Source organism: Maylandia zebra, linkage group LG23, assembly GCF_041146795.1.
Source record: "Maylandia zebra isolate NMK-2024a linkage group LG23, Mzebra_GT3a, whole genome shotgun sequence".
NCBI lineage: Eukaryota > Metazoa > Chordata > Actinopteri > Cichliformes > Cichlidae > Maylandia > Maylandia zebra.
In genome coordinates, this window is record NC_135188.1 from 22,880,473 (window position 1) to 23,024,651 (window position 144,179).

General features: G+C 40.4%; 5 protein-coding genes across 13 annotated transcripts; 2 read left to right on the top strand and 3 right to left on the bottom strand.

The window, feature by feature from the left end:
* Positions 1–2,425: 2,425 nt before the first annotated feature.
* Positions 2,426–7,921, top strand: inha (inhibin subunit alpha). 2 transcript variants are annotated; one of them, XM_004562550.2, is made up of 3 exons: positions 2,426–2,534; positions 2,617–2,936; positions 6,964–7,921. In XM_004562550.2, exons 2-3 carry the CDS (start codon positions 2,636–2,638, stop codon positions 7,704–7,706), a joined length of 1,044 nt encoding a protein of 347 aa, XP_004562607.1. In that variant the 5' UTR covers positions 2,426–2,534; positions 2,617–2,635; the 3' UTR covers positions 7,707–7,921. The 2 variants fall into 2 exon arrangements, with proteins under 2 accessions (XP_004562607.1, XP_004562606.1); XM_004562549.2 differs by having other exon boundaries at positions 2,435–2,936.
* Positions 7,922–8,785: 864 nt separating this feature from the next.
* LOC101464438 (gap junction gamma-1 protein) lies at positions 8,786–17,777 on the bottom strand. 4 transcript variants are annotated; one of them, XM_012922241.2, is made up of 5 exons: positions 17,687–17,777; positions 12,649–12,920; positions 12,334–12,559; positions 11,496–12,233; positions 8,786–10,399 (listed from the first exon to the last, which is right to left on the bottom strand). In XM_012922241.2, the coding sequence occupies exons 2-5, from the start codon at positions 12,886–12,888 to the stop codon at positions 10,386–10,388; spliced, it is 1,218 nt and encodes a 405-aa protein (XP_012777695.1). In that variant the 5' UTR covers positions 12,889–12,920; positions 17,687–17,777; the 3' UTR covers positions 8,786–10,385. The 4 variants fall into 4 exon arrangements, with proteins under 4 accessions (XP_012777695.1, XP_012777696.1, XP_012777693.1 ...); XM_012922242.3 differs by lacking the exon at positions 17,687–17,777 and adding an exon at positions 16,911–17,045 and having other exon boundaries at positions 11,556–12,233; XM_012922239.3 differs by lacking the exon at positions 17,687–17,777 and adding an exon at positions 16,911–17,045.
* A 6,137-nt stretch (positions 17,778–23,914) lies between these two features.
* On the bottom strand, positions 23,915–68,310 carry stk11ip (serine/threonine kinase 11 interacting protein). Of its 4 annotated transcripts, none has more exons than XM_076880459.1 (26): positions 68,216–68,310; positions 62,673–62,740; positions 59,637–59,839; positions 59,472–59,546; positions 59,282–59,377; positions 59,096–59,203; positions 58,941–59,012; positions 58,709–58,838; positions 58,292–58,395; positions 56,627–56,716; positions 56,341–56,382; positions 53,743–53,913; positions 53,572–53,653; positions 52,825–53,328; positions 52,454–52,671; positions 52,240–52,350; positions 50,650–50,890; positions 47,836–47,993; positions 47,487–47,739; positions 43,773–43,882; positions 42,743–42,840; positions 39,016–39,194; positions 32,667–32,751; positions 31,468–31,550; positions 27,724–27,944; positions 23,915–24,924 (listed from the first exon to the last, which is right to left on the bottom strand). In XM_076880459.1, exons 1-26 carry the CDS (start codon positions 68,218–68,220, stop codon positions 24,784–24,786), a joined length of 3,648 nt encoding a protein of 1,215 aa, XP_076736574.1. In that variant the 5' UTR covers positions 68,221–68,310; the 3' UTR covers positions 23,915–24,783. The 4 variants fall into 4 exon arrangements, 3 of the variants coding, with proteins under 3 accessions (XP_076736574.1, XP_076736573.1, XP_012777691.3); XM_076880458.1 differs by having other exon boundaries at positions 39,016–39,197; XM_012922237.3 differs by lacking the exon at positions 68,216–68,310 and adding an exon at positions 63,038–63,240 and having other exon boundaries at positions 39,016–39,197.
* On the top strand, positions 68,141–85,875 carry igfbp2a (insulin-like growth factor binding protein 2a). Its single transcript, XM_004562553.5, has 4 exons — positions 68,141–68,597; positions 82,393–82,574; positions 84,605–84,745; positions 85,133–85,875. The coding sequence occupies exons 1-4, from the start codon at positions 68,198–68,200 to the stop codon at positions 85,283–85,285; spliced, it is 876 nt and encodes a 291-aa protein (XP_004562610.1). The 5' UTR covers positions 68,141–68,197; the 3' UTR covers positions 85,286–85,875.
* A 2,174-nt stretch (positions 85,876–88,049) lies between these two features.
* igfbp5a (insulin-like growth factor binding protein 5a) lies at positions 88,050–98,957 on the bottom strand. Of its 2 annotated transcripts, none has more exons than XM_004562555.4 (4): positions 98,107–98,957; positions 92,395–92,588; positions 91,988–92,107; positions 88,050–91,859 (listed from the first exon to the last, which is right to left on the bottom strand). In XM_004562555.4, the coding sequence occupies exons 1-4, from the start codon at positions 98,438–98,440 to the stop codon at positions 91,728–91,730; spliced, it is 780 nt and encodes a 259-aa protein (XP_004562612.1). In that variant the 5' UTR covers positions 98,441–98,957; the 3' UTR covers positions 88,050–91,727. The 2 variants fall into 2 exon arrangements, with proteins under 2 accessions (XP_004562612.1, XP_004562611.1); XM_004562554.4 differs by having other exon boundaries at positions 92,359–92,588; positions 98,107–98,956.
* Between the last annotated feature and the right edge of the window lie 45,222 nt (positions 98,958–144,179).

Genomic DNA, 144,179 nt, shown 5'->3' on the forward strand with positions numbered 1-144,179 from the left:
TGGACCATCCCGGCCTTGCCGTATTGGTCTATTTGATTCACCTTCGCGTTTATTGTTTATTTTATTTTCACTTACTACACACGGGACAGACTTGACTGGGGGAAAGAAAAGGGAGAAAGAAAGAGGGAAAGAAAAACTGCGGGGAAGAGGGACGGTGACAAAGGGCAAAAAAAGAAAAACCAACAAAACAAACAGACAAAAAATGCATATATCAATCGCCTGGATCATATATGATCAAATATGCCTATTTTAAAAGAAAACTACTGTGAAAATGTGCTTTTAGGCCTGTTTAAAGGTTATACAGTGGGGCAAAAAAGTATTTAGTCAGCCACCAATTGTGCAAGTTCCCCCACTTAAAATGATGACAGAGGTCAGTAATTTGCACCAGAGGTACACTTCAACTGTGAGAGACAGAATGTGAAAAAAAAATCCATGAATCCACATGGTAGGATTTGTAAAGAATTTATTCGTAAATTAGGGTGGAAAATAAGTATTTGGTCACCTCAAACATGGAAAATCTCTGGCTCTCACAGACCTGTAACGTCTTCTGTAAGAAGCTTTTCTGTCCCCCACTCGTTACCTGTATGAATGGCACCTGTTTGAACTCATCATCTGTATAAAAGACACCTGTCCACAGCCTCAAACAGTCAGACTCCAAACTCCGCCATGGCCAAGACCAAAGAGCTTTCGAAGGACACCAGGAAAAGTATTGTAGACCTGCACCAGACTGGGAAGAGTGAATCTACAATAGGCAAGCAGCTTGATGTGAACAAATCAACTGTGGGAGCAATCATCAGAAAATGGAAGACATACAAGACCACTGATAATCTCCCTCGATCTGGGGCTCCACGCAAGATCTCATCCCGTGGGGTCAAAATGATCATGAGAACGGTGACCAAAGATCCCAGAACCACACGGGGGGACCTGGTGAATGACCTGCAGAGAGCTGGGACCACAGTAACAAAGGTCACCATCAGTAACACACTACAACGGCAGGGAATCAAATCCCGCAGTGCCAGACGTGTTCCGCTGCTGAAGCCAGTGCATGTCCAGGCCCGTCTGAAGTTTGCCAGAGAGCACATGGATGATACAGCAGAGGATTGGGAGAATGTCATGTGGTCAGATGAAACCAAAGTAGAACTTTTTGGTATAAACTCAACTCGTCGTGTTTGGAGCAAGAAGAATACTGAGTTGCATCCCAAGAACACCATACCTACTGTGAAGCATGGGGGTGGAAACATCATGCTATGGGGCTGTTTTTCTGCCAAGGGGACAGGACGACTGATCCGTGTTAAGGACAGAATGAATGGGGCCATGTATCGTGAGATTTTGAGCCAAAACCTCCTTCCATCAGTGAGAACTTTGAAGATGAAACGAGGCTGGGTCTTCCAACATGACAATGATCCAAAACACACCGCCCGGGCAACAAAGGAGTGGCTCCGTAAGAAGCATTTGAAAGTCCTGGAGTGGCCTAGCCAGTCTCCAGACCTCAACCCCATAGAAAATCTGTGGCGGGAGTTGAAAGTCCGTGTTGCTCGGCAACAGCCCCAAAACATCACTGCTCTCGAGAAGATCTGCATGGAGGAATGGGCCAAAATACCAGCTACTGTGTGTGCAAACCTGGTAAAGACCTATAGTAAACGTTTGACCTCTGTTATTGCCAACAAAGGTTATGTTACAAAGTATGGAGTTGTATTTTTGTTATTGACCAAATACTTATTTTCCACCCTGGTTTACGAATAAATTCTTTACAAATCCTACCATGTGGATTCATGGATTTTTTTTTTTCACATTCTGTCTCTCACAGTTGAAGTGTACCTCTGGTGCAAATTACTGACCTCTGTCATCATTTTAGGTGGAGGAACTTGCACAATCGGTGGCTGACTAAATACTTTTTTGCCCCACTGTAAATTCTCCTCAAACCTAAACCACGGAAAACATTTTCCCAGACAGGGATTCAAGGTCAGTCAGATAAAGAGGCGCAGACAAAGGCATTTTGTTTTTGACAGCTGTGTGTGTTCAGCTTAATGCCAGACTACAGATTTAGTGATCACAGGTAGATTTATTCCTAATTTTGAAAGGATTTCCAATTTCCTTCCTATCATTTCAAAATGTATTACTGCTCGTGTGTGTGTGTGTGTGTGTGTGTGTGTGTGTAAGAGTGTGCAACATGGAAGCATACAGAAATCTGAGAGGAGGAATGTCTTGACAGATGCCTAAATTTAATTCACATCAAATAAAAAAGGAGAAGTTTATATATTTGTGGCATTTATATGTTTTTATCTGTATGCTGAAGATTAAAGTAAACCAATCTACCCAGAAACAACTGAGTAGGACAAAGAAGCAGACAGAGACACATTCCCCTGTTACTGTGTGTAACATCCAATCCGTCAAGGTCACTCTTTATCTTCCATTTGTTTCACCAGCAGAATGCCTTACTTCACAGACTTCCCTCAGAGGCAGATAGCACGCAGAGACAAAACAAATATGTTAGAAAACAGGGAAAGCAACAGGAGGGAATCCATTTTCTAGAGGTAACCAGACAAACAAGGCAGACTCTGAAGCTGTAAAAATTGTTGCGCCTACTTTAAGGATTTTTTTTCCCCTCTCATCAAGAGTTTCAAGATATATAGTCATGGTGTCCTGTACTGTCCTCATCCTGGGTCCTCTTTGCATCCATGGTATAATTCAAGCTTGCATGGGTGAGGAGCTGTCCCGTGGGGCTGTGCTATCCTGGTTCAAAGTACGGGTTCTGGAAGGTCTCGGGCTCGAAGAACCCCCTCTGAGCACGCTGCAAGGTCCCGATGCAGACAGGGTACCTCCTGATACGAGGCACCTGCACCAGAGGGCCCACAGGACAAGCAGAACATCATGGGTTAATCCTCAAACCCGTCCGAACCAGGAATCATCGCAAATAATTCTGTTCCCGGGTTCAGGTGAGAAATTCTTTTGCACTTATCTGTTTGAGTGGAGTGAGTCTAAAACTCCACACGGGTCTTTAAATCGATCAACAGGTCAAATGTCCTCTTACTCTTACAAATAAAACAGTATACGGATACATTTTGACTTTAAGTTTTAATAGATCTTATTCTAAATGAAAACCATAAGGATGCCATTATTTGCAAAATTTTTCTGCAAAATTTCCTTGCAAAGTTTATTATTTGTATATTATAGATGGTTATACATATTTTTACTTCTTTTAACATCCATTAATATACATTTGTATTAGTAGTAAAAACAAAATGATGCGCAGCAGAATTGCATCTATCCAAATGCCAGGTAGTACGATAATAAGATACACTGAATAATCAAAATTATGTAATAGTATTAAGGGTGGTGGGATCAAATAAGTGTAAACTTCATCCTACTCCTTTCCAAGCATCTAAATTGTGTAAAATATAGAGACATTCACAACAACTCAGCATATTAACTTTGTTTTATTTTCCTATTTACAATGTATTCTGCTCTCTAAGGAGCTTGGAAAGAAAAGCATCTGGACATCTTTAAGTTATTTGAAGACGTTTCACCACTCATCCGAGAAGCTTCTTCAGTTCTGAGGAGAACTGAAGAAGCTTCTCAGACAATGTATTCTGCTATTTTAGGTATATTTACATGTTCCAAATAAAACAATTAATAGTTAGGTAGACAGATATGTGATTTAGTCTTTATGTCCTTAGACAGGGCGATGTCCAAAGTCTGTCCCGGGCCAATCATGGCACTAAATCAGATTTTATATGTCCCCTCGCTCCTTCCTTAAAACGTATTAGTTCTGGCCCGCTGCCACAAACAGAATCAATAATGTGTAATGTTCTCTTTTCACCCCATGGTGGCAGCACCATCTGTCTTTTATACACTCTCTGTTACAACCAACATAGAGTGTATAAAAGTTTCAAAAACTCACAAAATACACACAAAAGTAAGTTGTTTAAAATTAACCTGATCTACTGATATTCATCACCTTCACTGAAGTTCCTCAAGCTTTATGTTATATCACTCTTTGTATGTGAATTAAAAGTCGATTTATTTTGGTAACCTTTGAACACACCTGATCACCTTTAATGATAATTCTTGTCTAATTGAAAATAAAATAGAACACCTCAAAAAAAGGGTGAAACGGATTGTTGGCTCTAAAGTTTCCATTAATAAATATGGTATTTTTGGGGGAAAAAAATGTTTGCCAGTGCTGTTTATCCGTCACTGTTATAGTGTGAGTTGCAACCTCAGAGACATTAGTTTTAAATATATTTGCCTTCTCTAAAATGTAATGGAACTAATGGCACTTGCCCTGAAGTGCTGTCTGCCGAGGTGGCTCACTCCCTGGACGGTATTTCTTACAGTACTTACCATAGTATCATATCAGTAAGTGTGGTCAGAGTGAAAACCTCTTGTCATTTTAAATGGTTCTTGTTAGCATTATTAACACTTTGACCTTCAGATCAATCAAACTTGACCTTAAAGGAGAGGTCTATGAGAGGTATGTGTTGACACACCACACTTGTAAGAATCATAGTTATGAAGTCATAAGGCTTTTTATCAATTTTCAACCAATAAATCATTAAGCTGACCTTGAAGACAATGGTGCATTTAAGCCAAATTTTAATGGATTGTTAACATGATCCCACTTTACACTCCTGCAAAGTTTTATCAGAATTCATTCAACTGTTTGAGCCATTGTTTTTACAAACATAATGGCATGCATGCACACAAACACTACTAAAAACACAACCTCCTAGGTGGTGACAATGCTTAAATTTCAGTGCTGCATATTGTAATGCAGCCTTACTTATACAGTGGGGCAAAAAAGTATTTAGTCAGCCACCGATTGTGCAAGTTCCCCCACCTAAAATGATGACAGAGGTCAGTAATTTGCACCAGAGGTACACTTCAACTGTGAGAGACAGAATGTGAAAAAAAATCCATGAATCCACATGGTAGGATTTGTAAAGAATTTATTCGTAAATCAGGGTGGAAAATAAGTATTTGGTCAATAACAAAAATACAACTCCATACTTTGTAACATAACCTTTGTTGGCAATAACAGAGGTCAAACGTTTACTATAGGTCTTTACCAGGTTTGCACACACAGTAGCTGGTATTTTGGCCCATTCCTCCATGCAGATCTTCTCGAGAGCAGTGATGTTTTGGGGCTGTCGCCGAGCAACACGGACTTTCAACTCCCGCCACAGATTTTCTATGGGGTTGAGGTCTGGAGACTGGCTAGGCCACTCCAGGACTTTCAAATGCTTCTTACGGAGCCACTCCTTTGTTGCCCGGGCGGTGTGTTTTGGATCATTGTCATGTTGGAAGACCCAGCCTCGTTTCATCTTCAAAGTTCTCACTGATGGAAGGAGGTTTTGGCTCAAAATCTCACGATACATGGCCCCATTCATTCTGTCCTTAACACGGATCAGTCGTCCTGTCCCCTTGGCAGAAAAACAGCCCCATAGCATGATGTTTCCACCCCCATGCTTCACAGTAGGTATGGTGTTCTTGGGATGCAACTCAGTATTCTTCTTCCTCCAAACACAACGAGTTGAGTTTATACCAAAAAGTTCTACTTTGGTTTCATCTGACCACATGACATTCTCCCAATCCTCTCCTGTATCATCCATGTGCTCTCTGGCAAACTTCAGACGGGCCTGGACATGCACTGGCTTCAGCAGCGGAACACGTCTGGCACTGCGGGATTTGATTCCCTGCCGTTGTAGTGTGTTACTGATGGTGACCTTTGTTACTTTGGTCCCAGCTCTCTGCAGGTCATTCACCAGGTCCCCCCGTGTGGTTCTGGGATCTTTGCTCACCGTTCTCATGATCATTTTGACCCCACGGGATGAGATCTTGCGTGGAGCCCCAGATCGAGGGAGATTATCAGTGGTCTTGTATGTCTTCCATTTTCTGATGATTGCTCCCACAGTTGATTTTTTCACACCAAGCTGCTTGCCTATTGTAGATTCACTCTTCCCAGTCTGGTGCAGGTCTACAATACTTTTCCTGGTGTCCTTCGAAAGCTCTTTGGTCTTGGCCATGGCGGCGTTTGGAGTCTGACTGTTTGAGGCTGTGGACAGGTGTCTTTTATACAGATGATGAGTTCAAACAGGTGCCATTCATACAGGTAACGAGTGGGGGACAGAAAAGCTTCGTACAGAAGACATTACAGGTCTGTGAGAGCCAGAGATTTTCCATGTTTGAGGTGACCAAATACTTATTTTCCACCCTAATTTACAAATAAATTCTTTACAAATCCTACCATGTGGATTCATGGATTTTTTTTTCACATTCTGTCTCTCACAGTTGAAGTGTACCTCTGGTGCAAATTACTGACCTCTGTCATCATTTTAAGTGGGGGAACTTGCACAATCGGTGGCTGACTAAATACTTTTTTGCCCCACTGTAGTTATGTTGCAGTAAACTGGCAGAGATGTGTACTTTATCTGCAACACTTAATTTTTATAAACTTAACTCATGTTTAGACACATTAACTACATGTAGGAAAGAAACAAAGCCAACACAATGCAGTTTTTTAAATAATAAAAGGCAAGTAGAAAACAATTTTTTAAATAAATGTGTGTAGATGGGGCATGTGTAATTTGGGGTTTAACTTAACTGTCAAAGAATAACCTTATACTGGGCTGAAATAAACTTGTTAGTGTCCTCTCAGGTTGAAAGAAGTTCATGCTGGATCCAAATTAGTAATCATACCTGTCAGTGTCCTGATGCATGCTCAGTCATCCAGGTAAGTAAATCACCAAAAGTTGGTTCTGTTCATCTGGACGTAGCGTTTTCAGTGGGAGAAACGTTTCGTCACTCAGCCAAGTGCCTTCTTAAGTGACTGTGCTGTGATGTACACATCTTCATCACCGCTGTTCACTGTGAAGAATTTCACTTTGTGCTTAGAGATGAAAGAAAGTGTTAAGTAGGCTAACAGATGTTTGTTTGTTTTTTTAATCTGATGTCTCCCTGTAGACTGCACCAAATCGGACTCAGCTCAGGGAGAAACTGCAAACAGACATATGACATATTACTTCCAGCCCTCCATCAACAGCCAGGACACTGTAGTCACATCAGCCCACTTCTGGTTCTTTGCAGGCGAAGCAGTCACAGCTAACTCCTCCGCCCAGCTTTTCATTGTAACCACAGCACTAGAACGACTCCAGGCAGCGGAGGCTCCATCAAATTCAAGCTCTGATGGATGGACCACCTACCATCTGGATCAGAACCTGCTGGCCCTTGTCGCCGAAGGCCCCTTTCTTCTTCAGGTCCACTGTCCAGCCTGTCAGTGCCACGCAGGAGAACCAGACAAGATGCCCTTTCTTCACCTCCATGTTCAACCTCGTGGACCTTCCCGGTCACCCCGCAATGCAGCAGTGACCATTCCTTGGTCTCCCTCTGCCATCTATCTTCTGCAGCGGCCCTCTCAGGAAAGGCCTCTACACAGCGACTGCCACCGAGCAGAGATCGACATCAGCTTTGAGGAGCTAGGGTGGGACAACTGGATCGTCCATCCGAAAGTGCTGACGTTTTACTACTGTCACGGAAACTGCTCGGGTGGGGATCTAACCACTGCAATGTTGGGGATCACTCAGTGTTGCGCTCCCGTCCCGGGGACCATGAGGTCCCTGAGGATCACCACGACATCTGATGGTGGATACTCATTCAAGTATGAGACCTTGCCTAACATTATACCTGAAGAGTGTACATGTATCTGAACATCAGACCTTAAAGGCCAGTTCACCCAAATAAAAGATTTCAGTTTACTTACAAGTCACAGTTGAAATTTGATTACTGCTCTTATTAAACTTGATTTTGTCTTATTCACTTACAATTCTGTCCTGATTGTTCTCTAGTTTGGGTGTGTGCTACATAAGCCTCAAAACAGATTGTACTTTATATGTTAACCTTGATTAAAGTGTTATTTAGCGGGTTTTGTTTGTTTAATGTGTTGTTTTCACCCTTTCACTGGTACTGCTTAGTGTACCTCACATCAATATTCAACACACAGTCATACAAGGAAGTGTAAGATATAGTTCTACATGTGCTAAAAATTAAAGTCAATAAAATTTAAGATACTTTTTCTAGGAACACTTTAACCATCAATTAAAGTCCTTACTGCCGTAAATTAAATAAATTGAACATTGTAAAAATGGCCAATGACACGATCAACTTAAAATTAAAATTTCTGTTAAAATTTCCTTGTTTAATTTATCTATTGAGTTCTATACATCTGTTCCTTTCCACATAACTTAGTCGCATATTTGCTATACCAATTTTTTTGGATATGTATGCATAAATTTGGCATTTTAGATACATTGCTTAAAACTCAATTCATACCTGATGAGGACTTGGTCGATATGTTTGCTTTGCTTGCTGAATTAATCCAGAACCCCCAATTGACCAATTTAACGACTAAATCAAGGGGAAAATTGGGTTCTTCCCTTATTGGGCCACTGAAAGATTATTATTATTATTATTATTATTATTATTATAATAAACCAAAGTGACATAGTGAAATAGTTTGAGCTCATTTAAACCCCTTTTAACCATTACTTGATTATTCCTCTGGAGGGCATAGTAGGCCTACTTTAAAACCCATCATTTTACCTTAAACAGTATGACTGACCCTGTAGATGTCAGGGTAACTAACAGATGTCACTCGTTTTTACAATCCAATAAATTTTCATTTTAATTGATAAATTAACATGTTAATACATATTGAGCAGACTGCAATTCAACCACAGGTTTAAACAATTATTAAAAATAAATAAATAAATCAAATCAAGGACAGGAGTAAACGATTTCAAATATATTTATTTACTCTGAAGACAAAATAATCTCTACAGTTACAATAACTACAAAACTTGCAATAGAAAAAAAAAGTACTATACTCAAAAATTGAATGTCGTACCTCGAAATAAGTAGCAAAACTGGAAGTGAGATGATTATAAGAATACAGCAACAGTTCTTTGGCGATCCGCACTTTGTTCTCCAGGATATAAAACCAACTATGAAAACGTTTCAACTGTATGAATACTGAAAGCTACTGAACACAAAAAAAAAAAAAGAAAAAAAAAAAAAAAAAAAGGAAGGAAGGAATCTCACGGTGAGTTGAAGATTACATGTTTACATGGCACCAGGCTGTGCGTCAGCAAACTGTCATCCTTTCCTCAGCTTGGCTTTTCTTCCTCCTTCTTTCCCGGGATGCACAAAGGTATCCGTGTTTCAGCACGAAGGAGAAGGAGAAAGAGGTTGCATGTCAAGGACGGAAAATATGTCTCACTAAAGAAGAATGTAAATTTGTAAAGACAAGGGTGGAATTACATGTTTGACAGTGCCCCAGAAAACAGATGTTTCTAGCCAGTTAGCATGAAAAACCACAAAAAGTGAATTTATTTTCCAACTTTCTGCCCCAACGAACACAAAATATTTGTTTTAGAACATAATTTAGGAAAGGATTAACATTGAAATGCTGAGGTGGTATTTGCATGACAACACTTCCTTCTACACAAATGTCACTAGCCTACAACGTTTGGTCAAAAAAAAACAAACAAAACAAAACAAAACAAAAAAAAAAAAACTTAAATAAAGGCCGGTAAAATGATTGTACAAAGATGATTGTTGGAAATGTGTGGAACGGTTCCTGTTGATTAAAGAATTCAAGCATTTCCCAGGTAAATATTTTTGGCTGATTTGGGTAAATAGGCTTAGAAAAGAAATAGAAAAAAAAAAAATCTTTCTGTCAAACATTTCTGAAGTGGAATTATCTGGCTAATACACCAATAATTCCCAACATTTAAATTAAAGATGACTCATCCAGTTACAGGTTTAGCCCCACTTAACAAGCTTCTGCACATACTCAAAAACATTACATAACGCAAGGTCATGTTTAAGATTTGAGACCAATAAGCTTCAACCAAGTGAGACATCAACATTCAGAAACATTAATAAAAAATAAAAGCCTCTCTTGTGAACCAAACAAAAAAAAATAAAAAAAATACACTCAGCTGAAGCTTACAATAATCCTTGCGTGGTCTTATAATGGACAGGTTATTGCAATGCAACAAAACACAGAGATGACGAAAGAACATGGGGTAGACGAGGTCTAGCCAAAGGCACAGTCAAAGTTTGGATGTAGGTCGGCAAGCTTTCAAGTTTAGAGTCGTGGAAATTAACCATTTGTCACAACACCGCTCAGTCAGCATTTCTTTGTTTTCAACTGACCTCTAATACTGAAAGGCACATTTCTCTCATCCCCACACACAAACACACGCACACATATTACACACACTTTGGTCTCCCTCAGTGGTCTGACTGCATTCCCATATGTGCTTCCCCCATGTGTTTAAGGCCAGTAGGAATGAAAGGACAGACATTTGAGGCAGGAAGCACGCTCAGGCATGTATCCCTAGAAGATAAAGAGACCAGAGATTATTAAGCATGCATGTTCACTTAAAACTGAGATTTTTTCTGATGTTTTTAGGTCAAACCAAAGTAGGAAATAAACCACAAAAAATAAATACAAATCTGACATAAAGTCCAAAGTTAAGCCTGTATTTACATAATCGGCTGGAAGTAGAAAGATTCAATATTCTTCTCTGGTTTCCATGTGCCAAATATTAAGGTTAGTGCCATCCTTGAATTTTAGAGTGCTGACTGGACAAAATTTCAAACAACTAAATGATGGAAAGCCAACAATGAAGGGTTGGATCTCTATAACTGCAGTTCCTCTAATGGCCACTTGAGGCCCATTTAAAAAAAAAAAAAAAACCCACACACTATTCCAAGTCATGATAGGACTACTTAATTGTTTTAATACCACTTTGGTGGAAGAAGACGGCTGTAGTCGGCAGCCATCATCATCATAATGATGCAATCACCTGGTAAATAATTACTTTGTACAGTTAACTGTACTCACAACCTGTTATAATCTGTGCTTCAGTCTGCCAAGTTAAAATCTAATATTGTATCTCTAGGTCACTTAGAAGCTAACCCGGACTGGGCAATGCACCACTGGATTCCATGTGCAGCTTTCCAACCAAACTCTCTAGCATTAGCTAATACCTTAGCACTCCACCATCTTGCCCAAATATGGTCACTTCAGTCTTAAGACAAGCAAGATGGCAGCAGCCATAAAGCTAAAGTTGAGGCTTCAAAATGCAAACCCACAAACCAGTGGGTGAGGTCACTGTGGCTACATGTTTCACAGAGTCTATGATTTTAGCTGATTAATCACATCTTCCAGCCCTAATTTATTTATAGAAAAAGTACTTTTATATGCTGGCAATACTCCTCTTCTAAATATTTTCTCCATGGTTTAGAGCTGCAAATAATTTTCTTCAATTTTTAACAGTCCAAAACCCAAATGATGTTAATTTACAGTTATACAAAACAGAAGAGTGGCAAACTCTTACTTTTGAGAAACCTGAACCACATTTAGCTGAATGTTTGGCTTTTTATATAAATAAATGATTTGGTTTTGATTATTGAAGGCTGAACTCTACCTCCTGGTTCATCTGTGTCAAATTCAGTGTGTCGAATGGAGGTCCGAGCGTCTTCTTTACCTTTCTCGCTCGCCTCTCCTTGCTTCTCCTGGGCAAAATTGAGACGGTTCTGCTCTGCAGCAGTCTGTGCAGCTGTGTTAACCTCTGGGCTGCTGCTGCGTGAAGGACTTCCTTCATCCACCTGGTAGGCGAGGTCCAGGTGCTGCTGGGCCAGCCTCAGGTGTCTTCTCAACCGCTCGAGCTCCCTGGACGAGGGACCCTCATCCCCAATACTCTCTCGCCCAGAATCACCCATTGGCAAGTCCCTCAGCTCTTTCATTTTCTCCTTTTTCATGGTGGCGTGGTATCCTGGTGGAGCTGTAGGCATGGAGCGTGAGGCCGGTGGACGGGAGGTGCGTGTGTTGAGGGTGGCCCGCCTGCGGAAAGTGTCACGGATGCTGCCGATACCCAAATGGATGATTTCCAGGATGGTGAGGAGAAGGCAGAGAAAGGACACAACGTACATCACCAGAAGGAAGATCGTCTTCTCCGTGGGACGGGAAACAAAGCAGTCCACCGTGTGCGGGCACGGAGAACGAGTGCAGACATAGGAGGGAATCACCTCGAAGCCGTAAAGAATATACTGCCCAAAAAGGAAGGCCACCTCAAAGGCAGAGCGCCACAGCAGTTGGCACACATAGACTTTCATCAGGCCGTCACGCAAGATCCGCCGGCGACCATCATGTTTTTTCTCTGAGCCTTGAAAACAGAAACATTAGAAGCCAACTTAGTATCAAGTAGGGGTTGTAATCTATTAGAACATTAAAGATGCTTTGTGAAAGACGTACTGCTGCCCTACTTTGTTCTGCTTTGTCTGTCTTTTCTGGTTCAATCTCTTCAGCAATCATTGGGTCTTCTTCTCCGTTGTCCTCTACCTCTTCATAGTCCCTCGCAGCCCCACGTTTGATGATTGGTATTCTCTTCTTCCGCTTTGGGCCCGGCCGAAAGTCCGTCTCTTCCATGCGGGCGATCTTGTGCATGGCAAATCCAAGGTACATTATGGTTGGGGTGGTGATCATGATCACCTGGAGGTAAATGTATGCATGTTGACATTAACAGTACTGTTTTGTGTGAGTAAAATAAACACCGACAGCCTTCTTTTGCTAGAGCTCACCTGGAAGATCCAGAATCTGACATGTGAGAGCGGCGCAAATGCATCATAGCACACGTTCTCACAACCAGGCTGCTGTGTGTTGCAGACAAATTTGCTCTGTTCATCATAGTAGATGGTTTCGCCGCCAACGGCCGTCAGCACAATGCGGAAGATGATGAGCACAGTCAGCCAGACCTTCCCCACAAAGGTGGAGTGGTTGGATATCTCATCCAGCAGACGGGTTAGAAAGCTCCAACTCATGGTGCCAAGGTGATCGGACCACTAAGTTAGCTCTGGGTTCAAAACAAAAGCATGAGACTGAGAAGTGATGGGAAAACTTCGTTTTGCATTCATAAAAATCAAAGTGAGCAAGAACAGCAGCCTGTGAATCTGTGAGGTTTATGCATGTCTTATTTTAGGATCACAGCAACTAAAAGAAGCCTTTGTGGACAGATGGTCATACAGCAGATGTTTATCATTAAGTATGAAACAATTAGCTGAATAATTATAGGCTGATCCACAGAAATGTAATCCAACCACACACACAAACACACAAACACACACACACATATAAACGCCTTGTTGAGTGCCCACAGCAGATGTTTTGTATGCTGGGGGGGGACAAAAACCAAAACATTCAATCAGTGTGATGACTTTGAACAACCTTGTTAAAGGACCTCTGTATGTACAGAAAATAAACATTTCGAGCTCTTATTCAATTAAGTTAAATATTGAAGCATTACTTCAACCGAAAGTCACTAGAAGAAACCAAATGATAAGCTTTCACACCCAAAAGAAGATTAAAACCATGCATTTGGAAATGCAGGTATTCCAAGAAAGTCTCCACAACAAATCTTAAAAAATAAATAGATAAACAAAAGCCACACATTTGGTATCAAGTAACACGAGGCCCATACAGGTGGTTTAAACCCAGGTCAGACATACAGGTCTTTAAATGCGAATCAGTCTTGTTGGTCAGAGTGCACTAGTCCCTAGCAGCATTTTCGAGAACCAACATTCCTACACCTCACTGCCACGCCAAGCTAGAGATGCTTAATCAGAATCAAAGAGGCAACTGGCAAGTTGCAGCTAGCTCTGAGGAGACCTGCTGTGGCTCCAGGCTGCAGGAATTATGATATTATAGCAGTGACTAGATCTAGGAATTTGCTCTCCAACTCTGCACCAGAAACTATTCTTTTAAATTCCTTCAAGTGTGGCAAATACTCAAAAAGTAATGTGCAAAAAGTCTTACAGCAGTGGCTGTAAGCTTTAGCAGCCAGCTGGAAATAACATTTAGAGTTGATGTAGCAGTTTAATAACTGATCAAGATAAGATTAGCTTTGTGCTTTTCCCCTCCAATTCTGGCTAAAGCCTGACTGAACTCAGTTTCAAAACACATCCTGGATCAGTCTAGTCTGTGATGAGGGTATTCTTTAACCAAACAGGGCACCAGACACACTGTAAAAGAGAAATGCCACCATAACTTTATTTCAAAACACATTTGATTGAAACCAACACAGAGGGGGAGGAGGATGAGAAAAAGGGACTCTATGAACTGCTCATCTTTACAATTACGCTTTTAGACCACAGGGTGTAGCAAAGAAAATAAGCAGCATTTCATGACTCATTGCAACAGCATCAGCCTTTAGCCATTACAGGCATCTGTAGGCTTGTCTCCTCAGATTAGCATTTGACACTCAGACGCATTGTTCATCATCCAGTCCTCTGAAATTCTTCTTTTCCAACCCTGGCACCTTCTGACGCTGAAAAATGGTTAGAGTGACTTGCCCGAGCCTGACCTGCGTAATGGAAAAATATCCCACAAAAAAAAAAAAAAAAAAAAAAATTAACAAGGCCTTAGTCTCACGAGACTAAGCCACACCAAAGCTATGAAAACTTCCAGACAGTAGGTCCCTGAAATCATCCCCTCAGATTTCGAACTGCAACAGCGTCGCCCTGAATCTAGAATTACATTTTGAAAACAAAAAATTACAAGCTTCATCTACTAAAGAAGGGGCATCACACTCACATCCCTGGGAAATGTACACTTGGTTTTCTAAAGCTGACAAAAGAGACAAAAAACAAAACAAAACAAGAGACAAGTCCAGTTGCCTGGTGATATCCATTTTACCCTCAACGCAGTGTTACAAAATCCACCTTTAGATGGCACATTAGCCAAGAGGTCTCAGAGGACGAGAGAAAAGGCTGCTGCTAAAATTTAAAAGCCTCTTTCTGGCATTCATTCAGCAAGGCAGACTTATCCCTTTAAACCTCCGCCCCCAGGGCAGCACTGCCTTTGGTTTCCTCCACTGAAACTTGTTCTTGCATTGCAACAGTTTGGCCTAAGTGTGTATTGAGGACATGACCTGATATAAAGAATACCGCACACAGACCAAAAGCATCTCTCAAGCAATGAAAGGCACGAGTAGGCTGACCAATAATGGACATCTAATCTCAGTGTAATTAGGAAAAACCTTTAATTAGAAGAAGAAAAGACAAAACAAGAAGCCAGAAGCCGAGATTTCAGTTTGACCTCACTGAATTCCTGCTATCAGTTTCTAACCAAGCTTATCAGTCACCTGAACAAGCACCTGGAAAAAGCCAGTGACCTAGCCAGCAGAATTTACGAAGGCGAAGCAGACATGCCAAACAAGTGCGCACATTTAAAAACTTTTTTTTTTTATAAATATGCTTTGTGTGCTCTTGCACCATCTCCTAACATCCCATACTCCCCCTCAAGAAAAATAAGCTGCAGAAAACAAATGTGTGAGTTTTGCTGAGTGTTTGGTGAATGACAAGAAAAATTTACTGTGTCATCACAGCTATGGTGACATTAAAAAAAAAAAAAGACGAAAAGAAAAACAACAAAGAAGAGAAAAAAAGGGAGGAATGCAATTTTGTGCCACGGGCTCAGAATAGTTTTGAGTTTCCAGCTGTTGTTCACTTTGCACAGGACTGCTCCAGAAGGGAGTTCAGCTCGTGCTAATGCTCAGGGTCCATTAAGAGTTTCTAGAGGTGCTGAGCTAAAAGAAGCAGGGAGGGGGAAAAAAAAAATAAGTTGAGACAGCAGCAAACGCACAGAATTTACTCATCTCAGGGGGCTTTACAGCACCCCTTGTTAACACACTGTAAAACTGCCCTCCCCTCCAGATAAAGACACCAAGGAAACCAAACATTTGCCTTTCAGCTATACATTTGACTAAGACAAACATGCATCTGGCTCAAGTAAATTTGAGCATTTTGTGCAGACTCACAAATGCACTGAAGTCGGCTTTAAAACAAAACAAAAATACAAACAACAACAAAAACAGTAGCTTATTTGCTCATGTGGTTTAAACCCTTTTCTGCTTCAGGAGTCACTATGCTCTCCAGGAGTTATGAGTGGGGTGGGTTGTGGAGAGTTTTTTTGGGGAAGGGATCTGGACAAAGGGAAAGTTAACATTCCTGCCTAACCAAAAGCAGAAAGCTGGGATTCTTAGGGTTCAGGGAGCAGACAGAGGGCACATGGACTCCCGATACAATCAGAGCAGCAGGAGGAGAACCATCCAGCATCTGCAAATGCAAATCACATCTTTTTTTTTTTTTTGCTGTCTACAATAGTTTGACTTTGAGGAGAGCAGGGACAAAAATTAAATCTAAAGTGGAAAATGGAGTCAATGCACATGATTGATGTCGGTTTGTGTAGCTGGAAGGAAGTTTAAAAGCTCCTTGGTGGAGCTGTTGAAGGCTTCGAATACGCTTTGCTGAGTCAGACTGAATTGTTTTGGAAATTGTGGCATTCCTGGAGGAAAACTAAGTCCTGCCAAGCTTCAGTGGGGAAACAAGAATCCTCTTCTTCTTAGAAGATGAAGCCATCAAGTTCAGAGTCTGACTTCTGAAAGTTCAAAACAGCTATTAGCACATGAACTGCTCCCTTAAAAAAACTTCTATTTACATATAAGAACTTTTTCCCTTGCACTGTGTGATCTCACAATGTTGCGAGCCGCACTAATGGTGACGTTATTCAAAGTCTCCATGTGTTAAATTTTTCCCCTTAGTTTAAAAACTGACGAATATAGGAAGACTCACCACTGACACTCCGGCACGCACAGCTTCAGAACTCGCCACGCGGACCTACTCAGTATATTTAGACTAAACCCTGCTCTTTAAAATAAATAATAAACAAACTTCTCGGGTACCAAACACAAAAAAACAAAAACAAACAAACCACAGTCGGCTTCAGCTAAACTCCAAAAGGAAAACCAAACGACACTAACTAACTTTTCTCGAGACCAAACACTCACCTTCTGCACTACAATCGGCGCGCTGCTTCTCTCCTCGCGCTTAATTGCTTCACCACGTTTTTCTAATTAGCGCGCGCGCGCTCGCTCTCTCACGCCGACCGTCTGCGTCCGAGGCAGCTTTCACTGTGAAGCCATTCAGCCCGCGTTGACCCCATGTGTTGGGGTCCCGAACGAGAGCACAAAAGAAAGAGAGGTCTGCGACTCCTGCAGGCTCCTGCTTCCCTCCTCCTCCTCCTCCTGCTGCTGCTGCTGCACCTCCTCCACGTAACTCGGCCCCATTCAAGAACAAGAGGAGGCCCCTGAAACCTGAGCTGCCCGACTACCGTTCTGCCCTCACGGTGAAGAACCAGGGGAATCCTATAGGTCTTTGCAATGTCCCGGATAAACTGCTGTCTGGACACGAAAGGTATGTCACAACAGGGCAGCCACTTAGTATGGAGGCCGAAAAATGCCAAAAATTCTGTTTATAAAAAAAGTAATTACAAGAAAAGAATTTCTCTGGAAAGGCTGTGCAAATATTTCGTGCATTAAAAATATTTTTTGGACTTGCCTATTCTTAATGCAAAATGTCAACAAGAGTTGCCTCAATGTAAAGGTAAAGGCCTTACAGTAATACAGCAATACTTTTTTTTTTTTTTTAAACCAAGCTAAATTGTTCTGATTTTCTGACCAATCAGATTGATGTATTTTGTAACAAGCGTGCTCATAGCTCAAAGTGTGCACAGGACTATGCGATGATGCAGAGATATAGAAATGGTAAAATAATACAGTTTTACCTCAGGCACAAAGCTAGATGCTGCTCCAGGTCAATCGGCTCTCTGAAATCATTTCTCTGCCTCTCAGGTGTGATCCCAGCTCTGCGAACAAGATTTCAAACTGCCTCACTGACATCATGAAATATGTCCAAAAGCAGCCATGATACATCTTCAACTCCTGGATCAAACTATGAAATTCTCCCGGCTGCTGCTTTGGCTGAATTCATAATCTCAGGTTTTGTCTTTTCTTGTTTAGAGACATCACTTGATTTCAACTTTGTTTTTCTGTTTTACTTTGTTTTTTTGGGGGGGGTTTAGGACAAATTTTACAAGTCCAGCTGAGGAAGTGACAAGCTAACAGTACAGAGCAAATAGCAAACATGTATCTACAGTATTACATGGATCATGGGTTTAAAACACACTTTACCTTCATCTTTTTCTTTCTCACCACATCAATGAACGATTCATTTCTTTTAAGCGTGTCCTTCACATGTTTTGGTTTCTGTCTGGTCCTGGTCATGCAGTTGTGTCCCCAGAAACACTTAATTTTTTTTCTATATTATTATTATTATCATTATTTTTATTGTTATTAAGCTTTTGCAAAAAAAAAAAAAATCCTATTTCTTTTGTGTTTTATGTGCATTGGCAGCATTTTTCCTCTCTGAGCCACCATAGAATCACCGTAATTATTTATCTTTGTAATTAAGTTACATAGGTATTTGGCATAAGTTAAAATTATGACATAGTTTACTTTTTTTTTTTCTTTTTGTAAAGCAGCTGTCAAAAATAAAATGATTAATAAAGCAATCCTTTTAATCGGAACATTATAATCTTTATGGACCTTCATAAAGGCGTTTCTAATTACCTGGCACACATTTAAAGGACTCACGTGAGACAGATTAGCACAGGTCAGAACTGGGGCAGAGATATGTTGGATGCTGGATCCAACCCTTCCCATAACACAGTTTGATAGCATCTCTCATCAGACCCTCATTTCCTGATAAGTGCCCGTCTTTAAAGCTTCACGTCCAGTTCGAAGATCAGTATCTGCGGTTTCTAAACTCTCGTCTGAGATGACATCACTTCGAGAAGCCTTCAAAGCTCGCCGAGAGTCACGGAAGATTAGACAACTGTTACTGATTTTTGCTGTTTAAAATCATGGAAGGTCCCCTTTAAGTAAGGCCAAAGACACACCACTTGAGACATTTCTTCAGTTCGATTCTTGCTTATCTCTAAACGTTCTTGTTTGTTTTATGCAAAAACAAAAGCACACAGAGTGTAACACCACCATATTGTAATAGTTTGTCTTTCTGCTGAGGACCCCTGTATTATCCTCCTCCTGGACCACAGTTTGGCCTGACAGAGCACTGCGTGACTGCAGCTTTTACACGAGGAGGCCCACCATCCAAGAATTTAGTTGACTCGAGCATTCGGCAAAACAACAGATTTCTTGCTGTCATGCACAGTGCAGCTGTAGTGCTCCTGATTTACCAGAGGACCTGAAATGTTTGGAGGAGCCTGTGGGAAGTCGAGTCCAGCCAGATGTCTGCGCCGTGGCTCCATCCCAGCTCCCTTTCATACTAACTATCCTGTCCCTGCTTTCATCTGCTGTTCAAATATGGTGTTAGGGAGGCATGAACTCATTCGCCTGCACGTTTTATCCTTTTAAAGTGAATGGGATATATGCAAGATCGCAGAAAATATGACAAGAGACGTGCAGAAAATGACACTGGAGTTAGCCGGTTTCCGAAAAACTCATCACAGGGGTTGGCAACGTCTTTGTCGGGACTCAAAATTCCTGCTGACACCCCTGCAGAGAATATATTAACAGCTTTATTAAGGGAGGGACTCAGTACTAATAAAGAGCACTTTTAATTTCAGCCCACCTGCGTAGTTGTGGCAGTGATTAAGTATCCGCCTCAGATGCTTTGTTGCCTCCCCAAAATATAAACCTTTCTGACATAAATTCATAGCATGCAATCATTATGACTCATGGGTTAGTCAAGGCTGACTTTCTGGGATCATTAATTTCACCACATTGTCAGCCAAAAACAGAAAACAGAAAGAAAAAAGAAGCAGAAGGGTCTTCAGTATTTCCTCGCAAAGAAGATGGAGGAGGCTCCGATCCTCAGGAAGAAAATGAACTGTAAAGGAGTTTACAGAGAAAGAGACAGAAAACGGTTACCACATGGAGAAAGATAATAAAAATGTGAAATGCATGGCTTATTATGGGAATGTGAGTGTGGGCAAAATGCTCCCAGATGCCATATCAGAACCATAAAGTGGAATTAATGATGTACAGTATAACTTCACCATAAATGTTTTATGTGCCTCTCTTCTTTGCTTCCTTCTAGGCTATTTTTTCTTTAATAAGCCATTAAGAAGCTGCTTAAGAACTAGAAAACTCATTACTATAATCTAACAACACCTCCTTAGTATAAGCTCACAAGTTGTTTCAGTACAGTTCAAATGCTAACATTGTTAGTGCTATTTGAAATCCGCAGATTCCATCTGTACCGAAGCTGCAGTCCTAATGAGCTTTAATTGCTTTGCTTCTTTTTAATTTGTGGACTGGGAAAGGAGGAGCTGTAACCTTTCTATATATCAGCTGGGAACACATTTTAACATCTTAAGCTGCAAGCATCTCTGCTGGTATGCAGCCTCTGCAATTGCACCTGAAATTACAAAAGTAAATAAAAGGAATCAACCACAAAATATGTTGGTGTTTATTGTTTGAATCAGATCAGACTTATAGGAGGAACGCTAAACCTGCTGCTCTTCACTGGTTTTGGATGGATTGGGGGGGAGAGAGAGAGAGAGAGAGAGAGAGAGAGATGGGTTCCTCGGCCACGTGGCTGCAACTGAAGCTTGTCCAGTGCTTCAACAAGCATGTGCACAGCACATGTAAAACACCAAAAAAAAAATTGTACCTTGAAGGTGGTTAACTTTCACAGAGCTGAACCTGAACCAGTGGTGATTCCACAGTCTGCTGGGGCCCAGGGCACATACTAACAGGGGACCCCTCCAAACTCCGACTTTATCGTCTTTATGTTAGAAATGTTTAAATAAATAAATATCAATTTTTTTTGACTGAACTGAAACGAAAAAAGAAACATGGATAACAACATAAGGAGGAGTCTTTGGAGTAGAGTGCACTTACGATATAATACATTAAATGTGGAACAATACTGTGGCATTATCAGCCTTTGGAGTAAGCACTTTATCTTTCTCTTTTGCTACTGGTGCCAGAAAAATAAGTCAGTGATATAGTAAGGGATATAGTATAAGGTACTCATAACAACATGTTAATAACATTAAAACGTTTTACAGAATTCCTCAAATTCAACTTCTGAACGGTCTTCTTGGGTGTTTACCATCTGCCCATTTATCCACTTCTTCTGCCACTTATTTAAGTCTAGCTTGTGAGTGTGGCAGTCTAAGCAAAAAGGTCCTCCTTCTCCCCAGCCACCTCCTTCAGCTTTTCCAAGGGGACATTGAAGAGTTCCCAAGCCAGCTAAGAGATTTAATCTCTCCATGTCCTGGGTCCTGTGGCCTCCTTCTCATGCGACATGGCCAGGACGACTTGCCTAGGAGGTGTTCAAGTTAAATTATATCTCAACTCCCTCGACTGACTCCTTTCAGTGTGGAAGGATAGCAGCTCTACGTTGAGCTCCTGCCTACAGACAGCATTCAATCTATAGTGTTTACTGTTTTCTTTTGATAGCTGCGATGTAATAGTTCCAATACAGATGATTAAACTAATGTGCACTGTGGCTGCACTGTCCATTTAGAGTTTTACATGATGAAAAAAAATACAGATTTTAGCACCATGAAACCACAAAGTCTGCATTAACAATACAGAAAATACAATAGGTGCACCAGACTGCACATCCAGCACAATAATGTACAGTTCAGTACAACTTAGCGTAACTTCTAGTGCCCCGTCCAAATTTCTTTGAATCTAAATTTCATAACTTTCCTCAGTTAATTATAAAAATGTGTTGTCTGCTGGGCCAAGGGCCCCCAGCAGTTGCCTACCTTGCCTGGTGGCCTCTGGTTTGGACTCACAGTAAGCTTCGCTTTGCAGGAACAAGCTCGACAGTTTGGCTTCAACTGACTAACGGGAAACATAACATAAACATCCTTAAACAATCAAGACTTGAAGACTTGACTTGAAGCAGAATATTATGTGCTGTCTTTTCTTCTCTAAATTAAAGTTTGTAGTTTCAAATAACGAGGTCACCATATGTGCAAGTTAATCCCTTCAAAGGCTTCAGTGAGTTGTAAACACTCAGTTTCAGATGGTTGTTTTCTACTCCCAGACCTATACGATGTCATCTCAGCCACACATCAACCATCCCTAGTTTAAGACTGTGTGGCGGCAGAAGTCACTGGGACGTTTGTATCATGAAGGACATGTGTAACTGCACTCTGCAGGAGGCAGCCAACCGTAAGTGGGAGGGTCCTTTCACACCATTGCACTGGCTCACATTAACTTCAGGACACATTTTCAGATTCTGGTTGTGACTTTTACATCCATACACCCCAGCACGTCCCTGAGGTCATGTGACCAGAGCCTGCTGATGCTCAGAACTAAAGACTCCCACACTCTGGAGCTCTCTCGCTCGGAACTTCAGCTCCGTGGACTCAGTGACCTATGAGCTCAGAACTAATCTTTTTAAACTTCTCGCTCATATGTTTTTGGCATTTTGGTTGTGAAGAATTTTGAGATATTTTTTTTGAAAGATGCTATATAAATTAAATCTTACTCCATTTACTTTAAAATTACTTGTTTCAGACAGTATACATTTATCAGGTCACAGTTCGAGAAAAATAAGCACTACTTACGAACTCTGATTAGTACATCGCTACACTATTTAACTGCCTGGATAACACTGGTCTGGTAATGCTAGTAAACAGAATAGATTCCCTTCAAACTTAAGTTAGCAAATGTTTTAAAGTAAGATTTTAGTAAAACACATTCAATACACTTCACATTTACAGTGCTGCTCCCTTATTTCAGTCTTTGAATATTGGTCACACTTGCATGTTTCAGATCATCAAAGACATTTAAAGGTTAGATAACCTGAGTGAATACTAAGTGCAGTTTTTAAATGATAAGTTCATTTGTTGAGGGGACACAGTTATCCAGACCTACCTGTGAAAAAGCAACTGTCCCCTAAACTCAATAACTAACTGTGCCACTCTTGGCAGCAAGAACGGCAGTCAAGTGTTTGTGATAACTGGTAATGAGTCTTTTGCATCACTGCTGTGGAACTTTGTCCCACTCTTCTTTGGAGAATTGATTTAGCCACATGCCAAAGCATCTCAATCAGACTTAAGTCTGGACTGATTAGGCCACTCCAAAGCCTTAATTTCATTTTTTGAGGCATGCAGAGGTGGATTTGCTGGTGTGTTTTGGTTGATTGTCCTGCTTCATAATCCAAGTGTCCCTGGAGCAGAATTCATGGTTCCATCAATTACAGCAGGTCGTCCTGAAGCAGCAAAGCAACCCCAGACCACCACACTACCACCACCACGTTTGACTGTTGGTATGATGATCTTTTTATGAAATTCTGTTAGTTTATGTCGGATGTGAGACGAGCCTTTGTGATCTTTTTGGTCAGCAGTGGTTTTCTACTTGAAATCTGAACTTAACTGAGACAAGTGAGGCCTGCAATTCTTTAGATGTTGTTCTGGGTTCCTACGTGGCCTACTAACGATGAGTCGTTGATGCGCTCTCGGAGTAATTTCTGTAGGATGCATGTCTCAAAGCCTTAGAAATTACTTTGCAACCCTTTCCAGACTCATAGCTGTCAATGTCTTTGCTGTTTCTTTAGATTGTGGCACGATGTGTTGCTTTTTGAGATCTTTTAGCCTGCTTCACTTATCAGACCGGTTCTATTAGGTGATTTCTTCATTCAGCAAGTTTGGCAGTAATCACACCTTGGTGTGGCTACAAAAAATGAACTTCACTTCCAAACACATCACTTTCTTTAGTCACGTATATGCATGATTGGCATCACATTGATATAAAAATAAAACACAGTCTTCTGCATAAACCTGTTATGAAAAAAAAAGCACAGAAATAAATAAATTACTAATGACCTAATTAGTAGACCTAAATTAACTGCTGACCTTTGCGGTAACTGATATGTACAGTTTCCCATTACAGTGGTTACATATGAACACAGCTGTAGACGTTCTGTCTTACAGCTTTAACCGATGTACAAACTAAATAAACAAGGATTCAGTTGAGATAATGTTTATCCATCACATTTACTGAATGATGACAGTGCCTGATGTCAAAACAGATTTTTCTCCCTGCCCTTGATAAATGCTCTGAAAACAAACCAATCAACCAAACCCGAATTACAAATTAAAATAAACATCTTTTTCAAAATGTTTAAACACGAGAAGTGCTACTGTTCACCGAACGTCTGAAACATCACAAGACCTTAATTAGGTGAAAACTGCGTGCAAATTCTTTGACGACAATGTCTTGAACCTTGGCCTTTCAGAGGCTCCCCCAGCCTCGTGTTGACCGCGTGATGCAAAGCACCCTAAGACGATGAGAGAGAGAGAGAAAAAAAAACTGACAAAGGCGGTTGACATATTCTAGGCTCAGCCTCTTGCATTACTTCCCTACAAATCCTAAGACAGAACATTTGTTTCACTCCCTTGACTTAATGCTTGTAACTCCAAACCTTCCCCCAAAATCTGCTCCATATTAGCTTGATGCTACAGACGATCAAAGAACAGCATGTGATGCATTAAGGTGCATTTCATTAGGACAACACAGCATCAACAAAAGAAACAAGGCACACTCCATTCCAGCTGTAGAAAAGTTCAGTGGGATGGTATCTGGAGGAAACATTATGCAACCAGTGCTTTTACAGGCTTGTGTGCCACATGAATGAGTGCAATCATTTCCAAGTTCCTGGCTTAAAGCAACAAGCGTAATGGGACCAGACTGAGTGCAGAGTGCGTAGAGAGAAAACAAAGACACACTCGGTCATGCTCACCAAACTTTACCCGGCACCATACAACTTTATAACTTTTTCTCTCTTTGCACCCCTCCACACACACACACACACACACACACACACACACACACACTACGCCGCTTTGTCTTGCAGACTTGTGTGCAGTTTTACTCCAAACATGGCCTCCCACTGTGTTTTGACCCAGGCCAGCAGACCCTGGAGGAGCTCGCCACTCTCTGAGCGCACACACCACGTCCTCTCCTGTTTCACAGTCTGCAGGAAACACACACGGGAAAGTATGAAAATTAAAGCAGTTAATCACATGCGAGTTAAACTTGGCAGGGCCACAATCTATAACATGCTGCTGCACAAACAGAAGGAGAACGGCAGCAGAACTTTGTTATCAGATCTGATGTTGTCAAAGTAGCAAACATTAGAAAACAGCACTGCATTTTAGCCACTTACTGAACAGCAGTATGGTTAATTCACCGGTACGTACTCTGTTGGTAACAATAAACGTCAAACACAATGAGATTGTGTTCATCTTCAGTGAAAGTCTTGTGCGTGATATGGTCGTCACAAAATACTGGGATGGATGATATCTGTGGCATTTAATAAGTCCTCCACATAGACTTAAATGTATAATGGTTCTTTTTTATGCTTTTCTACGATTAATATTTATTTATCTCCACATCCCTACACTTACACTGAGTGTAATTTGTTTATAAATAATAATAATAAAAAACAAATAAGGGCAAAGACTAAAGTAAGCACATGAACAATTAAACAGTGACTGATGTTTTTTACAGGTATTTTTACCACTATAGTAAAAAATAAATAAATAAAGATTTCAATTTTCACATGTAGTAATTAAACTTTGGTGGCCTTTTATGTAACACAGATACAACTCTGATTAAAGTCAGAAACTGCATAAAAAAAGTTGGTTAAGTGGTGGGTTGCAAAGTGGCTTGCAGTGGTAATAGGCTACATAATAGATCCTGATATTTCGGGATTTAAAAATCTGATATATTGCCCAATGGTTGTTTTTCTTAAACAAACAAACAAACAAACAAAACACATCCATCACGCCGCTTTGCCTTACTGACTTGTGTGCAGTTCTACTCTGAACATGACCTTCAACGACCTTTCTCCCATCTCTTTTTTAATTTTTAAAATTCAATAATGTTGAAGTCCAGGCTCTGGGGAAGCCAATCCATGACAAAATCTCCAACACCACTGACTGCAATGCAGCTCAAACCATGACAGAGCCTCCAACATGTTACACAGATGCCTGCAGACACTCACTGTTTTACTTCTCTCCAGACCACTTCAGGAAATACTGATGATGATTTGAACAAAAAGCGTAAAATTTGCATCCATCACTTCATCAGACCCGTTGCCACTGATGTTCGGTCTAGTTCTTGTGTACTTTGGCGTACGTCGGACTTCTCTCCCCATTTCCCTTCCTTACAAACTGCTACTTCATAGACGTCTTTAACAAATTACAAGACAGTTTACAGCTCATTGGAAGCAAAATATAAGGAAACAAAGGTTGGCCCAGGATTTCTGCACAGTACTTTATGTCAAACCCCAATTTGACATAAAGTACCTGAGGGAACCTTCCAGATCCCTCAGGTCATCTGGATCCGGTCTTTTATCAGTTCCCAGAGTCAGAACCAGACACGGAGAAGCTGCATTCAGCTTTTATGCTCCTTATATCTGGAACAAACTCCCAGAAAGCCTCAGATCAGCTGAAACACTCAGTTTATTTAAATCCAGGTTGAAGACTCACCTGTTCTCAGCTGCATTTGAATAAAGCACCAAATCCACACTTTTAAGCTTAAATTTCAAAACTTACATTTAACTACTGATTTTATCTGTTTTGATTTTATATACTGTTTTGTTTGTTTGTTAATTAGTTTGTTTGTTTTCTTGTTTTAATCAATTTTAAATCATGCTTTTTATTTGTTCTTGTTTCTAATGTCTCTGTAAAGCACTTTGAATCACCTTGTTGTTGAATTGTGCTATACAAATAAACTTGTTTTGCCTTGCCTTTAATGTAAACTGAGTGATAACATCTACCTGTTTAAGTATATCTTTACTTTATCTCCATGTCCAATGAAAATTAATTTCCATTGCTTCTACATACTGCTGTAAGAGTTTCAACTTTGCCTCATAATCACTGACACAACCGCAGATTGCAGGTCTCATTTGTGCAGCATGAAAATATTTCTTAAGGTCTGGCAATGCCATATCTCATTTATGTTTTCCTAGCTGTTTTCAGATTTGATTCTCAGCCTTTGACCAGCCCGTATGAACTTGGAGAAAACTTTATCCCCGGTTCTAAATCCCACAACGTTTTCTGACTTTATATTTCACTGTTGGAACACAACAAAATTTTTCCACAGTCAGACAGGCCTGCCAAAGTACCCGAAACAGACAGACGCACACACCCACACATGCGATCACAAGATTAAATCAATACTAACTTTGCAATTGTAGTTGATAATAAAGACGAAGGAATGACACAAACATCCCCAACCGCCACGGCCAATTTAAAACCTCGAAATACTTCATATGCAAATACGCGACTGTTTTTGTAAGTCATTTTTGTTACCTATTTGTTGCTTTATCAGCCTGTTATTATTATACAGTTTAGGATCTGCCAAAACACCAACGAGCCATTCATTTGTTTCCCTGAATCTGTATGCGAGTTTCATATGAGGAAAAACTAAATGTATGCCAGAACATGTTCCTGTGAACTACAATTTCTGCCAAGATACATAACTAATAGAGTGGTATTACATTCATTACTGCTTTCTACCAAAGAGTGTTTGCATTTTCTCATGCCTAATTATTCCTCATCTCCCCGGTGTTTTTAATCAGCTGCATGCAAAAGAAACAAAAAAGGAAGCTTGTCTGGAATCAAACCAAAGATATATTTATTCTTCATTTCTGTGTAGTTTTGAGTGGCAGCTGTCTTCATGACAAGAAGCAGAAGCACATAAAGTTACTATAAGACTTTCTCATGACATTTCTGGGCTTTGTTTAAACTTCTGAGATCACACGCACCTCATCGTAAAGCTTTATATCCATCCTGCACTGGTCCACAGGCCACAGGAGAACTGAGCTCACACAGCTGATTGGCAGAGTTTCTAACACAGTGACGCTCCCGCTGCACGGTTCTTTGTTTTCATTCGCCGACGGGCTGTTTTTCCTCCACTGGTGATCCTCTCTGAGCAGATAGAGGGTTTCTCTAGTCGCCAGAACCGTCAACGGCATCCAGATATCCTCTGAAAGAAAGCCAGAAAAGTTTCACGTTTTTTAAATAACTCCAAAAGTGCCATTATAACATATTCACACAGAGCTAAATCATATCTTAAGTCATCTCAGGTCATTCTATAAAGAACTGCAGTATTTTCTCCCTCGAGCAAGAGCAACACATTTAAACTTTACTGTTTTGAGCTTTGAGATTTTAACCTCTGATCTTGTCATATAAGCTGCCTTTAGAGGTCACTGATGTTAAAAGCTTTACAAAGTACTTTTGAACTACAAAGAAAAGTTATGGTGTTACATTTCATGCCAGAAAGCTGCATCTTCTGTGGGACACGTGGAGGAAGAAAAAAAAAAAAAAAAACAGAGAGAAGTCAGATCCAGACATGTTAAAATTATAGTACTTGAAATTCCAGAGACCTACACAGCTCTGTGCAGCCTGCAGCTACCCCTGCTTTAAATGTGCCTGCTTTAGCAGAGCCAGTTAGGAGTCCTGCAGGGTCAGTATCTACCAAACTCACGCCAAAGCAGTCACCTGCCATCGCTGAGTAAAAACAAAAGATGTCTGCCTCATTTAAGGGCACAGGTTTGATTGTCGATAGGCATCTCAAGTCAGCTACTCCCCACGGGTGTGGGGGTTGGGGGGGTTTGAGGTGGGGGGCTCTTCCTGCCATAATCTACTTTTATCTTCAAGGAAATAAAACCTTGTTGCCATTTCATTTGTAATTCTCCCCTTTAGCACATTATCCTGGCATTTATTCCTGCAGTAATTCTGGGGGTGCAGAAGTAGCGTCAGGGATTTAATTGGGCCAAGATTCCTTACTTCTGGCTAAAACCAACAGTTAGGATTTAGCTTTTTCTCCAGCTTGTAAACTAAATTACCTCAATACAAAAACCTCACGACAAACAACACTAACATAAAGAGATACACTCACCAGCCACTTTATTAGATAAACCTGTTCAACTCCTCATTAACACAAACATCTAATCAGCCAATCACATGGCAGCAACTGAGTGTATTTAACCATGAAGAAATGGTCAAGACGGCTGCCGCAGTTCAAACTGAGCAGAACTGTCAGATCACCTTTTTCAGCAGAATGGTCAAAAGGTGATTTAAGTGACTTTGAACGTGTCTTGGTTCTTGGTGCCAGACAGGCTGGTCTGAGTATTTCAGAAACTTCTGCTCTGCTGGGATTTTCCCATACAACCGTGTCTAAGGTTTACAGAGAATGGTCTGAAAAAGAGAAAATGCCTAGTGAGCAGCAGTTCTGTGGGTGAAAGTGCCTTGTTAATGCCAGAGGAGAATAGCCAAACTGTTTCAAGCTGCTAGGAAGGCAATAGTAACTCGAATAACTACTACTTGTTACAACCAACGTATGCAGAAGAGCATACCTTGAAGCAGATGGGCTAAAGCAGCAGAAGACCACACCCATTATGGTCTCCTGCTCCTGAAGACCATAATGGGTGTGGTCTCCTGCCATCAGCTAGAACAGGAAACTGAGGCAACAATTCGCAGACTCACCAAAATTGGTCAATTCAACACTGGAAAAATGTTGCCTGGTTTGATGAGTGTCGATTTCTACAGCGATACTGAAATGGTAGGGTGAGAATTTGGAGTAAGCATGCACGGAATCGTCCTGCCTCGTATCGACTATTCAGGCTCGTGGTGGTGTGGAGGATATTTTCTTGGTACACTTTGACCACCTAGTACCAAATGAAGATTGTTAAAACACCTTACCCTGCCTGAGTATTGTTGCTGACCATGTCCATCCCTTTATGACCACAGTGTACCATCTTCTGATGGCTGCTTCCAGCAGGATAACACACCATGAAACCTCAAACTGGTTTCTTTAACATGACAATGAATTCGCTCTACTCAAATGGTCAGTCACCAGATCTCAATACGATCGAGCACCTTTTGGATGTGTTGGCAGTGAGAGAATGTTCCCTGGAACACTCTCTCACAGTCTGCTCTCTAAAACCTAAAAGAGGAATTATGGATTTGATCAACTGGTCTCTGAATGCAATTGACACCCCTTCTCAACGAGAAGTCTGGGCTCGGGTGAGCCTGACTGCTGAAGATATCTACCTATTCGGAACCATGATAACAGGGTTCCTGCTGATCGGAGCTGGCTTGGCCCTGGCTTATCGAAGAATTAAGGAAGCGGAACCGGCTGTTCAAACCCCCACAAGGCTGCCCGCTGGGATTGAAATGATGGGACGAGGCGTGAGTTTCTCAAAATGGGCTCATTGAGTGCAGCATGGAGAAGATCTTGGAGAACGCACGGCTGCTGTGAATACTCAGAACAAGACCTCTGAGTGAAAAACTGGATTACCGGTACATTTGGAGGGGCTCGCTCGAATAACACCTTTGAGCGCAAATTGGATCAAATCTTGGGGAAGTGCATTGCAGTCGTGAGTTCTCAGGACCTGCTCTTTGAGCAAAGAGAATGACAACATCATGGAACGTAAGTTTGGATAACATCATAGAAAGCTCACGGCTCTCCAACGGGAGATTGAGAGACCAGTGTTGGACTGTTAGAGCAGCTTAGAAATTCATATGACCTGTTCGCACTAAAGTAAAAAGCACCATCACTTCATGCGGATACCCTCTCGGTGCCAGCTGCGGTCGCAAGGCTGGAGCCGATCAAAAACACCCTGATAACGACTGTGTTTAGTCTGTTCCTTCCCATTCCATGCAAGGCCACCTGGGTTGGCTGGAAGACTGTTTACTTAGCCTAGCAGGGCGAAGGACACTGTCTCAGCTGAACTGTGGACACGCACACACATACATATACACTGATATGCACACACTCATCCCCCCTCCCTTTCCAAACGCCTTCGACGCTTATTCCCTTTCAATGCTGACGGTGGATCAAGGAGACCAGCGCATGCAGGCCGGGATGTACTGTCTAAATCGGCTGTCTCTCACCCCTTTACCCACCCCTGTTGCTTGTCATGTGTTTCTTTGCTGTATTAAGATTTTTTCATGTGCTATGTGCAGAGGTGTTTTTTTTTCTGTTCTCAAACTGATCTCCCTGTTGGAGCTCAGTCTGGGGGGAGTTATTTTTTTCTCCTCATCTTTCCTCGTGTGGTGCATTTTCCATTGTTATACCTCTCTGACCTGTCTTCCCCATGTGATGTTTTGTGTCATGTATGAATGGTCGGAGGGTAAGATGGCGCCGCCATTGCGTGCAATAGGTCGGCAGCCTTATGAAATTTCCCCTTGTGGGACTAATAAAGGTATATCAAAATCAAATCAAATCAAATCAAACTGTCTAAAGCTATCATGTCAATATGGGCCAAAATCTCTGAGGAATTCTCCAGCTTGTTGAATCTATGCCATGATGAGTTAAAGCAGCGCTGAAGATAAAGGAGGGTCTAACTAGGTACTAGCAAGGTACCTAGTTATCTAGTGATAACTGATAGAAATCTAGAACGGAAGCAAACTCTGTGAGATAAAAAGAAACAAACAGAAAAATAGAGTAATAAAAACTCAAGTCAGCAAAAAAACAACAACTTATGAACAAGTGGATGTGTCACCTTGTAGGACAAAAGCCAGAACATAGAAGAACTGCAGCTGTCCGTCCTCCACATCTGCCTGGATGTCTTCGCACACTAAAGGCCTGACAGATCAGACAAAGTCCAGTGTTAACATGACATACAAACACAAACAAAAATCTCCTTCAGTTAAAGATACAATGGCATAAACACCGATTTGTATAAAATAACAGGGCGGTTTGGAGCCTTGTGGCTGATAGGTGTGAGATTGAAGGGCTTCAACATCCCAGCGTAAAGTTTACAGTGACTCTGAAGCAAAGGGGATAATTAACATAATGACAGCTGACAGGAGTAGTGTTGTGCAAACACTGGAAGTGAGACTGTGGTTTGCTGCCTCAGAACACATGAAGGTTTGTTTGTATTTTTTGATTTTGTGTTGTGAAGCCTGGAGGAAAAATGACAAATTGGGAGATTTAAGGCCTTATTGTGTTGGCACCTGAATGAATTTGCTAATCTACTTAACAGGCACTTAACAGGCTTGGTTTCTGTCACTGTCAATGTATTTTTTTAAGCTAAAGAGAAAAGAAAGTATTTATTTATGTTCTCTAACTTGGAAAAAAAAAAATTCTTCCAGGATGTCTAAACTGCCTCATATACTTACACAGTTTGTGTGTATGATTGAAAAGTTGGATTATTCACAGCACGTGTTTTTTTTTTTGCAGGTTTATGGGATGTTTTTTTTTGTTTTGCATGTTTCTTCCCTGAAATCATACTTTCATGAGCTAAACCACATTCCTTTTCAGTGAGCACCCAGGAAAAGCGTCTATCTTCTGAGTGAGAAAGGAAAACATACAAATAAAGGTGCAGAAACACTACTGGCACTGTTAACAAACTACACGGGGGACATGCATGCTCTAGGACTTGCAGAGCAAAACACATGTTACAAATTAAGATGTGGTTTACCAGCTAATTTAGTGGAGCCATTTTACAAAATGGAGTCTAAAAAAAGCTGATTGTAATCAACTAAAGATGTGTCAGAAATGTGCAGCGTTAGAACTTCTACTGCCGTAACTCCCTTTAACCTACACGGCCCAACCACATACAAATGTGCATAACACTATTCAGACCACATCTTTCAGCATCTACGCAAATAAAATCAAAGACGCCTGCTGTTTTCTCACTGCATCCAGCGGGTCCTCCCTCAGCAAAAGTAGGCGTGCAGATGCAGTGTGGGTGCGTACCAGAGATGGTGCTCAGGGGTGAGCCTTGTGGTGGAGATCGACTTCAGCTTGCTCTCTGATTTGTGAGCCATCTCACGCACAACTCCTGAAGAAACGGCAAGAAAACAGTTAGTAGTGGTCAAAGAATTACCCGTGAATATTCCCTCTCACCCAGGTTTTTACTAGAGTTGGCTTGCATGATTCACTGTTAATTATTTTATGCTGCATCTCGGTGAGCTCCCTCAGTTCATCCTACCTGAAACAAGCCATTTTAGCACTTCTCCCTTTAACTCTTTAGCCCCCGAAAGCCTCCTAAGAGTAACCCTTGAAGCTCTTTTATGAACAGTTGTTTCAGTTATTTCAGACCTCCTCATAGAACAGAATTACTGGGTGTGCCTGAGAAGATAGTGAGGGTGGTCTCTGCCTATGCAGCCATCCTTGGATAAGTCCACATGCTATTCCAACAGTCATCAAACCACATGTTTATTGTTATATACTGAGGTGTTAAGACTTGTCATTAAGGGTACAGGGGCAGGTTGCCAAATATCATCTTTATGTGGGAAAGTTAAAACCTTTCAATAGTTCTGCATTTGTTCAGGTATTTGAATATGCAGAGCTTAGGCAGAGGGGTATGCAACCTACGCAAATGTGGTTATATGCGGTGTTCCAAAAAAAACCCCAAAGCATGTAGCTTAGTATCGATGATGCTATGCATGGGTACATGCTTATTGGTTGGAAGGCAACAGGATGAAAAGAACGGATGAAAGGGAGTTCACCATGAATGGGAGAAGCATGAAAAAACACCAAAGATTACAAAAAAATTGCATGAGAAGCATCAAGAGTGGCCGCAGTCATTTCATTGTTTTTAGCATTCAGTTTCACTTCATTTCAAATGTATTTAAATAGAAACAAACAACAACAGTCACCTCAAGGTGCTTTATCTTGGGAAGTAAAGACCCTACAAAACAGAGAAAACCCCCAACAATCAGATGAACCTTGCGAGGAAGCACTTTGCGACAGTGTGAAGGAGAAACTCCTCTTTACCAGGAAGAAACCTACGGCAGAACCAGGGTCAGGGAGGGGCGGCCATTTGTGTGCTCCCTCTGTGACTGACCAACAAAAGTACAAACTGAGGTTTTTTCAGCATTCTGAATATGTAATCTGTTAAGATTTGGGTTTATATTTGTGGAAATTTTTAAGATGTCAATTTTCATTGTGGGATATGATGCATTAGGGTCATTTTAGGTGACATTTGCAAAATAATTCCAGAGGTGGAAGAGCTCTAGTATTCCAAAAGAAACCACAGAATTTCTGAGATGAAACTTCCACATATAAAGCGTGTCACTCAGTGTCCATCGATGTATCGCAGAGTTCATCATTAATGGACAATCCAGGCCCCAGTTGCCTAGATAATCCTCTAATTTATTGATAGGTCAATATTGACAGTATCCTTTGTTCGCACTGGTAGTTGCTTCATTTGGTTATCTTAAGTTTCAGGAGGTGTATTTGTCATTTGTCTGACATGTTCCATTTAGCACATTAAGAAATATCCAACCACCAAAAATTCAAAAATGGTTCCAATACTCAAAAAATGTAATGAAGGTTGAATGAAGATTAAGAGTCTGAAACCTCAACCTTCCCAATCAAAAATCTATTAGTTCACCGCTGAAATTTACTTAAAATTTCTTAGATTCCTTCTGAACATGACATGTGACCATTTCAGCAGTTTACAGCTGGCTGGTTTACAGCTTGTTGAATCAGCTGAGAGGGTAGCACTCCTCTGTTCTCACTTTCCTGAGGCATTTTAGATGAAGTTGACAGATTTGGGGGTTTAGGAACATTTAACAGGAGAAAGCAATCAGGTGAAAGGATACAAATATTACTTCTAAACTTGTAAACGTGTACTATCCTAGAAATGTCACACCCAAACTTTCATGGAAAGAAGTCTAAAGACAAAAGTGGAACCCAAGCCGAAACTTCTTCTGGTAACTGTCATAAGGTGCAGGTGTTAAATATCAGCACCATTGAATCAGTGGTTGAGAAAATGCTGGGAACACAATCTGCCGGGTCACGCCAACAGTTGTGAATTGTGGCGTATCATTGAGTGTGACTACAACAAAGGGAAGAAATGATAACTGGGGTCAAGTTTGAATAGATGAGATTTCAAAGATTTAAAGAGACACTGAGGAGGAGACAGAAAGAAAGGACAAGGCTCAGTTACAGCCGAAGGAACATAAAATGAGGGCAAAACATGCTTTCCTTTATTAAAAATGTGAAAATCAGAAAAAAAAAGTCTTATCTAATTTTCACCTATGTTACAAAATGACACCGTATCCCCAAAAGTTCATCGACAGTTTGGTTCCTTAATTTAATAAAATGATTCTAAAAATATACACCAGCTTCTAAAAGGTGTGTATCAATCTATAATGTTTGATGTAATGAAATGTTTATTCATACTGACATTTCAGTAACCATGAAGAAAGATTTAGGGTTCAGAAACCAGTCGTGACATTGGCCACACACACAGTTTTTACATTCCTGATAAATTTCAAAGTTAAACAATCATTTTGAACTAATCAGTGCTTATAAACACATAATTCACCTCTCAGGATTAAGTGCCACAAAATTAGATCAGCATTTTATTTTTTGTTCTCATATATTTGTAACCACTACCTTTTTTTTAATCCAAAAGTTAGTGGTTACCACTTTGCACGAGAACCCATTTTCATTTCTTAAAAAAAATTAAAAAAAAATAAGAAAAGAAAAATCATATTTTGTCATTAAATCTAATTGTCGAATTGTTTAAAATCTTGTGGTTTATCAAGCTCCGTTGCCTTTGGATAAAAAAGGTAAGGTTCTTGCCCCGCTTTGTGTCACGTGTCTGATGTTTTTCAAGACTGTGCATAGTTTTATTCATATTCATTTATTTTAATAATTTCCTTAAAAAAAAGTTTCAAAATATTTTGGACAAAACTGACAGATGGCTCAGTTGCTTTCACGAAAATCTGCACTGGCCCCGGGTCAAAGTTTCCCCACACTCCTGGCAGTGTTTAGCATGTCTGAGGGGAAGCAGTGAGCGTTAAGACTAACAACGAGATTAAATAACGTGTTAACGTGGACAGTTTAGCAAGGTGCCATCCAAGACCGCAATCAGGAGTAAGTAAAGGTGACAAGCAGAGCGTGTTAAGAACCAAATCTGAAACAAACAGACTTTCACTAGAGCTCTGCTCTGTGTCAATATTGCTGTGTGGCTGCTTCCAACAACAACACCCCTGATCATTTTCACATGATATCAAATACCAAACCACTGTCTGATACGTTAGACACCCGGGACAGGAAATGGGTAAAGATTTGATTTTCTAATTCCAGTTTCCAAAGCAACATCTCTCTCTGTTGATACCGACAACTCGCACCAAATCTTCTACAACACGGTTTGATTGCAACAGTGAACATTAATAGAGTCCTTCAAGCATGAGAAAAGACCTGGCAGACCCCCCCACCCAAAAAAAACACCCCAAAAAACACTGGGCCGTAGATTCCAGAGGTCTTGTGTTATCTCTCCTGTTTCAATAAAGCTGTGTCAGACTAGGTTGGAGAAAGAAGCTCTAAGCTCCAGAAAACTGTCCCTGTTATAACCACATCCTTCCTCTGTCTTCCAGGCAGCGAGTCCATCGTCATTCCAGTTGTGGTTTCGAAAAAACTTTGTCCACATGAAAGGAGCCAGCTTGGACAACAGTCAGACTTTGTTATGGTTAAGCTTTTCCGTATTTCTCCTGACAAAATATTGCAACAGCTGTTTTCGGGGTTAATTTGGCAGTGGCATCAGAGAGTTTGTCATATTAGCCACTTTGTTTTCAGGACAGAAATAAGTACAGCCTTCGTATAATTCACATGTAGGTGTCTAAAGCAATGAGAAACATCGGGATTCATTTGTCTTCTGAGCACCTGGAAGGATACAAAAAGATCTTATTTGTGGGTTGTTGTTTTTTTTTCTCTACTCCGTCTGCTTTGTTTTGAAGACATTCTGGTCTTGCTGAAAGCAATCTGGAATTATTTTCACCCACAAAGAATACAACGCAGTAAATGAGCGGTTTATGGACTTAAAAAGAAAATGCTGTTAGTGGAGAGACAAAACTTCAAGGAAGAGGGAGAAGAAAGAAGCAAGTGGGATGCCTAAAATGTTCCTTGATCCTGGTCAGTGAGAGGATCAAATAAGTTCATAAATACTCTCATATATGTGGGTGAGGCTCGAATTTAGCTTTGGAAACATTCGTCAGACAAACATATTTAGATAATGAACTGCCTTTTTGTTTCAGTACATTACATTGAAATGTTTCTTCTGTTTTTTTGTTGTTGTATTTTTTACTGAAAGATGAAACCAGAGTGAAAATTATATTAAAATAATTTATCTTCAATGACCAACCACTAAATGCAACTCTTACAAAAGCGCGTTGGTAAATGAAACCAAATTGTGGTAGCGACTCTCAGCAGAGATTCAGGACTATTTTGGCTAAAATATATACCCACTACTGTGGCAGGAAGCCTTCAGAGAATTACTTGCAAAAGGGAAAATCTGCCCACTTTTGATAATTGGCAGTTGTTTCAGACCCTTTCTATAAGCGATGCGTGCAAAATGTCAATTTTTTTTAAAGGTTTTTGCCTTTTTAAACATTCCTTTGAAAAGGAAAAATAGAGCATTTATAAAAACAGATTACCCCTTCCTCTTAAAACAATATGTAAAAAGATTTGATATGATCTGAAATAATTACACTTGTAGCCTCAAAATTATGTTGCAATGTTTGTAAATAAGTAAATAAGTCAGCAAAACTCACTTCTCTCTGATGATAGCGATACTGAGGTGACATCTTGAGGATATCATGGACTTTTCTGTCAGTAAATGCCAGTGTTTTTGCCCCTGTGAGCTGCTGTAGGCCTATGTTAGCTGCTGTTAGTAAAACTTTGTTTTTGGATCTAACATTATTGGACTTGGACACTTAGTGAATAAACTCGATACTCGACAGACACTCCAGCCTAACATTAGGCAGGCTAACAATGAGCATATTTATGCATGTTTATGTGTTAGAGCCCTGAATTCAGTTCAAGAAATGAGGCTTGAGGTGAGAAGGAAACGCGTGCCACAGACATGCGGTAGATTACGTAGAACGGTGATGTCCATCTTGGCCACTATATTCAAGATGGTGGGACAGCTTTGCAGCTTCAACAAAGCAGCGCCTATAACCGTGTCAACCAGCTGGCAGCCAGTTGAGTTGTGCTCATTGACAAAGACTCATTCAGATTGATTGCAACATGTTGGCAATCTGTCTGTATTTATAAACTACACACCAATTATTTGAACTTGAACAATCTCTTTGAGAGTGATTGCAGTTAACAAAAGTGGTCGTCAGTGTTGAATACCCTCCAGCTCTGTGTAACCATTTAGTCACCACACGTGGTAATCGGTCACAGAATGTGAAAAAATTCAACACAATTAAAAGGCAGCCATCGGTTTTGTTTGTAGTTGTAAGGAGAATGCTGTCCTACTTTTACTTGTGACTGAGCCATTAGCTTGGTCTGAATTAGGAGGTAGCTTTGCTATGCTAACTGTATCCTGTCCCAGGTTGTTGTTCAGTTAAGACTTCTACGTGAACAGAAATCAAAACAAGTAAATAAACTGAGCAAGATCCTTAAAAAGTCCATATACAAAACACATCTCGTGCTTTTTTTTCCACATCCATCAGGCTTGATCTGTACAAACATCAGGGACCATCCCTCTCTGTGCTGTTTTAATTGTAATTTTTGTTCGCATGGGTTCAATATCAAAACGTTACATGTGCTAAAACTAAGCGTCGATCCTATTCCACACATGCCAAAATGTTTTTCTGTTTTTCTCCAAATGTTTAGGGGCTGGTAACTGTCAAATTGATTTTCCATATTTCTCCAGACATTCCAAAGCCCAGGAAGAAGTCCCTGTATAATAAAAGGTTTTCCTCTCAGCCTCTGGTCCTCTCAGTCAGACAAGTTGGTGTGGTGATGTGCTCAGTCTGTGGAAACCCAATACTGAGGGGGACGGGTAGAAATTTGCGTCACAAAGCACACATATGGTATAGTATTACTTTGTGGCGGCGAGTGGGTCTGTGACAGGGAACATGTTGTTCAAATGTCTGCCTCAGGGACGTAACACAGCCCTCCAACTTTTAAAATTAGGTTAACTGTGTTTAATCTTCCCTCACTGTGCCCTGAGGTTAATCCTGAACCCAGTGTAACCAGTAAACACAGCGAGAACGGGACAGTCACATTGTCTTTCTGACTATATTAACAAAATAAAAACTTCCATACAGTTTCCTTTTATTCTGTGGGGTTTCTTTTTTACCTGTTAAACGGCCAAAGAAGCGTTTGCACCGCACGCTGTCCCTCACGAGTAGCGTGTAGGCCACGCCCACATCTTCAAACTCCATGTGGATGCTCTGAGAGCCCAGCCCCACCTCCAGGTAGCTCAGCTCCATGATTGGGTAGCTGTCCCTTTTCTGCAGCCAATTGGTGAGCTGGCCTCTGCTGGGAGGAAACAACATGAGGCATCAGGAGGTAAAGAAAATGTCCTGCCTCGCTGACCTCGATTAAACAGTTTACGTGATGTCTGACACTTGTAATCCGTTTGTAAAAGTCAGAGTTTTGTTAGTACAAATCACATCAGTAACTTATGTAATGCCTCATTTTTCAGGGATTAGGACACCGGGTCAAATCCATATTAACAGTCTGGTTTCCGAGACAGTGCCAAGAACAAGAGAATTCAGCACCTGCAACATGCAGTACATAGCAACTTTTGACGTCACCTTGGAAGAGCATCAGAGGAAAAGCTGATGTGTGAGGGAAGTCGACCTATTATGGCCAACAAATTTCTCACAGAGGGGAGAAAAACAGAAAAGAGCCCAGGGACTGCAGAGGGACTGCAGACGCTTTGAGATCAATGTGTTTTCAAGATGTGACCTAGAAACAGGTTATTCTGCTCGGCAGGTTGTGCAATATTAACCAGATCCTAATCAGAGGGTGCTGAGTTTTTCACCACCATCACAAGACATAATTGTTATCTGCCACGTGGTTGCATGGAAAAGTCAGCTTTGAGGACGCTGCTTAAACTTGTCCTTAAGTGGCTTTGATTTAATCATCTTTTTATCTGTTTCGGTTTTATGGTCGGCATACCCCTGCTCTTGGGGAAAGTCTTCACACTTGATTCAACGTAAATCAATCACCGAGGCACTGGAGATACCACAAAGCTAGAAAAAGTGCTGAGATCGTTTTTGTCATTAAGGTCTACATAAAGTACTAAAATAAAACTGCAAAACTCATAGTATTGCCATCACAGTTCAAACAAGATACAATAAATGTAAGAAAGCAAACAAATATGCATCATACAGTGTCTTGAAAATGTACTTGCCCCGTCCTGATTTTTTGCTGCTTACCAAGCAAATTATAATATTAGACAACAATAATCCAAATAAGTACTAAATGCAGTTGGTAACTGACAGTTTCATTCATTAAAGGAAAAGAGTTATCCAAACCTACCTCGCTCTGTGTTACAAGCAATTGCCTTGCATTGTAAAATCATGAATAAAGTGGGATTCACCACATTTTCAGAAAGCTGAGTTCAGTTTCACTCCCCAATCTCAGGTCCGATTACTGACAGACCTGTTGAATCAATAAATCACTTAAATAGAGCCTGTCTGTCAAGCGAAGTAGGTGAAATGATTTCAGAACCAACACGTGATGCCACAATCTAAAGAAAGAGCTGAGAAACAAAGTTACTGACATCTTTCAGTTTTTACAAAGCCATTTACAAGGCTTTGAGACTCCAGTGAGAACCATTATACACAAAAGGAGAAAACTTGGAACAGGCGTGAACCGTACCAGGAGTCACCAACCCCCAACAGCACATCAACGACTCATCCAGGAGGTCACCAAAGAACCAGAACAACATCTAAAGAACTGCAGGCCTCACTTGTTAAGGTCAGAGTTCATGATTCAACGATAAGACAAATACTGGGTAAAAATGGCATCCATGGGAGAGTTCAAGGAGAAAACCACTGCTGACCAAAAAGGTCACAAAGACAACGTCTCACATTTACCAAAAACATCTTGATGATTCCCAAGACTTTTGGAAAATATCCTGTGGACTCATGAGACAAAAGCTGCACTTTTTGGAAGGTCTGAGTCCCGTTACATCTGACATAAAACTAACAGCATTTCGTAAAATGGACATCATAGCAACAGTCCAGTCAAACATGGTGGTGGTAGTGTGACGGTCTGGGGCTGCTTTGCTCAAGTAAGGAAAATCCTGAAAGAGGATGACTATCAGTTCAGTTCCTGAAGCACCTCTGAATGACTCAAAAAATTTTTTTTAAAAATCCCAAAATGAGGATTTTAGGGTGGCCTAATCAAAGTTTGGATTCAAATCCTGAACTTAAGATGCTTTGGCATTGACCTTAAACAGCATGTCCAATGTGGCTGAATTGAAACAATTCTGCAAAGAAGAGAGGGCCAAAATTCCCCCACAGTGACGTGCCAGTTATCGCAAACTCTTGATTCCCCCCCAGGTCTAAATAGTTTTTTTCCCTTAAATGAAATCATCATTTACAAAGAGCATTTTGTATTTACTCAAGTTATATTTATATTATATAAATAAGACCATAAGACTTTGTGGACTGGTGCCAGCTGAACTACCTCCAGATCAACGCCAGTAAAACCAAGGAACTGGTGGTAGACTTCCGCAGGCACAAGCATTCTCCACTGCAACCACTGAACATCCAAGGTATGGACATTGAGGCTGTGGACAGCTACAGGTACCTTGGTGTTCATCTGAACAATAGACTGGACTGGACTCATAACTCAGACGCCCTCTACAGGAAAGGGCAGAGCAGGCTGTACCTGCTGCGGAGACTCAGGTCGTTTGGAGTGGAGGGCCCACTCCTGAAGAAATTCTATGACTCTGTTGTGGCTTCTGCTATCTTTTATGGCGTGGTCTGCTGGGGCGGCAGCATCTCTGCTGGGGACAGGAAGAGACTGAACAGGGTGATCCGAAGGGCCAGCTCTGTTCTAGGATGCCCTCTGGACCCAGTGGAGGTGGTGAGTGACAGGAGAACGGCGGCTAAGCTGTCATCCCTGATGGACAACATCTCCCACCCCATGCAGCAGACTGTGACAGCACTGAGCAGCTCCTTCAGTGGGAGACTGCGGCACCCACGGTGTGGGACGGAGAGATTTCGCAGGTCTTTCCTCCCCACTGCTGTCAGACTCCATAATAAAGACTTTAACTGATCAAGCACACACATCCATACATATGCAATAATACTAAGTGCAATAATCCTTTCTGTCATCGTTGTATTTTTACTCAGTTGTATATAGTATTTGTATTTGTATTCTATTTTTATCTTATTGTATATTTATTTTATTTTATTCTACTGTATATAGTATTTTATTTTATTCTATTCTGTACAGTTGTGTACTGTATTTATTCTTATTGTATTCTAATTTTTGCCTCATAACTTTTGCACTGTCCACTTCCTGCTGTGACAAAACAAATTTCCCACGTGTGGGACTAATAAAGGTTATCTTATCTTATCTTATCTTATATTAAAATTGGTTTATGATCTGACTCTACTGACCAATCATACTGGAGCAAGCTTCGGTTGCAGAAGGAAAGGTAAGACTACAGTTACTGAAATACAATCTTGAAATGATTGCCAATCATCTGATGATGATTTAATGTTTTGTTAGCTTTTTAAGATGCTTTTTGCATCAGAAGCAGAGTAGTTGATGGGTTCCAAGACGGCACTGACGGTCATTCATGTTTGCCTTCTCTGTAGTGTTGTTTTTTGTTTGAACAAAAACTTTGTGATTTATCTGGAGCTTTAGAAACTCTTGTCCCCAATTCTGTCACTACAGTTCGTCCCCTCTTCACCGCTACCAAACTAATCACTACTGGCTGAAGTGAAACACATGTGGGTAAAGGATGCTACAAAACTCCATTATGCTGGGAAACACAGAGATTTACTTGGGAAAGACTGGCTTAATCAGCTTTGTGTGAACAAAATTGCTCTACTTACTGCAAATCTGATGTCATTTCCAGGAAATAAATACGTCGATTTGAGACAACCAGCAGCGAGGGAACCTCCCCAGGTTCTCCAAATTTGACAGCTGACATCTGAAAGTCCAGAGAAAAACAAGCAAACAGAAGGGGGTAAATGACAAAAAGCTGGAAAACACTGACTGTCTTAGCAGAAGAACAGAGAGGCTCTCCTGTGCTGATAAACTCTTTTACAACATTGTAATGAGCACCATAAAGTCAACAATAAACTATTAAACAACCACATTATCAGATGAAACCAAGCTCTGTAAGTTTTCTTGTATCATTTCCTCCAATATAACGCAAGAAGTAAGAGAACAAGTGAAAAATGGAGCAGCCCCTGTCACTGGGTAAATAAACATAACCAAGATGAATGGTGTGTGACTTCCTGTTTCCAGCTGCTTGGTCCTTTTTGCTCTTTGTACAAGTGTCTCATAGAGACAAGCAACAGCCTGGTGATTCGAAGAAGTCTCAAACAACATTTAATGACGACAGCAGTGCACAAGCTACACAAAGGAGCCAAAGAAGAGGAAGAAGAAAAAGAAGAAGAAGAAGAGTGGGGCTTCAATGGGATCCTGGGAGATTTACTGTCAGAGTTCGTCTTGGCTGACTGAGATGAAACCGCAGATGAAGGGTAATAGGTCTTAAAGTTGTCACCAGCTATTAAGTTGGAATTTTTTTCACCCCACTGGGGAGATAATCTAAAGTTTTTTGTTGTTTTTTTCCTTTAAAACCACAGTCACAAAAGAAACAATAACACCGACATATAAAAACGCTGCACTGCCAAAATTGAGCGATCAGTCATAGGCTGCCATTGCCGGCAAACTTGTGCTTTAACATAGAGTCTGGAAACAATAGTGTTTCCTGAATTACACTAATGCCAGTAAAGATTTAAAGACCCTGAAAACATATTTTCTCAATCTTCTCTTTACTGTGAATTATGAAACCATACAATAATACATTTTTTTCTTTGGTTTTTAAGCTCTAAGCTCTGTGTGAGGCTCACAAACCTTAAGGAAAGAATGAAGTTCTTCTTCTTCCTCAAAGACTTCTACATCCAGGAAAAGCTTGAGCCGATGGTCCACCACCTCGTAATCCTCAGACAGAAGATCCAAATCATCTAAAAAATATTTATGAGAAAAAAAAAACTAAGTCATGATAAGTTACAAAGTAACTAAAATCAGCTTTGTATTTATGCTTTCAGATGATTCTACATTAATATCGTTATAGCGTAGCTTCCTGGAAACACTGGGAAGCCTTGCATACAGTATTTCTTGGTTTTTATGAAACCATATTCAGAGTTTACTGTAGCAGACTGCAGCGCTGGCCAACAGCCCTCATGCAGAAAGGCATTTAAGAGCAATAAATCCACCAAAGAACAGCAACAGAAGTTATTAGAACTGTGATGGATGGTTGTAGCTGATCAAAAACAACAGGGCACGGATCTGCAGAGACCAAAGCTGAGGCCTTTGATTTGAGAAGAGTGCAAACAGAGATCTGATTAAAACAGCCTTTGAACTTTCAGATAACTGCTTTTAAATGGGGAGAGGTGCATGCACACACAAGCATACGCACAGGTTGACGAGTCTTTAGAGACCGGTTGAAGAGGTGCTCTGGAACAATGGATGCACTGTGTCGCTAAAAAACCCCCCAAACAAACCCCATATTCAATGTGCGTCAGTGTTTTGGGATGAGTTCTCCAGAACAAAACTGCCATTTCAGAAGGATAGATTACATGGCTCTGCAACTGCAATCTCACAATTGGAAAAAACACAGAGGAAAAAAGATACAGAAAGCTATCATTACGACTCGGCCTTCCCTCTCTGAGGCTTTCATTCCTCTCCCATCACTTCCAGCAATGACTCCAATCTGTCTTGTTGCACATTTACCATGTGGTTCATCTAAAAATGGCAGCCAGATGTGGGGGGGGGAGTCAGATGCTGTCACAGAGATACAGAGCAGCTCAGAGGATTTCTGTGCCACACAATATTCATAAATATTTCTCAGTCTGCGCTCACTTTCAATTAGGACTTACATCTGTCTTTAGCAAAGGCAGTAAAGCCGATGTAAACAGTTTAAACCACATGCCACTGCTGATGTGTTTTACAATGACCACGCGAAGTGCAGAATTTGAGTTTGAAGCAATAAAACTCCACTTATATTTTACTGCTGTTTGGCTTGTTCTTCAATAAACAGTGCTGCCAACAACGTTATTTTAGATGTAAAAATGTATGTATGTGTATGTTGGGTATGCATGTCAGAATTTCACTTGGGTGCGGTTAAAAGGTGCATGTTTAGCTGTATTGTTTTTAAAACTATACTACCGGCTAACAGCCGAAAGGTTTAAAGCATGACTCAAAAGAGTTCAACCACTACTCTTTATGACAAGCGCTCGCTTATCCGTCCAAAGATGTGCACTGTGCCTGCAGTTAACTGATAAGAAGAGTTGACATTTGAGGTGAAGTGATGCTTTCATTACCAAGCTCTTCATTTCTCTTTTACGACAACAGAGTGTTGGAATAGTGACTATAAAATGCTCTACAAGCCTAAGATACAGTGCTGTGAAAAAGCCTTTGCCCCCTTTTTGATTTCTTAGTTTTTTGCATGTGACGCTTATATGTTTCAGATCAAATAAATTCTAAGTTTAAGGTTTTTTATTTACTTGGGTAATCTTTGTCAAGAATTAAAACTTGTTTAATGATTGGAAACATGACAAATATCCAAAAAATTGCTAAATAAGGAAGGGGACAAATACTTTTTCATAGCAGTGTATACAAAAGCCACAGTGTAACATCTGCTGTGCATTGTGCCCGCTGCCACAACAAAAGAAAAACGAAAAGAAAAAAGAGAATAAGGAAACAGTTCAGTCGAGGGTACAACAGTTATTCTGTCTTCCTGCCTTTTGTCACTGCAGAGTTGCTCCAAAAAGTAAACGGTAAACGTCCTGTATTTGTATAGCGCTTTCCCTATGGACCCCAAAGCGCTTTACACTACATTCAGTCATCCACCCATTCACACACACATTCACACACTGGTGATGGCAAGCTACATTGTAGCCACAGCTGGGGCGCACTGACAGAGGCGAGGCTGCCGGACACTGGCGCCACTGGGCCCTCTGACCACCACCAGTAGGTAACGGGTGAAGTGTCTTGCCCAAGGACACAACGACCGAGACTGTCGGAGCCGGGGCTCGAACCGGCAACCTACCGATTACAAGACGAACTCTAGAGCCACAATCGCCCTTTATCGTAATAAAGGTAACAAGCTAACAGCTAGACAAAAGAAACAACAGCATGCTCAATTCAAAATGATTAAACAGTCTAATGGGTGCTAAACCACTTAAATCCAAAGTATTAATAAGAACTTCGGCATTCACATTTACAAATATTATAAGAGGAAAGCTTGTAAGAGGAAACGGAGAAGCCTTTTAGCCTGTGGCCACCCTCAGCCTTTCCACATTTGGGTGTGACTCTCAATAAACCACCACCTGGTCGTAGTCCATGGCCAGGTGATAGCAAACATTTAAATATTAGTAAGTACAAAGTTAATGAAGTTGTTCATCCACAAACACAGACTGTCTAAAAGCCCCCCCCTCCCCCGACATAAATAACAGACATTTATAAAATCCTAAATCACATGAGTTTGTGATACAATAAAGAAATAAAGAATACATCTCAAAGTCCATGAATATCTTTAAAAAAAACAACATATGTGAATTCATTATATATACATTTTATGACTATAGTTTTATCTATGCACCCAATGAACTAATCATAAAAACAACAACAACACCAATTGCTTATTTAATCTTCCAGGATACCCTGTTGACAGATAATTTATCCAATCAGCTTCGCTTTGGAGGTCTAGATGACTGTGAATGTCAGGCTATAGGGAACGTCTCGTTGTAGTATCTGATTATATCTCATTCTCAGCTCCTCTTACCTTCCCCACACAGCAAAATCCACAAGGCCACTTTAATTAGTGTGCCACATGTGTGGTCCTAAAGTGATTCTGTCACTCAATCTGTCTTTTTTTTTTTTACCTGTATGTGGGTGTAATAAATGATTCCCTTTAATCATCCCATTACAGACCACACAATTCAAATGGCCATTGTGAAGTACAGTACACACCGAAACCAGTAGTTAGGGTACTGTAATAAACAATAACATGTGAGCATATACAAATGTCACAGTGTAACATGTATCCAAATATTGTGCCATGAGCCAAAGAAAACAAAAAACAAAGAGAAAACAAAGGCCTGAACATTTAATTTTATGCTTTAGTTATTTTTGTGTTTATATGATGTTTGAAAGTGAGGAGGAGGAAGGGAGGCTAAGACAGTTTGATCTGAAGAGAAAAACACATGAACTGGTTCCTAAATTTAAATCCATATGGTTAAAAAAGATTAGTGGTGATGCAATCTGCTGAACCCTATTCAAGTGAAAACCTACTACTTACATGCAACTTTCATTAGTAGTCTGAATTGTTGTATTGAATTTATTTTATTTGTTCTAAATGTTTTGTTAAAATTCCTATTTTAAGACCTTAGTGTATTTCCATTTTGTGTATGTAGTTAAATGTCAGGTTAGTATTGTCTTTCTGTCACAGTAAGTCCTGTCCTGGGTTGAAATCTACTGGCTGAACAGCTCAAACGACATAGACGCGGATTTAATGTATGAACCTGGACCCTCATTACTTGCATTGTCTTCAAAGGGCAGACTCACCATTAGGGGTGGACCTTTCTGCAGGCTGTGCTTGCACTTGAGGTGGTGTAGCACCAGTAGTGGTGTAGTGGTAGCTGCCTGCTAGGTCCTCTCTACTTTGGCACACTGAGTTGCAGGAAAGGTGACTGATCTGACTTGGACTATCTCCAATGAAGAAAGAGCTTCCTTGGGCAGTGACAAACATGGACTCTTCTGCTGCGGTAACAGCTTCTGGGATGGGACTGCTGCTGCTACTAGCATCTGTGTAATCATCCTGATGTAGAACAAAGAAAACATTAACAATTCTGAAAATCAATTACCGCAGGAGACATGGCAAAAGACAGTGAATAATTTAACATATGGGAAATACCTTATTAGCACTTTGCATGCTCACAGTTATGTCCCGATGGTCATCGTCACTGTCGGTCCTGAATGAACGCTGGATGGGTGTACTGCTGTAGGGAGACGTTTGAACAGCCACTTGGACAACATGGTCACTGCCACATTCTGGACAAATCTGACTTTTTCCTGTAAATACACACAAAAAGTATATAGTAAAGGGGACCTGTAAGGTTTTTCCTTATTTTATGTCATAAAAACACTATTACAATGATGCAATCTCATATTAAACGTTGCTAAAAAAATATTCAAATAATGAGGTCAGTATATCTGGATCATGAGAAACTGGGACTGTTGCAGATAGCGGCACATCTTTATAAGATTAATGGTGTGGGCCTCCAAAACAGGCCACACCTATTCTTACATTTCTTGGTGTACCCCTCCACAATAGGCTGTACTTCTTTTAAAGATTACTGGTGAGGCCCTCCACAACAGGCTGTACCTCTATATAAGCTTATTGGTGAGGCTCTCCAAAACAGGCTAAAGAAGCCCCGGCAACCTGCTGTTCAAACCTTCTGTTTGCGAGGGGCAGCAAATTTGAGAAAAAGAGTAGGCTTAATGGGAGGGTGGCCTTGAAGAGAAAGGAACTAAAAGGCCTTTCTTCATTCAGTAGATGAATGGAGTAGCTACACCAAGACGCGGTAAAAGATACGACTTTTCTAACCTGTGACTCATGCAGAGCTTCTCTTGTAATATCCAAGAGATAGAAATAGGTCCAGTTTAACAAAGTTACTGTAACAACTGTATGGAAATCAAGATGTATTGTTTTTTAATCAAGATATGTTGTTACATATTTTTCATGTCAAGATACAAAAAGACAAGGGTTGTATAATAAACCTGTTTGAACTTAGGTTTTGTACTCAAGAATAACAGGATGTTTAAAAGAAATCTGAAAACAACAGAGGAGAGTGACAGAAAACATGCATGGATATGTTTCAGGTCAAAGGAGATTATATTTTATCTACAAGGAGTGTATTCTGTAACCCACAGGCAAACAACTGTCTACGTCCAGACACGTGCAACGTGAAAAAATCTTTTGTTGCCCAAAATGTCAGCAGAACCACAGACTAAGCACACTAACAAAAGGTGTATGGTTCCAAAAAAAACTCTCCAAACATTTGTTGAACACAGTCTGTACAAGCCCGTGCAGGTCTTAATGTCAGGTTTGGTTGGATTGCGGGTAGGAGGCTGCTGGAATGATGACTATTATCTGCATCCTGCTGAAGTGGGAACTCTTGGCTATGGAATCCACGAGATAACGTGTTTGACGCTTCGAGAGAGGCTGTCTAAAACTAACATTTTGTCTTGTGAAATCATGGGAAACTGATAGTTGGCAAGTACTCTGAAATCAAATGAATTTGGTACTCGCAATGTGTGACCTTGTGTCATTTCTGCTTTGGTTTTTATGGTAGCACAAAACCTGCAGACCCACATATATTAATCATTAAAAAAATCTGCCTCTTACTATTATAGCATTATTCATTATCTTACTGCATTATTCACCATTTTTATCTTGATAAACAAGATAAAAATGGTGGACATTTTTGGCTTAGTTTCCTCCTGACTCACAGACCTTCTGTTTGCAGGGTATAGAAATGTATATGAAAGTTGGCTTAAAGCAGTGATTCTGAGACATTTTGGCCATCCCCTAGATCAGAGTCCAAAAAGTAAAGCTTCACACCCACCACCGGATTATTGAATTATTATCATTTATTTATGTTTAAACTGCTCATTTTAGTTTAAACTGCCCTTTATTATATCTTTTTATTGGCCATTATGACCAAAATGGCATCTTTTTGTTCACAGTGCTTTGTGCCTGTTTGCCTGTGAAAATAAGTAAACCTATAATTTACTCACCACCCATTTTCATTAATAATAAAGAACCAGCCCAGCTGAACTTTAATAACCTGAGGTTAGCAAGACAGCAGCAGCAAACTCTTCACCGTTTATTTTTATCATTCAATTTATTGTGTATTTTGACCCTGGTCTTCCACCGACGACGTGCTGTAGCTATGTATCCCACCACTATTGCTTGACCCACAGTTTGAAAAGCACTGGCTAAAAAAAGAAAGCTTAGGGCTCAAAGAGAACTAAGGGTTATTTTGTTAATCATGCAAAGCTACTCTAGGAGAGTCTAAGAAAAAACATATGTGAATTGGAACGATTTATTTCTCTGTGCAAGACATTTAATCTCTCTTTGTATACAAAAGGTGCTTTATAAATAAAATCTCCTCATCTAGAAACATCTAGTACTTGGCTATTTAAGGATAGTTTAGTTCGTGAGAGTGACCATGATTCATCAGGGATGACTCAGTTTCATGGATGAATCAGAATGAGTGTTGTAGTGTGCATGTCTGTGCACATGTGTGTGTGGGCTCCTCTCACATGTGACGATGACAGATTCAGCTATAAACTAAAGCCAGATATCACCTTGGTTTGGCAGTTTTCTATTTTTTTTTGTTGTATTTTTTTAACAAAAGTGCATTTTGTTGCCTTAAGTGCATTTTTCCCCATTTCAAAACAGCTCCAAACATCTGGCTAGTGCAAACAGATCAAAAGGTTTTTCTTAAACTCTTTTTGCTGTTTGTACATTTTTTCCTCTGCACATTTTAACTTTATGGATGCCAATTTAAAGAGAAAACATGCAAAAATACTTAAAGAAAGAATAATATTGATTTTATCTGCCTGGAGTGTTATATACATATAACACTCACTTTACTGAGTGCCTCTTCCTGTGTCTGTTTATCAACTGTTGACGATGAACGCTGCAGGAACTCACTCTCACCTTTGCTGGCCCACTGTGCCTCTATCAGCTCCTCCCCGTCCTGTTCCTGCACACCTTCTGATAGCATCACAGCTCCTCTCCTCTTTGTTGTTCGTTCACCGGCTTCCTCTTCATCGTCCCCTCCCTGAAGAATGAATTCTGACCTGCAGCGAAGGCACTGCAGGCGAATGCAGCTGTGACAGAGCTCAGAAACCCGGCGTTGGTTTTCCTCCACCACATTAGACAGTATGTCAATCAGAGCCTGGTCAGCAAAAAAAAAAAAAAATGTTTGTTAACAAGCAGGAAAACCAAGACATTTCTGCTCACTAAACAGTTCTGCAGGAGTCAAAGGTGGTAATAATACATTTTTTACAGCAGTTCAGAGATATACAAGCATTCTCCACACATTCCAGACAATATTAACTTTTTCCTGTAACTACACAAAAAAATTATATAGAAAATTAAAGGGTACCTATAATGCTTTGTGTTATTTTATGTCACAGATATACTGTTACAATAGAGGATTCTCATATCAAACATGGGCAGGCAATTTTCCCACGAGGCCGCATGAGAAACTGGGACTGTCATGGAGAGCTACATCTTAAGTTTGTGCGGTGCTCCACAACAGGCTGCACCTTATTATTAGACAATATGTCAGTCAGAACCTGATCAGCAAAATAAAAAATAAGAAATAATTCTGGAGGAGAGAAAGGTGGTAATAATACATTTCTGCCTGCAGCCCATGAGCTATACAAGCATTCTCTTTGCTTTTCTCTCTGACAGGCGACTGCAAGCTAAAAACTGAAGTATTTATATAAAATGTCTTAACACATAGGCGTCAAACTCTGGCCCGCAGCCTAATTACATTTGGCCCGCGAAGCCACACCAAATTACTATCAGAGCTGGCCTACTGGTATTATACAGCTAATATATATATTGTTTAGTATTAAGCTTTGCTTGTTCCATATTCAGTTTTTCAGCAAAACGTTTTTGAGTCCATTAGAAAAGATTTATTCTTATATCTGGAGGAATAAATATATTTCAATAAATATTAACGTTAGCCCGCGACTTTGTTCCAGTTTTGAGTTTTGGCCCACTGTGTATTTGAGTTTGACACCCCTGTCTTAACAGGATAGGAGAACTCGAGAAAATATTAGAATGGGTTTCCATAAACTACTACGTTTGACAAATTTCTGAAACTAGCAGTCATTCTTAGTTCTTTCCTTAAGTAGAACCTCAAGGTGCTCGTTTGGTTTTACACGTAATTCAGTTATGTGTGTATTTAAACATACATTACATATTAACTGAACAGCTTTCTGCTTTTAACATTTCATCTGACACAGGTTTTAGATTGTACTGCTGTTGATTGTCGTCAGGTACACAAAGGTAACATGGACTGAGCAGAGGACAGCCTGTGAACATGCCCAGACAACTACAGCATGTCCCAAGAAGTCAGTGGGTGGGTGTTCTTATTTACGTACACTGCTTCATTGTACGCACCTTGCACGTCATCCGCATTGATGTGTGGGAAAATTGACAGCACAAACAACCACTCCTGGCAACAGAAGTTTGTGTGCATGAATTTAAATGTGTGAGAGTTTTTCAGCTAACCTGCAGTGCTTGCTGAGGGTCATCATCTAACAGGACGTAGCGTCTCCTTCGTTTGTCCTTGCTGATGTAGTCAAAGTAAAGTTCTACAGCTGGAAACTGATTTTCTAAATCCTGAAAGATAGTCAAAGTCATTTATCAAGTTGATAAAAACATTATATTTTCCTTTATAGACGTAAAGATGTTAGAGATGAAGATGAAGAATCTCCTTTCATACCCCTCGGGTCCACGCAGCCTCAGTTGTTTCCACCTTAGCCAGGCTATCCAGCTCCAGACGGCATCTCTCCTGGCCACACTGCATGTCCATCTCAAGCACTAAGCCCTTTTTGATGCACAAGAACACCTCCCTTCTTCCCTTCCTCTGCCACTGACCTTCACCAAGCCCCTCCTCTTTGTCAGATAAGACACCAACAAGCAGAGGGTGACAAAGGTCCACTAAGAGAAAAGAAAAGTAGTAGTCAGAGAAAGCAGATCATAACTGGAGGAGATTTGTGCTGATTATCCTTCAGAATAACTGCATTTTGTTAAGTCGAGCACATATTGAGTTAGATACTGTTTAAAATGTTTCTCAATTTTCAACCTCCCTACCTCCTAAATCCTCTTCTTCTTCATGATTGGTCTCGCCACTTGCTGCTCTAGCAGACCTGTGGCTCTCTGGACTTGGCTGAGGTGAACTCACTACTCCCTGGCTCATCACCAGCCCATCTAACATGCTGTTATCCAAGGTGGACTCTGTCAGCTGAGGGGTCTGACCACCTTGCAAGGTGGACTCCATTTCCAGGTCTGCATCCACATCAGAGGCCTCATTTCTGGGTTCAGAGGAAAGAATAGGTGGTGGGAGGACTTCCGGGACCTTGTGGGAAGACGGCGGCAATGGCTGCTGCTGTGGGATAGATGTAGTGGTAGTAGCGATGGTGGTGGTGAGGCCGTTGGAGAGGGTTTGAGAGCAGGAGGTTTGCTGGTTAACAGTGGTGGTGAGCGTTAAGGGTGAAGCTCCATCTAGATGGTGTTCATATCTTAGCCAGTCTTCTCCGAGTTGTTCCCTGAAGCTGGACATGCGTTCAATCTCCTGCTGGTGCTGAAGGACGATGCCTAGAAGAGGAAAAAGAACAGAAAAAAAAAAACAAAAAAAAAACAAACATTCATGCTCGTATCCACCTCTATACTTTTAGTCTTGGACTTTGCATGACTTTTCTTAGTTGAGCATATGATAAGGTTATTTGATACTTTAGCAATATTTAACAAGAGCATACTCCATTACTACAGTACAAGGTAAATCATAATTTTTGCCTTTATGTTGAAACTTTAGACAGCAAACATGTTTTGACAACAAACCCTGTGTGGAGGACAAGGGTCTGGACTCATAATCAGTATCACTGGGTTCGGATATACTGGCCCTCCGCACTTTCACCTTACTCTGAAACAAAAATTGACAATTTTTCATTAAATATCAGAGAAAAGCACTAAAAAAAAGCATATCAACACCCAAAAGAGCATCACTCCCACCCTATTTTTCCTTCTGCGAAGGTTTGAGACAACCGCTTCGCCGACGGACAGGCTGTCACTCAGCTCCCCCATCCCACTAGATGCTTCCTGGTAACTGCGTTCTGCAGGCATGGTGTAACCTGAAGGCAAAGTCTGCACCTGGACCATCAGCGGCCCTGGTTTTGGCAGAACCTGCAGAGAAGAGTACTCCAACTTTACTACCACAAATGATTTTAAGTATTAATTCCACATTTTCTTTTCCAAATACAGTGCAAATAAATGTAGATTATACCTTGCTACAAAGTAGGGCTGCTCGATTATGGCAAAAATGATAATCACGATTATTTTCACTGAAATTGAGATCTCGATTATTTGACGATATTTATTTAACAATAACAATGTATTGAATGATGGCTTTAAAGATTGTCAAAAAATAATATAAAATAGTGTGCAAATACTGATAACAGTGCAAATCTTTGCAATATAAAAAATAAATGAAAAATGTAAACATCTATGTTTAGTGAACTTTGCAGTGTTGCTCTGTGGTGCAGCTACGACACTGTAGCAAAGTTTACACACTATGTCTACTTGATCCACGTCTGACTCCGCGAACCCATAATGTTTCCACACCACTGAAGTTTTTTTTACCTCTCTTTTCAACCAATGGCAGTCACTCTCCTCTCCAAATAACTTCTGCTTAGAGTTGGGGGACCTCTTAATCAGCGGTCCCCAACCCCCGGGTCCCCAACCCCCGGGCCTCGGACCGGTAGCGGGCCGCGAGAGTAGAGGCTCAGGTGTGAAATGTATAGTTTTCAGGGTTTTTAAATCGGCTTTCAACGTTATTTTGTTATTGTTTTTATTGTTTACTCTGTTTTCCTGGGTCTTTTCACGTGTGTTATGAATAAATTCTCTTTTTTTCGGTACCGGTACTAGTTTTATTTTGTTGTATTTATCCGCGACACCTTAAAGGCCGGTCCATGAAAATATTGTCGGGAATAAACCGGTCCGTGGCGCAAAAAAGGTTGGGGACCGCTGCTCTCAGTGTTGTGACGCGTGTTCGAAATGCAGAGAGGTGCGCTCGATTTGCCACACGGAGCAGCGCGAGAGTAAAGCACGAGGGAGGGGCTAATAATTGGCTCAGTCATTTTTAATGATCGTTGAAAGCCCAGATCGTAATCGTGATTACAATTCGATTAATTGGTATCAGCTCAGACGGCACTTTAAACAGACTGAACTCTCTCTTAATGCACCACCGCATAGACATTGCATGTTCTCCCCATCCTTAACGGACAAGGCATTTAACATATGGACAAAGCTTGGAATAACATCAATGGCTGCTCTTTTCACGGACAATATCTTTTCCTCATTTGAACAGCTGGTGAACAAGTTCAAGATCCCTCAGTCACACTTTTTCAGGTATCTACAACTCAGGAATTTTGTTGCTTCTAATACTGACTGCTTTCCGTCCTGTCCATGTCCATCCCTTTTGGATGATATTTTTGATTTTAAACCAAATGCTAAGCGGGTTATAAGTGATGTTTATGAGCTGTTAAGTGATTTTAGGCTGTCCACATTGCAATCACTTAGGGAACGATGGGGAAGTGATCTTGGCCAACGGATTGCAGATGAGACTTGGCATAAGATAATCAATAGAATTTCTTCGTCATCTATTTGCCTTAAACATGTGGTGATTCAGTTCAAAGTTGTTCACCGTCTCCATTGGTCTAAAACTAGACTGAGCAAAATCAAGGATGGGTTTGACCCCACATGTAACCGGTGCAAACGAGAGCCTGCTTCCCTATTTCACATGTTCTGGGCATGTCCAAAACTGGGTAGCTTTTGGAAAAGCATATTTGAAACCATGTCCAACATATTTGATGTTCCAATTGCACCCTGCCCGTTTATAGCTATTTTTGGGGTGGCGCCTTGTGATGCTAGTCTTTCCAAATCACACTCTGATCTTCTGGCCTTCTGCACTCTTTTGGCCCGTAGAATGATATTATTGAAATGGAAAGAGCCACTTCCACCTGTATATGGGCAATGGGTTAAGGATGTCATGTACTATACTCAGCTGGAAAAGATCCGCTACACTGTAAAAGGTTCGGTTCAGAGGTTTTATGGCACATGGCAACCTTTTCTTACTTACTTTGAAAGATTAAGTCTGGATACTATTGCTTAATGTGCGTGTGAGTGGGGTTTTTTTGGGGTTTTTTTGTTGTTTTGGTTTTTTTGTTGTTGTTTTTTTTTCCCCTTGCTGCTGTTCATTTATTTTATTATTTACTTTGTATCTGTAATTTTATTTTATTTTATCTCTTCTTTCCTCTCTGGCTGGGTTTTAGTTACACAGTTCTGGATGGGGGGGGGGGGAGGGGGGGGCAGGACTGTTTGTTAATATTGCCATAATTGTTGTTGGAAGCAATTCTTTGTTCAATAAAAAGACCTTGATCAAAAAAAAAAAACAATTCGATTAATTGAGCAGCCCTAATACAAAGTAAATAAATGTAGCAAGTAGCAACAATTTACACCGCATGAATTTTTGAGTCACTCTGAAGAGAATCTGCTTTAGTATCAAGCTTTTAAACTGTGAGATGATGAAGTGATGTTAAGAGTGAGACTCACTGATATTTCAGATGAGGACAGTAGGGTGCCATCAAGTTTGAGCTATAAAGAAAGAAAAAAGGGAATGCCTGAAATTTTGGGTGAAAACAAGAAAGGCAAAGCTCAAACCTTTGTGTGAATAGCAAAGCTGCACTTTGTGACAAATTGGAGAACAGATGACCCAGAGGCTACTAGAACTTAAAAACAATACTTTCACATCACATTTCCATCCTTCTTTGGAAATGTAAGGTAAACTTTAAAAGTATATATATGCATAATACATTCAGTTACAATTCTTATCACTCACTCTGGTGTTGGCAGCTTTTGGCGAGAGGTGTCTGACTGTGGAGGTGCGGTGGGTCTTCTGGAAGTACAGTGGGTTTCCTTCCAGATTCAACTGAAAAAAGACAGTAGAGTTTGCATTCTTAGCTACTCACCTATGGAAAAAAAACCTCCCAGTTTGAGACAAGGAGGCAGAAAATCTTAGGCTAGATTACATGACTTTAAAGTTTTTGTGTAAAACCTCACCATTAGATGTCAGTAGACTGCTGATTGAAGTTAACTGAATTCAACTCTTTTATTAGCATTAGCTAACTTCCTGGCTAATGTTAGCTAAGTGCTCAGATGCCACTGGTCAGCTGCGACGTTAATGCTGGACCACTATTGTTATGATGATGATGTAGGACCAACACAGGGATATCAAATCGTAAAGATTGTCAGTCCACACTTTACCTCAGCTGTCAATATATGTACATGCCTATTTACTGTGGGTGAGGCTATAAATCTTTGTGAAAAGAGTCTGATACAAGTCGATGAGTCAATGAAGTTTACTTCTATTTGATTAGCGCGATACTGAGGTGAGTTGTTCAAGATATCCTGAACGTTTCTGTCAGTGTTTTTGCTGCTGTTAGCTTCGGTTAGCCTTTGTTAGCTGCTGCTAGTGAAACTTAGTGAATAAACTGCCATACAATGTGGGAATGTAATCAAACTGTGTCACAGGGCTAAAGCCTAACATTAGCTGGCATAACATTAGCTTATAACCAGCTGTCATTGTTCATCCAGCTTTCATCAGCTGTACAGAAATGGGGGGATTTTGCATCTAATCTGTTGCCAGGTTTTTTGTGTTAGGGCCCTGACTTCAGTTCTGCAGGGGCTTGAGGTGAGGAAGAAGAGGATGATATTCTATTAAGATACTGGTGGTGTTGCCTCCTTCCTTCCTGTTTTCAGTTTGTCAGTGGAGGGGACCCCTTCTTAGACGATAAAACACAAAGTATGAACCTTCATATCTAGAGTCTGAAGGTGCATATACAAATTCAAATTTGCCTGAACACCATGGGAATGGCTACGAGTTCTCTCCTTCTTTGGGATGTATGTGGCCAGTCTCTAACCACGTAGATAAAATATGATTAGGCAGAACAGTGACGTCCACTGTATTCAAGATGTTTGTGGCACAAACCAGTGCCGGCGCCTGTGCATTTTTAATGGGTTAAATCTAAGTTTATAAGAACACATCAGTTTGTTGGAAGATGTAATTACACACTAATCTGTGTATATTGATGAGTACAACTTTATTTTTCTATAACATAAACTCAGAAAATGGCTATTGCACCTTTAAACCATTGTTTAGTTATGCCGCTATAAGCTCAGGCAGCTGGGGGACCTCAAAGTCAACCTCATTAGTATTTTCTAGAGATGTGAGGTAAAATGCTTCCTCTGTATCGCAATGTTACAGACTCTTTCAAAAAACAAAAACAAAAAACAAATACTGGATCCTGGTGAATTCCAACAGTTTAGCCCAGCCCCACTTTTGTAACGTTTTCATGCAAATCCATCCAAAATGGTTGAAGAAACCTGCTAACAAGCAGATTTAAAAACAATGAGCCCTAATCGCTTGACCTCACTGGGAGCAGTAACAAAGTGTCATGTAAATTTGATCATCTAAGGATAAATGTGTGCATGTGTGCATCTTTACTGTGTTGAGGCAGTGCAGCAGGGAGAGAGGAGCCAGCTGGGAATGCTCCAGCAGGATGTTGTAGGCCAGGTCTAAATGCTGGAGAGAAGACAACTGTTCCACGCCTGTTTTGATGAGAGATGCCAATGATGCAAGTGAATTCAAACTCATGCACAAGTTCAAGAGCACTGGTTTTAAAGGAAAAAAATGACCAAACATTAAGTTGTGTAATTAAATTCTCATGTTCTTTTCCCTTATTAAAAATGTCTCTGTGTGATGAAGAAAACTATCTTACAAAACAGTGGCAATAAAGTTTGTATATCTTCACGCTGCTTCCTCATCTACCAGCTTCATCACTATTTGGTCTCTTTGCTGAGAAGGTAAATTGGGCTTTAAGAAGAGTACGGGAAGCCTGCGACTGATAACAGTTGTTCCTACCGTTGATGGTTTCCAGTTCGTTGTTCCTGAGGATGAGTGTGACCAGCTTGGCCCTAGCACTCATACCGAGTGTTGGCGCCCTCTGCAGGCAGTTGTAGCCCAGGTTCAAGTGTTCCAGCTCAGTCAGAGCCTGGGCGAAAGCAAAAATAAAGTAAAACAAGATTACTGTAAATTGCAGAATAAACAAATAAAGCTTAGATTCTATGTAACCAAATGCTGATAGCAATCCAACCTTTAGGAATTCAGCACACTCCTGAATCTTGTTATGGCTTAGATCCAAAGATTTCAGGACATTCAGTAAACTCTGTAAGATTTGAAGTTGAGGTTGGAAAGAAACCTTATGCTTATGAATCAGTAATGACACATCTGTGTATTTGCTTGTCTCACCAGTGACTGGTCAAGGCAAACTATGGAGTTGTAGCTGAAGTTCAGGGTGTGAAGTTCAAGCCACGGTAGTGCTGAGCTCAGATCACCTCCACACAGAGAGAGCAGCTCCTAAAAATGCACATCATATAAATCACTGAGCTTTTTGGTCCTCTCATGAAACCTGCTCATGCTACCGGCTGGGAGTACCTCCAAGGAACTGAGGCTTTTTGAGCAGGTAAAAACCTCCAGCTGGGAGTAAATTCCTCTGAGGCCCTCGAGACAGTGAGGGGGGATTCTCTTCAGCTGGTGAGGAAGAACAAGCAGGGACGAGTTATAATGTAAAAGACCTGTGACCTTAAACAACAAGAAGTGAAAGTAGGAAGTATTCACACATTACCTCCAAACACTTCAGAGACTTGAAAGGGAAAATTTTTAACACAGACTTGAGCCTCACACCCAGCGGGTTGATGAGCTGCAAACACACAGCGAGTCAGAAATTAGTTGGCAGGGCCAACTTTTTGGGACTCAATGTGAAAGAACCAAGTTCTGGGTTAAAACCAACCTTGAGGGAAACGGTCTTCTGCAGGATGTCAAACAGGAACTGCAGCTGCAGCAGCGAAGCGGTGTCAGCTGGGTGGGAGGGCAGTGCGAGGAACCCGTGTTGCTGGCTCCGGGATAGCAAGTACTGCTCAAACAGCCTTGTGAGCTGCTGCAAGGTGGCAGCAGGCAGGGTCAGCGTGCTGCTGCCGTCCAGCACCATGTCACCTGAAGGGTGAAAGCGAGCTTTCATGCTTAAAGTAATCAGCCAGATTTGACTCACAAGTGACAAGTTAGTAGGGGTGGGGGAAAAAATCGATACTGTGTAGTATCGTGATATTTTGTTTGCTAATAATGTATCGATACAGGGACAGCAGAAATCGATATTTTGTTACAAAAAAGGTTTTTGTGGACTGGAACTCTGACTTCAGAGCATGTTGATCCTTTTTCTGAGCAAGAATCCTGACACTGTCCAAATGTGTTTAACTTTTTTTTTGGCAGCAATAAACATGACAGTTTACTTATTTTAATTTAAGACATGTTTTATTTTAATTAAGTTTAAAACTTTTTTTATTTAATGTAAAATTATATTTTGTTTTAATTTATTGTCAAATTCTTCAGTTGCTGAATGGGCTGCATAGTTTTTATAAATAGCTATACTTGTACCAGATGGTTGCATTCAGTTCAGTTGGACTAGACTGTAATACAAACCGTTCAGTTTGTCAACAATAAAACTGACTGAAATGAGAGAAAGACTGAGTGTGAGACTTTGATATTAGATAAAATGAATATTGATAAAGTTTACCTTTATGTACAGAATCTGAATATCGCAAAATATTTTTAAAAATTGCAATAATATCATATCGTGCGTTAAGTATCGTGATAATATCGTATCGTGGGATGTATGGTGATTCCCACCTCTGCAAGTTAGTCAGCTACAGAATGAATGAGTAGCTCCAATGCAGTGCTACAGATTTGGAAGCATCCACCTGAATATTATTGTTGTTGGATGTCAGTAGAGCTCAGTAATTTAGGTAGCTATGCCTCTTTTTCACCAACTTCTACTCAGCGCGACTCAGTTTTTAAGGTTTTCCATTAGGTGGTAGTAGCTGGTACCACATACTTTTTAGTATCACTTTGGCCCGGGTTCTAAGCGAGCCAATCTGAGCCAAAAATGTGACGTCAATGGACGGCATGCCGCTAATCGGCCAGGCAGCGACTACACTGAAAGAGACACGAGTGCGACTCCTTCCCAAGACTCAAACCTGCCATTTTTTAAACCTGGTAACAAGGGAAGTGTTTACACACGCCTCCCACCAAAACCTTCACTTGATGTGTTGTGTTTGTGGCGCATACTACTGAGGTCTTGAGATGTTTGGGCAGCCTTGCTGTAACGACCCCACCCACATTGAGATGGTACTTGTAACTGAAAAATGCAGAAACTGTGCAGAGTAGGTGCCAGTGGAAAAAAGGCTTTAGTGATCACAAACTTGGCAAATGGCTGAGTGTGTTAGACACACAAAAAATCATAATCAAACTACCGTATTATACTGTTGTTAGTGGTCTGATGTCGGCTAAATAATTTGCATTTCTGAAAATGAATCATTATCAGTGAACTATTAACACCACTCTCATTCATGTATTTAGTTCATATTGGAGAGTTCTGTGGACAGGAGGAACCTCAGAATAGCATCCCTGCTGTTTGGTGATGATGTGGTTCTGTTGGCTTCATCAGTGCATGACCATCAGCATGCACTGGAGCGGTTTGCAGCCGAGCATGAAAGCCAGCGACTCTGAGTCTGACGAAGCGGTTCACTGCTGGGAAAACAGTGCAATGCTCTATTTGGGTTGGGAAAGAGAGGCAGCCTCAAGGCGAGTGAGTTCAAATATCATGGGATCTCATTCACGAGTGTTGGGAAGCTCGACGGACGGTTTAGCGCGGCGTCAGCAGAAACCCGGCTGTTGAACCAGGCCGTTGTGGTGAAGACAGTTTCGATTTACTGATCCATCTACGTCCACAACCTTCACCTGTGGTCATGACTTCTGGGTAACAACCAAAAGAGTAAGGCAGTGAATACACCCTTTACCTGGACTGTGCCTTAGAGGTGAGGTAATTACTTAAGGCCCGGGCACAGAATCGTTACAACAGAGGCTCCACTGGACAGTTTCGAAAAATGTGAAGGAGGGCATAAATTTTGGACTTTTTATCAATTTTTTTAATAAGTTTATAAGTTTTTGTTCTAGTGATAAAAACCTCCCACATGGACATTCAGAAATTAAGTAATAGATAAACATTTAAATGACAGAAAAGGTTGTTTAAATTTAGCACTATCTGCTCCAGGAACTTCTTTTTACAGCGGGCCCATAGTAAAAATTACCTTGATGCCATTTTTACTGAAAATCACAGAAAATGAAAAGCACAGAAAATGATTTCCTATTTTCTATAAATTAACGAAAACTTAGTTTTATAATTACAGGACAGTCTCAGCGATGAGCAACTAAATCTTGTTCTGAAACTTTACACATGTATTTCTTACAATTTAAGCACACAATGCTTATTGACAGATTTCTTTCATTTAAAACAACAGCATTTCTTTATCGTGCATGGTTAAATCTGGGAACGCCTCTGGATCCCCCAGGAGGGACTCGAAAGTATGGCTGCTGTGAATGTGACCCAGCATCAGATAAGTGGAAGACAATAGATGGATGGTTGATTTCTCTCAATAATATAACACCCCCTTTCAAATAACTCCTCAGACAAATTAAAAGGAAAACATTATCTGTAAACAGACTGTAAAACCCCTACATTATTAATGAATAGGGGATTAGGCTGGCTCAGTTATTATCTCATACATCGTCTGTTGAAATAGCTTAAAGCGCAATCAGCTTTTGGGGTGGGGGGAAGGGTTGAAGGCTCTTAGATTATTATGTTTCCTCACAGAGCGAACCTGGATGGTCCTGAACCTGTCAACATGAGTTAGCCGCCTCATGATCCTGTGTCATGCTGCTGTTTTTGGACGGATCTTGTACGGAAAGGGAACAGTGTCACACTGGCACATACCGTTATTTCGGAGAAGCGTGGCCAAGCTATGTACGAGAGGAGAGTGGCCCGTCTGAAGTGCAGCCATCCTGTAAGAATTCAAGAAATAGTCCTGAGTACACAACTCACGGAAATTAAAAACAGAAAAGCTTGTCTTGCACGCGTTCAGTACGTTTCGTGCTGTTGTTTCAGCGGATTTGATAAAAACAAAAGACGACTACAGACAACTATACCACAGCCTCGGGCTAATAAGCACTTTTTCCGTGTTAATGTAGTTAGCGTTCAAAGCTTTAGAGACACGCTAACTGACATAGGCATCCAAAACTCTGCTATTGCTAGCAGTTAGCTCGGCTAAAGTATCCCGATAAGTAAGCAAAACGACATACCTGTGCAATGACAGCCGACAGCCGGATTGCTAACATCAAGGTGTTAGTTATAGTAGAGCATATTAATTTTGGCGCACAAAGAAACGCCACGTTATGGTGCTCATTTGTTATTGTGGCAATCAAGCGCAGAGTGATGTTGACATTTTTTACCTCCGTCACATGACGGAACTGAAAGCGTGTACGGTAGCCTCGTTATACCAAAAGGTATGACTCTTACGCGCCCATTAATAATAAAGTTTCTTCTTTTTTAAAATCGTTCTTCTTCTTCTTCTTCTTCTTCTTCTTCTTCTTAATATTATTATTATTCATAATAATAGTAAAAATCCTCACAGTTTGAATAAAGGCACACATTAAAGATAAATATAAATGTCACTGCATATAGTCAAAAGGTCAAACGTTCAGTTCAAGGTTATTATACTAAAATTAAACAAACATAAACTAAAACTAGATGTGCAAAAATTGTTGTTAACTGAAATAAGAATAAAAAGTGGCCCTTAAAAATAATAAAAATTAACTGAGATGATTTTTGTAAAATGTGGAAATTTACTAAAACGTTAAAAATCTATTTAGAGAAAATAAATATCATTAGTTTTCCTCTTTGTCAGTTTGGTAAAGTTTGTTATTACAGCTTGCCTGATGAGGCTTTGATGACCTGATACTTATGTCTGCAAGACTTAAAGTACTGGCTTCAAAAAGTGGTGCTTTTTTATTTTAATACCTATGCAGATTTTCCTGAATCTTGACTTCAGCATATGTCCTCTATATAGTATTACAATTTTTAAACAAAAAATTTTAAACAATAAAAACTAAACTAAAATGAGCAAACCCGATCAGGAAACTGACTGAATCTGAATTTTAAAAACAAGAAAACAGAAACAAAAATAAAACTGATTTAAGAAAATACAAAAGTATAATAGCTCTGTTATGATCTTACAATAATTCAAAAATACATATTTTTATACATATATAAGATGTAAACTATGGCCAAAAAATACTGAAAGAACGATTAAGACAGAGCAAGCCTATAAAAGCAGTTCTTTTCGTTCTACTTAAAAGGCACAAAAATAGAAACAGACGTGTAGAAATGCATAAGAACTTTTTTTAAAAAGAGATTTTCTACTTTTTCATCAATAAAAAGTTCTGTCATGTGCTAAAACATTTCTCGACATGATGTATAGTTGAAATTTAAACGTCTGTGGCCACTGGGTGGAGCACTTGCAGCAAAGAGGCTAGATTCCATATAATGGTCTGTATTAAATAGAAATAAATACAAAACTGCAAACAGCGAGGATATATACAACTTTCAGATGTCAAAACCATAGAAAATGAGCATCTGTGCATAAGTAGCAGTATATACTATATGTGTTTTAACTTTGTGCTTGAAAACCAAAAGCAAATAAAATAAAAATATATATATACATAAAGTTAAGATGAAGTCAGGCAGAAGTGTTGCAAATCTTACATGGACCCTTCAAAGGTCATGCACTAAAGACTTTTTCTGGCTTCTTCCCTTTAAAAGCCCATATAATAGGACACAGACCCTGTGGTAGCTGTGGTTTTACAGCTGCTGGCGGGTGTTGGTCCAATCAGATTCCAGCCATGGCAACCAATAAAAAACAGAGTTCGATGGGTGTCCAAGAGGCATCATTGGAGCTTGCACCGCATCTACTCATATCAAAACAGACCAGATTAAATTGAATTGAATTTGTGGTGAACCAACATGAGCTTGATTTTAGCAGGTAGGTCAACTATAATAGAAAGCAGAATATAAATCTGAATATAATCAAGAATACTGTGAAGGTTTACAAGACAATCACGTCCATGTACAGTGATTACATAGCATGTAACCAGGTGACAAGCTTTAACCTCTGTACACTTAACTGATCTAAACCAGGAAAGCAGTTTTCAGCAGCCCTTTTGTTTTATTGGGTAACACTTTTGGCTTCATAACAGATACTTTACAATGATTTGCATGAGCAAATAAAGCAGGAACTTTCCTAATTTGCACATGCATCACTTGTTGCTAGGCAGCAAACAAACATACTCTCTCGCACACACACACAAACACACAAGCATTTTTCCATTTGGGACTTGTGAAGCGAACATTTCCATGTAAGGATTTATGCTCTGTAATTTGGTAAACATTTCCATTCAGTAAGATGCTGTGCGTTTTACCCGCTTAAGAGACCTGAGTGCATATTCAGTTAACCCCTTAGTCCCAAAGTTTTATTTATTTAATTTTACATTTTTCTTTTCACCTAAAAAAAAATAGAATCCAAAGTGAGATTTGCACAAATGCTAATAATTTTACTTTGGCCAAATAAAAAAAAAACCTGTACCGCAGACAATAAATGAAAGCCTCATGGCCGTGATTCAGTGACACTGATGTTATCAAACATGTTTTCAAACCTCCAGGTGGTAACCCTTCTAAATTTCATACAGCAGAAATGAAGTACAATACATTCCACATGCAGTTTAGTCATAGTGCTACTAGAGGTCAGCATCAGCAAACCTTTGAACCTTTACATAATGTATGAAGTGGATCACCTTCATCTGGGAGGAAGAGGTTACCCATGCATGCATGTCTACTAGTTTTGACAGTTAATTACAATATGAAGTCATAATCCAGCTGCGTATCTGCTGTTCGTGTGACCTTGGTAACTCCCACTAACCCCACTAACAGGATGATATATTATTTTCCTAACTCCCTGCTCATTGCTTTTACTTATCCAATCAGTAATCCAAGTAAAGGGAAACTGTATTTAAGTCAGTAATCAAAGCCAGACTTTAAACAGTGCACTCATTCATTGTCAAAGTGTAAAAAATGGACTTGTTTTCACTGATAAGATGCCAGGAGAGTCCAATAACCTTAGTAAACTCGGTTTTATTCTTATTTGTTTTAAATGACAATGCATTTTGAAATTAGAGATGACTGTAAAGTAACAGGCTTGCAGTGAGGCCTAGCAGTGTAAAATTAACTAAATACATCATATTAATCGGTAAGATAGTGATTCATCTCTCCACTGGCTAGATAGGAGTTTGAATAATTCATCAACAATGAGAGATTCTTTTCAAGATAGATGGAACTCTATTGGCTTATTCAAATTAGGAATTTTTAGTTTTAATTAGGTATTTATGTGCTTTAAGTGCTATTGAAGCATATACATTTCCTATCTAATATATCGGCAATGACCTCACCGATAGATTCACGAGCCTTGTCATCAGCAACACCTCTCATGTTGATCTGATCTCAATGTGATCTGAACTACTTCCAGATTACTGTTTTCTCAAACAAAAATTCTGCTAACAGTTTGAACTGTTCAGCTATGTTTACTGGCTTACTCTTTCAGTAATTCATGTACTATTTTTATCTGCAACTCTGTTCAGTTTATTCATGATTTGACTAAATCTAGTCATTAATTAATATTTTTTTCTTTTTGGCTTATGTGAGAGTTTAGTTAGACTTTTCTAACATTTTGGCCATAATTCTAGCCAGCTGTTTATCAGGGCTAATCATTTAATTTCTTTATATTGTTTGCAAATTCTATTAGAAACATTTTTTAAACACATTTGCCTATTGCGTACTTACCTATTACTTACTTAGCTACTGCTGGCATATTATTTACCTACGTATTACTTACCTAGTACTTTCTTATCTAGTATTTACTTACCTATTATTGGCCTAGAACAGTCTTACCTATTATTTACCTGTTCCTTACTTACCTATTATTTTCCCATGTATTCGAATAATAATGTTTTGCTGTATAACTATTATTTATTTATTATTCAAGTGCCCCCTGGGGTGATTGTATCCATTTCCGGGATGGGCTCTTACATAAAGAACTCCCTCTGTATACAGACTGAAGCACATAGCACATCAGTGATCCCATATTTGTCTCTATAAATGTAGAATTTATCCAGAGTTTGTGTTTTTTTTAATAAGTCCATGGGGAGGAATTTAAGTAACTGACCTTGGTGGGGATCACTTTGCACACAGGGGCAGATACTGTGGCGTGTTAGGCCTATAAGCTGGTGACCATCCCAGACACATTACCGGCTTTCTCCCCACTGCTTTTCCATCCATGGTTTTTGTAAAATGACATATGAGGTTCTATGTGCAAACAGCCTTTTATGCATCCCCCTAACTCACACCCCCGAGATATAAAGCAGCTTCAAATGTGCCCTTTCTCCCTCCCCATACCTCCAAGGTGAGCCAGGGATGCCGATCTTGAATGGGGCTAAATAGCATGAAATCAGTGGGTACCCACAAAACAAAATAATCTGCATTTATATCTGCGGAGTAAGGTTACACATGGCGTTTCTATTTCTGGGCCCTTGGATAAACACCTATTAGTCTGGTGCACTGGACGGGGTTAATATGACGCTTGTTTAGCGGGCGAGCGCGACACCTCAAGGCTTGGCCTCGCTAATCAATAGGAAACACTGCTGTGTAACACACACAGTAGCATCACTGTACACAGGTATATAGGCTGGTAGCAGCTGGCAAATTTTAATTGAGTGTCAATTGACATGTCAGCCACTGTGGGGATGTCTTTCCATGTAAGGAATACTCTGCACATAGTCCTTTTGTTTGTTTGTTTGTTTGTTTATACATTCTTGGGAGTTGAGGGGAGAAGGTGCTGATTGAAACAAACAGGCTAATGTAAAGTAGTCTTTGAATATGCAAGCTGTCTTTTTCTCTCTCTTTTTTGAGCTCAACTTCAAGCCTCACATCGCTTTTGGTAAAAAACAAACAAACCTGTTTTTCATTTGTGAATAGTTTGCCAGTAATCGAATAAGAGGTTAATTTTGCCTTGATACGGCCATAAAAAAGGTCTGATGTAACTGGTTCAGCTGGGGAGCAGCAGTGCAGGTCATTTAAAGATAATGATGATGATTTGATCTTTCCAATAAAACACGCCATCGAGAAATATAATGAGAAAGTGTCACAACTGCTCTTCCCCGTGAAGGAAATCCTATAATCTTCCTATTTCCCCCCTAATGAACACAAGTTTTCTTTGGCCCCGAGAGCAAACCTGGGAATGTGTAGGACCCAGCAGACCTCCCAGCCCCCCGGCTTCACCTGTTCGCGTGCACATTTCTGCTCCTTCTCTCCCCCCCACACACACCCCCACACTTGTGATTGCCTTCCACTGCCCCATGATAATTCCCCCAAACCTCATGTCTGTAACGATGCTGTTGTACGCGGGCTGCAGCTTGCTGATCCTCTCCGTGTCTCTGGCCGGTGCCTCTCTGACCGAGATGGTGTTCCGCTGCCCGGGCTGTACCGCGGAGCGCCAGGCGCTGTGCCCAAAGCTCACCGAGACATGCGCGGAGATAGTGCGCGAACCGGGCTGCGGGTGCTGCCCCGTGTGCGCCCGGCAAGAGGGCGAGCTGTGTGGCGTGTACGCCCCGAGGTGCTCCACCGGTCTGCGATGCTACCCGACGCCCGACTCGGAGCTTCCCCTGGAGCAACTGGTGCAGGGCCAGGGGCAATGTCGGCGCAAAGTGGACACCGAGGCAAGCGCCCACAGCCAGGAGCAGCGGGAGCAAACCAGCGGTCAGTCAGTTTACCGGAAACCTGCTTTTCTTCTATCAATTTTTAATGACACTGTCTAGACTGCAGGCTGAGAAACAGTGCAGAAATATTGCATTGTCATGAAGGCTAAGCCCTAATCTGGCTGAAAAGGGGACTCAGCAGGGAAGTTGTCCATATTCCTCTTCACTGCATATTTATGATACTAAACCATGTTTCCCCTCTTTTAAACACCTTTAAATAAACTGCGAGTTTGTATTTCACGCAGATTTCAGCATCTCATAGTTGCTAGATTGCTACATTCATACATGGCCTTTGCATTGCCACGCATTTGAGGGGTGTCATTTTATAATTTGTGCTACAGCAAATGACTAGTTTTTAAAGCATTTTGCAAGGCGGGGGATGTAATGTGCATTGGGTCATTCTAGTGTGCACGCAGAGAAATAAACACAAGAGATAAAGGAACAGCCACTCTGCACAGCTCATCTCAGCTGTGCACCACACAGCTGGCCCTCCTGAAAAAGCTGCCTTTAAAACACTGCAGCAGAGTTAGTCACCTGCAAAAGCCCCAGAAGTTGTACTCAGTGGGATGGACACAGAAAACAGTGTAGTATTGATGTTGACATTTCCCCCAGGGGAGTGGAGAGAAAGAAATATATAAGTAGAGAGGGAGAACGCTGAAGGAATGCCATGTTGATTGGAAAAGTGGACTTTAGGCTTTGACTAGACCTAACTATAGACTGGCTTTGACACTGACTCCATTAACTGTAGGCTGCCTACCTGGATGTATACGCTGGAGGATCACAATGAAGCCTGGAGCCAGCGAGGCTTATGTGGTTTGTGTTTGAACAAGGGCAGGTCACAGTGAGGAAGAAAAGCAAACAGCCTCATTAACTGGCTGAATTTGAGGCCGCAAAACACAGTCAATGAATGTAGAGTGGGGCCAACCGGGGTGTGATTTTTACTCATTTCCAAAATCCATGCCTTGTCAGAGTTTACCTTCAGACTGACACATGTTTACTTTGGGCACTGGAGTCCTGGAACATAGAGAAACTACCAAAAACAGGACCCATGTGTAACCCCCACTCCCTGAACACAAGAGGTCAAAAAAAGCTTTGTGATGCATTTTGTGATTTAATCATCAGCCTCAATAATTGCTTGGTTATGCTCACGTGAATAGTGCATGTAAAGGAATGAACTGAGAGTTACACAAGAGCAAAACCAGAGAGCAGACTACATGGGCACATCGTGTAAAGGCTTGTTAGACATCACTATTTCTTTGCGTTCTCTGAGGTTTTTGGCGCCTGGTTCCCCGGGTTGAAGGTTTCAAGATTTAGTTCGACGTGTCCAAAAAAACTGGTAAAAGCTTAGAAATAAGCCCTAAAAGCTGAACCTGGAGATGTTGTGGATAAAAGCTTTGGTGCTAATGCTGCTGCAGATGGAAGAGTGAAGTCTGAAACTCATGCAGCATTACAGTGAGTGGTCTAAGTGACATGCAGAGCTTTCTTGGGGCCAGAAGATGAAAGAAAGTTAGATTTTTTTTATTTTTATTTTTTTTACCGAAGTGAGGCTGGAAACACTTTCCTGAGGCTAATTTCAAGAGTCACAAAAGAATAAATTGCTGCTCATCCCATCATTTTTTCAAAGATACTACACTAATAGGTGCTAGGTTGATTTGTCGTGGAGTCTGAGCTTTTGCGATACGTAAGTCATCTGCAAAAAGCAAAAACACAAAGCAGCTCACAGAGGTCTCTGGATGATGAAGAGCAGCCTTTAAATGTTCTGGTTAATACCCATTGCATTCACTTTATTCCAGGAATTAATCTGGGGGGAAAAAGATTAATTTAATAATTAAGTAGTTTTATTTATTTGATCCCTGAGGAGGTGATTCTTGAGCTGATTTGGCATCTGGGCAAGGAATCAAATGACGAAATAGTACAGCTGCTTTATTTGGATGTTTATATAAATACACATCATCCTGACATCATCTTCTTCTTTGTCCATTTAGCATGTCAGCTTTTAAAAAGGAACAAAGACAAGGAACAGCAAGCTGTGTCTACTTAGAGGTGGCATTTTTACAGTTTTTTTTCTTCAAAAGAATTTATCTGATCATAGGTATACAAGAGTGCACCGAGAGCAGCTGCAGAGTCCCTATAATCTCTCTAATCAACACTACAAGTGACCCGCAGCAAAGAGGCCAAAGGTCAGAGCACCTATTTCTTTGATCCAAGAATAATCATGTAGGGAAAAAAGGAAAGAAAAGAAAAGAAGAAAAAAAGTAATGCACAGCTTTTTGTTAAAAGTTAGAATAGGAAGATATAGAAGATTGGGTGATATTAAATTATTGTTTGCAATCAAAACCAAAAGTCTGATTAGGCTTATGACAAGAGACGAATGAAAAATATCAGTGAAAATACTCAAAACAAGATAGCAAATAGGAAAGGAACACATTACTGTGAGATAAAGACTGCAGTGATGCTTTCGGCATATGTGTCTGTGGTTGAGGTTACAGTGCTTTGTTCTGACTAAAGCACCTAATTAATAGCATAACTTGGTAACAGATATTGCTTCATCACTGAAAATTCCTTTCAGTGTCATGTTAGATTCGTATTAAAACTCTTTGTACAAATAATGAAGGTTTTTGACTGGGAGTGAAAGAAAACTGACTCATTTATAATTAGGTGTGTAAAGAATACGTTTGTCTACAGCCTGATCGAGATAGGATTTCTAAGATTAAGCTCATGCATGTTGGTCAGATCTACTGCACAAACTACACAATTCAGCTCTGTTCGCGGGATCATTGAGTTCCTGGTTTAAATGATAGTTGTCTGCATCAGTGTATTATTATAACCATCTCATGATAAGTAAAGTATAATACACTGAAAGTGTATGTGCTAATTGTACATTCAAAGACATATAGCTTTTGCTTTAACACCCCCCCCCCAAAAAAAAAAAAAAAAAGAAATCGTCTAGCATATGCTAGTAAAAAGGCTGCCCTTTATGAGATGAAATACATAAAGGAAATACAAATTTTCAAGTTCTTGAGTTGCGTTAGTCAATTCACTTGAAGTCAAAATCTGATTTAAAATCTGCTATATGTATGCTATATATATATATATATGACAGTGTGGATATGCTTTTAGACAATATTTAGCTCTCAGACTTTATACTGAAACCATTCAGATCAACATGTTGGTGCATCTTTCCCACTCTGGTTTTCATATAAGAAATTTATATACTGTAATGACATTTCTTTGAAGCCTACTTTGATAAACCTAATATCCAACTGTTTTTGTGGAGTCTTGAATATCCTGGATTGGATTCAACAGGATCAAACTGTTAGGATAGAGATCCTGAGATGATTGCTGGCACTTGACACAGACCGTGAAGATTAACAGATCTGAAATGTCAAAGTGGTCACTGTAATGTGGTGAAAAAGGGAGAAAGAAATGGGATACTCCCTTCCAAAATAATGTTCCATAAATGAACCCGTGACCTGGTTAGAAAATTGGATTCTAAGAATATAATGATATAAAATATCAGAGCGTACGTTTTTTCAGACACAACAAAATGGCAACAAAGTTATCCTATTTACTTGATTTTGAGCTGAAATGTCTTCCTATTTAAAATTAACACCCACATTTTTCCCACTACCCTGTGTTTATGCACAGTATCACTTGATATTCCATTCCCACAGAAACCTGGATCCAAATAAAGGTTCCTTTAAACAGATTGGATGGGCGTTTAATTGTTTTGACTGGAATCATACAGATACAACCTCGAAAGAGAACATGTTGATAAAAAAAAGCTCCAAATAGAGCCAGTTCCTGCACACAAGATTTCAAAAGAGTGAAGCAAATTCTGTTGTCCCCTTAACAACACCTCACTAAACGTACTGTTAATCAACCAACCACTCAAAACAACCGTCTTCCAGTGTTACTTTTGCTGTTATGGAGATGGGAAATGAGGTGGAAAGAACGGGGGGGACTCCTGTGACATCTGGTTGCTGAAATAACACTGTTAGCTGACAGGGGGCATTCCTGTGTACCTGCAGGGGCATTCAGACGGAGCCTGCAGGACTGAAATAGCTCCGAGATAATCTTGCCCAAAATGGGTATTTATGCCATCTCCCCCTGAGGCGTCAACTTCACGCATATCCGTGCCAAGAATCTCCTCTTGCCTATTGAGAACCAGAATAACTTCCCAGCCTCCAGATTGGTCAAGGGTGATTTAAGACAATACAAACACTGTCTGAAATGCAACTGAAACTGGGAGTGTAAATGGGGGCAGTTTCTGAGCTTGTTTTAATAAAGGACAAATTCTTAAAAAGTATGAGAAAGACCTACAGTTGTCGTAAGAAGATCATCAGCTCAAAGGCACAAGTTTGGTCTTTTAATGCTTTCTTTGATCTGTTCTTTTTCCAGAGTGTAAGTTTTTATTTGACCACTCTTCCTGGTAGAATTGATTGAGTTCATTTAAATTGGCATCCAACCTTTAAGCATAGTCTACAAACTTTCAATAGGGTTGATGTTGGGGCTTTGTGAAGGCTATTCCAGAAACTTAATGTTAGCCTGCTTTCCATTCCAAAGCCAGTTTTGATGTGTGCTTGGGATTATTGTCCTGTTAGAGCACCCAGATGTGTCCAAGTTTCAACCATATGGCTCATGATTTGAGGTGAAGTTGAAGGATTTGAAGGTACTTCTTCTTCACTCAATTATATCCAATGTACCAGTACCAGTGGTAGCAAAACAGCTCCAAGAACATGATACTACCACAGCCATTCTTGACAGTTGGTATAGTCTTCTTTGGTTTGAAAGTCTTACTTTGACGGCTCCAAAAACACTTCTTACCACTGTGGCCAGATAGCTCAATCTTTGTCTCATCTGACCATAAAACTTTCCTAGAAGACATTTGACCTGTCAATATGGGGAACTGCAAATTTCAGCCAAGTTGGAAGGTGCCAATTTTTAAGCAGGGGCTTTTTTCTTGTTCAGCACCCTCTAACTGTCAACACTGATGTAGTTTCCAGGTCATGGTAGACCTGACCCTACACATCCAAACCAATTTCCTCTCACCTAAGGGTCTTCTTTCAGACCATTACAAAGCGGTGACACGTTCAAATAAGTTGTAGTTAGGTACAATTGTTTGAATGGGTGGTCTTGGAATCTGTAACTGTTAATCTTCTATAATCTCTTCTGGAGCTCCAAAGCTTAGAACTCAATCCTATTGAAAATTTGTTGACTACATTTTAATATCAGGTCCATTCCAGGAAACCAACGAAATTAATGAACACCGATAGTTTTGCCAAGAAGAGTGGTCAAATATCCACCCAGAATTATGGCAGAAGCTTGATGATGAGCACCAAAATATGTGCAACCTTTATTTTATTAAAAAAATGGTACAATGATAGATAATTAGAAGTTTGTGAACTGACACTTTTGATTAACATCTAACTCTGTAGTGTAGTGGTTAACACATGCATTATACATGGAAGGTTGATGGCTAGTGTACTCCCAAGCACAAATAAGTGGGAGGATTTTTAGAAAAAAGGGGAAAAGGGAGCAGCTGAAAGTACCAACCCTAGTAACTTGTAGTTAGCAAACAGTGAAAACTAAATATTGTTTAAAAACAAATTAATGATTAACTCATGTTTCTAAATAATAGATAAACAATAGCTAATTCTGATAAAACTGTGTAGAGAATCGGGGAAGATTCTTTGATTTACAAGCCTAATCTATTATAGTCTAGTGGCAGTAGTTAATAGTACAAGTCTAATAATATTTTTGTTATAATCGAAGTCATGTCCTAGCCAAAGAAAAAACTGTTTTTGTTGTCATTGTTTAAAGAAATCTATTTAATGGTGCCTTATTTAGTTTTTTTCTAAACAGATAAAAGTCAAGTTTACAATCATTGTTACTGACCAAAACACACAGAGTGTATTTCAGGGCTTGCAAACATCATGACTCTATCTAAATGTTTGTCAAAAAGTACAAAATGTGCATTCTTTTAGATTTTTTTGTACCATCCCACAGCCTTTTTTTATTCCTTTGCTTGTTTCAGTCCATAAACATTATAGTTAAAAAATGCTAAAAAGTTATTATAATGTAATTGTTTATTGTGACTTTAGTTGAAAGATTAATAGGATAAGAATGACATCACCACGAAAACCATGATCAGTTCCTAAAAAGTAGACCTTTGAGGTACAAGGTTTGTAGCAGAGTATTATTGCCAGCGTGATGCACTCTAAGCGTTGTCGTGTTACAGCTTGCCTCTGTTTAGGCCGTGTAAAATCTGCCCAAAGTTCACCCAGGGCTGCCGGTAGTGATGCCTAGTCTTGGATACCACAGAGCATACATACATGCTGGAGCCTGTGCAACAGCCTGCTTTCAGATGGCTGTTGCAGGCCAAAAAGCCTGCAAGGTAAACATATCTAAACTCTGCTGAGTTTGTGTTTCCAGAAAACAGCTCCACTAGGTCTTGTAATGGATTATAGTCTGTAATAAATCTACTCATTGACATATGACCTATTTATTTCACACCTTAGAGCGATGTTTAAGAAGTTAACAGAGAAAAGCTGTGCCTTTTAAAGCCTCTAAAATTTAAAGAGATCATTTTTGGGTAACTGTTGTTTCCACTTACTGAGAGTCAGAGAGATGCTTCATTTGTTCTTAATTTTTTCCCCTTTTACCTTTGTGTGCAAACACACAAAATATGCAAACTTCTAATTGAGTAAGTGGTAGCCAAAAGTAACGCATATAGTATATCTGTGTATGAAGCTTGACCTAGTTAGTGGATGTCTCTGGAGTTACACTTCAGCAAAGATTTAAACAGACAGAAATAATTGTCAGAGAAGATTGTTTGAGTTAATTACAGTGATTTCCAGTCTTGGAACCTTTCAAAACTTACTTGATTTAAAGTTCAAGGTGGGCATTTCTAGTACAACTTTCAGAAAGGTTGCTTGTATTGAGTCAGTCCTTGGAAGTCTCAATTTTGACCACGGGCACTGTCCTGACATGACTTGATGGGGAGTCATTTGTTGGAAATTACATTAACCACTGCTCATGCCATTGTGATTGTTATTTTGCCACATGGTCACATTCTGTGCTTAATACCAACCCAAACCTACTTGCCAGATTTGGATCCCTCAGACTTTTCTGAAATTGAAATCAACAAGGCGTGCGATTTTGAAAATTGAAGGAGCCTTCAAGAACCTAGAGTTGCAAAAGCAGAAGTGCAAGATCTGCCAAATATAAATCAAATATTGTTTTTGACCGCTCGTATCTTCATACTGGGCTTAGGTTAGGCTAGCAGTTAATCAGTTAGAAGTTCAATATAGATGTCTGCAGCTCCCTAACATTATTATAAGTTTAGAGCCCCATTTTTAATGGACAGTAGCTGTACCTCCAGTAGTCCAAAAGTCTCGAGCCACCCCTCATTTCCTTATATTTTGTAAGGAGCCAGACTTTGTTGTTATTTTTTTTTGAGCAATATTTCTCCAGGCTTTCTGGAAGTCTTTCAAAGCCACTTAACACTAACATATGAATCATTCAAGCATGAGAAAAGACATCTAATTCAAAAAATGGTTAGTGTTGTGTCGATATGTAGCAGACAACTTAGCAAAGAACCTATTTTAAATTGTATCTTTAGACATTTTGTTACTGTTGGCCTGTTGGAAAAACCCTGAATTTGTTCCAATTTCTTTAATCAACAAAATATGCCAAACATAGAGCAGTTTGACTGACAAAAAAATAGCATTTTTGCACTAACATGGTGCTCCCTAAAAAGCTGTTAGCTGAACATTTGGTTTTTCTCAGCATGGTGTGCAATGTGTTATTACAAAAAATGAGGAAACTGGACAACTGGCGGACAAACGAAGAAGTGTCAGTCGTGACAAAATAGCTACAGCAGATGATACCTAAAATCCATGTTTTAAGAAATAGAAAAAAATCCTGAAAGGCCCTGAAAGATACATCTGGCCAATATACTTTTCATTAAAGCTTATTAGAAATGTTCTGTCAAGAAGCCATTCATAAGGAAGGGAAACAGGGAGAAAAGGCTGACGTCTGAAAATTACACAAGAACTCAACTGAAAATCAGTGGCAACAGGTCAGATGGAGGTATGAGGCATTTGAATGTCCTTCAAGAAGCCTGGAGAACTATTCCTGAAGACTACTTAAAGAAAGGACAAGAAAGCTGCCTGAGAGAGTTTGGACTGTGTTTGAAGAATAAAGGTGGTCTCACCAAATATTTACCTCCAAGCTGGAAAGAATGGCACAAACTCTGTTCGTGGTTTATATACTGCATTTCCATGTATGTTTGCATATTTTATTGAATTGTTGCGCCTATTTCCAAATTTTCCCAGCAAAACGTAAACAAATGAAGGGTGCCACAAGACTTTTGCACAGTACTCAGTTATAATATGTATACGATGGAGCAAGAATGCTTGGTGCTTGGAGATTTCCTTTCTGAACCTTTCCATTCTCTATGGCTTGGCCAAGTCTGTCATTTGCTCACTTGACCAAAATCTGGACAATCAGACATGACACTTCTGGCCTACGTGCCACCTGGGAATTCAACATGGATCAGATATAGAAAGGAAGCCTCTCAGGCTATTGTGTAGGGATTAATTCAAGCAGTAGACTGGACAGTAGGCCTGCTGCTCTGTTGATGCTGCTGATCTCCAGCCCACTGCTATGGAGTGGTTTATACTGCAGAGGCCTAGTGCCCCCTAAAAGTGGGGTCCTGACCCTTTGTATTTGTGTGTGCGTATGTGCGTTGAAGAGGAAGCGTACTGCTATAGATTGTGTATTCATGTGTGTGTCTGTGCCTGCCCAGACTTTTAGTGAACATCTCATCTGAACATCTGACTTTTGCCCCTCTTAGGAAAGAAATGCTTTCCTCAAAGAAAATCCAGAGAGAGCACAGTGCAGCATCGTAGGGGGAACTCAAGTCCAACAACACTAGATCTATCTGATGGCAACGGGCGCCAGCACCTTGTTATTGTTTCGTTTGAAATTTCCTTTCTCCTGCTCTTTCTTAGGCCTTTTGTAATCATATTCTATAACCGGATGTCAAATTTACCTCTTGCAGGGTACAGGGAATGCCTCCTCAGTCCACCATCGCCGCTTTCATTTAAATACATTTCCACAAGTCTGCATTGTAAAGCTTGGTCTGCATAGCTGCGAACTATCCACTTGATTGGCCAACTATTTGACCTTCTTTACTGTCTCTGCTTATTTCCCTTCTTTCGTTCAGGTGTCAAGTGAAACCCTGCATAAGCGAAATACACGATTTCCACCAAAAGTTCAGCAAAAAGACACAGTGTCCTGACTCATAAATTCACCTTGTGAAATATTACTTGTAGCAGCAAGAATGCGCATCATGTAACATCTTTTCATCGAAAATCTGCTGGTTTGGAAAGACGCTCCTCTTCCACTCCCTGCCAACCCTCAACTCCAAAGTATGTTCTGTTGTCAGAGACAACAAGTTGGGCTGGACCTGATGGCCTCTTTCTTTGTTTGCTCCATCTGTCTGGAGAGCTTTTTTGTGCTTTTAGGTTAATGTTTAACAAGACTCCAAGCCGAGGAGAGACGGGTGAAGTAAATGAAAGCTGCCTGGAGGAATTTCTACAGGGACTTGAAGAGGCAGTTGTCCCTAAATTTAAATTTAAGGTTCCTGTTTTAACGCCAGTGTCACTGAGGGCATTGTTTGCTCCTCTGGGGATGTGTATTTCTGCTTTAAAAGGATTAAAATCGACACACAGGATTAATCCTACCGAATTTGGTGATTTTTCTTTTGATCCTTTTTTTTTTCATATGATTCGCCCACACAGCTTTTCTCATGTTTATTTGTGTTCATTTGGGCACAATGGAAGAATTCTCACCTGCCACACAGGGGGCCTGGGTTTAATTCCTCGCCAATGTAGAGTTTTTATGGATTGGAACATAACTACTGGGCTCCTTTCTTAAGATGGCCTTCAAAGAAACTTTGGCCAAGTTGCCCCTGATTAGTGTGTACTTAAAATGTTAGACAAGGTGCTAACATGATAGGTAAAAGAGGACTTCTATGGAAGTGTGTGCAATACGCTGAGGCTTGTAGTAAGAAAGTGCTTTGAGTTCACAGTTAGAGTAGAAGAGTGTTATATAAGTACCAGTCCATATACATTTTAAATGGGATCTGATCTATTTTTAGCTTACCATTTATTAGCTAGTGTTAGTAATTTTACGTGCTACTCCATTTATTCTACTTTATTTAATGACCCACTTTCTCATTTACTTGGATATTTAAATGTTCATCAGTAAACACTATTAGCTAAGCACTTAACTTCTAGTCATATATTTGGACTGGTACTTACATAGAACTTTTCAACTCTATTTGTGCACTGAAAGTGCTCTCTTACTACAAGCCCATTCATACGAGCACTTTTAGGTTAACTTTCACTTCAATGGGCAAAACTCAGGTTTTAGTACCTTGCCCACAGATACTTCAACATGCGGACTAGAGGAGCTGGGCATTAAACCACCAACTTTTCAGTTGGCAGCTGATTTTTCTGCCTCCTGAGCAACAGTCACTCCAAATTAAAAACAAAAGAAAAAAACGTTGTTGAACTTTGGCTTGATTCTTCTCAGGAATTAAGCCACTCATTTTCTTTGGGAGGGAAAAGCCAACAGCAGTTCCTCCTGTAGATGATCACATTTTTATTCAAGTAGCATGCTTGGTGATTTCATTTAGAAAGAAAACTGAAAATCTGTATTTTGGAGTTCATTTTAAAGACACCACAATTAAATCAATGTAGTGGCATAAAATAGACTTCTATGTATTATATGTTTGGGCTGCCAACTCAAATCAAGGCTTTAAAAAACATATGTATTTACCGATTAGCTCCACTGTTAAACTCACCTGCTTAATATTGTGTAGGTCTCTTGTGCACAACCAAAAAAAAAAAAGCTTGATGTGTATGGACGCAGGGGTAAGTGGTTTTACTAGGATCTTCTAATTTCAGTCAAAATCACCATGATAAATCCTTGGCAAAGTAGAAGTAATACAAGTAGCACCAGTACAACTAGTAGCATTAGTAGTAGAATATCAAGGGTGTCAAATCCATTTAAATCACTGGCCATGTACAGCCCACTTGAATCCTAAGTGGGCTGGAGCAGTAAAGCTTAAAAAATGTTTCCCTTACTTTACGTAAGGGAAATCCCTGAGATGTCTAAACCTCTGAACGCTTCGTGAATCACATTTGATACATGAGTTTTTGTGAGTTTTCGAGACTTCTCAAACATCAATGTGATTTTTTTCATAGAAAAACCTAAAAAGAAAATTGCACAATAAAATGTTTTTAAGCAATAAAAGTTTTAAAAAAATGAATGTGGGAGATGTGACGCAAACAAAAACTCAGGTATTTGATTTAATATTTAATTAGTTATTTTTTAATTTGCTAGAACACCTGATTAAAAAACATTTTAAGAAAGAATTTTCTGTCAATTATTTCACCGTTCAGCCTTTAAATGGGTTAGAAACAAATATTGCAGTTCTGGCGATACATTTCAGTTTTTCCAAATTGAAAAAAGAAATGCTGCTGCAGTAAGTCAAAGACCCATCGGCAAGACTCTGGGCTTACACTGTCATGGAAATGAAAAATAAATTTATTGTGTAAATTAAATGTACTTAATGCACAGAAAATATTCCATTTTCAATAAAAAAAAGAAAATGATATTGTAAAGATTAAAAAAAAAGAAACATTTCAGTCTTAAATTGAACACTAACAATAAAAAAAAAAGTTTTCACTCTGCTGTATGACAGGCTGTAGGTTAAATCTTTGTCAGCAAGAAAACAGTTAAACTCGTGAAAATACTGTTAGAGGTCCAATTTTTATGGTGTCCTTAAAATTTCCACATTTTTCCAAAGCCACCCACTGGGCCACTTTTGGCCAATGGGCCATATGTTTGACACCCCTTCACTACATGGACAAAAGCACTGGTTTTCGTACACATCACACCTACAGGAAGCTGCTCAGCCATGGAAACCCTGCCATGAAGCTGTCCGCTCACAGTTTTTGTGCTGATGTTAATGTCAGTGGAGGTTTGAAGCCATGCAGTTACTGACAGAAAAGAGTGTTGTTGATTTTTACGCACTCAGTGACCCCGCTCTGTAACTTTGCTTGGTCTGCTACTTCATGACTGAGTTGCTATGTGTCCCAAATGCTTCCTCTTTGCAGTAATACCACTAACAGCTGATCTTGGAATAACAAGGAGGGAAAAACTTTCATAGTATCACACTCGAATTCAGTGAGATCTTTAGAACGACCCATTCTGTCACAAATGTATACTGCATGGTTGATTTTATGCACCTGTGACAAGTGCGGCCCATCTCTTTTGTCCATACAGTGTAACTTTACATATTTGATTATATCCATTGTATTTTTTTATCAGCATCATTAACATTTGCTCGTGGGACTGATTCACACTGTAAAGCCACCATGGAAACTTCATCATGACGCAAGTTCAGTAGTAGCCAACATTTCTCAGCTCATAAGCTGGTCAAGAATGTGGGGTTTCTTCTCTCTTAAGAGAAAGGAAATATTTCCAGTGACTCACTGATTGTGCTGATACATTTCACAGTGGTTTGGACACATTTTGTGGAAAAGTCAAATGCGTTAAATAAACTATCACAAGCTCAGGAGACGTGCTTGTAAAAATGCAACAAAAAGTAAAACAAACAATAAAAAAACAGCCATAAACACAGATGTGTTACATACAGTATGTTCTGTGTTTATATCAAAATTAAGTGGAAAAAATGCATTTAAAACATTTTAATGCTTTTAAACACCAAACAGATTATGTTGAACCTTGTGCTTCATAGTTTCATGATTTATACAAGGGTAGATTTGCATGAGTCACACTTTACAGTTTTTTATCATATATCGTCTGAAACAAGCTGTTTTACATCTTCAACATTGCCAACCTACCTTTAAGAGCATTTCTTTCCCTGATTGGCTCAACTGAGCCGTGTGCTTGAGATGACCATATTATGCACTGAAGAAAACAGTGAAAGATTTGGAGGAGTCTGAAGCTTTAACTCCACAATGATACATTGTGTTTATTGTCTATCTAACTATGTCTTACATACACAATGAAAAATGTTTTTTGCGAATATATGTCTTTTATTTCCTATTTAGTCTATAAATTCTGAAATTAGTTACTTTACATGGATATTAGGCTGATTTATGTCACCAAGACACTGTTTGAGATGACATTGTATCTTACAACCGTTTTTAGCTTTGAAGTCTTGTTTCAACACGTCCTAGTAACAATTCACAATTTAGACTTTTGTTAATACATGGGTCCTGGGTGTAACTCCACCATCTGGCTAGGAATTATTGCTGTTACTCCAAAGGACATGCTGTTATTATTTATTCCTGATGGAGCTCAGTCTCGGAGGTCAATCTCACCTCTGCCCTGTAAAAAGGCTATCAGTGGTTTTCTAAGCACCTCTTTTGTTGCTCTGAAAAATGATCTGTGCAATCTGGAGTGTGTCTCCTGTCACTTCCAGCAGCTGAAAATTCCGTTTCATTACCAAGAGAATGACAGTTAATGGGAAACAGAGTGGTTGAAAGTGCAAAGACACTCTAGGTTGTCAGCAACGTGTCCCCGAACAATAGCCATAAGAACTTTCCTGGCTAAACCGCACAATGTTACTGAGCCGTTAAAAAACAAACAACCAAAAAAACAAAACAAAATTCTTTATAGCTTTTTGATCTTTTTAGCATTAGAATGAAATCTTAATCTGCTGCTTTTGTGTCATTACCCATCATCCACAGGAGAGGCTGTGGAGCTGCAGCCGGAGCATGGCGCGAGCGGGATTCCCGGTATCCGAAAGCCCAATAAAGAGGCCGCCTGGCTGGGGCCCAAGGAAAGCGCCGTACGCCAACACAGACAGGAGATGAAGACCAAGATGAAAACCAATAAGGTGGAAGAGGTGAAACCTACTCGGCCCAAACAGGCAAGGCGAAGTGGCGTGTCTGTTTAATTTCTGTAGAGGTTTAACAAAGTCACACTCATGTGATTTTAGCAGCTGTATTTACACTGATGTGTTACATTTTAATAACACATGGGATCATTACAATAATCGGTTATTTTAAAGTCTGGTAAGATTTTGCTTTGAGACACTGGGATCACATGAAGCTTGCGCCACATATCAGATGTAGACGCTGAGGTGAAATCGCCTGAATTATGCCCTGCAACAGAGCTTAGTGTTGATATAAGATTGTATAAACTGAGTACATCTACTGTAGTCCCTTTGAGTGTGGAGGAACAGCTGCACTCAGACTTCACAGACATGTGCTGCCCCCCTCTGGTGCTGCAGGTTCTTTTAGACGGCATTGAAGATATTTAAATGGACGAACCCTCAACCTTTAATACCCCTGACCTGCTCTGAGTGAGATTTTTGAGAAAACCTCATAATTTTTATCCATCTTCTGTCCACTAAAACAATCAGGTAAAGGTTAAATTGCTTTGCTGGGAACTTTAGAACTTCTCAACAAGATTTCTGGGGGTTACCGATGAGTCATTATTCACAAGTGACTTTCATAAACAGAAAGACCTTTAGCTGTAGCTGAACCGAGTCAAAAATGTGCCAATAGCTTTGCAAACCTGCTGTTGATGTGCATTGGAGAAATTGGTTTTAATTGATTTTAAAATAAATTTTTAAAATGTGAAAATTAAGAAGACACATGAATGAACAGATGTTTGATTTTCAGAGGGAGCCTTGAAGCTCCAGCACACCTAAATGCCACTATGGATGCCCATGGGTTACACTTGCTACAGCTTTGCAGTTGAATTGAATTAAATTCCTTTCTTTCCAGTACAACAAGAGTCAAGGTCAACTTCTCCTTTCATACAGTAAAACTGAAAACAAAACTCCCTAACGGTAAAAAGCGATTGAATAATATTATAAAAGACAATACAAATATACGATGTAAGTATAAAAGTATGAATACAACTCAAGTCTCTTCAAGTCATTGTTTGTATTGTTTGTACATGTATTACTTGTACTGTCTCTCTAGTGTTTTCGAATCCTGGTTTTATTTATTAGTTTTATTTTATTTCTTCTTCTTATTATTATTATTATTTGTATTATTTAACTTTATTTATAATAATTTAGTATTTTTATTTATTTATTGTATTCAAATCTTTCTATGACTGCTATCTGAAACGAGTCTAAGAAAATAAGGATTGCACTCTACAGAATAAACACCCTGTCTATATTAATGTGTGCATATAACAATAAACTACTCTTACTTCTATATAAATGAAACAAGGTGCAGTATTCATATAGTGCAAATTGTTTAAAATATGTCTGTAGAGCCAATTTTGCAGTAGCGAGCTGTACATTTTTGTGATTTGGCTTCACAGTTTCAGTTTTGTTTGGTTATTTTATTTGAAAATTAAATTTTACTGATACACTGTCAAATCCTAACAACAGTCACCTCATCGCCATCTAAAGCACACGTACACACCGCAATAGTTTATTTTCACATCCTCGAGAGACAAAATAACAAAGTGCAGTATGACAAGAGGGACACCTCAATGTCAACCATATGTATTTAATTTGTGTAACATACTGGGATATTTATAATTTGAGCTATTTTGTTGTGTTTTGTAACTTTGCAATATATTGTATTATTTAATTTAGTTTATCTACTTACTGTTCTTACTGTCTCAGAGCAACTGTGACCACATAATTTCCTCAGATATTAATAAAGTATTCTGATTTTGATTCTCAAGGTGCTTTTTATTGCAGGGTATAAGGTAAAGACCTTACAATAACACAAAAATGTTAGTTTCAGTTTTTCTGAATATTATTCTGTGAATAGCCAAGATTTAGGAAAATCCAAATTGTTATTACGAGAAGAAAGAGAAAAAAACAGCCCTTTGTAAACGCAGGTGACTCACATGTAGTTATAGTTAATTATAACAGCCTTGCTGTGGACGTGACAGGCTTATTGTTCTTATGTTTGCTTTTTTCTAAAGACTCAGTGTCAGCAGGAACTCGACCAGGTCCTCGAGCGGATATCCAAGATGCCCTTCAGAGATAACAGAGGTCCTCTGGAAGACCTGTATGCCCTGCATATCCCCAACTGCGACAAGAGGGGGCAGTATAACTTAAAACAGGTGACTCTGGGCTTTTTGGGAAAGAGGGCGGTAAGCCCAGAGGTTATACCCAACTGATAATATGCAGGTATGGAGAGGGGAGGTGGGCATCGCAACCACCATCTCTAACAAAATAATCCGTTGCACTGACATATCAAATCCTACAGTCATTTTCTCATCATAATACTGATAATAATAATAGTAATAATAATAACAGTATTAATAATTATTATAATGATAATAACAATTCAACTAATTGAACACGAATTACTAAAAAGGGGGGACTGCACATTGTGACCTGATAAGCTTCTTTTTGTGCATGCACTTTATAAAACATGTATAGTAAGACTGCTAGCTTAGCATGAAACGTGCAGGTAACAAAACTACAACATAAATTCTGTTTTTCAGTGCAAGATGTCTCTCCATGGTCAGAGGGGGGAGTGCTGGTGTGTCGACCCACACACTGGCCGACCCATCCCATCAGCTCCGACCGTGAGGGGTGACCCCAACTGCAGCCAGTACCTCACAGAGCTGGAGCTCCCTGACATGGCCCAGATCTAAAGTGGCATCAAACATCCCAAAACATAAAAGGAAAAAGAAAAACTGTAAAGAGGTTGGGAACAAAGAACATCAGAGTAAGCTATGTATTATCTGTCTGTGCGTATGTGTCTTTAGTTCGTACAATGACACTGACATTTGAAGTCTTAACCACCAAAAAGGATTAAATGATAGAATCCAGCTTGCTGCGTAAGATGTAGCTGCAGATTACTTTTAGAGGGGAGTGAGTGGAGATAAGACTCCCTTTTCCCACTTAAATATTCAGTAGGCGTCATCTGGAGCGTCGGTGACTATGCTTTAGTGATTTTGACTTTGCTCGGATTGCTTTGTTATCAGTGTTTTGTACTGTATGCATTGAAAAATGAAAAGCCTTCAACATATGTGATGTTTCGAGGTGTGTTTTAATGCTCTAGCTTATAGACTACTGTTGGTTTAATACTATACACTAGGCTTTGAGTACACCTGGCTATTAATACAAAGTATTAAAGATGAAATGTAGTACCTGTTGGAAGTAGCGTGCATTAAATGTTCAGCCGAAGGACATGACCGTAAGTGATAAACAGATAATGCCATTAAAACTACGATACAATCAATCTGTGCACGTCATCATTCATGTGATGTGAATGACTTGAAAGCTTTTCAGAATGAATGAGTGAACTTGACAATGTTCAAACCTTGGAGATTTAGACTGTCTTTGCAAAAGTCTCAAGCCATCCCTCATTTCTTTATGTTTTTCTTCATAGAAGCCAGATTTTTCTAGCTTTTAAAATTTTAACCCACTTAACAATGACCTATGAAATGATGGGTCAAGACTTTTGCACATTACTGTATGAATAGACAGTTTTATAATACCATAGCCTGCATTTCCCCAAGTGAAAACATTAAATATAGTCATACCGTTTTGAATTGAAATAATCTATATTTTGGTGCATACTTTATTGATTTTGCAGTTGTAGCTTGTTCATACTGACCCCAGCAAGCAAAACTGCAGGTCTGAAAGTGTGAAGAAAACATGGTCTTTGGATTTTATCACATTCTGCAGAAAACCTGATTTACCCTGTCCTCTATTACCAAATCTCACAATAACAGTGATCTCCAAGCATTTTATTTTATAAGGTCAAGACCCAGCAACAGGGAAAAATCACCTGTGGGCAAGCGCAAAGCAACAATGAGAAGGAGAAAAAGTCCTTCCTATAAAAAAATGAAATTGGGTGGTTGTTACATGTACAAGATTCAAACTTGTAATTTGAACTAAATAATTTCATGTTTCTATGGTGAACGTAATTAAAACATGTAGCATCTGCATGAAATTCAGCAACTTAATTTGTTATTCTTGAGATGACATGATACAATCTAGTAAGAGTGGTTAGTTGCCTGGACTCGAGAAATTCACAAGATCACATTAGATGTCAAACTACAGGAAAATCGCTGGAGTTTTAAGAGGCAGACAGCTACACCCACACCACGTGTATGCTATTGCTATTTATTGTGGTTTAACCTGTCAAGGACAAAAACGTACAGAAAATTCTGCATCAAGCCTTGTAATCATAGCTTTCCTACTTTTGTTAAGCCTGGTTTGACAGCTTGGTGGTGTGATGGTTAGTGCTGTTGCCTCACAGCCAGCAGGGCCTGCGTTCAAATCCACAATCTGGCTGGTTTGCAGTGTGTATTTAGAGTTAGGTTAACTGGTGATTATAAATTACCCATGAATGTAAGTGCAAATGGTTGTTTGTCTCTATGAAATCAACAACCCCATATTGGTTCATTAAGCAAGACTAGCAGTAATTGCCTTGATTAACAAAGTAGTTGTTCAAACAACAAGTTTTCATTGTATTTTCCTAAAGTTTTTCACTTGTGTAGAATGAATTAAAACAAATTTCACTTTACGTACTTCAATAAATCACTTCAAGTCAATGTAAGTATACTACGTTGATACGTAATCTGGTTACATTAAACCACCAAATGCCAAATGTGTTGGTTTGACATGGTCAAAAATGGGTTATTGTACTTGGTTAAATCACGTGGAAAAAGGTGCCATGATTAAATTGTGTTCATCCAACAACAGAGTGTAGGAAGAAGAAATGTTAGGACAGGCAGGCGTTCACTCTGAGTGGTTGGGGAATGAAGGTAATAAGATGAATGGGGAGTGAAAGACAGGGGAGTGAAGAAAGGGTCCTAATGGCATCATGTGAGGTCCTCTAGCTGCCAAAAAGAAAAAATAACGAAAGGTTGGCTTAGGGTTATGTGATCCAGCCCTAACTATATGATTGATCAAAAAGGAAAGTTTTAAGCTTAATCTTAAAAGTAGAGAGGGTGTCTGTCTCCTGACAGGAGAGGGGCCTAATAGCTGAAGTCTTAAACTCCCATCCTACTTTTGGAACCACGAGTAAGCCTGCAGTCTAAGAGTGAAGTACTTTATTGGGATAAAATGTTAGCGTGAGGTCTTTAAGACATGACAGAGAATAATTGTTCAGGGTCTCAGAATTCTAGATCTCGCAGAGAGCCGATGAAGACAAGCTAACTTCTCTTTGTCATCTCATAAGTGCTCTCGCTGCAACAGATAGCAGCCAAAACCACTCAGTGATGTCACAGAGAGCCGTTCTGCTTTGACAGCAGATGGAAGCCACCTGCGTGAAGACTCACGGGCTGTCTTTAACAGCATCAAGGTCACAGAGATAGCAAATCGCGAAACACACAACTACTGACTCAACATGTTAACCATGGAGGCCCCTCATTAAATACTCGTGACAAAAGTGCAGACGTACAGTTTTTGTGAGTACATGAACTTTATTTAAATAGTGATTAGCCTTTACAAAAAACAAAAAAACGAGTACATCAATTACACACCTGATAAATATTTCACCATAATGTTCACATTAAAGTGTTCAGAGTGTTACTGTGTTGTTGTGTTTACACGTGTGCCTGAATCAACAGCATGACAGAGGCTTGCACTGAGAAAAACAGGCTGATGTGCCGCTGTCAGTGTTCCCCAACCATCGTGATAAAGCGAGGAGACATTTCTATATTTCATTGACTGAATATTAGGATTACACAACAAAATAAACAGCAAATTAGGCAAATGCTTGACAATAGAATAAATCTTTTCCTCTGTCGTCATAGCAGCACTTTGACTGGAAGATCACGATAGTCTTTGTCAGCAACCGACTGAAGAGTGAAAACCACATCCACACCTAAAATTGTTTTCCTCTTTTGGGCTTGATCTGTCCCTCATCCAACAGCTCTGTGGAGCCACATGCAAATCAAAATTCAAACTGGCGTGGGGCAGAAGGCACTTGAATTTACATAAAAACTCAGCGACCTTGCTCTTCGCAAAATGAAGTACTCGATGAACCCTGAGAGCAAGTCACCATTGGCCAGCACATTTGCCTGTGTGGTGGCAGTGAAGACCCTTCACATGGAAAAAATAATCAATGCGGGGCCTTTGCATATGATTTGTGTGCGAGCTGTGAAGGGAAATGCACAGCACCGAGTCTGGCAGACAGTAGTTTGAGCAGACTGCTCATGTGAACTGAAATCAGAGCTTTTGAGAAGCTGAGAACTACAAGGGTATGGTACGCTTAGCACACACACACATACACACACACACGTACAGTCACACTCAGGAACATGCACACATACTTTATACATACATTTACAAACAGTGGAAACAGCTGTCTGGAAAGTGAAAGTTCTATGGGTCTGTCTCAGCTTACACCAACATCAATAACAGAAAATTAAGAATGTGCATAAATCTGACAATAAGAAAACTCACGGGTTAAGATGGCAGGACCTAATGTCCTTCCTCATAAGGGCTTATTTATCAAAAATGCAACCTGCTTGGAACATCCTGTTTCACAAGCATACAAAGCTCGGCTGAGAATAGCACCAGCCACAAATAAGTTTAGTCCAAGTGCACTGGAGGACAAAAAAAAAGATAGACTTAGCTGACTAGGATGGAATTTTATAGGTTTCTTTTTCTTAGCTTGAGACAACCAGTTGAGATGAGGAAATTACTAGTCCCAGCGCAATAACAATCTGGCACATAACCTACCTCTGCTAAATTGCAAACCCTTGTTTTTGTACAAATTAAGCAATCAACAAACATAACTTGTTTAATTAGAAAGCGTTGGAGACACAGGTTTACTTCCTTTTTTTTTCTTTTTTCGATCCGCCAAGCTAACCAGCTGCTACCTCTAGCATCATATACAAAACAATGATCCGAGTCTATGCTACTAATCTTCTCATATAACTTTCATTGTCTCAGCCAAATAAATGTGCTGTGTTACTAAAATGCCAAACTTCATTAATGCTTGTCAGCTTCTCATAGCAAACCTTTTCATTTCTGAATCTATGTTGATCATAAAATTAGCTGCATGACTATAATGAAAAAAGTCGCTGTTAGCTTATTTTGAGCTACAAAAATGCCTAACAAGTACCAGTAGACTGAAGAAGTTACTTGGAAGTGATGAAACGTTTCTCCCACTGAAAACGCTACGTCCAGATGAACAGAATCAACCACTGTCACCTTTTAAGTGACAGTGGACACCTACAGCCAACTTAGTCACTGTGTCACAATGTGTATACATCCTTTAAGACACTTCCATGTTGTACATTATCTGCACTTACACTCTGCATTCATTTACACAGTGTAGAATTTGTGAAAATGTACAAGTTATCAGTCATTAGACCACAAAATAATAAATTTTTCAACACTGAAGATATTCTTCTACATTAAATGCAGATAAATTAGTGCGTGGCGGATATAAGAGTCTTAAGACTGATCTCCATACCAATATTTGGCCAACGTATAGGGTGATATTTTCTTTACATTCAGATTCTCCCATCTCTGCTTCACCTATTTAAATTTAAATGTATTTTTATGCCATAAATTTTGATTTTATCCGGTCATTAAGTGATGACGTGACGAATCCTACTTCCGGGCCTAAAGTAGTCTGCGTTTAATATGGCTTTTGTGTTTTTAACATGTTTAATGTTATGTATTTTCTTCTATTTAATCTCAAAAAGCTCCTAAAACAGTCAGTGATCACTGTTGACCTCCCTCGGCTTTTATTACCCCTAATCATTTATTTACGCTCAGTTTTTAAAACCTTAGGATGTAACTACAGCCCAGCCAATGCAGCAATATATGAATGACTAACCTTGTATTGTGGATGGATTATCCCAGTTGTTCTCCTGGCTGAAGTCCTTTTACAGCATCCTGCCATGCGATTACATTTGTTCCTGACCACCGAGAAGACTCACATTAACTTTTATCGAGTGGAAAAAAAGTTAGCTTGTTTATATTATGCTAACATAGCTATGTCGCTAGCGGTCACGTAGCACATCATTATATACCAGCTAGCCAAACTTCAGTAACCCTACAAACGTCACTGCTGTTTAGTTTTCTGTCTTCATTTATGTTGGAAGTGATAACAGAGCTGTACGTTTTAATTTGTTTCCAAAACCCCGCAGTCAGGACATGCTATATTGTATTTAGATCGAAGCTAGCAAGCTAACTTCCTGCTAACTTCTAACTCCGTTAAATGTCATAAATTCCGTTTTCATGGATGCCTGGATGTTAAACTGAATTGTTACACCTGGTAGAGCAGAACGCTGATCATTTTATTAAAGATGAAAGACTTTAGACAGTTTTTCAACTCTCAGTAATGCCATAGTGATCGTTTGATATATGGACCTGCAGCGGAGTTTAGGCCCAGACACGGCTAGTGACGTCAGACTTAACGACCGGATAGGCAAATAGCTCATATAAATTAGTACCTGAAAAAAAAGCAAAAAAATTACCTGTGTTAGCAACCTAACTAGCATTAGTTATTTGTATTTCCCCCTGTATGCTCAAATTTTTAAGCATGATCAGACATTAACCATTGGGTACTTATAGAACCCTTAATTTAGCACTCAAAATAACAATGGAAGTTATGGAAGTACTTGATTTGTGACACAGTGAGTACTAGACGATATTCCCACTTAGCCACCTAGCATATTTATCATCACCATTGCAAATATATAGATATAAAAAAATATTGATATTTAGCCACATTTAAAATATGTCTTGTCTTTTTTTGGAATAAATTCTATAATAGTCGTAGCACACAACATACTGTCTCTATATGATCTATGGTTATGAAGAGATGAGGTGTTAGCTAACCTCAAAAATAGTACACAGTCAGTGGGAAGCCAGAATAGAGCTTTACATGTGCAGATTCACTTAAGCAAGCTTTTTGATTTGGCTCCCTTTACAAAATTACAAAAAAAAAAATAAAAAAAAATAAAAAATTAAAGATGATAGAATCCATCACACCTGAACATATACAGTATAAAACCATTTGTGCCATATTTTCCTGATTGTCAGTCATAAAGTGTGCTAGCTTGATTGGCAGGCTTTACGAAAAAAAAATAGGGCTCAATGAGTATAACCGGTTTGCCCTCATTCATTGCTGTTGTTGTCGAGATCTTTGCACTGCAGTTCTCCTCCAGCGTAGTTGATGCCAGGGATCTTGACGCCAAACCGGTCTACGCACCAGCAGATCCCCCTTTTGCGACCGCGAGATGGCTTGCACTGTGGGTAAAGAAAGCAAGACTGGAATAAAGAACTTGTTTTCCAATCATTTGTTGTGGCATTTTGACTTTGTTAGACTGTCAGATATCAAAGTAGCAGTGCACTCTAACTTTTTGATACATTTGTACCTGTTTGCGCTTGAAGAAGCCCTTCTTGTCACAGTTGGGAACATACAGTGAGAGAGCAAAGACCTGAGACGTGTCCTTCATGGCCTGGATGAGATTATCTAGTTTTCTTCTGCAGGGGCCCTAGAGTCACACAGAACATAAATCTAAATGTCTGCTTGATTACAATGCATATACATGCAAAATATTTCAATTCTGGTTAAAAATTATCTGGAAAATTTAAGAAGCCACATGCAGTGGTATGCAATATCTGATTTTGTAGAGCCAAAGTTTGTTCATTCAGAGGGAAAAAAAACTAAAAATAAAAAATTGCTCAAAATCGTGCAAAAAACCAACAGTCAGTGTTTTTTTTTTTTTTTTCTAATTTTATTTACCTTGGTATGCATCTTTGTAATCTCTACATCACTTACAAAATGAGGATCCAGTTTATCTATGCTGAGTGGAGCCAAGTTGCTGGCAGGCCCAAGCTTGGCCAGCTGCTTCTTACGGTCCTTGGCCTGCTTCATGGCCTGGGCCTTGCGACTGCTAATGTGATCTCCATATAAGGGCACCTTTGTTTGTGGTGGGACTGGGACACGTAGCATGTCATCATGAGGCTGTCCACCTATTTGGGAGGCAACAAGACACAAAAGAGGTAGATCGTTTTAGTCGGCCCATAGGTATTAGTTTTCTGGGGAAAAAAAGTGTTATTTACACCAAAATGCATTGCGGCTATGGCCCCATGTGTTCCTTTGGTATAAAACATTTGCTATTTTTGGAAAATTTCGAAAGCCTTAAAAACCTGTTGTTGCTGGATTTCAGAGTCTGTTGGAGCATTATTACTGCCAACAACATAACACTGAAGAATGTAATTTAGCACAATAAAACTAACAGTTTTTGCACTGAACCAAAAAGTGTATTGCACCATGCTTGGGCATGTACAGATGCGTGTTTCTCCAAGGGCTAATAAAGCAGAAATACTCAATCTTTTTCTGGCATGTCCTGCTTTAGGAGCTGAAAAAAGTTCTGAGTTTCCCAACTCACTTTTAGTATAGTAACTGGTAGAGTCCCACCAGTATACAGGATTTTAAGACAGGTAACAATATCAATATTTGGTGATGTAAATATCCTATATGTCGGCCAATATTTTTTTTCTTTCAGGTACAGAAAGCATGCACAATTTCCCTATAGAAATGCTAAGTGAGTCATTAATAAGATAATGACACAATGTAGTTTAAAAATAATCTTATCATGGCAAGTTGAGGATGACTGTTTTTAGACTTTGTTCTACTCAGATCAGCTGGTTGTGTGTTTCAAAAACACGTTATGCCAATCGGGAAGTTGCATAGTGCCCTCTGGTGGACACACTGCACAACATCAACACTCATAACATAGTTGAAGGGTATTTCTTCCATCTTTTCTTTACTTTCATCAATCTACTTTTATAAATACAGATATAGTTAGATTGGCAAAGAGTGAATATATATCACAAACATCAAACAATGTTCTTACACATGTAACATATCTGCCTGTGTCAGAAACCTAGCAAGCATTAATCATTTGTGTTTGCTCTTGATGTTCAAATTTTTCACCATGAGCAGACATTAATCATTTGGTTACTCATTGAACCCTTGAGTATGAACACATTTATGCACTCAAAATAAAAAGTCTTTTTATGATTTATTGGTATGAATAGATGAGGTGTTAGCTAACCTGAAAAACAGTACACAGTCAGTGGAAAGTGACTTATGAAGTGGTTGAATGGCAATTCTCGTGTTTCTTCTTTACATTTTAATTTTTAATTTTATCAGCTGTTATAAATGTCAGTAAGTGTAAAATAAATGCCAGCATGATGCTTTCAATAACAAAAAGTTTAACTAAATCTTTTTAATGCTGATCCTTTACACTAGGGCTGCACGATTTTGCATAAAATGAGAATCACGATTTTTTTGCTTAGAATTGAGATTACGATTCTCTCACGATTTTCTTTTCCAATATAAATATTTATTGCGCTTATTCGTATTCGCTAACTTCGTAACAGTTGAGACTGAACATAAAAACAATAAATAAACATAAAAACAACAAATGTCTCACATTTTGTTGTTGCCGCAAAATGTTGTACTGCTTGAAATTCCGTCTCCACCGTTGCTCGACACTGCGTGTATAGAGCAGGTAGTGCAACAATAGAAAAATAGTTGCGGGACGGCACTGTGTAGCGTTTGTCTAGGGTGTTGATCATTTTCCTAAATCCCTCGTTTTGCACAGTGTTGATGGGAGCCATATCTTTGGTCAGGTGATAAGTAATAGCCTCCATAATGTCTGCCAATTTTAGCAGCCAGCTTCTGTATCACGTGGTATAAGGCTCCGCCCTTGTCATTTGTTGAGCAGGAAGAGTGAGCGCTTGTTTTCATGCAGATTACGTCCCGGATCAAAATGCGGTACAATCGTCGTCATCTTTTTTTTTTTTTTTTTAAATCATTGTCATTTGGAAATGAGATCGCACATAAATATGAATTGAGATCGCGATTTTCTAACGATTAATCGTGCAGCCCTACTCTACACCCCACAGTTTGGGAACCAAACAAACAGATTTGCAGCCCAACAACTGTAAAGCATGTCTCTGTTAAACATGGCTTCCTTTACTGCAAAAATTTGAGTCACACAGGACTACTGTTCAACATTTCATCTGCAGTCAGTAATGGTGGGCCATTTCCACTGGATGCTTACACGTTAAAGATGAAAAACAAAACAAAAACAGCAGTAGTAATCATTCCAACAAGTCAACAGCTGTAATATTAGTCCTGTGTGAACATGGCTCGACATGATGGGTCAAAATTAAGAGCACCATGACTTCCAACCTGGATTTGCAACTTCTTGAACTGCCAAATTAAAAAGCTCAAGAGGGCACAAGGCAGCAGTTTCCAATTTGGAAATGTCACAACACAACGTGATGATTTCACTTGCCCCAGCTAAATGCTTATTTAGCACAGTTAGTGGCTACAAGCCAGATTCAGATTGGATGTGTTGACATACGGGACAACATAAGCTACATTTATGGCAAGTCAGGCTGCCAGTTTGGGGTATATGTAGACCAGGGGTTTTAAAACTTTTATAGCAAGTGACCTAAATGAGATATTTAGTCTCACCCTGGCACCCATGGCCATGAAAACATGCTATTACCCTTGTCATGTGGCAAGCCACCAAAAAACAGCCGCAACCCATTTTGGGTACCAACCCCCACAGAAAGCTTCATGTACAAGTATCTTTCATCTGTGCAAAAACACTGCTCTGTGCTAAATTTTGGGGAGTCGCACAAACCTCAGCACTCGCCCCTCTCCCTTGTCCCCACCCTCAGCCGCAGTGACTGCACTGAGGCCAGAGTGAGTGACTGTGGCTATTTCCCCCCCCAAACAGCACTATAAACTGATATTTCATCGGGTTTCTATCCTGAAACATGCATTAACTTTGCATGTGTCCTAAGCCCTCGTTGGCCCATTTCCACTGCTGTGTCACGCACTTGTTTCCGCTTTCGTTTTGGCAGATTGAAAACTCCACATATAAACCTCTGTAGTTCTGCCAGTGACATGGTCGCTAAGCTACTAAGCTAACTGCGTGGTGAACTGAGGTCACTGTGTAGTTGCAAATGATGCTTAAAACCTCGATGACTGACGATGATGAAGCTCATGATGATGATGTCATCCATCCATTCCCCTTAATGACAGGTTCTTGGAAAAAAGAGATTCCCCCTAGTTTCCTGCTGACAATGTTTTTTTTTCTCTCTCTTTCCCCAGGGAAATCTGAGGCAGCTCAGCGCCAGTATGTCCAATCAAGTCTTCACTTGCTAATCCCCAAGCTTGTCTAATCTGACGTGTGCTGACTGATCACATCTTTCACTTTTTTCCCCTTTCTTCCTGCCTCTTTTCCTCTTCGTGATCCTGGAGAGCTATGCAGCTCCCTGCAGGAATTAATGACTTAAAAAAATATTTTCTTCATCTTCATCTATCTAATCTTTCCATGTATTCTCCCTTGCCACATCTGTCCAGATGTTACTGTTAGACATCCTTTCAAATGTAAAAACTAGATTCTACCTATTTTTAGCTGTTGTTACAACTTAAATGCCAGCTTATGTCACAGGTTTTCTGCTCTCTGACAAACAGCAAATATGGAAAATATGGTCAGACTGCACACACGAACACTTGTGCATTAATATAGCTGTACATGCCTATTATGAATGCATATATGTACGCATATCCACAGCCCAGGGTTGTCAGGTGTCTGCAAAGCGTTTTTACTCTATGGGGCATGTGCTCATGGGTGTGCATGTGGTTTTTTTTGTTTAATTTATGTGTCAACAGAACGCCCAGCAGGAGATGGGGAGTTCATGATGAAGCTGACTGCCAGACAGACAGACGGGGGATCAGAAACCCACGCTCAGCCTGCATTCTGCTGAATCACTGCACAGCCGGGGCCTGCCTGCAGCGCCGAGCCGGAGAGAGAGGGAGGGAGTGGAGGGAGAAGACTGTGTATAGACGTGAAGAAGAGGAGATCAGGACGGGACTAACAAAGACTGACGAGAGGGAGCAAATAAGTAAAGGTGAACGGATCAATCCAGATATCCATAGTATCGATACCAACGCTGGTATTGGTATTGGATTGATACTAGTGATAGGATCGATGCTTTGCTTCTATCCTCTATCTTCAGTATGTCTTTCACTGAATTGTATTAAATTAATTATTGACAAATGTCACATGTATTTTATTTATAGCTTATGACACATTTAAAATAACAGGCAGATTTAGATTAAAAAAAAAAACAGTATCAAGATACATAAAAAGCTGAAAGGTGTGTTTTATTGTGGGAAGTAAAAATCACAGCTCTCTCTCTCAATGCACTCTTCTACATAAGCTGCTATTACAAATTAAATGTATCGGTATTAGTATCAGCAATATTGGCCCAGTCTTTGCTTGGTATCGATCGTATATCATACTGCACAACAGCAAATAACACATTTCTGGCTGAGGATCAAAGCTGACCTTCAGTTCAAAAGTAAGATTTTGATTCACGCTCTTTTCCCATTTTCCACCTCTTGTTACTGGACTTTATGCCAATATCACAGAGCAAGAAAATAGTTCAAGTTCTTTTTTTTTTTCCTTGCTCAGCCCGCTGGCGTTTAAAACAGAGTAGGAATATTTATGTTTCCATTGAAACTCTGCAGGAAAAACGGAGCAAGAGATAGAATGGAAACGGTGAATCGTGGAGATGGTGGGATAGTGAATGAGGTGGCGGAGAGAAGGAGAAGAAGAAGAATAGGTTGGAAAAGATGTAGAGGGACAGCAGCCAGGCAGGGAAAGAGGAGAAGAAGGCTGTGTGTTGGGACAAAAACAAAGGTGGGTCAAGTGTGTGAGAAAAGGCATAGGTGGTAGACGAACTGACAAAAGAAAGGAAGAAAGGTCTAAAGACAAAAAAAAAAAAAAAAAGAGACAGGTAACCATAGAGGAAGGTATGTGGGCAAAACATGATTTCACACCTTGAAGACAGTGAGTGCAAGCTAAGGCAGCTCTGCTGGAGCCACAGAGGAGCCCCGCTGAGAACCACCTGTAATCTTCTCCCTTTTTATTTCGTCTGACTGGAAGAGGGAGGGGAGGAGAAACGGGACGCCGCTGATTTAAGACTTGCAGACCCACAAGGGCCCTATAGTTGATCACCACGGGACACACCAACTGCTCAAAGAGTTCACGGGGGTCAGCTCAAGTGCTGAGGAGACTCCCATCAACCCCTCAGAAGCAAACTGAGTAGAAACAAAGTTGCAGGAGAGCGGAAAGCGCAGTGAGATTATTCATCCTTCTCGCTCTCTGAAAGGGAGTTTGTGCATCTCTTGTGGGCTTCATCAAAATTCCTGCACTGACAAGGGAGGAGTAACATCTCTCTCCAGCTGTTTACTATTTCTTTGCACCGTCAGATCTTTGGGTGAAGCAGGAATTCGCGCGATGACACTATCAGAGCTGTCACGGAGAACATGGAAGTGTTACTGCTGCGTAACCCACATTTCCCATTTGTCCCTTTATCTTTAAACTAACACACACAGCACTAAGAGTAACTGCCTCTCCATGTTCCCTTCACAGGTAACCCTTCACAAGCCTACCTTTTGACGGATGCAGCAGTTTGTACAACTTCTCGTTCCTGCACACCCCGCGGCCGTGCAGGAGCGCGTGCAGCGGCTTCTCCTCTCCGTTCTTGGGCAGGCAGCGGAGCCCGCGCGTGCATGGCCCTGTGTACACACCGCACGGCTGGCCCTCTTCGAGCGCGCAAGTCATGCAGCACCCGCAGCCGGGCTCCTTCACCGGCTGACAGCCCACAGGCACCGGCGGGCACATGGACAGCACCTTCTGATCGCATGGCTCGCACGGCACGTAGGACGAGTCGCAGCCGGCGATGGTCAGCAGCGGAACCAGCAGGAGGGAGAGGCGCATAGGCATGGTGGGTGCGGGTCTGGAGTGAAACTGCGTGGATTGGAATGGAGTGGAGTGGTGACGAGTCGGTGGAGAGGAGTATCAGCTAAGCGTTGCGGAGAATCCTTTCTATGTCTCTGGTCTCAGTCCGAACATCAGGCGGGTGCGAGTCGCATCCACAGGTGCCTCTGCGCGCTCACTTGTGAATGGCAGCGTATCCGATACTCGCGTGCTCTCTCACTCTGCCGTCCTCCTTAAAACCCCGCAGAGTTACCAAGAGTTGAAAAAAGAGCCAAACAAACAAATGAAATTATCCAGACACCACGTAAATCTCCCTTAAGTGATGCCCGGTTCCGTTTACGCGCAGGCTGCTCCTCTTCAAATAAAAAAAGGAAAAAAAGAAAGCCCGCTGATTCTCTCTCTCTGTGTGTGTGTGTGTGTCTCTCTCTCACTGTAGGTTACTTCGCCCGCGCAGATTGCGAGCAGAATGTATAATCTGCGGCTTTGAGCTTGCCTTTTAAAAAAGAAACTGCCAGAGGCGAAGCCTGTAACGACGGGCATGTCAAACAACGCGTGGAGGGGAGGAGGAAGGGGGGGGGGGATCAGAGGGAGGCGCACTTGTCAAGTCCGTGCGCTGAGATGCTGATTTCACAGGGCGGGTGCTGGCATGTCTCCAGATCTGCCAGACACTAGACGATGCTCCCGTAGGCGATTGAATGAGACCTTATCTTTCTCACTGCACAGTTGCCATTTAGGTATGGTCAGTTTGAAAAAATGAATAAGTCCGTTTAAAATCTAAAGCAGAGGTGTTAAACATAAGGCCTGGGGGCCTGAAGCAGCCTGGCAAAGACTTGACAGGTTTAGTGGACCCATTTTGAACTTTTAACTCTATTTTCAGTCACGGTCAAGTGTGTGGAAAACAGAGAGATAGGATCCAAAAGCAGGACTCAGCAGGCCATCTTGGAATATGCACAGTTTTGTTGCTCGAGCTCCTTGGCATGAAGGCAAATGACTGAATAGACAGGGTGCGTGTACACACAGGAGGAGATGATGACGATGACATGACAGAGACAAACTGAGGGCTTAAATAGACAGGATAGTGGAAGGAGAGGAAACAGGCAGGAATAACTCTAACTAATAAAATGGAGGAAGTAAACTACACATAATGGATATGTGACAGAAGACTATCACAATAAAACAGGAAACATACACGGGAAAACTAAACACTGACAAAAAGTCCATACTCAAAACGTTGGGTCAACAACAGCTCTGACCCGACTGCCACCCACACTACATCAAAGCAAGACATTTTCTCTAATGAAAGCTTTCTGTTCTAAAATTTTAAAATTAGAGGACAGTCTGTGCAACGATCTACCAGAACCTTATGTGTAACCTTTTCTATAGGTTTATCGTGTAGTTTCACCAGTCTGGCCCGGTCCACATCAAAGTGGGCTGTGTGTGTCATGAATTTGACATCCCTGATCTAAAGGAATTTCTCTGTTTTAGCATTTTACACCTGCTTTGCTTTCATAAACTGGTGAATTTGGCCTTTGAAGGATCCCAAACACTCTTCTATTCTCAGAGAAAACTCAGACTCGTCCAAAAGTTGCATGTGAAACGGGAACACATTTATAATTCCCCTCAGATATCGAGTCGGCCTCTGTTTTTGTGGCCAAGGCACTGTAGCTTTAAATATTTGCGAGATGCCTGTCTTAACAATAACAGACGAATTCTCCAGCAATGTGTGCTGCAAAGTGTCCAGATCAAGGCGAGCTGCACTCACGGTGACCTTATTTTATGTCTCAGCGAGGTCAGTGTCCACAGTGAGATAAGTAGTCAGCTCTCGCGGAGTGCAGAACGGTCGTAATTCACTGGATGTTTTGGCAGATAGCAATATATGCCTGAGGATTTCAGATGATGAGCATGTTTGTGTTGTAAGTAAACAGATTATCTGCACACACCAAGATGAATTCATTTAATGCTTCTGACCCCGGTCATGTTCTTCCTCTTGTTCCTCTTCTTATTACTGCATGTACTTTCTGGATTATTTAGCTTTATTTTTCCTCTTTGTTAACATCCTGTTAGATCTTAGTGTTTAAACTGAGGTTATGTGTCCCATAGCTGTATTAATCCAGATGTTTTTAGCTGAAACTGCCCTTTGAAACACCTTTATTCTTCCTCTTTCCCCCTCCTCCCCTTACCCCTCTTTGTGAAACTTTGTCTGCAAATTCTGCTCAGGTCTCCAGACCCCCTGTTTGTCTTTTCCCTTGACCTTTATGCTGTATCGGGTGACGAATGGCGTCACCTGTGGCGAAAAGTCATCTTGGTGTTGCCCACACCGTCTACCTGTGCAGACATGGAAAGAAAGAGCACCATTCAGATTGTGAAGCTTTAAAGGCACGTCTGTGCTTCGCAGGTTCCAACTGCAAAGATCTTCCTCACAAAGCTCACTCTCAGACTCAGCTGCACATCTATGATTCATAAATTGATGATTTATGACCCAGAGACACATTGGCAGAGCTAATATGTCTGTACTACTTTTTCTTTTGTTTCCAGATGTGAGACGGAGAGGATTTGTGGTCCAAGTGCATCTAGGGTTTGTGAACCAGAGTGCAGTGTCTGTTAAGGTTAGTCTTTCTATATAAATTAGCTCTGAGTCAGCTGATGTATATTGGCCATGTGATGCACAGATGGTGACTTTAGCTGCTCTGCATAGAAGGGCAAGGTTTAGATTTCCAGTGCTGTTAATGTTTAGGCCAAATTGCTGTATGTGCTGAGGATTCAGTCCCAAATCTTTAGGAGCCTAAGTTCCGTTAGCTACATGCTTTGCTTGTGGGGGTTAATTGGCACAGATAAGCCATGCTTTAGTACTTACAACTTTAGTCTTAATTCAGTTTGGTATGCTCGGTTCTGACTTAGTGAAATTTTTATCCACACCGGCACTCTTAGGGCAGGCACACACAGGAAGAGACTGGCAGGATTGTGGAAATCAGAAAACATCAGGATCAGATCTGCAATCAATCAAGGTCAGCTGTAATTTTCAAAACAACTTTGGTGCATCAAGACATCAATGAAAAAAGGAGGTAAAATAGAGTCAGCTTACTATCGGTCAATCATTTTACAATTGTATGGTATCAAGCTGGCAATTGCATTCAATCTGTTTGTGATATAACGGCATTTAACTGTGATAAATTTGAAAAAAATCACAAATCTATTCCTTATCTGTTGCCATTTACACAGAAATGCACATCACAAGCTTACATTCAGGGTCCAACTTAGACTCAGAGATAGTTAAGACATTAAAACAAGAGTAACCAAGTGTAAAACCATGAAAATAATGAGAGTATAACCAGTTTACTGGAGAGAGACATGTTGCAGAGTTGAGCTCAGCTGAACATGCTTCTGTATTGGCAGTATTTTGGTAGACCTTGTGGAGTTATGGAGCTTTGTCCGTTGACAGATGGAGGTAGTGCCCAAAGTAAATGGTACACCTGGTCTGCATATTCCCTTCTCTGTTCTGGCTCACTTGTCAGCCCATCAGTATTTGACATATGCTTAGTTGAGCTTTGAAAACCCCTATCTGTAGACTCTCTGTAGGCAAATAACTATGCAAAAAGAAACACTCATGACAGCGCAAAAAAAGCAAGACCCAGACTGACTGCAGTGTGTTTGTAATTGTGCAACTAGTTGCAAATCTTCCCAATCTGTCTGAGAAGAACTGCACTCCTTCCAAGATGGTTGACTGGTTGCCTCTCAGACCTTTGCTGTAAACTTGTCACGGCTCAGCAGCCCAAGATGAGAGATTCAACCAGAGACTCAGGAAGTGATGAAAAAATAACTTTATTTATGACGAGGTTCACAAGGTAAACAGAGCTAAGGCTATGAAGTGAGCAGGGACTATAAACATGAACTATGAGAGGCTACATGTGGTTTAGCCCAGGAAACAAACAGCTGATCCGTCCTCCTGAAAGCCTTTGTTCTCTCTATATAGGTACATAAAGTCCTAACTGGACAGAGAGTATGTAGCCACTCCTTTTCAGAGGAGGAGAAAGGAGGAGGGGAAAAAAGCTTCTAGTTCAAATGGGGTGCATTGGAGATAAGGATTTTTGGGCACAAAGGCCAGATTTGGCCAGAGTGTGACTCTAGAGTTATCCCGCGTGAATTGGGTGCACTGTTTGTATATTGACAGTGCATAAATATCGCTGACACACTTCGCAGATCTAGTGGCAACCGATTTATATGCCTTGTTAGCCAGGGAGGACTGCAGATGACCAGATGACAGGGAAAGTTTCTGGTTTGGGTGGAGATGAGAAGCCACCAGATTCTTCACTGTGGGAATTTGGTAGAGGCCCTTCTTCTATATTCCAGCACAGTCAAACGCCGCCGCTTCCTGCACGGGGTTGGGTGACGAAAATGGCTTTGCCCAGCAGCATGTGACCTCGTCCACGCATTCGGAGAAAAGCGGCAGTACCTGCTTAGTAACAAGCACTTTGCTTTGGGGAGCCTTTTACCCTGGTATCGTGAGGTGGAGGTCTCCGTTGTCACCATGGTCCATGGGATTGCCAGCTTTTCAGCTGCTCGTTTTGCAATGTCAAATAGCTCCATGCTGCGGGACTGTGTCCCAGGGTTATCACAATCGGCCCCTTGTGTCGCAGAATTCCAAGCAGAGGGGGCAAAGAAAACGTCATCATCCTTGTCCGAAACGTGATGTTCCGACGCTCCCTCAGAGGATTCGCTGAGTAGCTCGTCATTAACCTCGAGGGAATCAGGCAGCTTTGCCTCAAGGCTTCGCAGCTGACCGCATTGTCCACCAACAGGAGGACGATATCCATCTCGCCCCAGCTGGTGCCTGGTGTGGCTGACAGGCTAGCCTTCGACGAAGGCTTTTCAGGGTAAAGCCTTCGCACACCGGGTTCACATGAATCCGGTGTGGAAATAGCCGCATGGGTGTGTTTCAGCCCGAGGCCCATCACACAAGCATCATGTGTATCTGAAGCTGAAATTTTGTAACTGCATGGGCAAATTCTGGGCAGTGGTTTGCAGTCTGCCATATTAAGGAAGCTTGGTGTAGGTAGCTTGGAATGGCTGGACAGCTAATGCTGATTTTATTTTATTTTATTTTTTTAAATCGGTCAGTTAGCTATGGTGAGCTAGTATGACCTAGCTAGTGTGGTGACTAGCGCTTGTGCTACTTGGCTTGGTGACCGTGTGAAGCAAAGACAGTTAGCTTGGTCAGCTAGCTGTTGTGCTAGGTGTGTGGTGCCAGCTAACACACTCTCCACTCTGTGGTGAAGAGCAGGCGACTGGAAACCGATAGCCGTGCTAGCAACCAAGGTGTTAGCTTGCTCACGTGGACAGTTAAGCTAGCACTCACGTTGACAGTCAGGAGAGATGAGGTTTCTGAGAAGTGAGAAGAGGAAATTGAATGACCGGTGACGCTGCGTCACAACCATTTATAGGGAGGAGGGTGGTCCCTCTCTGACGCAAGCATTACGACTGCCAGCCAATGCTGGCTGGAGTAATGACATAGAGGCTTCTGAGGACAACGCTGAGAGAGTGTTCCCCATAGTGAAAAACCGAAACAAATGTTTGAAAGACAAATATGAGACTCAGAGCTAAGAGGGAAGTGACAAATAACATGTGATGGGACACTATGATGGCTCGTTGCAGGAACTTGATGGGGGAAACTATGGCAGGTCAAGGGCATCGTTCGCAGGTGGAGAAGCAGGAGGGGAAGGCGAGAGACTGAGGTCTGGGTGAGTCCAAGGTTCCTAGCAGTTGGACAGGTAGGCAGGCAGGTGAGAGTGGTAGTAACTGAGAGGATTTTACCGGCAGCAGCAGGATGAAGGAGACCAGCGTCTAGGTGAGCAAGGCTATGGCGAGGTTGCAAGATGGCTTCCGTGAAGCGACTAGGAGACAGGAGAATGAGGTAAGTACAAACAGCATGAATAGCAAGGTTAACAAGAAGCCACACACTAACATGGGAACACAAGGAACACAAACTGAAGAAGATGTACAGGAGTGACAGCAGACACAAAATTTTTGTTATTTTTTTACTATAATATTGTACTGCCAAATTGCCTTACATTTTGATGATCCTTTAAATCAGGGGTCTCAAACTTGCGGCCCGTGGATTGATGTGAAGAAATATTTTTAAAAAATTATTATACAAAAAATTATTTAATACTACGGCAGAATGTTACAGGCATGGCCCTTTAAGACTGTAGCCTCATGGGCGGTGTAGTTCTTGCTGCAGGGAGAACGCGTGGGACCTCCCCTCCCGCTGTGTGTGTGTGAGCGTGAGGGAGGGAGAAAAAGGAAAGTGAAAAGTACGAGGTGGTACCGAGCAGAAACGGGAGATGGAAGCATGTAAATATAAAAATAACCACTGCAGCCAAAAAGAGTGCCTGACGAGCCCAGTAAGCTATTAAGACTCGATTTTACACTGTGTTCGTGTTTTCCTACAAAACAATAAAGTTCTGCTGGAGCAGCCTTTCAATGCCTCTTTCTGTCTCTCGCTAGCAAAGTTGACCCAGACAGTAAAGCTAGTTCCCGGCTACGAGCCCGATACGGAACCCAAAGTATTAGCCAGAGGTCTCCTTACCACGGTTCGGAGCCGAGAGTGCAAACATGTTGAGGGATTGGCTGTGTTAGTTCAGTGAGAGATTTATTTGGAAAGAAAATTTTTTCACTTGGAGTCAAAAACTAATGTGTACGCTTATGCCTGCATTTTTATTTTGTTAAATACAAACAAAATTGTAGCAAAGGTGCTGCCACGTGTCTGGCCAGAAAGAGCTGTTTATTTGGTAGTTCAATGAAACTACTGTACTATACTGCTGAGTGACTGTCTTCTGCTCATCAAAGACATTTCATTGCAATGTTGACCCTGCACTAACTTGCGGATGACAAATGAAACTGAAAGGCTTCAGATAGTTAAGAGTGAGAAATAAATTGCCTTCATGTTTGCAATTTTGTCTTGTTACACAATATTTCGAATTAAATAAAAAAAGAAAAACACCACATTTTAGGAAATATTAGTGGGTGTTTTCGTGTTTGTTTTTTTGTACTATTTGGACACTAAAGTGGCCCTACAATGAGATGACGGTGCCAGAAGTGGCCCACGGCTCATTTGAGTTTGAGACCCCTGCTTTAAATGAAAGCAGGGGTGTATAGGGGTGTGGAGGTGTCATGATTTGGGCTTGTTTTACTGCCATAGGACCTGGACACCTTGCAGCCATTGAGTCGACCATGAGCTCCTCTATATATCAATGTATCATGAAGTCAAATATGAGGCCATCTGTCTGACAGCTAAAGTCTGGATTAAACCGGGTCATGTAAGAGGACAATGGTCCCAAGCACAGCAGCAAATCTACAGCATACTGAATCTGATTGAAATATTCTGGCAGGGCCTAAAGAAACCTGTGCATAAATGAATGCCTGCTTACTTCATTGAACCAAAGTTGTTTAAAATTATTGCTGCTCAAGGTTGTTCTACAAGCTACTGAATTGTTTTTATATGAGAACATAGAGTCCTGTGGAAACGTTCTTTTTCTCATGAGTGTTTATGGACGGCCAAATTGCTGTCAAAAACCAGCTCGGTAAACTACATGATTGTGTGATGTAATGATGTAACACACTGAATTGTCATTTTTGAGGTCAAGAGTTGACTTTGACCCTCTTTTGATAGAGTTTGGTATTGCCATGCACGTTTCCAGAGGCTACTAGACAAAAAAAATGAAACTTATTTCCCTATAAGCTGATGCAAATTATTCCAGGTTGCCATTATTTTATCTAGACTCGAAGTTTAGCCTTATTTCTACTTTGTCTTTGATTTTAGGCCAACCTATAGCAATAAATATGTTTGACCTCAAATGCATTTAGTTTAGTTCAAGTCTCTGTGAGTCCAGATCATGTCATTTTGTGTGGAAGTAACGATTCATTTCCTGCTGCTCTGTTGTCTGAACTGGCTGCTATAACTGCACCAGTACTTTGACTTCCCTGAGAAAAAAATTTCCAACATTGGAAACTAATTTTAATAATTTGTTTGATTTAAACTTGTAGTCTCAGTTTCTGTGAATCAAGGGAATGTGTCATAACCTGAGGAGATGCTCGCTTGAATCACAGTCAGGAACAGAAAGGTAGTGTGCATTAAAAACACAACCTCCAGCCAAATGATGTCACCCTCCACATGCTTGGACACTCCCAACTCTGCAGTGCTGGTTTGCATCCAACTCCTATAGCAGCAGTAAGAGAGAAAAATAGGTCATGTGTGCAGTAGAGAAAGAGATGTATGTACATGTCATACTCTTAAGAAACTCATGGCAGAACAACCGCCCACTACAGCCTGGGCCTCAGAACCTCCACCACTCACTTTTGCTTTTTTATGTCTTCATTTATTCATTATTGTACTATTCTTAGTTAGCGTATTGTCTGTCTTGTCTTAATGTTGGTTTAAAATGGAGCACTGTAACAAAAAATAATTTCCCCCAGGGATCAATAAAGTATTCTGATTCTGATTCTGATTCTGATTTCTCAGACTTTTATTTCCCAATGGAAGAAGATTTTAGAGCATCAAAACATCCTTGCACTGAGCTTAGCATATTTATTTTGCATTCAATAATGTTTTTGTTATAAATGTGTCACTTCCCTGTGACATCATCAGGTTTGGTTGTCTTGTGAAAAAGATTAGAGCAGTTACTAAAACTAACTTCCAGGTCTGTCACATCGATGCTAAATCACTGTGACAAATTATGTCATAGCTGAACAGCCATTGCTAATGATGATGATGTTTACAGTGACAGGCTCTGTCACTGATTGTTGAGCAAAAGGGACAAATCTGAACTACAATGTGTAAAATTTGCCACTGCAGACCTGGGGGGGGGGTGAGAGGGTGTGGGGGTAGTCTATGACAGGGATCTCTGTGGATTCCCGAAAACTTTGAAAGGTTTCTTTACCATTGTTCGTCTTCTGTCTGCAGTTTGGCTTTCATAGTCTGACCTAGTTTATTATCTGTTAAAAGACACTGCATGCACTTGTTCTGCACTAGACAATGGATCTTGAGCCAGCTTGAGCGACGTCTGAAGAGAGGAAATGATCAAAAGCAGAGAAAAGAAGCAACCTCAGCACAAAATAGTTTGGAGAGGCGATACAATCTATGGCTAAGTGTCTGATTTCTTTCTATCCCCAGGGAGAAACAAATATGCCAAAGAATCTTTGTGAAAGTGATACTTTCAGAGTCTGCACTGTAAGATATTTTGTGGTGCCAAAGCACAGACTGACATCAAGTCAATCATTTTTACATAAATGTATTAACCACAGACTGTACAAAGAAGATGTGCCATTCTGTGTTGTTATACAAGCATCAATGAAGTTTATTTGCAAAGCCTAAAGCTTAGCAGTTTTGAAACACAACATTACAAACATGTGAAACTAAAGGTCACTGCATGCTCGCCCCCTGGTTTGTCCTGTTTTGAGACTCAAATGAGAACATCAATTCAAAGAATGAACTTCTTGTTGGATTCAGAATGATATGGAATTATTAGCTGAGCTCATAAAGTCCTAAGGAAAGTGTTTAATGAAGTCTCACAGATTAGAACTTTTTGCAATCAGAGTTACACCCCCAGAAAAAATGCCAATTTAAAGCAATTCCAGATTGTTTTTTTTTTTTTTTTTTTCTAGCTCTGGAAGCAACTTTCATCTGTTATATACAGTCATATTAACATTAAAAAATTATTGGACCTGGATGATTTTTTCTCTCGAATCCATAGACAGTAAATAAGGCAGATGTATTTACTGTCATCTAATGCTTTTGGACTTTTGGTGGTGTTTTGGCTGCTTCCATGTTTGTTTTTAGCTTACATGGCGTATATGGATGAAAGGGTTGCATGCTGAGTTAGAAGGTAATACTAGCAAACTTGGTTAGCTAGATGAGATGCAGGGATCCAACCTACAGACTCATATTGACTAATTAGTGCCAAATGATAAACTTATAAAACAGCAAAAACTGAAGCAAAAACTCATGAGACACAGCAAGCCCAAATTAGTTTTTGCACCAATCTCTAAATATGCTTTCTAATCCTGTAAAGTTGGCCATTTTAACAAGAGGATCTGTTATTGTCTCATGTCCTTAGCTACTCATGTTAAAATATCTAATGTGACAGCACAATTGTTTTTTGTCACTATAGCTAGTGTCCATCTAGCTCAAAAACAACTTCAGGAGAATTTTTATTCATATTATTTACTTGATTAAATTTATTTAAGTCTACACTTTGCAGTATTATCATTAGGAGGCTGGCTGCTTTAACACATGATTGTTTGACAGCTATCTACTAGGCATGTACAATTCTAGCATTCGTGTGTTAATATTTGTTTGGATTTAGCAGGTATATGTGTCTGTCCTGTGTGCATATATAGTCAGTGGATAAAGCCAGGGCAGCTAGCATTAGCAAAAAACTTAGCACTCAGCTTCTTGACTAAATATTGTCACTTTTGGCTTCAGAAAAACCCAAGATGCCAAACTTGAACCAAAACATACAATTTATAAATATTTTGAACTTTCACAGTCAAATTGTGAAACTGAACAAGGAGCACACGATAATCCGTGAAACTGACAGCAGGAATTGGTAGGGTTAATTATTTAATTACTAATTGTTGTTGTTCAAACATCTTTACCAATGAAAAGATGAAAACTATGCAGTGTAAAACAAATATACATACCGGTACAAACTTTTTGGATGCATTTAAGTGAAAATCCCCTATGTATGAAACCCATCTATAATCAATGCAAGACTAAAAAGCTTCTGCTGGTGTTAATCTGTATGGAGCTGACTGTGGCTTGAAAGATGACTAATATCCATGACTTATGCATGCCACACCACACAGTCAGAGCTTACTGTAAGCGACAAAACCGAGTAAACAGCTGCAAATGTGCTGAGGCAGCTTGTAATCCAGAATCATTTCCCAGAAGAATTAAAAGAGTCAGAGTTAGATACACAAGGGCTAAATTTCCAAGAAATGCAAGTGCGTTTGAGTGGATTGAAGATGAAGTACAGGTTGAGCTGATGGATGCCACAGTAATCCAGATATACTTTATACCTTCAATATCCCTCATGGCTCTTTGATGACAAACAGATGAAACATTATTTAGTCTCTACTCATCTCTTCCTGTTGACCAGGAAGTGTTTAGCAGCGGCTGTTTTTAATTAATGGGCAAGTACCTTGAGCGGTGATTAAGCTCAGTGTTACCTACAGAAGTTCAAGCATCACTGAATGAAATTCCCAGCAAAACCTGAGCCACACCACATCAATGGCTATGCAGCACTGGTGACAGTATCTGGACTGAAGAAAAAACAGCATAAAGTGCTGTTTACAGCCTACAGTAACGATAAAAGGAAAACAATTCTTCTGCCAATCCATATTTTTTTCTGCCTTTTACCGTAATGAGTCTGGCTGCGGTTTCTCTGATTCACAAACTTGTTAAGATGACAGTGCACTTCTTTGCCCCCATGACACGGCAATTACAGTTGCCAATGCCAAATTACATGGCGCATATAGAGTGTGTTTGGGAAATGTAAGCCGCATAATCGGCAGGGTGCTGTGATCTGCATGGAGAACTATAGAGCAAGGCAAAAGGTGGAAAAACAAGCACAAGTGAGACGTTTAAAGAGCTCCGTAGGCTGCAGGGTTTGGTGAGGGAGGATTATAGAAAGCAGTACGTGAGATGGAAGATTGGGTAAAACCCTGTCAGCACATCTGTGTGGCCCTGGCAACTGTGGATGGGACAAAGGAAGCTCATTGGATCCAGATGTTGGAAAAGCTTTGGTTCTCCTGTGCCCTGGCGACTCTGCTTAAAGAACAAGTGCCTTTTTTTTTTTGTGAATTCATGGAACCCGAATATTCAGATCTGGCGGAAGATTGTTTCTTTTGTAACACGAGCTGCATCTAAACGGCTTGCAGCGAAGACAAATTGTGTCAGGTTGTCTTTCACTCAGAGGGAGGTAACTTGGATTTGGCTCACAACAACCAATGCTGACATGCCATAAGAGAATTTATACCAAACTCTCTTTAGGAATTTCTGCGTTTCCAGTATCCCGCGATGAAAAACTCCTAAATCTAATGTGTTTTCTCTGAAAGTGCACATTCTTATCAGTGTAATTTACAGCTAAATTCAGGGCTGGGTCACAATGCTCTGCAATTCTGCCCTAGCACCTGTTAAATCAGAAAATATAAAAACATTTCTTGGAATAAAACGATTTTTGGACCCCTTGTTAGAATTATTATTGAAATGAAAATGCTTTCTCAGAATTTGCGGCTTCTATTTGTCTGCAGTTTGGTATGCAGAAGTTGTCCCAGGAAAATATCGATGAGTTTGGCTGGAAGATGCTCTCCGAGGAACTGTTTTGATTTACAGCGCTGAGGTTTTAGCCCTTGTTGTGGGCCTGCACAGTTTGAAGCTGCGGTCACGCTGGCCTTTCCCACAGGCGTCCATGTACAACGCAATGAGTGATGGTTACGTTTTAGCAAAGGGTCTTTCCCAGAATAAGTCCCGCTGTGGTTTTCATGGTCAGTGTGATTTGGCGAGCCCAGGCTAACTCCTTCTGGTGTTGCTCACGTTTTGTACTTCATTTGAGTCAGTGTGTGCACATAATGAAGTGCTTCCTCCAGATGACCTCTTCATTTTAAGATGGCTTGTTTGCAGAAACAAATAAGTCTGTAGAGTGGCACACTGATAAAGCAGTCATCCATAGCTGTGGGGCCAATACTAAATTGCAATGAGCAACATGCAACTGCAACATCGATTTGCTGTATTGGAGGAATGTAAATTAAAACATAGTCCAAGTTTCAGTAATTATTGAAATCAATCAATTAAAGTCTCTGTCTGTCTGTCTGTCTAAAAAAAATCAAAATATCACATCCCAAGTCCCACATGGCCTTTACATACTGAATTCAGGACAGACACTGGATAATGAAAAACTACCATTTAACAGAAGGAAACCTTAAGCATAATGAGTGAGACTCGTGTAGCCTTCCCGACACAACGATCTCTAGGGTTTTCAGAGGATGGTTCTCTGAGTAAAAATGTCCTCTGAGTGAAAATGTTATGTTGATGAAAGAGGGCAATGGCTAGCCTGCTTGACATAATAGAAAGGAAATAGTAACTCAAACTCATTATGGAGAACTCGATTTCCGCTGAAATATTTGGTTGAATCTGATTTAAACAACATGAACGCATGGATCCATTCTGTGTTGGATCAAGAGTTCAGGTGTAAGCTTTACATGTAATGTGCTAATTCATTTATAATCAGATACTGGGGAAAGGCTGGTCATGGTCAATGCTAGGTTACATCTAGTGTACCAGTAACTGGTTGCATTTTACTTGGACTTTGCTATGCTGCCCAGCGTCTGTTTTGTACATGTTCCCATGTATAAAATTGTAAAATACCATATTGGTGAATTTAGATTACACTCACATAATCTTACTTGGACTTATAATAACTGCCTGTTTGTCTCTTCAACTAAAAACAACTAAAGCGCCTTGGACAATCTCCTTGTGTGCTTCATATCCTGTGTTCTACCTCCTCAGAGTCTCAGTTTTTGCACCAATAAAAACATAAATAACCCGAGGCTGTGTCTTCACAATGCAGGACTTTGTGTCTTCAAACTGGGGCAATAAAGCAACTGTGTAATCAGGTTAATCAGGTTGATTCCTGTCTCAATTAGGCCTGGGTAATTGCGAAAAAGTCAAAATAGTTGAATCACCCTTTGAAACTTGCTGACGCGGGAATGGCAACACACCTAACTGCAACCTTCAATCAAGCAGTAAATATGTCAGATTAGAACGCTCATAAAGCAACACCCTTCATTTAATCTACTTTGACTATAGTATAATATTATATAGGCGGCGTAGTCTTAAGTTTGAGTCAAAGGAAAAAATGCGCCGCATGCTTTGGGGCAGATGTGAAATGAAGCCCTGATTTTGCTTTGACGCACAATTTACCTTTTACATAAACTTTTTTTGCTGTTTTTTTTAATCCTGCGTACACACAAAACTGCAGAACACTGCAAAACGATTTCTTAGAAAACCATTATTTTTCTATGTAGTTTCACGCTTTTTAAGGCTTGATATAAGATAATTTTTTCAGTCTTTCAAACTCAGCAATGTTCTATCAGCTCTCCTGTGAGTGTGGGCTTTCATAAACACTGGTACACTTGTTTTACACCCTCCGAGGTAAATTATCTCCAGCAATGTTGACTTGTGTATAATTATGTGTGGAGCACAATCTAGTGGTTTATTTTACAACCCTGGCACAGTTTGCGTCAGGTAAGTCATGTCAGCAATACAAGAAATCCTGCTTTTGCCAGTGTCCTTAGGAATCATGCACATAATGTCAAGGTGAGCGGCCAAGGAGACCAGCATGGCAATTGGCAAGAGGGAAAAAAAACGTTTTCCGTGAGCGTTGCAGATTTCTATCAGAGGTGCTGAGCTTGTCAGCTCAACATTTTGGGCTCCAAGGTATTGAGATAGTACACTGATGAGAATCATGGAAATGTGCATGATGAACACTGTCGCCCTGCACCGTCAAGTATCAGATATGTGCACTGCACCCGCTTCCAAAAATCATCAGGACTGAAACTCTTCTTCTCATGTCTTCTCTATGAGCTGCTGCCAAAGCCATGTCTATTCCAGGATACATGATACTGTAACAGACTTTGTTAGACTTGAATGAGGGAGTTGTATTATCTAGACAGAAAGAGATGAATAACAAGGGAATGAATTTCTTTAAATGAACATCTTAAAGAGCACGCTTTCAAGAAAGGTGACTGCAGAATCTTGCCAAATCTATCTTGAACATGGAGTTGAAAAATTATCTCTCGAAGCGTTGTGTGCAAAATAGAGAGAGTTCTCAAAGTTCTTTGCTACAAGTTTTAGTCACAGTCATCGTACAGGTACAATGAATGGAGTGAAAGAGCGGGGCCCTGATGATTCTGTGTTAAGGTTTGGTTGAATTTTTGCATCAATTTTAGAATGATGCAAAGATTTGTACAGATGTGAAAGTGCAATAAAACCATTTTATCTCTAAAATCAATGAACAATTGTTACTGAACAAATAACGGCGATTTCAATATTGATTAAAAATAACTGTGATAATTATTTTGGCCATAAACATACAGTCCTGATAGACAGATTTTAACAGATGTATGTTGGCTCTGAGAGATCACAATGCTGTGCAACCTAAGAAAACACCAGAAAATAAGAAATTGCTGAAAAAGCTCACAAAACAGAAGGGAAGTGATTTAGGGGAGACAATAACGTAGCGAAACAGCTGTGGACTGCACCGGGACACGCTGAAAAGAAGGGCAGGATTCATCAAAGTTGCGAAGGAGAAAAACTTTATGTAATAATGTAGATAGATGCTTGCTATTAGTCACTTCTGCAGCTTGTTAATTCACATTTTTGTCTGTCCTAAATCACTTTGTTTTGTTTTGTGAGCCGTTTTCTTTTTAGTTCTGTTGAGTTTTATTAAACCTATGTTGAGATTTTTCTACTTCTGTTGTGTTTTGTGTGCCATATAGATGAGTATATGGCATTGTTTGTAAATGGTGTTTACAATCTACTAGTGCTAGTGTTACATGACATTGTTAGGCATAAGCTGATGAGAACTCAATTTTTAGTGGTGTTAATGTCTTAACCAAACTGATAAAATGATTTCTGATCTTTTTTGTGGATTTAACAACAGGGACACACGGTTTCACACTTTCTTCTTGTGCACTTTTAAGTCGTAAATTTCTCTGGTCAACCTCTTTTTGTTTTTCTTCCTCAGTCAAGTGCTGACCTACAGCATGCTTCACTCGTCTGAAAAGAAAAACAATGCTAAACAAACCTTTCACTAAGCTGTCACTGACACATCTTAATACCCTCTACAGCCGTGATTTAATGACATGTCATGAGAGCAGCCTGAGTCACTCTTCTTGGCCGAGACGAGCTTCTTACAATCACACTCTGGAGTTGATAGAAATGTGTCAGAGGGATGTGCCTTTTTCCTCGCTGCACACACAGAGCTGCTCTTGTTTTTTGCTGAAGCCGGATGTGTGTTGTCTGCAGGTTGATAGCTTTGTGTTGCGTAAAGGAGTTACATGGGTGCCATCTCCAACAACGATGAGGCGGCCTCCATGGATGAAGTGAAGAATCTGGCATCATGGTGCCAGGACAACCACCTCCAGCTGAACGTCGGCAAGACCAAGGAGCTGGTGGTGGACTTCAGAAGGGGTCAGCACAGAGACTACAAGCCCATTATCATCAATGGAGCTCCAGTGGAGAGGGTGCAGTCCTTCAAGTATCTTGGTGTCCACATCTCCTCAGACCTGACATGGGCTGCCCACATTCAGGTCCAGACCAAAAAGGCTAGGCAGCGCCTGTATCACCTACGACAACTGAGGAAGTTCAGGGTCTCTCCAAAGATCCTCAGGATTTTCTATACAGGCGCTGTGGAGAGCATCCTCACACAGAACATGACATCATGGTTTGGACCAAAAAGCTCTCCAGAGAGTGATCCGTACAGCAGAACGCTGCTGCAGGATTGCTCTCCCCCCGCTTCAGGACACCTACACCAGGAGATGCCGGATTAGAGCAGCGCAGATACTGAAGGACCTGTCCCATCCTGGCAACAAACTGTTCCAACTTCTGCAATCTGGTAGAAGGTTCCGCATCTTCCGGGCAAGGACAGAAAGACTCAAGAGGAGCTTCTATCCCCAAGCCATCCGTGCCCTAAACACACACACCCGCCCGCTCACATCATCTATAATTGACTGAGACAGGACTCTTCCAGACACTAAACCAAGGCACAATGTACATTCCAAATTCCTTTCATTTTAAATATGTCTATATTGTCTATCCTGTAAAATAGTCAGATGTCTATTCTTATTAATGTACAGAATTCACCTGCTTGCTGCTACTACTGCACATTCACCCAATGTATATACTACATATATCTATATATATATCTACCTATATATATATATATATATATATATATATATATATATATATATATATATATATATATATATATATATATATATATATATAATGTTCTTCCTCTACCCCCCCCCCCCCCCCCCCCATTTTTGCACATGTCGAGGAGCGTGTCAGGCTACATTTCACTGTGTGTTATACTTGTATAACTATGCATGTGACAAATAAAGAACCTTGAACCTTGAACATGTAAGCTTTAAATAGGTTTAAATCTGTATTCTGCACTAGTAAAGCCATACATCGATAAAATGTATGAAACAGCTTCAAATGAGCCTGCAAATGCTTGTAAGATGTAGGCATTTAGGGCTAAACTTGAATCTTTTTGTTTTAGTGTATTTGCAAGTCGAGAGCCTTAAAGCCTTCCAGGATTATGGCATTTCACAGAGATTAGGCTGCATCTACAGCTTCTTGATGCCAATTTATGTTGCACTCAAGCCAAGTCTGTGAACCCGATGACATTAGATAAGACTGCAGACATGAATGCAAGAGTCATTTCCCATTCTTAACACTCTTTAAGCCTAAATCAGAATTCTTTTTTCACAGAGACTTTCTTCAATTAACCACATGAACCAAATTGGGCTTTACTTTTAAGGCCTTTTAGCTGCCAGGATCTGGACACTCTGTATAACAGTTTAGTAAAATTGAGAGCTGGTTTCCAAAGGATTACTGGAATTCATTATGTTTCCCTACAGGTAAGTGAGATTGCAGATCAGTCTTTTGCACAAGGGTATTCCAGCAGAACAAATCTTCACAACCAGTTCTTGCAGTCGAGAGAAGCTCTTCCATCCAGCTGATCCAAATCAACCACGACCGGCAAAGAAGCAAAGTTTCCGTCTCTCTCTGTTTGCAAACCAGCTTCCTTCCTCTGCCAAAAGACAGAACAGGCTGCTATTAATTACAAAGAAATATTATCCTCTTGCGGGAGGTTTGCAACAACACCAGTATCCAAAGCAAACAGATACGGTGTGCTTGGAAGCTTGGTGCCTTGTACAGTTGCCATGCCATATCCAGGCCCGCAGATCCTCTTACAGCAGATCAGAGGGATGGGGGGTGGGGGTGTTGTTATCATGCCTGCTGCAGCATCATAATGCCCATTTGAGCGTCAGTCCTTGAATTCTGAACCGATACGAAAGCAGGATGTAAAAGGGATTTTGCTGTTTTCCCTGTTGTAGCTTACAACTTTCACAGTCTGCTAAAATAAAAGTTATCAGAACAAACTTCTGCCGGATCAGAGGAATCTGATTGCAAAAGTGCGTGATAAATACTTTCCAACACACAGCGTGATAGCAGATGGTTGTGTGGGAGGGCTGCGAGTTTCTTAACATGCATAACACCATCTCAACCCTGCAAAACAGCGCGGGAGGACGAGGGAAATTGCATTCATTACACTCAAGATGTTACATTTTGTTGTAGGAAGCCCTTCCAAGGTCAAGAACCACAGAGATGTGATGATAAAATCTCAGGGGCTCCTTTGCTAATACTTGCTGAGAATATGATGCATGATTCGTGGTAGCAGAAGCATATTTTTGTGCTGAACAATAAAAGCTTTCAGACAGGTATTTAGTTCCTGAAGCCCTTCAAAACTGTCAGTTTACAACTGAACCTTGAAAGCTGGGGCCCCTGACAACATCCCATCGTATTGTACATAAATGCATCATAAATAGCCATTATTCCCTTGACACTACCCCCAAACTGTGAGGAAAGGACATTCTGTGCAGTCAAAAGGAGAACACTCAGTGTCACAGTGATGGATGAGGCTAGACCGTGTTGTTTTGGTGGAAAGCTGTGGAGGCAGGTCTGCCTGCAGAGGTGTGTGAGAGAGATGTTACTCAGGGGTCTGCTTCAATGACAGCTACACACTGCTGCTGGTTTTGTCTGAATGTGTACTTCACAAAAGAGGTCAGGAGAAGCTGGTGGCTTGCTATTCAGTGAACTGAAATTCAGTAGTTTGATATTTTAGGTGACATTATAGTATATTTAATGTACAGTACTCCGAAAAAGTCTGAGTTGGATCTATTTTCTTGATATTTTCTGGGAAGATGCAAAATAAGCACAGCAGTATATTGGAACATGCAAGCACACTGGAAATACAGTACCTAAGGTAAAATCAGAGTCTGTACAATTCTAACAAGTCTGAAAGTCAACACTTGGTATGTCCACCCTTTTTCTTCAGCTTAGCCTGAATGCTCAGCTTTCTTGTTTTTTCTTTAAGTAGTCTTTTGAAATAAGAGTTTGAAAAAAGAAAGAAAAACACAAGTTTGTGAAGATGTCTCACCCAAGAGGTTTTTTTCAAAGTTTTGGTGGCCTGAAGTCTGGTTGCCTTCTTTATTCAAGCTCTTAAGGGTACCATGACATGGTTGACTGAGAACCTACACAGACAGACATTAGGAATAGTTCTCCAGGCTTCTTGAAGGAAATTTAAAGTTTCTCTTTGGATGTTTCTGCACTTTGTTCTGTTCTCTGTCAAGATAATCCCACACTGCTTCAATAATCTTGAGGTTTACTCTGGGGAGGCCAATCCATGACTGATAGTGCCCACTGTGTCTTTTTCTATCCAGGTGTGCTTTTATTGGCAGTGTGTTTGAAATCGTTGTCATGCTGAAAAATGCGTGGTGGATCATGTTGTTTATAATTCACCAATTTTGACAAGATCTCCAATGCCACTGACTGAAATGCAGCCCAATCCATGACAGAGCCTCCACAGTACTTTACAGATGGCTGTAGCCACTCACAGCTGTACCTCTCTTATGACGTCCTCTGTACATACTGACAATGATTTGAACCAGAAATGTCTAATGTAGATTCATCACCCCATCAGGCCTGTTGTCACAGGTTTCCTGTCCAGTTCTTGGGTAATTTAGCATACCTCTGCCTTTTTCACTCACTATGTGTTAATAGACCTCTTTGCATTGAATCATACTTTTTATTTTTCTCTGTCTCTCTTCCACAGCATATCTTTATCCTGTTTTCCTTCTCTCACCCCAACCGGTCGCAGCAGATGGCCAACCCTCCCTGAGCCTAGTTCTGCCGGTTTCTTCCTGTTAAAAGGGAGTTTTTCCTCCCTACTGTCGCCAAAGTGCTTGCTCATAGGGGGTCATATGATTGTTGGGTTTTTCTCTGTATCTATTACTGTAGGTCTACCTTACAATATGAAGCGCCTTGAGGCGACTGTTGTGATTTGTGATTTTCTTTCAAGAAAAAAACCCACACTTGTGGCTGTTGAAAACCACTAACCTTCTCTTAACAGCATGGCTTTCTCTCATTGCCTGGACAACATCTACCCCTCATCATCATCAAATCATAAAATCTGAGGAGATTCAGTGTTCGAATAGAATACCTTTATTGTCACTATACAGTTGTACAATGAGATACAGACACAGATTCATGCATTCACACAAAAGCCTAAACTTAAATAACTTACTAAAATCACTAAAAGGCTCCCTCCAAAGTGTGTGTGTGTATGTGTGCGCACTGCCGCTGTCATCAAAAACTCATTCAACAGCTTCTTCATGCTAAAAGCTCAAGTGAAAACAAAACAGTAAAAACGTGCTTATATCGTCAGGGAGTTAAGTCGAAGCCTGTGTGTTTCTGCCTTCGTTCACCTCACATGATGCTCAATAAGGAGACTGGTGACATTCCTCTTCAGTTCTTCACATTGGTTAAAAAATTGTAGTATTGGTACTGATAACAACAACAGATGACTTCCAAAACTGGAACTCTGAGATGCTCATGGTTTATGACCACCAGGTTTTTTACTATGAGGCATATCTAATTCCTCTATTTACACCGGAACCCTTTTGTTTACACTGCAAATAGCCTGCATACAGAACTGACTTCACAGATGTGGTCATAAACAGATATATAACCAACAGGGAGAAAGATCTGCGGGCCTCACAGCTAAACCAACAGTTACAATAAACAAGGAAGAAATAATCAGTCAAGCGTGTGATTTGCGGATACAGAAACCTGAAAGAATTATACAAAATCAGCATGCCGTTTTGTTTTAAGGTGAAATCGAAGAGGAGAGGTCTGACTGTGGTCTTTGCTTGTGTTCAGATTGTTTAGTGACATGCAGAGCCAGATACTCTGTACCTCAGCATCCAGGTTCTAGTATTTCTTTATTAACTTGACCAGAAATTGATCAGAAAACCAGTCCCAAAACCCCAAAATGTATCATGAATAACATACAGAATACAAAAATAAACACACACAAAAAGAAAAAAAAAGAGAAGGTGCAGCCTGAGGTCATACGTGGAGGAATTAAGAATAAATACCAAAGGGAGGCTGGAATGGAACAACAGGTGGTACTCACCAGCAACTATATTAGGTACACGTGTTTAACTGTTAATGCAAATATCCAATCAGCCAGACTAACCAAGTCATGGCAGCAAGTCATCACATGTAGTCATGTTCAGTGATGGGAATAACGGCGTTACAAGTAACGGCGATACTAACGGTGTTACTTTTTTCAGTAACGAGTAATCTAACTAATTACTATTTCTATCGTTACAACGCCGTTACCGTTACTAACAAGAAAATGCGGTGTGGTCGCATTACATGGGGCGATCGTGGCTCAAGAGTTGGGAGTTCGCCTTGTAATCGGAAGGTTGCCGGTTCGAGCCCCGGCTTGGACAGTCTCGGTCGTTGTGTCCTTGGGCAAGACACTTCACCCGTTGCCTACTGGTGGTGGTCAGAGGGCCTGGTGGCGCCAGTGTCCGGCAGCCTCCCCTCTGTCAGTGCGCCCCAGGGTAGCTGTGGCTACAATGTAGCTTGCCATCACCAGTGTGTGAATGTGTGTGTGAATGGGTGGATGACTGGATATGTAAAGCGCTTTGGGGTCCTTAGGGACTAGTAAAGCGCTATATAAATACAGGCCATTTACCATTTTTCAACAAACAGACGGCTGAAGCTGTATTCAGTTTACCGCACCTTATATCAGTTGCACGGAAGTAGCTGTAAGTAATCTGCAGAGGTGCACATAAGTGGTCCACAGGTGCGCATCCCACTTGGAAAAGTGGGAAAAGTGAGCTGGCATTTGTATGAAGCCAGCTCACCTCCTGCAACCACTTTTCCAAGAATACGCGCTTCTTTTGCGGTTCGGACTCCTTCTGACATTTGTTTGGAGGTGGAGGAACACCAAAGTAATTGCTTAAAGGAGCTTGCTTCTTCTACATCTTTAAGAGTTCTAAACAAATGTCTGTCCTCCTAAGGAAACGTGCGTTGCAACTTCTTATCTGGTGCGCATCTTTTATTTTGACAGCGCCTGTGTACCTGCTGACCACTTACGTGCACCCCTGGTAATCTGGGCGCTAGCTTTAAGCACCTGCGCACGCTCCCACGGGCGGCAATGACTTTCTAGCAGACAATCAGTTTCTGCGTGACGATCACTTTTTGGCACAACACCTGCAGCTAGGGGGGCAAAACAATCGCATGAGTGCTGCTGTTTGACTGAGGAAGAATAAAGTAGTCGTGGTAAGCCAATCACATGACTCCTTCAAGATGACAAACCAACAAGGTGATATTTACCAGTTTTTAAATTGTGTTGATAGGCCGTGTAAAACCAGAGCCATGATAAACAATATATACGTGGTGTTTTTTCCTGAATAGTTTTGTCACGTTTACTGTCTAAGGACAGCACTAGCAAGCACTCTCTGCTTATGACCAAAAAAAAGAAAAAACTAAACAAAAAAACACCTCTTTCGTGTTGGTGGAAAAATGCACCATGTCGACCAATCAAAAATGATATGACAACATGACATTTGGATGTTTAGGAAAAGGGGGGAGTTTTAGAGAGAGAGAGAGAGAGAGAGAGAGAGAGAGAGAGAGAGAGAGAGAGAGAGAGAGCAGAAAAAGAGAGAGAGAGAGAGCAGAAAAAGAGAGAGAGCAGAAAAAGAGAGAGAGCGAGAGAGAGAGCAGAAAAAGAGAGAGAGCGAGAGAGAGAGAGGGAGCAGAAAAAGAGAGAGAGAGAGGGAGAGCAGAAAAAGAGAGAGAGAGAGAGAGAGAGAGAGAGAGAGAGAGAGCAGAAAAAGAGAGAGAGAGAGAGAGAGAGAGCAGAAAAAGAGAGAGAGCGAGAGAGAGAGAGAGGGAGCAGAAAGAGAGAGAGAGAGAGAGAGAGCAGAAAAGGAGAGAGAGCGAGTTTTGAGATGTGAGAGATTTGTGACGTTTAGCGTGTTTGGAGTGTGTAGTTAGTGTGTAGTGTTGTGGATAGTTTTATGTTGTGTGTAAGAACAATGAGGTGACTGCTGTCTCCAGGTAGAGAACAGGAGTCAGACCTGCAGGTATCAGGCTGTGGTGTTCTCCTTTATAGTGGACAGAAATATTTGGAGTGGCACAAATAATTTGTGTGGCATCTTATTGAATGCAGAACAGCTGATTGTTATGTAAACAGTTTGAAATGGTTATTTAAAAAGGGGTAAAAAGGAAATGGCTGAAAACAACTTTGTTTGCAAAACCTGTGCATATGATTTTAAAATTGGCAATTTATATTTGTATTTAAAGTTATGAAATATGGTTAATTAATGTTTGTGGTTGTTACAGTAAAATATATAACTTTTTCTACTCGGATTTTAAGTTTTTTGTCTAATTTTAGATCAATTGTGTAAATACAGTATGTCAAAATGAAAACATAACTGTAAATTCAGACATGTGAGGTTGTGCTGAAAAGAATGATACCAAACAAAGCAAACAAACAGTTTTTAAAGGTGAAATGTAGAGGAAACATCAAAAGTAGTTAAAAATGGCCAATAATACCCTGGACCCCAGAGGGTTAAACTTTTTTTTTTTTAAAGTAACGCAATAGTCACTTTTCAAGTAACTAATTACTTTTAGAATCTTGTAACTCAGTTACTAACTCAGTTACTTTTTTGAAGTAGTAACTAGTAACTATAATTAGTTACTTTTTCAAAATAACTTGCCCAACACTGGTCATAATCAAGACGACCTGCTGAAGTTCAAACTGAGCATCAGAATCGTGAAAAAAGGCAATTTAAGTCACTTTGAATGTGGTAATATTATTGGCCCCAGACAGGCTGGTCTGAGTATTTCAAAAGCTGCTGATGTATTGCGCTACACATAACCATCTCTAGGCTTTACAGGTGATGATCTGAAAAGGACAGAATGCCTTGTTGATGCCCGAGGTCAGAGGAGAACAGCTTTGAGCTGAAAGAAAGGCAATAGTAACTTAAACAGCTGCTCAATGCAATTAAGTTATGCAGAATGTATCTCTGAACAAGCAAATGGGCTACAGCAGCAGAAGATGACAATATGTGCCAGTCCTGCTGGCCAAAAACAATAAACTGAGGCTACAATTCACACTGGCTCACCAAAATTGGACAAAAGAAAACTGAAAAAAATCTCAATTTTTGCTAGAATCTTTGGATAGTAGAGTCAGAATTTGGGGTAAACAAAATGAAAGCATGGAATTATCTCGCCTCATATCAAAAGTTCAGACTAGTGATGCTGGTTTTCTCACTTCGGACCCTTAGCACCAGGGAACCACCGTTTGAACACTACCACCTACCTCAGTATTGTTCCTGACCATGTCCAACCCTTTATGGCAGCATCGCATCATAAATGAGCAGCCAAGAAACCTGCAGCAACTGTGTGATGCTGTCATGTGAATAATGACAAAAATCTGGAATCGTTCTAGCAATCTTTTCAGCACTTTGCTGAATCTGTGCCATGAAGAGTTAACGCAGTTGCAGAAGCTAAAGGGGGTCCAACTTAGTACTCGAAATGTGTAACTAATGAAATGGACAATGGGCATACATACTGGTGCGTGACTGGCCAATTTAACATAGTGGGTGAATAAAAAAGGGCAAAAAACCCCAAAAAAACCCCAAACGAAGACAGAGGGAAGTAAAATTAATTAAGGGAAAAATAAAGTTTCTGTTGGTAGTTACTTTTTACTCTCCCTTTAATTGTCAGTTGTCTGCTTTGCCCTCGTTAGTGCAGACTGTGTTGTGATCTGACAGTTGCTCTCCTGTGTGTAACCTGAGTAACACTCACCCCATTACATATACTCTTCCAGGTTAGATATGTGATGTCGGGAACATGAATTTTTACTCACATGTTTTACAATAACAACTTCAAAACAGCTACCACTATTATTGATTTTTTTCACCTGACTGCAAGTGGCTAAAACATGCATTAGTTTGGCAGGTTCCTTCATTGTCATATGAGCCTGAATGCAGTGTGCACGCACTGATTCAAACAAAGCACACGAGAAGCATAAATATCCAAATTCAGGTCTTACGAAGCTATGGTCAAACACATGATGATGAGCAAGGGGCAAGCACAAAGGGGAAAAAAATCTCAAGGCCATTCAAGAGGGCAGCTGACAAAAATTCACGAAGAAAACAGAAACTAGAAACAAAAGAACACAAGTGAAACACTCACAGCTGGAATGCTTGACTAGACAGAGTAAACAGATAATTGGGCAGAGAACAAAAGGACGCAGAGGAGTACATAAACAAAAGAGACTGAACTGCTGAACAAAGAAGATTCTAGTTGGAGTACGGCAAATAATTATAAAAAAAGAGGGAAAGCAAACAAACAGTGGAAGCAAAACTGAGAAAAAGTTGAGCATTTTCAAAAAAAACCCAAAACAGGACGAATTCAAGAGGTGGCAGGCATGAATGGATTCAAGCTCCTGACTTAAATCACAGATCTTGACCACTTGACCTTGATTGCTTGATTCAAAGTAACTTTACACAAAAACATCATCACATCTGGGAGCAGTGGCTAACATACTTGTCCAGTGATGGCCTCTTAACTGTTTTACTCAAAGGTAGAGAGAGAAAGAGAGAAAGACAATTATACTTTTTCACTTCCACTGCGCAGTTTTTCAGGAAGACTTGGGATCTGAAGTTGCTGAACCTAGCTGATGCAAGCCATGTGTGTTGTTTTTCCGTGCTCCAGTAGGAGTTTGTATCATGCATCTTGAAAGAGACAGTCAGTGCCAGTGGTTTATCACTCACTCTGCCAGATGCTGAAATCATTGCCTTGCATAACCTGTGCAAGTGCTCTTTTCTGGAAACAAGCTAATTGCTCGAATCCAATTTGAATTTGCATGAAGAAATATTATCTCTTCATATTGCATCTCCATAATAAATTCAATATTCAAGATTGTTATTTCTATAAAAAGGATAGACAGAGAATAGAAGTGAGTCATGTTGTGTTTTCCAAAACAAGCAAATCAATGAATAAAACAAGATTCTATTGAAAAGGTTTATTACAACAGATAGCAAACCCTCTGTAACTATGAAAGCCAAAAACAAGAGAACGGAGGCAGCAAATCTTAAATGGTGGTGAAATTGAAATAAAAACAGCTGAACTAGAGCATCACCCAACGAAAACACTTCTCACTTGCAGTAGAAGGCAGCTACTTCCTGGTAACTCACTATACTTCTGAAGTTGGCCTAGCAGGGCTGGCCAGCACCTCTTCCCAACTTTTATAGCTATTGCTGATTGCTGAATGGAGTTAACTGCACATTGGCTCCATAGGAGAAAGTGGGTGGCACCTTAGCCAGCGAGAGAACAGCAGGAAACCACCCACGCAGCACCACAAAGTAGGCCTGTTGGGTCACACACTATAAAAATCCATAATTTAGCAGTGTTTTTCTGATTAATTTGATAGAATTTTCCTTTTATTTAAAATACATGAATATAATTAATTTACAAACAGACTGAATTAACATGTCTAATGTAAAATATGATGAAAACCTTGTATCTGTGAGTAGCCACAATTTTCCTTTTGTTGTGAAAATGTCTTTTTTTTTCACATAAAAGACTAAAAAATACTATTGCAGATTTAACATAACTTTTGCAATGTTTATTTAACAGTTAAAAACTATTGAGTTCTATCAATGAAAATTAGTATCGGTTAGAGGTTAGTAAAATAGAGCTCTTATCATTAAAAGCAGGTGTTCAGCATGTTTACATCCACCTATTTTCTTCCACTTAGTCAATTCAGAGTCGCTGTTGAGCTGGAGTATATGCCCAAGGAGGCACAAAGAGAACATGCAAACTTCAGGTAAAGAGACAGGCCCCAGTCAGTGGATTCTTGCTGTGACATCACTGTGGCAGTTAGCACACCCTTTTTCTAATTTTTTGTTTTCCAATTTTGGTGAACCAGTGAGCCAGGTGAGCCTCCTGTTCTTAGCTGACAGGAGTGGCACCTGCTGCTGAAGATCATCTGCTTCAAGGGTCCTTGTGCTGCGTTTTTAGTGATGCTCTTATGCATACCTTGGCTGTAATGAGTGGTTGAGTTTTACCTTCATGTCAGTTCAAAGTAGTTGGGCGATAGTGGTGGAAGTCAGTGGAATCTGCCAGTTTCTACAATGTACTTCACTGACACTACACGCCACAGTTGTTGACATTCCTGATCCCAGAAGTCTGCCTCGGGCTCCTTGCGCTTAATCACCTTTCCGCCTCATGTGCATCATGACGTCAAGACAGAAATCTAATATTGTTCTGCGTTCAGCGTGTACTGTAATCTGTCTTTTCAGGTTATGGCAGGAATTAATTTGCAACTGACATATCAAAACAATGTTCACAAGAGATAAAGGCAACAGTAGTAACAGGATCCAACTTCTATACATACTCCCTCAACTACTCAGATGATATTCACTGACCACTGATATTTGTAATATCAGACAGTAGTTCGAGGTACATATGAGGATGTGCACATATGCAGATCTGCATATGTGCAGTACTGACTCAGTACACAGCAAAAAATGAGACACATACATCTTGCCATGTACAGTTTAAAAGTGAGGAAATTCACAAACTGTGAAAGGAAACATATAATCCAAAAATGTAACCCCCCCAAAAAACATGCATGCCGCACTAAATATATCCATAATAATCTGCTCGATAGCCTATTAAAAGCAGAACTTCTACTGCACAGAAAGAATTCTTGCCATGTTGAACTAAAAGAGATTTACAAGGTGGTTGATATTTGTGGTTTACAGATTAAGGACTTTACAACACATGCATGCATACTTGTCTCTCCAAACAAATCAATTTGAGATGGGAGGAAAAAATGTTAAATATGCTCAAAGAGGAGAGTGTGTGCTCATAGAGACACTTTTTGCAGTTTTGCCGTTTTCTGGCAGCCTCATCTCTGAATGAATGTGTTGAGGGGTGTAAGTTCCATCGTGGAGGAGATCGTCTCGATTTTTATTGCCATTGGCAAAATTCATAGACTAAATAATGGTTGTGTAATGGAATCGGTGCTCCGTCAAACAGAGGAAATAAATGGTGGTGGTCATGTTCATTCACGGTGGTAATTATCATTGCCATTTTGAGAAAAAAAAAGGTAAAACGCCCTCAAAGGAAAGAAATTATTAACTTTGGAAAGACACTGACTGCTTCACATTGATCCAGAATTTAAAACCGCCCATGTTTTCTGTCTGGTGCACTCAACATTTTGATACTGGGCAACTTTTGAGGAGAAATCAGTCCTGCTCTGCGAGGATGTGTTTGCCTCAAAAGACGTTTTCCAGCCAGCTGAATCTTCAAGCAAAAGGTTTCCTTTTCTTCTCTGTGCATTGGAAAGATTTAAGAAACATGATCTAAAAAAAAGAAGAAAAAAAAAGATCTGAACGCCTTATATACATTTCATATTAATAACATCACTTCTGATTCTTTTTTTATAAGAAAAATAATCTTTTTAATAAGTTCATCTGAAACTAATTATGCTGGCACAACTCCATACATAGTAAACTGGAAGAGCTTGGGTCCCAGGCGTTTTCCAAAGCCTCGAGGCTTCTCAGGGGCCACATCATAAAAAGAAACACTTACGCCCGAACATGACTCAAGTTTGGGAGTATTCACATATATGACACTGTGTGTTGTTTCTCTCTGTAATCATTTGGAGATGGTGCCCACCCCCACGCTGTCCTGTTTCTAGACTATCGGGCATTGTTCCTGCAATGGTTCCAATACTTTATCTTCTCAGTGTAAACATGGACAGGTTTTTAAAATTATTTTTCCATCCATCTTTTCTGAGTAGCACCAGTAGTCAGTAGTTCCAGTGGTAGCATGCTATCTAGTGTAATCTAGACATACTACAGCAACAACAACATTGACCAGTTTTTTTCTAATAAATCCTCAGATGATCCATAAACCAGGTGAGAAATATTAACCCTTTAGCAAATTTAGGGTATAATTTCAGCGAGGTATGCCTAAAAAAAAGTTTTTAAACCCCCCCAACAATCTGAAGACATCCTGATTTGAAATGCCTTCTTCATTACAAATGGCTTTACCCAGATATCAGAGCTGCTCATGCTGTCTCAAAGACTACATTCAGCCATCTGAAGGCAGAAGCTCATTCTTGCTGTAATTTCATCTTTTGGTCACTAGACTCAAACTCCACCTTTGTGCCCTAAATTATTGGTAATAGATCTGCAAAATAGGTTGATAGACAATTAGAAAACCAATACTGTAAGCTTAGTCTGATATTTGTACCCTAAAAGCCATGTTAGACTGAACTGCTGCTGTGACTGTGAAAGGCTCAAAACAGACTGATTTTAAAATAAAGGTTAAGACGTTGTATTTTCAGCAGAATACTTCATGATGTTATATGAGAATTGCAGGCTACATGGAACATTCTACAGAATTTCTTCAATGTTAAAAGATCATTATGCAAGCCAGGAGGTGAACAATCTAGTCTGGTTCTAACCCACTAGCATCCAAATCCTAGAAGATGCTAAGACAGCATCTTCAATTTATGTATTAACTGAAACATTATTTCAATTTCTGATCAATTTCTGACAAGTATGGTTAACACTTTGGAGGTAGACAAGATAGCTGATACCATCTTTGTAGCTATACAATTGACACGATGCTGGAGTCAGAAGGCTTTTTGCTATAAAACAGTATTGTTGTTATCTTCACAAAATGTCTATCAGTCTTACAAAGTTACAAGTCTCCATGCCTTGTTGAAACTCAAAGATTTAAAGCACAAAGTACTGCAAATAGTGCATGGACCTTTTCCTGATTCCTTATTTTCTTTCAAATCTAAATCTGTGCATGACTGAGGTCAGTAGTCTCATAAAACGACCCTTTATCAGCTGAACTGGCTATGAACACTGATGTTCCCCCTGATACATAGTCATTGTTCCAGAGAGCTTCACACAAACGTGAAGCTAAAAGGGAGTGAGCTGTTGCGAGGGCATGACAAGAGCCCAGGCCTGTTCTGCTGCTTTGGCTCGAGAACAGCTGGCCTGTTTCAGAGCTGAGTGCTTGACGGTCTCTTCCTGACCAACATGTGGATGTAAGATGAAGCCCAGTGTAGGAGAAGCCCAGTTTCCACCCTTAATAAGCCTGAACCCAGTGCTGTTATCTTAAGGAAACCCTCAGGAGCTGTGAATCGGTCAAACTGCGGATATGACATGAGTTAGGAGTGTTTTTCTTTGCAAATGAGCTAAATCGAGGCTTCTCCAGAGAAGACTATCACTGGCATGAGCAGCTCACAAGCATCACTGATGAGCTTTTAATAATCTCTTGTAAGGCTGTGCATTAAGGATGACTAGCAGTTACCACCTGCCTCTCAAGTACGTGAACACCTCCTATCACTGTCATTTTCATTTAATCTCTTTTTGATTCAATAAACAATCAGACTCAATTCTCTATGCCAGGTTAAAACATGAAGGAGGTGGAGTGCAAACCAAAACAAGCAGGTTGATTTTTCCATATGATAAGACTGGAGAGGGAATTTTCCTTTGTTTGAATATTTACAGTTCAGTGATATCTGCATGTTCAGGGGTCAGATTTTTCCAAAACGACAGAGTTTCTTTGTGGGAAGGTCATACATTGTTGAGATGCCTCTCACAGGCTGTGCAGACTTCCATGCATATGCATGCATATTTTAGGCTCAGATTACCAGGGAGCGGAGTTGGTGTCATTACTCAAAAAAAGTGTTACGCTTTACTTGCTACATTTTTTTTTTAAAGTAATGAAGTAGGTTAATTACTTGCCAGAGAAGGTAATTTGTTACACTACTTAAAAAATAAATTTTGTGTTACTCTGTAAAATGATCTAAAAACAGATTACCAGATATCAGTATAAGCCTGATGCTCCAGTTCTACAAAGCAACACAAATCACATTTTTTTTCTATGTATGAAAACAAAATGAGCAACACAGAGCAAAGCTAAAAATCAGCCCATAAGGTGTTACAAGTGTTTCCTGCAGTGATTCTATGGTAGAAACAGGCAGAAATGGAGGCTACAATGGTGCCAGACTGACTGAAACTGACTACTTATCACTACCTTTGTTACCTTTTGAAGCTTAGGCTCTGGCTGCTGGACTGAGGTTAGCATGCACTCAACTTCAAAATCACTCTGGGTTCTTGGCTAGCTTTGCATTAGCATGCTATCTGTGCAGATGTTTGCAAAGAGCTGAAGTTGCAAAAGAAACATGCATCCAGGACAGCATGTTTCTGTAGTGTGCATTTCACATGTTACTTTAACACGTTACTTTGGAATGCATTACAACCAACACTGCTGGTGAGAGGCTGAGAAGTTCATGTTCATATTTTAGTTAGGCATGAAATTGTGTGCTTTGCATTTTCTTACCTGAGAATACTTTGCCATACAGAGTGGAAGAGCCAGGGATTGAACCACCAACTTTTTTGATTAGTAGAAAAAGAGCTACAGCTGGGCCCCAACATAGTTTCCAGATAAGATTCAATCACTAGTTCAGTCATGACCCTTTAAAACAGGACATCAGGGTGGCTACATGTCTTCTATTCATTCTGTAGAAAAATATCTTGGCCTGATGAATTGGTACAAAATTGTATGTATTGTGTTTCAGAGATGATGTAATGGGTGCATCAACCTGCTGCTTAGGGGATCCAGTGCTGCCATCTGGTTAAAAATGGCTTTGTCCGCATTACTGCACAATATAAATGTTAAGCCCTGAACTGGATTACACTTACCTTCAAAATTCAGCCTTGGTTTCAAGATAATTGTTTAATTCAATCAATCTTTAAAGGTAAATTTAATAAACCACCACTCTAGTATATGCCAAGACCTAATCTATATTCAATTTCTTAAAACTGGAGGTTTTATCACTCAAACCCCAAGGAGATGGAGAAATGCTTACACTAAATGCTTTAATAATGCTTTGTCAGATGTGTTTGATGTGAAACATGGTGAGTCCCAGGCCAAAAACCTTTAATAGATCTTTGTCTTAATCTTTGATCTTTGGCATAGAAAACCTTCATTGTAATAACCTTGAAATATCTTTCCTCAACAGCGGTTTACCTCCCAGCTTTCAAAGTCGCTTCTAAAGACCTAACAGAAAAGCATTTGGTTTTGATTTTAAGTCAATGACTTGGTCATTGATCAAACCCAGATCAATAGTATCAAAGTGGAAGCTGAACACGGAGCAATTGATCTGCTGTCTGAACTCAAATAGAGTTTTATTGCCTTGATTTCAGTTGTGTTTGTTTTGTGTCTGTTACAATTGACTGAAACGCAAAACTCTTCTGTTGCTCAGGGGAGCTCTTTAAAAAGGAGACATTGCTGTCAGTGGAAGTTTCCCTGTTCAAATAAATGTGTCAAATCAAATCAATTATGTGAACAGGACTAAGAACAGGATTACTATCTGCAGCCTGTTACCTTAACCTCTGTCCGCATTAAGACTGAATGGAAAGTGTATATGAACTCAGCCAGAACCCAGCCAAGAGTCCCACGATTTACTCAGTGGGAGTGTGTGCTTTACTTCCAGCTCATAATGCGCTGTGGTGAAGCATGGAGTGACACTGCCTATGTAATTTGTCAGGGGGGAATGTGTCATGCATATTTTTGAGTTTGAACACCGTCTGAAGCCATGAGAACCTCACAGGGTTCTGATCACGTTACTTCATTGCTCGCCTTCGTTTCTCATGCCTCTAACTCTAGTTAGTGAGGTGGGGCCTTAGACTTGTGGCAAACAAACAGACTGGGCTACTGCTCAGAGCTGCATCACTGACTCTTTAGAATTACCCTGGTAATACAGCTGCTGGTGCCCAGTCCATGTGCTCACTCGAGATAATGTTTGTGATTCCACCAGATGTGCCAAGGTGTGCTTGAGAGGCACCCCAGAAATGTAGAAGCAGCTCCACAATAAAAACTAGAGTAAGGTGTATTTTCTTATGGCACAGGGAGGCGGTAAGTCAGATGCTAGAATGGCCAAATTTCAAAGACCCTGTTGGTTTCAGAACGAGAAAATGACTATATTTGCACATTATTTGTTAGATAATTGCAGTAAAGGTCCTTCAAAAATAAAACTAACAGCACTAATAGCACTAACACCACAAAGTGAATTAAAAAGGCCAATTCAGTGACTTCTAGAAGCAATAGTAACCAGTAATGATGTATAACTTTAAGCCTTTTTAAAATTTAACAAAGCCCTAAAATTCACCTGTCACTGTTATTGTGACTTATATATTATAGTCTTCTAAACAGAGCAAAACTTTTATTTTGTGAACATTAATATTTCTGCTGTAAAGCTGCTGAATAACTCACTTTTAGACCTTTTTCAACTATCTGTTGGAAAAACTGCAGATTTTAACATTCACAATTTAATTTTTGACAGCAAACATGTTGCAGTATGAAACACACATGTGTAACAAACCAACTATGACTCTAGCACAAATAGGACAGCACAGCCATTGCCAGCAAGTTTGAGGTTTATAATGTTGCTCTTTTAACTCAACTTGTTGCACTCGATCACCTCTGTTCTTACCTTGTCACCAGCCTCTCTGCTCAATAAGTAATATGCGGTAAAATGCAAATAATTATCAAGAATGGAGAGAGATAGATGACTGTCCCTGTCACAAAAGGAATAAAGTGAGGCAACAGTAAAATTACGTAGCAGGAACTAAAGGTGACGAGGGCCTTCAAATCTTAAACACTTATTAAAAGAGGTTACATGTGAGTGTACATGTTTTGACAGGTTATCAAATTTAACTATGACCTAAAGTTTTCTTTGTTATCTTGATCCAACAGCCTCAAAGAATAACGCCCACAAGTTATCTGTACCTAGTCTGCACCCATTTATCAGATAACAATCACAAAATAAACACCCACGCAGCTTTTTTCCTCTTTAGGTGCAATGGAGCCACCACAGTACAATATTAATGATGAGTACAAACAAAACTGATAATCTTTTGACAACACACAGCACATTCATTCACCATACAAGCCTGTTGGTCAGAGAATATTGTTTTTTCATGGAAACAGAGCTAACAGGTAAATAAACACTCACTGGCTGTTGAATTCGGCACACCAGTTCAGTTTCTCATTAGCATAATTCTCTAACCAGGCAGCCTTTGCCACCAAATCAGTGTATTTAGGTGTTCAAAGTTCAAACTGAGCATCAGAAAGGTCACTGATGGTGGTGTGGTATGGTTGTTGGTGCTGGATGGGCTGGTTCAGAAACAGATTTACTGGGATATTCTCTCACAACTATCTCTAGAGTTTACAGAGAATGGTCTAAAAAAGACGAGATATCCAGTAAGCATTCGTTTTCTGAACACCTCTGAAAACACATCAACCCTTCGAGCAGATGGGGTGTAGAAGCAGAAGACCACAACTGTCAAATAAGAACAGGAAGTTTACGCTCGCAATAGAAGATTGGAAAAATGTTGCCTGCTCTGATCTTGATTGGTGCTGCCACATTCAGATGATAGGGTCAGAATTTGGAATAAAAAACATGAAAGCATAGAATCATCCTACCTGATTTCAACAGTTTAGGCTGCTGGTGGTGTGATGGTGTCTTGGATATTTTCTTGGTACACTCTGGGCTACTTAGTACCAAATGCGCAGTCTTTGAATGCTTACCCAAGTATTGTTGCTCACCATGTTCATCCCTTCATTAGTCTACCTATTAGTCTACCAGTCTACCTATCTTCCGATGGCTGCCTCCAGCAAGATAATGCATCATGTCACAAAGCTCAAAAAAAACTCGAACAGTTTTTTGAACATAACAAGGAGCTCTTTGTACTCAAATGGCCTCCACTGTCACCAGATCTCAAGGCAATAAAGCACCTTTGGGAGATTCACGTCATGGATGTGATGCTATCCCGCCAATATGAATCAAAATCCCTGAGGAATGATTTCAGCACCTTGTGGAATGTGTGCCAGGAGGAATTAAGGCAGTTCTGAAGGTAAAAGGAGGTCCAACCCAATTCTAGCAAGGCTTACTGCGTGGGCAGTGAGTGCAAATTTTTATTTCAGAAACAGAGTACTTTAATAATCCCTAAGGAAATTATGTATTTAGACAATCTTTCATTTTCTTTTGGTAGCACTTTAGAATAGAGCCACATATTGTTTATGTATAAAGTAGTAACTATAAATACTTGTTATACTTCATGGTTCCCATTATGGTAGTATGAAGTGGTCCCTATTTTCCTCTCCAAATAACATCAACATACTGTAAGTGCACTGTACCTATTTGCTTTAAATAAAGCTTCAATGCACAGTCTGTATAAATTGCAATAATGTGACAATGAAATATGGAAATTTGTAAAGAAATGACAGAATAAATAAGAACAAATAAATCACTGACTCTCAAGGAGGAGCTGAGGAGTCTTGGCAGTCTGACAAACCTGCAGCTGTAGAGCATTAGCATCACATGTCTGCTTTTATTTACCTCCAGGGTTGACACACATACAGGGAGTGCAGAATTATTAGGCAAGTTGTATTTTTGAGGAATAATTTTATTATTGAACAACAACCATGTTCTCAATGAACCCAAAAAACTCATTAATATCAAAGCTGAATGTTTTTGGAAGTAGTTTTTAGTTTGTTTTTAGTTTTAGCTATTTTAGGGGGATATCTGTGTGTGCAGGTGACTATTACTGTGCATAATTATTAGGCAACTTAACAAAAAACAAATATACACCCATTTCAATTATTTATTTATACCAGTGACACCAATATAACATCTCCACATTCACAAATATACATTTCTGACATTCAAAAGCAAAACAAAAACAAATCAGCGACCAATATAGCCACCTTTCTTTGCAAGGACACTCAAAAGCCTGCCATCCATGGATTCTGTCAGTGTTTTGATCTGTTCACCATCAACATTGCGTGCAGCAGCAACCACAGCCTCCCAGACACTGTTCAGAGAGGTGTACTGTTTTCCCTCCTTGTAAATCTCACATTTGATGATGGACCACAGGTTCTCAATGGGGTTCAGATCAGGTGAACAAGGAGGCCATGTCATTAGTTTTTCTTCTTTTATACCCTTTCTTGCCAGCCACGCTGTGGAGTACTTGGACGCGTGTGATGGAGCATTGTCCTGCATGAAAATCATGTTTTTCTTGAAGGATGCAGACTTCTTCCTGTACCACTGCTTGAAGAAGGTGTCTTCCAGAAACTGGCAGTAGGACTGGGAGTTGAGCTTGACTCCATCCTCAACCCGAAAAGGCCCCACAAGCTCATCTTTGATGATACCAGCCCAAACCAGTACTCCACCTCCACCTTGCTGGCGTCTGAGTCGGACTGGAGCTCTCTGCCCTTTACCAATCCAGCCACGGGCCCATCCATCTGGCCCATCAAGACTCACTCTCATTTCATCAGTCCATAAAACCTTAGAAAAACCAGTCTTGAGATATTTCTTGGCCCAGTCTTGACGTTTCAGCTTGTGTGTCTTGTTCAGTGGTGGTCGTCTTTCAGCCTTTCTTACCTTGGCCATGTCTCTGAGTATTGCACACCTTGTGCTTTTGGGCACTCCAGTGATGTTGCAGCTCTGAAATATGGTCAAACTGGTGGCAAGTGGCATCTTGGCAGCTGCACACTTGACTTTTCTCAGTTCATGGGCAGTTATTTTGTGCCTTGGTTTTTCCACACGCTTCTTGCGACCCTGTTGACTATTTTGAATGAAACGCTTGATTGTTCGATGATCACGCTTCAGAAGCTTTGCAATTTTGAGACTGCTGCATCCCTCTGCAAGATATCTCACTGTTTTTGACTTTTCTGAGCCTGTCAAGTCCTTCTTTTGACCCATTTTGCCAAAGGAAAGGACGTTGCCTAATAATTATGCACACCTGATATAGGGTGTTGATGTCATTAGACCACACCCCTTCTCATTACAGAGATGCACATCACCTAATATGCTTAATTGGTAGTAGGCTTTCGAGCCTATACAGCTTGGAGTAAGACAACATGCATGAAGAGGATGATGTGGACAAAATACTCATTTGCCTAATAATTCTGCACTCCCTGTATGAAATATATGTCAATCATATTTCTGCAATGTGAATATACCTCCTTTGTTTACTTGGTTTTCTTGGTACCGTGGATCTGCTCACTCTTGAACAGACCCTGGGGTTGGACACATTTGTGGACAACTGAGACAGCAGTAAAAGCAAAGAAACATGTCTGTCTTCTGAAGCTCAGTGTCTCACTGTGCAAATTCAAGTGCTGCTTGGTTATGCATACGTGTATCCTGCAATAAGCCCTAAGGTAAAAAAAATAGCTGCTAAAGCTGGACTAGACTGTTTAACACACAAAAATGGGAGCTGAAAAGCAACATTTGGCACAAATGTTTTGAATCTTTGACAAAATTGGATTTATAACCTTCATAAACAGTTTCCTTGCGAATGCATGAGCCCAGCTACTCATTTTGGGTTGTATTGAACAAATCATTGAGCTGCATTCTTAGCATCAGAAAGGAAGAGTATCCAGGATGTGCTTGCTGACTAATGACTTGACAATGAGCTTGAGGTTTTACAGTCGGGTGCACCCCTCACTTTTCACAGCTGCTTGGGTCTTCACAACAGGACTTCACAAACCAACTTGTGACCATATTTTATGCAGTCTGTGGACCTTACAGTTCTGCTGTTATACAATTTCCATTGCCAAACATATCAACATCCCAGAAAGTAAAGTCTAAAACTTTAATTCAGAAACATAAAAGCAAGCAAACCCAGTAAATGGCAGGCAGGAGGCAGAGTCCATACATGAGAAAGTTGAACAGGAAAAAGACTGGCCAGTGGGCAGTCACCAACTGGAGGTACATGCACACAGAGGAGACTCACTGACAGGAAAAAAGAAAATCGGCTGAAAGCACAACTAACTGGCGTGTAAGAAGTAAGGCAGGTGGTGACTAGACAGAAACCAAACATTGTAATGCTATGGTCCAAAATAAAATACATAACAAAGGAAAAAGAGAAACATAAATAAATAGAAACACCAGACAAACCAACAAAAACAAAACTTCACAAATCCAATGGGTTGGTCAGCAATAGGACTCAGCATGAAATTAGAGGAAGTAGGTGCATTTTGGGACATCGTGCATGCAACAGTGCATAGGTCCAGGTCACTGGGAAAGTGCTTGCTCATTTCCAGTGTGTTATCAACAGATACATTACTGAGAACAGATGCTGATAAGGAAATCCATGTGACTCCTTGAAGAAAGAGTCCCAGCATGAATCAGTGTCTCCATCTTGTGGGCAAAGTCTCTCTCTCCCTCTCTCTCTCTCTCTCTCTCTCTCGCTCTCTCTCTCTCTCTCTCTCTCTCTAGCTTTCAAAATAAATAAATAAATAAATTAATAATAATAATAAAATAAAATAAAAGATTATCTGCCCAAAATACTGACTTTAATTTCTAATTTAATTTCAAATTTCCATGACATTTTCTTACACAAGTACAATGTAAAGTGTTACATTTAGTGGAATCTGGTCAAATGAAATTTGAAGAGAATGGAAGAAGAGAGTGGAGGCAGGGTGGAGTGGGTGGAGACAAGTGCCAGGAATAATTTGTGACAGAAGAACAGTGGCAAGAGTGAAGGCAAAGGTCCACAAGATAATAGTGAAACCTGCTAAAATGCAGGTTTCACTATTATTGAAGATGGATTAGAAATGAACTTGAGAGAGGGACATCTCAGGTTTGGCAGTTTGGAGACAATGTCAGAGAGACAAGGCTGAGGTGGTGTGGACATGTGCAGAAGAGGAATAGTGGATACATGGTACAAAGGATGCTGAATATGGAACTGCCCGACAGAAGGAAAAGAGGAAAGCGACAGAGAAGTTTTACAGTGCAGAGGGTCGGTGTGACAGAGGATGATGATGATGATAGGGTGTCATGAAGGTGATCTGCTGCGGGGATCCCTAAACGGAGCAGCAGAAAATGTGATGAGTAAGAGTAAAGTGTTTTCAGAAAAATACATTCAAAAACAAATTCATACTTTGCCATTTTCCACCTCAGCCAACGGACTCCACATTTCTCACATGCACAGCTGCCCACTACACTTCATCTCGCACTGGTTTAGATCCACATCAGCTGTTTTTTAAAAGAAGCCACAAAGTCAATGGTACGTACAGAGGGAATGAAGGTTTGGAAAGCATGACCCCCTTACTTTTCAAACAGGTCCGTGGAATCATCAGAGGACCACTATCAGTGAATATAAGGATCCAGTTTGGATGCTAATGCTCTAAATAAGCCCCAAAGCAGGCTCATTTGTGTCCAAAGCAAGTGCTAAGAGGTTTTATTCTTGAGGTTAGATTTGAGAGGACGCGTTTCCAGGAACAATTCTGAGCACCAGAGGGCACCAGAGACTAAAATGTTCAGACCCAAGATTAATTATTTGTCTGCAATGTCTTGTCATACACCAGTGATTCGCATATACTGAACATAATTTCATTTATAGCTTGTTAAGGATCTAGCCAGGAATTATTTAAAATCTTTAATCCTGAAATGTTCTTTCAGTTCTTTACACAGAACACTGCACTGGAAGGGTTCAGTAAAGGTTCAATAGCTGCTATTTAACTAGGATATGTTTAGGCATGGTGGTTAGCGCTGTTACCTCATAGCAAGAAGGTCCTGAGTTCAATTCCACTATCAGGCTGGGGTCTTTCTGTGTGGAGTTTGCATGTTCTCCCTGTGTTTGCGTGGGTTCACTTCAGATACTCTAGCTTTCTCCCACAGTCCAAAGACATGCAGTTAGTGGGGATAGGTTAATTGGAAACTCTGCCCATAGGTATCAATGTGTGCGAATGGTTGTCTGTGTCTATGTGCTAGCCCTGCGACAAACTGGCGAACCGTCCAGGGTGTACCCTGCCTCTCATCCTAAAACACCTGGGATAGGCTCCAGCCTCCCCGTGAACCTGAAAAGGATAAGTGGCAGAGAATGAATGAACATTTAAAGCTTTTTAAAATAATCTACTTATGAATGATTTGAAATCTTTAATCCTGAAATGTCTTTTCACTTCTTTAAACCGATATGGAATAAATTAAGCTGAGGATATCTGATGCTGGTAAACTTACCCAATCCTCCTGATGAGGTTTCAGTTCCAACACTGACAAAGGAGTCTTGCCCAGTCCTGGAGGAGAGCGAGATTCAGAAATACAAGCATGCACCTTAGAACACACATGCATCAACACTACAATGAGCGGGTGGAGGGAGGTTTGGAGTCTTCTCTCACCCCCATTCTCTGCGACCTGCTGGAGCGGGGGGGCTAGGAGGAGGAGTTGGCCGTCCGACTGCGGTCTGGAGTGTGGGGCCTTCCTGCTGCTGCGGTGTCGGGGCGGTCTGCCTCCCCCCACCGCAGGGAAAAGGGTAACACCACCTGGGTCTGGGTGCAGTTCCCCCCTCCAGGGGCAAGGGTACCTAGACCCGGTTCGTAGAGTACGCTTGGGGAGTGTGATCGTGTGTACAGCGTCTCTTTATGTCTGTCTCCACGTTGGTTGAGTGTGGAGTAAGTGCATATGAGAGCATGAGGGTGGGAATGGATGTTTGTATCTGTGTGTGCCTGTATGTCTGTGTCTATATGTCAGGTTGGGTGTCAGGCGCCACCTCTCTGGGGACATCTCAGGCCCTCCAAGGTTTGGAGGCCTATCTCCCCCTACCACCACTTCCCCTGCCAGTGGCGGACCCCCTCAGGTGTCGGTGCGCTGGTGGTTCTTTGTGTCTGGGGATGGGCATCCAGGTACACACCGGCTCACTCCTTGGCAGCCGCTTATCGGGGCCTGGAGCCTGGGGCTCGCTCGGGCCACTTCGGAGGTGGGGTGCCCCCGGCCTCTTGGCCTGGGGCTCGGTCACTCAGGTGCGGCTGGCTGCCGGCGGAGCTCACGGGCGCGTCACTGCAACTCCCCCTGGCTTCTGCTCCGCGGCTGCTGAGTGAGCCCTCATCTGGGACTCTCCTCAGCTCTTTCTGGGACAGTGGCGCGGCTGCCCCTCTGTTGGTCTTCCTTGGTCTCTTGTGTTCTGGAGGCCTCTGGATGTCTGGAGTTTTGATCTCCTACACACCTGCTTCACGCCCTGGAGGACGGGGCTGTGGCCCCCCCACACCCTCTAGCAGATTATTACATGAAGGAACCTTTTAAAAAACAAAAAACAAGCGCGTCCATGCTCACAGGTGTACACACGGGTGATCACACCCACAAACTACACCCTTTTTGGCTCCTACCTCAAAGCACACTGTTCTGTTGATCTTATGTGCTGCACAATAATGTTTAATATTTAGTATTTACTGTCATATTCCCATATATCATTGTGATGTTGTTTATTCTATTACTCTTGTTCTCTTCTGCTTGTTTTCTTTTTTCTTTCTCAGCAGGTGATCCAGGTGATTGATATATGCATTTTTTTTCTCTGCCCGTTCTGTTGGTTTTTGTCTTTTGCCCTTCTCCCCCGTCCCTCTTCTCAGCCGTTTCTCTTTCCCTCTTTCTTTCTCCCCTTCTTTCCCCCAGTCAAGTCTGTCCCGTATTCAGTAAGTGAAAATAAAATAAACAATAAAAGGTGAATCAAATGGACCATTACGGCAAGGCTGGGATGGTCAGTTTGGTAAAGTAAATCCGTTGGGCATCTTTCTTTGCCTTTAGACAACAATTCTGATGGCAAAAGAGCCAAACGGGACAGGCAAAAAAAAAAAAGAAAAAAAAAAAGAAATACAAGCATAAAGAGAGATTTACCTAATATGTACCTAACAAGTAAAGTCTTCAACTTCCTCTTCCGCTGTCATTAGAAGAACACCAAAGATAAGCTGACGGACATAAAATAATATTTTTGCGTGTTTTCTTAGTGGAAGGGTGGCTATCAAGAGGGCATTGGTGAAGATGAGGAACATGAAGGAAAGACTGGGGTATCACAAATTACACAAGAGGTCAACTGAAAATCAGTAATTAAAACATTTCCTATCAAGGGGAATATGTTTTCCAAGCAAGAGACTGACCTGAGTGGACAGGAGGAGCCAGGCGGGGTTCGGTCATGTTATTATTAAATCACAAGTTTCAGTGCATAACCAGAAATCACATAAATCTCTGCACTACACAATTGTACAATTTTGTGCTATTAACCCTCAAAGTACAATAAAAAATACATTTAAAAAATAAAATTAACTCAATATTTCAATGTGTGAAAATCTAATTACAAGCAAGTATTATGAAGTGCTCTAAATTTTGTTTCCTCTAGTTTATTCAATACATCCCAAAATCTAATTTGTTTGTTCCATGTAGAGCCAAACAAAACCTGTTTTGCCTCAAAATCTATTTAGAGTGGTGTAACAACTTCCCCAAATAAGTGTCTCAACAGTACCTTTAATGAAATTAATGAAGAGACAATATCCACTTGAAATACTTCATGGTGACAGATGTGAGGGCTACAGGTGTGTAGTCATTGAGGCTGTCTCCACTAGTCTTTTTGGAGATACGAATGATGGTGGAGGCCTTCAGACAGGTGGGAACTGTGGCATGAGTCAGGGAGAAGTTGAACAGCCTTGTGAGGATCCCTGCCTGTGGTGCACACAAGCTTTGACCATAGCCCTGGGATCCACTGCTGATGCACATGAATCCTTACTTAAAGTTGAGATTTTGTATCCTTTGGCAACAACTGATCGCATTCCTGTTTATATGGAACTAAATTCTGAGAATGTAGAAATAAAGGGAAGTTTGCTTCGACAGTTTCTGACATCTATCCGTCAGTAAGTTGTACTGCCTGAAATCTAAGTTTGAGCAATATTAATGTACAAAGGGATGTTTTTTTGTGTGATAATGCTAATTTTGATCATATAGAGCACAGTAATGAAGTATTTATGATGTACCAGAAGATCGTGAGCTGCTTGAATAATGACTAATAATAATAATAAAAAAGGTCAGTGAGTCATGTGTCACTGCCAGGTTGGTCAGAATATGCCTCTGAATTACGTACTGAGTGCAGGGAAGATGGGTTGCTGCTGGAAATCCAAGATTTGGTATGAAATTTGAGCATAAGAAACTTCGAGTCCTGTGTTTTGGTCCTTCATCCTGGCTGCCACAGCACACCTTGACAGCTCTGTTCTGTCATTCATCCAAACACACCCAGGCAGTGACTTTACATTTTGATCTGAAAACATTTTCCTACAAATGCCAAGTAATGGACCTTCTAATTCTATCTTTTATATTATTATTTTAAGAAATCATGTTAATCATTCATAGTCAAATTTATAGAGTGTCTGTAATACAGTGAAGACAATGGGAACCCCAGGATAGTACTGTAAATGTATTATTAGAATTATGTAATTCTAAAGTGCTGATTTATGCTGATTTGGTTAACAAAAACACAAATGAGCAGAAATTGCAGGTTTTCACATAGTTCCTGTAAGCTCATCACAACAGATGACGAAAGGGAAATCCCATGCAAATGATTTTTTTTTTTTTTTTTTTTGCGGTAAATTGACTATATCTAGCTCGTCTCTACATTTACATGGATAAAGTGAGGGAAAATTTTTTTGATTTCCTTCTAAATTTGTAAGTCTGCCCCTCTATTGCACAAACATTATAAATAAAGTTCTAAATTGATTTGCATTGGATGAATGCACTGGGGGCAAGGAGTAGCTCAGTGTATTTCTCAAATGAGAATGTGTTGAAGTTTTTTCAAGTATGTTTATACTGAGGACAAAAAGACTTGGGGTGAAGTTTTGAGTTGCCGTGTTAGATAGACCTCACCTAATGACGGTATCTGGTCAGGACTGGAAAGGAATTACTTAGACTAAGACCAGTGTATATGGTTGTGTGGGTGTGATTCAGAGAATGAAAGAGCCGCTCTATGCAAATATTTTCTCATGAGCGAGCATAAAAAGTCAATTCACGCACATACATTTTCAAAACCCGTTTGAAATCAAGAGAGCGATGCATCCAATCTGCACCTGCATCCTGCTCCTGCTAAGCTCATCTGGAACTTTGAGCAAGTATGTTCACGTTGACAAGATGTGGTATCGGGATGCATCTTTATCTTACTGCCGGCAGTACTACACAGACCTGGCCCCTGTCAATAACGAACGTGATATTGCAGAACTTAGGAAGATCAAGAATAACATTGGCTACATCCTAATTGGACTGGAAAGGAGCTCCACATACACAAACAAGTGGATGTGGTCAGGAGGAGGGGAGGTGACCAGGTTTTCCTGGGCATCAGGTGAACCACGAAATGAAACAGGCAGAAATTATGGCAGTATTGACAATAATGGATGGCACAGTGTATATAGCTATCCAAGAACCTTCTTCTGCTACAGAGCAATAGTGGTCGGGGAGGAAAAGACTTGGGAGGAAGCTCTGGAGTACTGCAGGGAGCACCACAATGACCTGGCCAGTGTGGCATCAGAGACTGAGACGATGCTGATCCAAAGAGAGCTGAGGAAACATAACACAACTAATAACGTCTGGATTGGCTTGCGCTTCTTGTCCAGAGACTGGCTGTGGGTGGACGGACAGGAGATGGACTATGAGGCCTGGAGTGAAGAGGGGAAACCACTGTGCCCGCACCCCAAGATGAAGTGTGGAGCCCTACAGGTGAGAGGAGGGAGTCTGAGTGTCTGGGAGGCACATGATTGCGCGGAGAGACACAATTTTATTTGCTACTAAAGTAGTGTGTTTATTGTGCTTACCGGAGTTTGGTTGTTTCCTACTTATTTTGTGTCTTGTAAAAACGTAAAATTAATCCCTAAATGATAAGAAACTACAATATTGATAAAACTGATAAAGATGCAAAATAAAAACACACCTTACTAATTATACTCATCTCTTTTCAGCAACACTAACAAAGTTCATTTCGACTCAGTTGTTGTTTTTTGTTTTGTTTTGACATGATGATATTTGTGTGCACATGTATCTGTTTAAATGTTGGCTAGGCAGAAGAAGTGTAGGACGTTCAGTTAGGTCCATAAGTATTTGGGCCACTTTAGTTTGCTTGAATTTTACTCTCTGGTGTGTATTTGTATTTTTATTTCTCTCTTATGTGGCTGGTGAAACAATGTAAACAACAACAACAACAATAATAATAAAAGTGTTAAAAATGAGTTTGAATCAAATTCTTTTTTCTCTTTTGCCTCAGAAATTAAATAGAAAAAAGTATTTAAGTAATGAGTCTTCAAGGACACAGGGAAGCCTTGGTTTGAGAAGGGTGGGACTGCTGGCAAATCTTGTGCCTTGTAAGCATGTTTTATTACCTTTATGCACCCAGGAACTTATTCAAAACAGCAGTTACTGTAGTAGTGTCCTTGAAAGTGTCCTGAAGGTCTTACTCCTTGCAAGCAAAAGAAATGATTGGTGGTTTAAGACTTTTGCAAAGTGCTGTACTTATCATCTAATAAAATGCAAATTTAGACGAGAACCCAGATGAGCTGTAGAATTTAAATATTAACCAATTCAGCATTGAGAACCAATATTAAATTGGTTCTCAATGCTGAAAAGACAAAGCTAATGTTGTTTTCAAACATGAAGAGATTTCCTCAAACTGTCCCTTTGGTGTCCACTCT

Bases quoted from the DNA above. Each gene is read 5' to 3' on its own strand.
- stk11ip (XM_076880458.1), bottom strand. The intron at 59,204-59,281 runs GTACTCCCAGCC...GTGCATTTTTAG, and splicing joins AAAGCCTCAGTTCCTTGGAG to GAGCTGCTCTCTCTGTGTGG. The intron at 53,329-53,571 runs GTTTGTTGTCAA...TTCCTCTTCTAG, and splicing joins ACCCTTGTCCTCCACACAGG to GCATCGTCCTTCAGCACCAG.
- LOC101464438 (XM_012922241.2), bottom strand. From the start codon at position 12,888: ATGAGTTGGAGCTTTCTAACCCGTCTGCTGGATGAGATATCCAACCAC. The intron at 12,560-12,648 runs GTGAGCTCTAGC...ATTTACCTCCAG, and splicing joins TCAGATTCTGGATCTTCCAG to GTGATCATGATCACCACCCC. The intron at 12,234-12,333 runs GTAGGGCAGCAG...TCTGTTTTCAAG, and splicing joins GACAGACAAAGCAGAACAAA to GCTCAGAGAAAAAACATGAT.
- inha (XM_004562550.2), top strand. From the start codon at position 2,636: ATGGTGTCCTGTACTGTCCTCATCCTGGGTCCTCTTTGCATCCATGGT. The intron at 2,937-6,963 runs GTGAGAAATTCT...GTCTCCCTGTAG, and splicing joins AATTCTGTTCCCGGGTTCAG to ACTGCACCAAATCGGACTCA.
- igfbp2a (XM_004562553.5), top strand. From the start codon at position 68,198: ATGATAATTCCCCCAAACCTCATGTCTGTAACGATGCTGTTGTACGCG. The intron at 68,598-82,392 runs GTCAGTCAGTTT...CATCATCCACAG, and splicing joins GCAGCGGGAGCAAACCAGCG to GAGAGGCTGTGGAGCTGCAG. The intron at 84,746-85,132 runs GTGACTCTGGGC...TCTGTTTTTCAG, and splicing joins GGCAGTATAACTTAAAACAG to TGCAAGATGTCTCTCCATGG.
- igfbp5a (XM_004562554.4), bottom strand. From the start codon at position 98,440: ATGCCTATGCGCCTCTCCCTCCTGCTGGTTCCGCTGCTGACCATCGCC. The intron at 92,589-98,106 runs GTAGGCTTGTGA...CCTCCCAAATAG, and splicing joins ACTGCTGCATCCGTCAAAAG to GTGGACAGCCTCATGATGAC. The intron at 92,108-92,358 runs GTAAATAAAATT...GTGTGACTCTAG, and splicing joins TTACAAAGATGCATACCAAG to GGCCCCTGCAGAAGAAAACT.